At 38.1% G+C, this 144,179-nt stretch overlaps 5 protein-coding genes and 1 long non-coding RNA gene across 19 annotated transcripts; 4 read left to right on the forward strand and 2 right to left on the reverse strand.

Moving 5' to 3' along the window:
- Positions 1–8,648: 8,648 nt before the first annotated feature.
- LOC122722474 lies at positions 8,649–9,821 on the forward strand. The gene is made up of 2 exons (XR_006349376.1): positions 8,649–8,794; positions 8,892–9,821. It is a non-coding gene; the product is annotated as an uncharacterized LOC122722474 (long non-coding RNA).
- A 1,743-nt stretch (positions 9,822–11,564) lies between these two features.
- On the forward strand, positions 11,565–13,433 carry LOC110606232 (disease resistance protein RPM1). Its single transcript, XM_021744986.2, is given in 2 exon segments — positions 11,565–12,526; positions 12,529–13,433. Coding segments are annotated over 2 exon segments (1,827 nt in total). The 5' UTR covers positions 11,565–11,587; the 3' UTR covers positions 13,417–13,433.
- Positions 13,434–19,809: 6,376 nt separating this feature from the next.
- On the forward strand, positions 19,810–22,649 carry LOC110606372 (disease resistance protein RPM1). 2 transcript variants are annotated; one of them, XM_043952994.1, is made up of 2 exons: positions 19,810–19,822; positions 19,920–22,649. In XM_043952994.1, the coding sequence occupies exon 2, from the start codon at positions 19,956–19,958 to the stop codon at positions 22,647–22,649; it is 2,694 nt and encodes an 897-aa protein (XP_043808929.1). In that variant the 5' UTR covers positions 19,810–19,822; positions 19,920–19,955. The 2 variants fall into 2 exon arrangements, with proteins under 2 accessions (XP_043808929.1, XP_021600848.1); XM_021745156.2 differs by having other exon boundaries at positions 19,937–22,649.
- Positions 22,650–29,478: 6,829 nt separating this feature from the next.
- On the forward strand, positions 29,479–35,682 carry LOC110606370 (disease resistance protein RPM1). Of its 8 annotated transcripts, XM_043953459.1 has the most exons (5): positions 29,485–29,566; positions 29,708–29,830; positions 30,873–30,967; positions 31,885–34,648; positions 34,796–35,141. In XM_043953459.1, exon 4 carries the CDS (start codon positions 31,930–31,932, stop codon positions 34,639–34,641), a length of 2,712 nt encoding a protein of 903 aa, XP_043809394.1. In that variant the 5' UTR covers positions 29,485–29,566; positions 29,708–29,830; positions 30,873–30,967; positions 31,885–31,929; the 3' UTR covers positions 34,642–34,648; positions 34,796–35,141. The 8 variants fall into 8 exon arrangements, with proteins under 8 accessions (XP_021600844.1, XP_043809394.1, XP_043809396.1 ...); XM_021745152.2 differs by lacking the exon at positions 30,873–30,967 and having other exon boundaries at positions 29,479–29,566; positions 29,664–29,830; XM_043953461.1 differs by lacking the exons at positions 30,873–30,967; positions 34,796–35,141 and adding an exon at positions 35,228–35,682.
- Positions 35,683–36,007: 325 nt separating this feature from the next.
- LOC110606358 (phospholipase SGR2) lies at positions 36,008–75,735 on the reverse strand. Of its 6 annotated transcripts, none has more exons than XM_021745131.2 (21): positions 75,019–75,735; positions 74,711–74,811; positions 74,285–74,470; positions 61,614–61,769; positions 61,297–61,368; positions 61,022–61,174; positions 60,686–60,736; positions 59,479–59,649; positions 56,629–56,778; positions 56,014–56,079; positions 55,348–55,914; positions 55,199–55,262; positions 54,969–55,087; positions 54,441–54,513; positions 40,214–40,313; positions 39,779–39,872; positions 39,615–39,677; positions 38,581–38,629; positions 38,386–38,489; positions 38,112–38,158; positions 36,008–36,721 (listed from the first exon to the last, which is right to left on the reverse strand). In XM_021745131.2, the coding sequence occupies exons 1-21, from the start codon at positions 75,218–75,220 to the stop codon at positions 36,481–36,483; spliced, it is 2,829 nt and encodes a 942-aa protein (XP_021600823.1). In that variant the 5' UTR covers positions 75,221–75,735; the 3' UTR covers positions 36,008–36,480. The 6 variants fall into 6 exon arrangements, with proteins under 6 accessions (XP_021600823.1, XP_021600821.1, XP_021600820.1 ...); XM_021745129.2 differs by having other exon boundaries at positions 55,184–55,262; XM_021745128.2 differs by having other exon boundaries at positions 38,581–38,638; positions 55,184–55,262.
- An 18,947-nt stretch (positions 75,736–94,682) lies between these two features.
- Positions 94,683–103,155, reverse strand: LOC110605954 (tubulin-folding cofactor E). The gene is made up of 15 exons (XM_021744648.2): positions 102,713–103,155; positions 102,448–102,618; positions 102,153–102,199; positions 100,265–100,411; positions 100,103–100,177; positions 99,632–99,741; positions 99,363–99,499; positions 99,225–99,286; positions 98,285–98,392; positions 98,164–98,198; positions 97,920–97,982; positions 95,764–95,855; positions 95,606–95,682; positions 95,445–95,522; positions 94,683–95,122 (listed from the first exon to the last, which is right to left on the reverse strand). The coding sequence occupies exons 1-15, from the start codon at positions 103,023–103,025 to the stop codon at positions 95,024–95,026; spliced, it is 1,614 nt and encodes a 537-aa protein (XP_021600340.1). The 5' UTR covers positions 103,026–103,155; the 3' UTR covers positions 94,683–95,023.
- Positions 103,156–144,179: the final 41,024 nt, after the last annotated feature.

The raw sequence follows: 144,179 nt of genomic DNA on the forward strand, positions 1-144,179 counted from the left end.
TTCGGCTGCCGAACCCTTTCGGGGGCAAGGTTCGGGGGCTGAAACACACTCCAGAGACGAAAGTCTCTAACCTTCGGCGGCACCTTCGGCGGCACCTTCGGCGGCCGAACCTCACCTCCAGAGACGAAAGTCCAATCCTTCGGGGGCAGGTTTAGGCAGCCGAAACCACCTCCTCAAAACGTTCGGCGGCCGAACCCTTCTTCGGCGGCCGAAGCTGGGTTCTCCAGTTAGGCAAAACCTCGCTTACCTCATGTACAACTTCCCCCAAACTTGCTCAAACATGCATACAACACTCCATAACACACATATACTCAGGTATATGCACAAAGGGGTCCAAAACTACCTTATAACCCCAACAAACAACACTCATAACATCAAACAACTCATACACATCATAAAAACCCTTAAAGCCATAAACTTGCAAACTTTCCATCAAACCTTCATAAATCTATCAAAACCATGAAAAGATGTTAGCACACTCCATAAACCTCTTGTAAACAAAAGGATGGAAGACCCTAACGTGAAGAAATGGAGAAAACACTCTCCAAATCATCACACTTTCAAAACTTCATCTTTTTGCTCAAAACCCACAAAACTTCCATAAATCTTGTTTAAACTCTTGAAGATTTGAAAGAACACATAAAAATCACTTAGAGGAGCAAAGGAACGCACCTGAGGCTGCTGGGGATCAGAAAAACTATCCCTTGACCGACCTAAGGCCCCCTTAAATAGTGGCTGGCCAAACCACCTTCGGCAGCCGAACGTGCCTCCCAATCCATGCAAAGTTCGGCGGCCGAAACTCAACCTTCGGCGGCCGAACCTGGCAATTTCCTCAAAACATTACTTTCCAAAAACATCATTCCTTAAACACGCTGAAATTCTTTACAATACTTAAAACCCTTGAAAACATTTGAAAACATCTATGAAAACCTTTCTCTTACTCTTCTAGAATCCTCTGACATCCTCAAATCCCACCAGATGGTAAGAATTCTGATGCCTGCTTAAGCCGGGTATTACATCCAGGTTCGGCCGCCGAACATTGGATGGTTTAGGGAGCAAGTTAGGCTCCCAAAAGTTAGCTCAGGTTCGATCGTCGAACCCCATGTTCGGCCGCCGAACTTGCATGAGTTTTAGAGGCACTTTAGACTGCCGAAAGGTGGTCTGGCAGCCCTATAAAAGGGCTCCATGGCCGAAACGGGCGAGTTTTCTCCCCATTTTCGGCCACGGTGAGTCCCTGCTCTCCCATGGTTTGTTTTTAATGTTTTTCCTCCGATCTTTAGAGTTTTAACGAGTTTTATCTTGATTTGAAGATATTTGAGCAAAAGAGCAAGTTTTGGAGCTTGGAGATCAAAGAGTTGAGATCTCCCCCATCTCTAAGTTAGGATCGTTTCTCCTCTAAATCTTCAAGAGGTAAGCTTCGATCCTGCCATTCTAGTATGTTTTAAATAAGTTTTATGAGTTTTGTGGGGTAGAAATGCATGTTTAGGTTATTGTTGAAGTTTATGGGTTTATGTTATGGTTATGAGCAATGTGGGTAGTATGTGTATGTTTAATGTGTTTTGGTTGGGGTTTAAGTTAGTTTGAGACCCCTATGTGCTTGTTGGCTTGAGTTTGCTTGTTGTAGAATAGGAAAATGCATGTGTGAATGAGTTGGGAGGCTTTTGTGCATGTTGGAGCTGAGTTTCTGCCTTTTGGGAGAACTCAGGTTTGGTAGCCGAAGGGACTTTCGGCCGCCGAACCTGCCTATGGAGGCCAACTTTTAGCTGCCGAACCCTGCCCCCGAAAGTGGACTTTCGGCTCTAGAAGGGAGTTTCGGCCACCGAAGGTGCCGCCGAACATGCATGAGTTTCGTCTCTGGAGGGAACCTTCGGCCGCCGAAAGTGCCGCCGAAGGTGCATGACTTTCGGCTCTGAAGGGACTTTCGGCTGCCGAACCTGCCGCCGAAAGTGCCCTGTTCAGCCATCCTTTGCATGGTTTATGTGATTGTTTTAAGATGTTTTAGGGGGTTGTTGGGGAGTATTTTAGAGTCATGTTCATGGATGTTTGGTCCCTCATTTGAGTCCACCTGTGTAGGTTCGGACCCGAGGAACCGAGGACCTCAGCAGTGAGATAGCTGCTTCAGAGTCTTTAGAGCTTCAACCAGAGGTGAGTGGAATAACTCTTTACATTTCAAAACAAATAAATAAATTTTGAGCATGATACATGCATCACGTATGCCATGAGATATACTAGGTTGTTTGCATTAGAATTCACGAATATGTTGCATTGCATAACTTGATGATGATGTGGATGGATGTTGAATGATCCTTTAGTCCTCGTATGTTATGGTATGATGATGATACGGTATGGATAGCCAATGAGGCCCATTCTACGCCCCTGGCACTATGTTAAGAGAAAGACCAGTGAGGCCCATTCTACGCCCCTGGCATTATGGAATGTTATGTTATGTTATGTTAGTCCTATTCTACGCCCCTGGCACGATTAGACTATGTAGAGGACTATTGGTGACAAGTCCATCCTTGATGTGATTTGTTTGTGCTGTGTTGCATTTCATGAAAGCATGAAATATAAATTGAATGTTTTACTATTCTGCTCACTGGGCTTTATAGCTCACCCCTCTCCCTTAACCCCCAGGTTTGCAGGTACAGGGTAGACCAGGAGGTCAGCAGGAGTAGAGTTATGTTATTATTATAGCTAGATGTGGACATGAACATGATGTAATGTGAAAGTATAGTATAGAAATGTAATGTAATGATGCTTGTGGAAGTTTAGAGTTGTGCTTGACCATAGTATGATGTTAATCCCTTTCTAGTACATGATCTTAAATGTTTAATGATGATTATTGTAAACCAAGCTTAATGTATGTTATGTTATCCCATTGGAGTATTTGATGAGGACTCCATTGAGGGATTTTATGTTATGATTTGTGCATGCACAGGTTAAGCTTGGTGAATGAATGAAAGAATGAATGAATGAGTGAATGAATGATTCAATGAGAAAGTTTTAATTTTTATGTAATTGTTGATCATGTACGGGATTAAACAGGTATACAGGATAAATGTTTGGCTTGCTATGGGTCCCGGCGGCTTTAAGCCGATCTGGATCCTAGTGCCGGTAGCGGTCCGATTTTCGGGTCGTTACAGTATGTTAGGCTTGCTACGGGCCCCGGCGGCCTTATGCCGATCTGGATCCTAGCGCTGGTAGTGGTCCGGTTTCCGAGTCGTTACAACGGGCTACTGAGCACATGCGGGGAGCTAAGATAGCTTTTGAGCTCTTTGAAAGCTTCTCGACAGTCCTCAGTCCATTCGAAGTTTGAAACTTTCCTCAACTTCTTAAAAAACGGTAAGCATCTCTCTGCCGACCTCGACATGAAGCGGTTGAGCGCTACTACCCTTCCAGTGAGTCTCTGGACGTCCCTTACACAGGTCGGCTCGGACATTTTTAGGATGGCTTTTACCTTCTCGGGATTGGGCTCAATGCCTTTTCCACTCACCATGTATCCTAAGAACTTTCCTCCCCTAATGAAGAAAGCACACTTTTTCGGGTTCAGCCTCATTCTGTATTGTTCCAGCACTTCGAACACCTCCCTGAGATCCACCAAGTGTTGCTGAAAAGTTGGGCTTTTTACCACCATGTCGTTCACGTATACTTCTACATTCCTGCCGATCTGGTCTTTGAAGATTTTATTCATTAGCCTCTGGTATGTTGCCCCGGCATTCTTCAGCCCAAAAGGCATAGCTCTGTAACAATAGGTTCCATCTTCTGTTATGAATGAGGTCTTCTCTTCATCCGACTTGTCCATTGGAATTTGGTGGTAACCGGACATTGTATCCAAAGACGACATGTAATCAAAACCTGTCGTGGAGTCGACCATTTTATTAATATCAGGGAGGGGATAACAATCTTTGGGACATGCCTGATTGAGGTTGGTAAAATCTATACACATCCTATATTTGCCATTGGTTTTTTGACTAATACAGGATTTGCTAGCCATTGTGGGTACATAACCTCTCTAATAAACCCTGCCTCCTCTAGCTTTTGCACCTCCTCCCTGGTGGCCTGCTGCTTCTCTCTTCCTACCACCCTCTTCTTTTGTTTCACCGGCCTGGCCTCTGGAAGGACGTTCAGCTTGTGAGTCATCAGTTCAGGGTCTATCCCAGGCATGTCAGAAGGCTTCCATGCAAAGCTTAATGCGTGACCTCGGATCAGGGCCATTACTTCAGTTTTTTGCTCTTCAGTCAGGCCGGTGTTAAGTCTGAAGACCTTGTCTGTCTCCGCTTCCGATAAGGGGAAGGTTTCCAGCTCTCCGACCGGCTCTGTTCTGGCCTCTTTTTTCTCATCTCGGACCTCCAGAACTTTTGAGTCAAGCTTCTCTCTTGCCGAGCTCGGCTCTGATACCGTGGTCAGGTACACTGCTCTCGCCTCTTCCTGACTTCCTCTGACTACTCCCACTCCCGCTTCGGTTGGGAATTTCATGGCCAAGTACCTTATGCTGGTCACGGCCTCAAAGTCAAACAGCATAGGTCTTCCCAATATTGCATTGTAGCTCAGGGGGAGTTTTACTACCAAGAATACCGCGTAGTGAGTTCGAGTTCTGGGTGCTTCCCCGAGGGTGAGAGCCAGCTTCACCTTTCCTTTCACAGGCACCGGGACTCCTCCGATCCCTTTGACTGGGGCCTGGTCCCGAACCAACTGTTCTTTTGGGATTCCCATCTGCTGGAAGACTCGGTATGGCAATAAATTCACCTTACTTCCGTCATCCACCAAGATCTTCTTAACCCGGTAGTTGTGGATGATGACTTCAATAACAAGAGCATCGTCATGAGGCATCTGAACACCCTGGGCATCCTCCGGAGAGAAGGAGATGGGCACTGGAGAATGTTCAACTAGCTGCATGACTTCGGCACTGCTGCCTTCCCCATCTCGACCCCTTTTTCTTCCTCCCTTGCTCATCCGACCTCCGGTTCCTCCGACAATCATGTTGATGGTCCCACTGGAGCCATCATTCACCGGTCCTGCTCCCGTCCTCCGAGGTCGTTCTGTCGTAGGGTTCTGCTGAGATCTCTCTCCCTCCGATTTTTTCACAAAGTTCCTGAGATGTCCCCTCTTTATAAGCCTCTCTATCTCGCTGATCAGCTGGAAGCAATTGTTGGTGTCATGGCTGTGTGTACAATGGTACTGATAGTATTTGTCAGGATCTCACTGGTTTGCTTCTGCTCTCATGGGCTTGGGCCATTGGAGGAACTCCTTATCCTGAACTGCCATGAGCACCTCGGCTCTAGAGGCGTTGAGTGGAGTCAAGTTCTCTGGAACTCGCGGAGGGAATGTTCTTTGTTTTGGAACCCGAGGGGAGAAAGGTCTCTGGTCCCTTCGGTCCCAGGGCTGTTTGTATGACTCAGGTCTTTTGCTTTGCTTTTTCTCCTACCTTTCCGACCTCCTCTCTTTCGAGGCTTTTCCCCTGTCTGCCACCCCTTTGGCGAATCTGCTCGTCACCAAGGCATCATCCTGCCTTATGTACTTCTCCGCCCTCTTCATCAGCTCTGCTAGTGAGGTGGGACGATTCCTGCTCAACGAGCCAAAGAACTATGGCGAGGTCGTCCCTTTCTGCATAGCCTCCACCGCTCTGCCCTCATCTAGCTCGGGGATTTATAAGGCCTCCGTATTGAAATGGGCTACATACTCCCTCAACGATTCATCTCTTCTCTGTCTGACTGTCTCCAAGTAACTCGTCTTTATGTCCGCAGGTACTCCGGCAATGAACCGACTGATGAAGATATTGGCCAAATCTCCAAAGCTTCTGATACTTTCAGCCTCTAGACTATTAACCCACGCTCGTGCTGGCCCTGTGAGGGTCGTGGGGAATACCTTGCACATCAAGGCATCCGATAGAGTCTGCAGCTCCATGAAAGTCTTGTAGTTAAGGACGTGCTCTCTGGGGTTTCCAGCTCCGTCATACGCTGCCATAGGTGGCATCATGAACTTCTTGGGGATAGTCTCCTGCTGTACCCATTTTGAGAAAGGCGAGGAGGTGGGCAAGAGAGCCTGATTGTGATCCTTCGTCCCAAACTCGACTAGGAGCTGTTCCCTCATTCTCTGCACTTTCTGATCCACACTCTCTTCCTCTTGTTTGGGCCTCTTCTCCAGACGATATTCTTCCTACCATTCATCCTCCTTCGTTCTCCTGGTTGTTCTGGCAAAATAACTGTTTGCCTCATCGTTTTCTATCAACTCCCTCACCCTTCTTCCATGAACTCTGGCTTCTGGTTCTTCTTCTCCCCCGGCTCTTCTGCCCCTTTCTCCGGTTTCTCGACTATTTGTTTGGGGATGGTTGAAGGTAGGCTGAGGTTCGTTGGTTCGGGGTTCTTCTACCACCGGCAACACATTCACTGGGGTGCTGAGGCCCCTCTGTTGCATCATCTGCCCCAGCCAGTGGGCAGTGTTTTGTAGTTGAAGGGCTATGGTTTGGAGGTCCTGGTTGGACAAGGTAGCTCCAGGCATGTTCCCTGCCGAGTTCGGCGAGGGGTTGAAAGGGATTGGTGGTTGGTTGTTTGGAGTTGTCGGGTTGGAAAAATAGAACTGCTGCCCCTCTTGGGCAGAGCTCAGGTCATTGGGAGTGTTAACGATGTTGTTTTCATTATGGTTGGCCATCGTGGATCTCAGTGGGTATTGTAAGAGTGGACCTCCGGCGATGAAAAGATCTCCTTCGTTTTCCACAGACGGCGCCAATTAATGATCTGAGATCCAGAAAATAGGGTTTTACAAGGGTTCTGTAAGCTTAGTCTAAGAGGAGAATGTTTCTCTCCTTTTATTCTTTTCCTTTATCTGCCAGGGGCGTGTCATGGCCTTACGGCCATTGGGCCACCTGTCTCTGCCATACTGATACGGACGTACGAGGATATCAGATATCTGCTCCATGCGTAACGACCATTTAATTCTCCCCTGGCACGCATGCAGATGGAACCACTAGGCAAATGGGCTGGCTACCTTTTCTCCTCCGGGCTGGGTTGGAAGATGAGATTAGGACTGGAGCCTAGGGGAGGTCTGATCTTAGGGCCGAAAGGACTGGGCCGACCTGATTGAGAGGCTTTAGAGGGAGTCCGGTCTTCAGGCCGAGCGGCCTAAATCTGGTTCATGTGGGAGATTTAAAAGTTTTCAAGTAATGGGCTGTCATCATGGCCAAGCCTCAGACCGAGATGGTGAAATCCAGCGATCATCACCTTGATCAGAGAAAATCTTCAGTGGTTGTTTGCTTGTTCTTTAATTGGGTTTTTAATCTGTATATGCTATGAGGAGATGGTAAGCTTCTCAAATTCTTTAGTCTGAATTAAAGAAAAAAAAAATTAAGTCATTTTTATATTTTAAGATTTTTATTAAGATCTCTTTATATATAAATTTATAATATATTTTAATTTTTAAATTAAAATTAAACAATAACCTATCCCAAGCAGAAACAATCTTGCATTGGTCTCTTTAGGTTGAACAAATTGATCACTAAGCTTTTCATCCTTATAAGCAAAAGGGTTGTGCAGGTTGCTCAAACAAAGAGAGAGAATTAGACTCTTCTACTTCATTTGTATGGAATGTCTTCTACGGAAGAAGGGATACATATGAAAATGTGCTTCTGTCTCAATAAATACAGATATTTTGTGGAATAAATTTTCATTATTTTCTTTTATTTCTAATTAAAAATTTTACAAGATTTTAATTTAATTAATTTTTTATAATGTTTTATTTGAAATGAAAAAATCTCATACTTTTTAATTTTAAAAAATATTTTATAAAAATTCATTTGTATTTTTTTTCATAAAATAAATTGCTATCAATTGTGAAGTTTTGAAAATTGTGATTACTGGAGGCAGATTAAGACAAAGGAAATACAACATAATGTGGAATTTGTTTAAGAAAACTGTCATAGAGCTGGAGATGTTTTATCGTAAGAGTTGATGGCCGCCGACCTCTAAGCAATCAGGCTAAGGTCGAACTTTGAAAAAAGAGATAAATCCAAATCTCATTAAAATTTAATAAGCAGGTTGATTTATCAATACATCATCCAACCTGCAATTAAAACAGGCTGATTGAGGGTTCGGATTTATCAGAAGAAAACCTATCTCGTTTGATGTGATGGGGAGTAGGAGAACAGACTCAGCTATACCGCAACCCTATCAGTACGGATGTCGGAGAAAAATTAAATAACCGGACGGGAATGGACAAACAGAAATAGATGGTAATACTAGGGGATAGTAGCGATTACAGATAATAACGATTATGCATCACTAGGGAATAAGGAAAAAATGAATAAAAAAGGGGATCGTGACCCTTCAGATTAAACTTTTCCCAGCCATACAAAACTCTATTCCTTTCTGGATTTCAATTCAAGAGTGATTTTGCCATTTTTTTTATAGGTTTTTGTCAAGAGATTTTTTTTTCCTTGATGGCCAGTATTTTTTCTTTATTTATTCTTTTGTATTGATAGGTTATTAGCCTAAAAGTTAAGTTTTAGACTTTATTGGTTCGTTCTTAAAAGTACAGGGACTTATTAGGACTTTCTTCCTATTGGTTCACGTGTTCCGTCAGTTTTTCTTCCCTGCTTGACGGTTGTCTTTTGGTTACTTAAGTAGCAACGACATCGTTTTGCATATTTATTCATATATCTGTTGTTGGAAACGGCGTCGCATCTGTTCATAATTGCATCAGCTTTCTTTGCGCGAGGCTCAAAGTTCACGGCAGCGAAACCTACTTAACGGACAACCGGCGGCGACACCATTACGCCATGCGAAAAGCTTCATGGCAAGAGGTATTTGCGCATAACTGTATTAATTCACGTGTTGATAATTGTATTTTAACTCGTCTACTGATGAACTAGGGCATTGTTTTAAATTTTCTGTTCGAAGCTAGATGAAGTTTCTGATATTCTCGGTGATTCCATCCACGACAGCGGTGAAATCCCTTACCAATACGCGCTATCGGTGTTTCGCTCCAATGCCATATGGAGGAGAAGGAGAAAGTTTTTACGGGAATCTTCCATGTTTCAGGCGGCCGCGAAGGGCCGTAAAGAGAGGTAATTTTGTTGTAAGCAGATTGATTTCGTTTTGATTTTTGATGTTAAAATTTTATTATATCCATTTGGGCTTTTCATTGAATGAAAACCTAGATTATTAGGCCAATAGTGCTACTATTGACTTTGAATCTTTAATAGATTGAAAACCTGTTAATTCAGTTAATTTATTGTTAGTAGGTGAATATTCTGATTATTTAAAATCAATGAAAAAGAATGTTCTGTGATATGACCAATTCTGCTAATCTACAAACTCTTTTTCTTTTCCTTTTTTCTTGAAGAATCTATTCAAGTTGAGATTTGTTTATTGCAGTCTATTTTTCTAAGTCTTTGGCTGAGCATAGTATTGAATTCTCCATGTCTGTTCATCCACCTTGTGTCAGCAAACTTGTTGCGCCTCTCCAGTATATTATAATGGTCATTTGAGAATCGTTAACTGTTTATGTAAGTACAACCTCACAAAATCACAATTAGTTGAATTTTGTAGATATGCTATTTTGGGGGATACGTATCTAAATCACCGTGCAATTCGAGTTACTGATTCACAGAGGCAACTTATAGTTAAAAAAGAACTAAGAGATCTTGGAGGTGTAGATAGGCCTTTGTTCATATGGCAAACTAATGCTCTTAAATCTTTCTTCAAAGGAAGCTTATAAGCAAAGAAATTGAACTTTCTTCAAACAATAGAAGCAATATTAATGTAATGGATACAGCTCACCTGCAGCTGAGCTGAAAAAAAAAAAAACCATTTGGCTTATGTGGACAAGAATCATTGTCATTATAATCAGGAAGTCAATGGTTGATGCTATAGAAGCTTTTTATTACAAAACGGATCCTTAAACTGGTTGAAGGAAATAAAAAGTTTCTTGCCATTGATAAAGCAATCGGTGAAAATGGATTCAGAGTTGTTACCCTTCTTCGTTTGAGCCCTTTGCTTCCATTTTCCCTTGGGAATTATTTGTATGGATTGACATCTGTTAAGTTTGTCCCATATGTTCTGGGAAGGTTTGCCTTTATCCCATTGTTGTTGCTAGTTATGAAGTTGATTTCCTATTGGAAATATTTTATGAGATGTCCCCTTTAGTTGTTTGTGCTTGATGCCCTTCTTATAGGATCCATTTGTTTGTGGACATGCATACTTTCTAGGCAACTTATAGTTAAAAAACAACTAAGAAATCATTTGGAGGTGTAGATAGGCCTTTGTTCATACGGCAAACTAATGCTCTTAAGTCTTTCTTCAAAGGAAGCTTATAAGCAAAGAAATTGAACTTTCTTCAAACAATAGAAGCAATATTAAAGTAATGGATACAGCTCACCTGAAGCTGAGCTGAAAAAAAAAAACCATTCGGCTTATGTGGACAAGAATCATTGTCATTATAATCAGGAAGTCAACGGTTGGTGCTATAGAAGCTGTTTATTACAAAACTGATGACTATTCAATTGTATGCAAGTGGCAGAATTTTTATTTGACATTTGACGCTTTAAAAAAGGAGAAAGGTGACAAACTTGATATTGCCAAGGAAAGAGGGGAAAAGGGTAGTGTGTTGGTGAATAAAAGAAAGGAGGGAAAAGAAAAATATTGTAGTAGAAGAAGATGAAGAAGAAGAAGAGAGAAACAAGGCAATAACATTGCTGAATTGCTGGCAGGATAAGGCATGCAGTTCGTGCATCCAATTGGCATTCTTTGCATACATCCAATGTTCCTTCACTTATCATTATTCTCTCTACTACTCTTCCTCAAGGTTTTCACTTTATCTCAAATCAGTGTGTGATAATCTAAGTGAATTGTTTGATTTATTGTGAATGTTTATTCCGTAATATGTATTTGAATTTCCGATTGACTAAGTTTGCTGCTAGATCCATATCCATATAAGTTTGTGTTTTCCACTTAGAGTTTTAATTTCATTAGATTATTTCAATTTTGGTATTCTCTGTTCTGAGAACATACTTTTCTGCTTCGAATTTCTTCTTTCTAATCAAATCTGTGTAGGATCCAAATAACTCCAAAAGAGAAGAAAAGCTAATTGATGTGATTACCAGTTTCCAACTCTCAATCATTTATGAACTTAATCCAAAGGCAGTCAAATTTTTAAAAGTTTAATTATGGCCAGTTTCTGATATCTGAATAATACACAAGGTATCTTTTATTACATTAGCAAATATTAAGGCAATTTTATATCTTTCGGCCACCTAAACTTCATTTTAGGTGCTGAATTAGTGCTGATTCAGAAATGGATTGTAAGTAGCTATTGGTTCACATATGTGCCTAAAATAACAACTTATAGCTAACCTGGAATGAACAGCCATAATAATTATATACTCAACAGATTCTCTTTTTTTCCTAAAATAATAACTTTCTAACAACTTACTCTACTAAACTCATATATATTCTTGTTAATTAGTCTATTAAAAAAATGGATACTAGCTTCAAATTTGGCTCAACATTTAAAAATTGCTCGTGTGAGGGAAGCAGTACGAATTGACATTAATTTGGTATTCATGGTATCTTTTTCTTCCAATGTTAGAAGTCACATGCTTACTATTAAACCGCTGAAGAATGAAGAAGCATGGGATCTTTTTTGCATGAAAGCATTTTTCATCAATCCAGATAAATCTTGTCCAGAAGAACTTAAACCTCTAGCATTAGAACTGGTGGGAAAATGTGATGGACTACCTCTTGCAATTGTGGCTTTAGGTGGTGTCATGTCCTCCAAAAAGTCAACAAGTGAGTGGAGTAGTGTTTGGGACAGCTTGAATTGGCAACTGAACAATAATCCAAGGCTAGAAATAGTCAAGAGCATTTTGCTGCTTAGTTTCAATTACTTGCCATCTCCATTAAAGTATTGTTTCTTGTATTGTTGCCTCTTCCCAGAAGACTATAAAATTCGACGGGAAAGGCTCATTAGACTCTGGATAGCGGAAGGATTTATTCAGAATGTTGACAGGACTACACCAAATGAAGTTGCAGAAAGGTATTTCATGGAACTAACACTTTGTAGCATGCTTCAAGTTGGAAGCAGAAATGCATGTGGGAGACCAAGAGCTTGCCAGATACATGATCTTTTGCGTGAAATTGGTATATCAATGTTGGAGAGAGAGAAGTTTGGTGTAGTATATGATGGAAAAATAAAGATTAAAGAATGCCAACTTCATCAAACTCGTCGCTTGTCTATTCAAATAACTAATGGAGACCTTCAGTCATATGGCAATATGAGACGTCTTCGTTCACTACTTGTCTTTGTGGATAGTTTTGTGTCTTTCTCGAACACATCATTGTCAAATTTAAAATTAATGAGGTCTTTGGATTTGGAAAATGTCGCGATTAATATTTCACCAGAAGGGTTGGGGACTCTATTCAACTTAAGGTACTTGAACTTGAGAGGAACCTAGGTGCAAAAACTTCCCAAATCTATTGAAAAACTGAGAAATCTTGAGAGTTTAGACATCATAAATACAAATGTAAAAGAACTTCCGAGTGAAGTAGCTGAGTTCCGAGTGAAGTAGCTGAGTTACAGAACTTGTATCATCTGATTATGTGGAGCAAGAGGATTGCAAATAACTTGGGAGATTTTTTGTATTTGAATGGAGTGCAAGTAACATTTAAAATTAGCAAATTGAAGAAATTGCCAGTCTTGTATTATATTGAAGCCAAAGGTGACATAATACGACAACTTGGGAGTATGACCCAACTGAGGAGAATGGGCATTTTAAATTTGAGAGAAGCAGATGAGCATGACTTGTGCTCTTCAATCCTGAACTTGAAACTAATACGCACCTTGCGTCTCTGTGTGAATAATGAAGCAGACTTCCTTCGAGTGGATGCACTGGAAACACCCCCACCCCAACTTCAAAAGCTTGGTTTGCATGGGAAACTAGAAAGGGTGCCACATTGGTTTTGCTCACTTCAAAACCTAACATCATTAGGATTGCTTGGGTCTAGATTGGAGGAAGATCCACTCCCTCATGTTGCAGTGCTACCCAATTTGGGACGCGTTACTCTAATTAATTCCTTCGTCGGAGAAAATCTACATTTCTACGGTGGATTTGCTAAGCTTAAAGAGTTATACTTGTTTAAGTTCCCTCAACTGAAAGGAATTATTATAGAGAAGGGGGCTATGCCAGATATCCAGAAATTGTGGATTGATTCCTGCTTTGCGTTGGATGCAGTGCCTCAAGGTATCGAATTCCTAACCAATCTTCAAATTATGTGGTTAACAAACTTTTCTTCAAGTCTTATAGATTTGAAAAGTATAGATCATTCAAAGTTGCAGCACATCCCAAATGTCAATATCATTGATACTATAGGTGAGCTTCCACAAGCACAAACACACCTCTGTCCTTATTCTAAGGATTTGAAATAACATTTTAGATTGAGGATGAAAACTGTAATGGACTCCATGTGGGTTTTTCTAATCTCCTATAAATTCAACTTACTATATAGAAATAATGAGTTTATTTATATTAATAAATTAGATTTACGTTGATGCTTTATGCAGATATTATTATTATTTATATATTAATAATTAATAAAATTATCTTAATATTTATTTTTTTATAGTAAAAATTATTCTAATTATAAAAATAAAACTTTATTAATTCAATCGATTAAATATTAATATCAATTGTATTGAATTTCACGTCGATTGTGGGAAGAGATAATATACTCTTTATATGAGACAGGTCTAACTAACTCACTCCAAAAGCTAATTCAAAGGAGAAGTGTCTATGACTCATATAAGAAGACACATACCTCACATATTTATGGGAGACCCAACATTAAATATATAATATAAAATTAGAAGAAAAAAATATTTTTCATTTTTTTGCTTTTTTTGTAATAGGATATAAGGATTATATAATTATCGTATAGAATCATGTTAGTATTGAACTCGCTATTGCCCAAAAAAAATACAAAACAACTCATAAATTTTAAAAAGCTTCCAGCTTTACGCGCAAATTCATAATACCAAATTATATGGACTGAATTTTGGAAGATGGAAGAAATTGAGAAACCTGGTGATTTGCACACTAAACAACTCATTCATTCATTATCAATTACAACAAAGCAAATGATGATTTGCGAACACTTGCGGCGGGAGCCGGATTGTGTCTGCCTTAGCTGCCAGTCCATCTCAGTAGCTGCCACTGCCTTCATCTCACTCTTAGGTATTGTTTGGATAGGAATAAAATAAGAGAGGAAGGAAAATGAAAGGGTAAATTATATTTTTATTTTTGAATTTTAATATAATTAATTGATCAATCTTTATATTTTTAAAATCGAAACTTAAATCTCTCTATAGTCAGTTTGTTCAAATTAGATCCCTCCATCCATTTTTAGCATTAAAAGTGTAAAAATATTCTTATTACCCTTTCAAATGGATAACTTATACTTGAATCTTTGAATTTTAATATAATAAAGAATCGGTCTCTATATTTTTAAAATCGTACATTTAAATTATTATAAGAAAGTGAAAATATAACGTACGACTTTTTATCGTAAACAATCGGTGATTCCATTGTTGATACTTCAAGTGATCAGTAAATATTCAGTAATTTACTTTAGCGATAACTTTTTTAATAATTTAATCGATAAATTTCATCGTTGTTTTTTTGTTTTCTTATAGTGAATCTCTCTATAACCAATCCATCTTTATTTATTATAATTTAAACATTTTAATCCTTCATTTTTATGTAAAACAACAATTAAACTCCCATTAACCTTTATCTATAATATCTCATTTAACTAATTTTTAATACTTTTTGTTCTTTAATTTCCATTCATTAAAATATTTCAATTATAACTTTAGTACTTTCAAAAAATACTTATAATTTCGGCTATTTTTAAATGATATCAAATAACTTTTAAATAAGTTGTAAACTTTTATAAAATGTATTTTAGAAAGAAATTGAGTTTCAGAAAAATTTTGACCATCCACTAGATTTGAACTAATAGATAGAAAAATTATAATTTTAGACAGATTTAATATTAAGGGATTTAAGGATTCAGTTTTAAAAATATAAGGATTGATCTGTGAATTATATTAAAATTTAGGGATAAAAGTGTAGGTAACACAATTTAAATTTTTTTATTTATATTGAAAAAAATTTAAGTGTTTATGAGAATATTTTAAGTATTTAAGATTGGTTAATTAACAGAATTATAAACGGAGAACCTTTAATTTGGATAAATTAATTATAAAAAAAATTTAAATCTTCGATTTTAAAAATATAAAAATTGATTCATTAATTATGCTAAATCTCAAATATTAAAATATAATTTAGTTAAAATAAAAATATTTTCGTTTCTTGCGTTTGAATTGGAGGAATAAAAATATTTTCTTTTTCTTGTGTTTGAATCGGAGAAAAATAGAAAGGGAAGGAAGATGAAGGAAAATAACAAATTAAAATTACCATTCACTTTCTCTCAAATTGCAGAGAAAGTAGTTTTTATCTCTAAAATTATTTATGTTAATTGCAAATATAAAAAGTAAAATAATTATTTTACTATTTCAAAAATTTATTTTTCTCTCTAACATTCAAACAATGAGGAAAATTAGATTTTTACTATTTTTATTTTCCTTTCTTATTTTTCACTCTTTATTTTCTTCTCTCAAAAAAGATTCTCAAACATAGTCTTAACTAAAAATTTCCTAACAATCCTTCCCCCTCTCTCTCTTTGTCGTTGGATCATCGCGGCTGCGCTCCTCGTTGCCACTGTCCTCCCCATTGCAACACTACCTCCATCTTATTAGTCGGTAACTCTAGAAAATATCATCTTTAAACCTTTTCTCACAAGCTCAGTCTCTCTAAAGTATGTGTTTCCTCTTCCATGAAATTTGAGAATGCCATAATTATGCGTTTTAGCTAGTTTGTTTGATGATGCATGACTTTGATTTGGTAATCCTAAATTTCCTTAAATCTCCCATTTCCTTTTATATAATATGCTTTACAAATCGTAGGTAAATATGTAGTTTGAGATTTAACATACAAATGTATATTAGATAGCACTTACAGACTTAATCTGATAGTAAATACATTTCAGTAAATTTCAGAGATTTCAGATTCTACTTCTCCAATCTCCAATCTCCAATCTCCAATTTTCATTTTAAAATATATATATATATATATATATATATATATTAGTAATTTTTTCCGTTCCTTATTATTATAATTATTATTATTACAAACAACAGTATAAATAAATAAACACGTATAGTTATGATAATGGTAAGTATAATCAAATACTTATTATAATAAAAACAATGAATTTCTTTTATATAAACATGTAGTAAATTTATTATAATTCATTTTGTATAATATACTTACCAAAAAGAAATTCATTTGATTATGCAGAAGTGGTTATATTTTTTTATAAAAAAGCTATTTAATTAGTTATCATATTTTTAAAATTTATTAATTCACTGATAGGTTTTAATTATTTTTTATTTTATTTTTATTTATTTATTATACTATGTAGATAATTTACCACAGTTTTACCATATAATTTCTTTTATTTTTAGAGTCACCAGTAGTTTTTGGTTTTAATAAATGTTATTAAAATTAATAAAAACAATAAAATGAAATTCAAAGATTTTTATAGCTACTTTTAACCTTTAAATAATAAAAATAATGAAAAGACATATCTCTTTGGAAACAATAAAAAGTTATTAGTTAATATATCAATTTTAAAAAATATATTAATAATATTTTAAAAATCTACTATTTAATTCCTCCGTTAATTTTTTAATCATTAAGTATTTATTATTTAATCACTATAATATTAAAAAATTTCTAAATAATTAGTCATTTAATTTTAAAAACAAATTAAAATATGTTTAAAATTATAAAAAAAAATTTACTAATTAGTTCTTATATATTGAAAATATTTTAGATTATTCTCAAACACTCAATAACTAAAATTGATGAAATGATAAATTAACAGATTTTTTTAAAATTATAAGAATATTTTAATATATTTTTAAAATTAAGTGATGAATTAATAAATTATTCCATATCATAAAAATTAAATGGTAACTTTTTTTTTTTTAAATTATTGGAAAGAGAATGCATTAATAGAAGGAGAGAAAAAAATCTATGCCTTACAAGAATAAAGAGCAAGAAGAGAGAGAGAGTGAGCAAGTGAACGGTCGTGCTATTTGACAATAAGGTTTCGCTGCCTTTAGGTGGCAGATTCCTCTATGTTTTGCTCTGTTTTCTTTGTGTATAGTCTGAATTCTCAATTTTTTTTGAATTTTTTTATCTTGTTTGAGAGTAGTTTTCTAGTTTTGATATATGTTTTTTGGGATTTTGTTTCTCCCACTGTTGAGTCTCACTTCATTAGAGGATTGTGAATCAGTGATTTTTGGCATGAGAGCATAGTTGGTCCTTTAAAAAATATTATGAGTCGATTCCTTCTTCAATGATGCTGGCCGACAGTGAGTTTTGAAGCTTTAATTGGTTTATTTGGGGGTTGTTGTTTGATGGAGGCAGGAGGAAGCTGGGTTTCATGCATCACTTGTTTTTCTTCTGTTGTTTGTGTTGTTGCTTTGGCATGAATGGGCTCTTTGTGGATTTTGTCTTCGTTGCTGCTCGATGATTCTTGGGATTTCTGGCTTGTGTGTGCCGATTATTGTTTTGTGATCCGCTTGCCGTTGTTGTTGGCCCTCTTTATTTCTCTTCTTCATCTTAATTTCTTTGTCTCCATTGCTAGCTATACACAGATCTGAAAATAATTCTAAATTGCTGATTTATATATGATTCTGTGCATGTTAGATTTGCTATTATGTTATTGGGTATTAATTTACTTGTTTCTTTTGCTCTTTTATTTATTGAGTTTTTATATGCTATGGCTTGTTAATGCAATTAGATTGAAGTTTTGAATGAGTTCTGAATAATTCTATATTGTTGATGTAATATTATTTTTGTTGATGTAAAATTTGGGAATTATTGGATTTTCTATGAACCGAACTTAAATTGAACCGATAAATATCTATTCAATTTGTTTTGCAACTATTTATGTTGAAAATGCTGTTTCTACCACTAAATGGGTTCTAGGTTAATTTAAGATTACATAAGAAATAGGGTAAATTACTTTCAAGTTCATGAATTTTTTTAAAAATTCAATAATTTGTCTTTATTTTAAAATTATTCAATTAAAATATTTATATATTTTGTAAAATCTAACTTTTTTAGTATAAAAAAAAATTAATTTTATCATTCCCATTATTAAAAGAATTCATTTATTTAGAATACATTTCAAAGTAATAGAATTCAATTAAAATTTTCTATTTCAAACAAATTAATAATAAATTTAAATTAAATTATTCACTTCATTATATTTATTATTTTAAACTAAATATAAATATTTATTTTTATGACATTGAAAAATGTTATTAATATTTTTCACATATTTAAAATTTAAACTTTATATATTTCTACCATTAAAAAAATAAATTAAAATAGACTCTTTTTTAAATTTAATATAATAATATAATTAATTTCTTAATACTAATTATAAATATATTAAACATTAATACTGAACATTAAACAATTTTTTTAAAAAAATAATTATTAATTAAAAATATAAACAAAATTTGAAATTAAAAAAATAAAAAACAGTGAATAAAGGAAAAAAAAAAAAGAGTTTTTAAGAACTAAATAAGTAATTTTGATATAAATGATTTGAACTGAATTCATTTCTTGCAAAATCTTAACAATTTTGATAAGATTTTATTTTAATTCAAGATCAATTCTCATAAAATTAAATTCTTACATTATTAATTTTGTTAAATAAAAAAATTATAAAAAAATTAATTTCTTTTAAATTCTTGTAAAATTATGCATTCCAAACAAGAGCTTTACATTTAGCAGTGACCGAATTATGATATCTCTACTTTATAAAATTTTATTTTTATTTATATATTTTTTAGAAATTTTATTAAAAATATAATTTTGACCTCTCCAATTTTATAAAATTTGTACATATATTTTTATATTTTTCATTTTTTTATTTATATATATTTTAAAATTTTTATTTTTTTATATTTTTCATTTATATATATTTTAAAAATTTTATTAAAAATATAATTAAACATAAATCTACCATATGAAATTTTGCTGATGTATTCTAAATTTTCATAAAATGATAAAATTACTCTCATTAAATTTTATCTATTTATAAAAGCTTAGAGTATAATTAATAAAATTTTAAATGCAAGTAGCAATATTTATGATCAATTTTTATTTTTTTCAATAAAATATAGATAATATGATTTATATGTGCTGATTTTTATAAATTTAAATATTGAATAGGTTAAAATTTTAATTTGAGTATTTAACAGGTTAATTCAATTAGTAAAGGGGTGTGTGTATATATTCAATAAAAATATAAATAGAAAAAAATTATTTTTCTCCCATTATTTAGATATCAGAAAGAAAAATAATAAGAAAAAATATAATTTTTTTTGAATAGTTAAACTTTATATTTTTTTACTGTTTTTTCCCTAAAATAAAGAAAAAGTGAGGAAATTAATTTTTTTTTTTTAGCTTAATTTTAATTTTAATTTATTAAGGATTAAAATGGAGATATACCGTTAAATTGCCAGCTGCCACATCTTTACCTCTCAGCCACACATTTCAAAGTCACCGTTTTGCTCACTGTTCTTGAAGTCTTCCTCAGGTCGATAGCATAAAATTTGCAAGAACAACTTGCTCACTGTTCTTGAAGTCTTCCTCAGCTGCCACATCCCTATGATGTTAAATTTAAAAGTAAGTCCTTTGATTTTGCATAATTTTCTAATATAGTCCTCTAAATTAATGTAGATATATTATTATCTGAAGACCTTTGTGCTTACTCTCTAACCAGAGAAGAGTTGAAAGGAGGTGAACATAGTAGGCCAAGATGACATCAGTTGCAGTAGACCATGTGATTGGCACAATAATGTCTGCTTTTCAAGAGGAAGCAACATTGTTAGTAGGTATCAAAGATGAACTTGACGAAATCAGCAAAGAACTTGTAAGCATGAGATCTTTTCTACGAGATGCTGAGAGAAACAAAGTCATGTCAAAAGGAGAGGAGACATGGGTTGCAGAGGTGAGGGACACCGCACACCAAATAGAAGACCTCATTGATGAGTACATGTATTACATGTATCGGAAACAATATTCAACAGTCGCCCATCGAATTTTTCTTACTCCAAAATCTTTTTTGGAGAAGCGTAGGATTGCCTCTAAGCTACGACAGATCAATAAAAACATCATAGGGATGGATGAGAGGAGAAAAAGATTTGGAAATGATCATGTAGAAGTTTCCAATGATCACTGCGATTTGACATTATACCCAAGGGATTCAGCGGTTTTTATGAAAGAAGATGATGTTGTAGGGTTTGTAGATGAAAGCCGATTGTTGAAAACATGGTTAATAGATGGCGAAAAGCATTTAACTCTCATTTCAGTGGTTGGAATGGGAGGATCTGGTAAGACAACTCTAGTTGCCAAGACCTGCAACAATGAAACTGCAAAGTCCTATTTTGATTGCTATGCGTGGGTTACTGTCTCTCAGACATATGCGAGAGATGATTTACTCAGGAAGTTAATCAAAGAATTCCATGAATCAAGGAAGGCACGCGTGCCTAATGATTTGGGTACAAAGGACTTCAAAGACCTGGTAGAATATCTTATTGGTTATTTGAAGCATAAAAAATACCTAGTTATCTTGGATGATGTGTGGGATGTAAGCTTATGGGAGAACATAAAGGCATCACTTCCAAATAATGAGTTTGGAAGTCGGATTATATTTACAACTCGAAATGAAGATGTGGGATCTTTTTCTTCCAATGTTAGAAATCACATGCTTACTATTAAACCGCTGAAGAATGAAGAAGCATGGGATCTTTTTTGCATGAAAGCATTTTTGAGCAATCCTGATAAATCTTGTCCAGAAGAACTTAAACCTCTAGCATTAGAACTGGTGCGAAAATGTGATGGACTACCTCTTGCAATTGTGGCTTTAGGTGGTGTCATGTCTTCCAAAAAGTCAACAAGTGAGTGGAGTAGTGTTTGGGACAACTTGAATTGGCAACTGAACAATAATCCAAGGCTAGAAATAGTCAAGAGCATTTTGCTGCTTAGTTTCAATTACTTGCCATCTCCATTAAAGTATTGTTTCTTGTATTGTTGCCTCTTCCCAGAAGACTATAAAATTAAACGAGAAAGGCTCATTAGACTATGGATAGCGGAAGGATTTATTCAGAATATTGACAGGACTACACCCAGTGAAGTTGCAGAAAGTTATTTCATGGAGCTCACACTTCGTAGCATGCTTCAAGTTGAAAGCAGAAATGCACGTGGGAGACCAAAGGCTTGCAAGATGCATGATTTTTTGCGTGAAATTGGTATATCAATGTTAGAGAGAGAGAAGTTTGGTGTCGTATACGATGAAAAAGTAAAGATTAACAAATGCCAACTTCATCAAGCTCGCCGCTTGTCTATTCAAACAACTAACGAGGACCTTCAATTGTTTGACAATATGACACGTCTTCGTTCACTACTTGTCTTTGTGGATAGTTCTGTATCTTTCTCGAACAAATGGTTGCCAAATTTGAAATTAATGAGGTCTTTGGATTTGGAAAATGTCGCGATTAATAGTTTACCAGAAGTGTTGGGGACTCTATTCAACTTAAGGTACTTGAATTTGAGAGGAACTCAGGTGGAAAAGCTTCCCAAATCTATTGGAAAACTGAGGAACCTTGAGAGTTTAGACATTTCGAATACAAATATAAAAGAACTTCCGAGTGAAGTAGCTGAGTTACAGAACTTGTATCATCTGATTATGTGGAGAAAGGGGATTGCAAATAACTGGGGAGATTTTTTATTATACAACGGAGTGCAAGTACCATTTAAAAGTAGTAAATTGAAGAAATTGCAAGTCTTGTACTATATTGAAGCCAAAGGCGACATAATAAGACGACTTGGGAGTATGATCCAACTAAGGAGAATGGGCATTTCAAATTTGAGAGAAGCAGATGAACAAGACCTGTGCTCTTCAATCCACAACTTGAAACTGCTACGCACCTTGCGTCTCTTTATGAATAATGAATCAGAGTTCCTTCGAATGGATGCACTGGAAACACCCCCACTCCAACTTGAAAAGCTTACTTTGGGTGGGAAACTAGAAAGGGTGCCACATTGGATTTGCTCACTTCAAAACCTAACAGAGTTGTGGTTGCATTGGTCTAGGTTGAAGGAAGATCAACTCCCTCATGTTGCAGCACTACCCAATTTGATACATCTTTGTCTAGTTAATTCCTTCACCGGAGAATATCTACATTTCTGCAGTGGCTTTGCTAAGCTTAAATTGTTTTGGTTGATTAATTTCCCTCAACTGACAGAAATAATTATAGAGAAGGGGGTTATGCCAGATATTCAATTTTTGTGGATCGATTCCTGCTTTGCATTGAATTCAGTGCCTCAAGGTGTTGAGTTCCTCACCAATCTTCAAACTCTGGGTTTGACAAAATTTTCTTCAAGTCTTATAGATGTGGATAGCATAGATCGTTCAAAGTTGCAGCACATTCCAAATGTCAAGATCATTTAGCATAAAGGTGAGCTTCCACAAACACAAACACACAAAATTCTAATCAAAGAATGTCTTATTATAACAATTTGAAATATTTTTTTTTTCTTTTAAATAATTTGCTTTCTCATTTTCTCTTGCAGGTAGAATTTCATGTTGAGGGGTTTTCTGAATGAGTGTGTTTCTATTCATTAGGATTGCTTGGGTCTAGATTGGAGGAAGATCCACTCCCTCATGTTGCAGGGCTACCCAATTTGGGACGCGTTACTCTAATTAATTCCTTCGTCGGAGAAAATCTACATTTCTACAGTGGATTTGCTAAGCTTAAAGAGTTATACTTGTTTAAATTCCCTCGACTGAAAGGAATTATTATAGAGAAGGGGGCTATGCCAGATATCCAGAAATTGTGGATTGATTTGAAAAGTATAGATCGTTCAAAGTTGCAGCACATCCCAAATGTCAATATCATTGATACTATAGGTGAGCTTCCACAAACACAAACACACCTGTGGCCTTATTATAAGTATTTGAAATAACATTTTAGATTGAGGATGAAAACTGTAATGGACTCCATGTGGAATTTTCTAATCTCCTAAAAATTCAACTCACAATGAGTTTATTTATATTAATGAACTACGCATATATACATGCATTATACAGATATTTTTATTATTTATATATATATATTTTTTTTAAATTGAGAATTAGCGATTGAGATATTAGAATTTAAAATTTCTCAGATTTACTTAAATGCATTTATTACTAAATTAAGCATGTGAGTACTATTATTATTTATATATTAATAATTAATAAAATTATCTAATGTATTAAAAATATTTATTAACACTTTTTTTTTTAATTGAACCGATTATCATTTAATTGGGAGTGCATATTAACTATTATTTTGTTATAAAATAATTACATTATAATATTCATTTGTGATGTTTTGCTATGCACGGTAACTAATTATATTTTTAATTATATTTTTTTAAATTAAAAGATGTTTATATACTAATAAAAATCATGAGCTAGTACATTAAAGAGCAGAGATGGAGGACAATTACTCCATTCTTCAGAACTTATCAAGGAAGGCAGCTCGAACAAGAATATGAGCATGTTGATTCACAGTTTTTCTAAGATATTTTTTAATTTTTTAAAATTTAAATAATGATTAATTTATTTACATTTTCTTAATTATTTTTTAACTAAATTAACTAAGTTGTACTTCTAATTTGATATGTTAATTTTATTTTAAAACTTATTTTCTAATTATTTTCTTAATTTTATTTTAAACCATTAATATTAGGGTTGAAAACCATTATTTTACCTCCTTTTTTTTATACTTATCCTTTTTTTTTTGGAAAAATTGATTTTGGAAAAAAAATATAATTAATTTAAGACTTAAAGATATTATAATTGATTTTAGAAAAAAAATATATAATTATCCTATTTATTTTAGAAGAATTGATTTTGAAAAATATAATTTATTGTACATATACTTATTTGGAATTATCTTATATATTTTGTTAGAAAATGCATATTAAAATTTGTCTACTGTTTTTACTAACTAATCGAGCATTTTAACATGCTAGAAGTTCGCTATCATAGCCTACCATTTGAAAATAGTGTTTTTTCTGTAAAAATTATTTTTTCACATGTCAACACTGATAATACTAGATTTATTTCAGAGCGAACTGAAATAAGCATGCAGAATTTGGAGAATACAAAACAACATTAACAATATGCTGCTTCTCAAGTTATTAACAGCTTAAAAATCATTTATTGGTTTGAATTAGAAGACTACCAATACAAAGAAATGACATGCATAAGGCCAATTACTCCCGGGCCGAGTTAAATACTAGACCCACCATCAACTGATCCAACAGAATTTTAAATTTTGAAGCAATTTCATGTGCTTTACAAATGAAATATGAATATATGAAAATATATATCTTGTTGTGTTTTGTCCAAAATATTTAGAAGATTATTGATGCCGACTCTTAAAAGGTTTTGACTTTTCTATTATCGGATATCAAATTATTATACTAATTTTTTGTATTTTAATTGATTCCTTTATTTTTTTAAAATTCTATCTTAATATTAAATATATCAACCTCTACTTAATATTTTTGATATTTTTGATGTATATGTTTATTATAATAACTTTAAATTTAACTATATTATAATAAATATATATAATTGATAGTGTTTATTTAAGGCTAATATTTATATATGCATCAGCCAGCCTATATACATATGCATAAAATAGATTGTATAAATATATATATATATATTAAATAAAAATACTACAAGACATCAAACTATAATTGTTTTATCAATTTAAAAATTATAACAAAATCTCTCTAGTGAATATAACATTACAAAATTATAGTTTATCATTATATAATATCATCGTATAATTAATGATAAAAAGTAATGGAGATCAAAGTATTACATCTAATTCTTACATAATTATTAAAAAAATAAATTACTAATTTAGCATAGCATATGATTGAAAAGAATTATAATTTAAAATTAAATTAACAAAAAAAAATAGTAAAATAATAAAGTAAATTTATCATATTGAAATATTTTTTTATGTAATAAACTGTTCAATTGAAAGAAGCTCATGAACAGGACCTATGCTAACTGATGGTTATAACTGAAGAGGAGCAACTTCGGATTGATGCATTACAATTACCCACTTAGAGTGAATAATATTATGTTTAAATCGAAAAAATTAATTAAACTAAATTAATTTAAAATTCAGTTCGATTTTTTATTTATTTCGGTTCAATTCGATTTTTAATTTTAAAAATTTTGATTATTTCAGTTTGGTTTTGATTAGAAAAAATTTAAAAAAATTAAATCGAACTGATTAATGATAATAATATATTATTTCAATAATATGGAGATTAAATCTTAATAAAATATTTTAATTAAATTTTAAAATAATAAAAATAAAGTGTAAAAAATAAAAAATTTATTAAAAAAATTCAAATTGATCAAATCGAACTGGATTAAACTGAATCAAACCGGTTCAGTTTGATTCAATTTCTGATCAAAATCGGTTCAATTTTTATAAATATTAAATTTTTGATTTTTTGTTTATTCGATTCGGTTCGATTTTAAACTGAACCGAACAATTGCTGACCCCAACCACAGCTTCAGAAGCTTTTTTTGTTTGGGAAATTGGAAAGGTTACTGCATTGGTTTTGCTCACTTCAATACCTAACATATTTGTGGTTACATTGGTCTAGATTGAAGGAAGATCCACTCCCCCACATTGCAGCACTACCCAATTTGGCAACGCTTGAATTAGTAAATGCCTTGATCAGAGAAAATCTCCATTTCTGCTGTGGCTTTGCTAAGCTTAAAACATTATTCAATGGTTGTCTGCTTGTTCTTTAATTAGGTTTTTAATCTGTATATGCTATGAGGAGATGGTAAGCTTCTCAAATTCTTTAGTACCTCTCTATTAGACTCTGAATTAAAGAAAAAAATTAAGTTATTTTTTATATTTTAAGATTTTTATTAAGATCTCTGTATATAAATTTATAATATATTTTAATTTTTAAATTAAAATTAAACAATAACCTATCCCAAGCAGAAACAATCTTGCATTGGTCTCTTTAGGTTGAACAAATTGATCACTAAGCTTTTCATCCTTATAAGCAAAAGGGTTGTGAAGGTTGCTCAAACAAAGAGAGAGAATTAAACTCTTCTACTTCATTTGTATGGAATGTCTTCTACGGAAGAAGGGATACATGGGAAAATGTGCTTCTGTCTCAATAAATAGAGATATTTGTGGAATAAATTTTCATTATTTTCTTTTATTTGTAATTAAAAATTTTACAAGATTTTAATTTAATTAATTTTTTTATAATGTTTTATTTGAAATGAAAAAATCTCATACTTTTTAATTCTAAAAAATATTTTATAAAAATTTATTTGTATTTTTTTCATAAAATAAATCGCTATCAATTGTGAAGTTTTGAAAATTGTGATTACTGGAGGCAGATTAAGACAAAGGAAATACAACATAATGTGGAATTTATTTAAGGAAACTCTCGTAGAGCCAGAGATGTTTTATTGAAAGAGTTGATGGCCATCGGACTTCATAGTAATTAGATTGAAGTCAAATTATGAAAGAAAAGATAGATCCAAACCTCATTAAAATTTAATGAGCAAACTGACCTGTCAATAGATCATCTAGCCTACAATTAAAATAAGCTGACTTTTAGCCTACAATTAAAACAAGCTGGCTGAGAGTTCGAATATGTCAAAAAGAAATCTAATTCGTTTGATGTGATGGAAATTAAAACAAGCTGACTGAGAGCTCGGATATGTCAAAAAGAAATCTAATTCGTTTGATATGATGGGAAGTAGAAGAGTAGATCTAGTTATGCCACAATCCTATCAGCACCGATATAGGAGAAGAATTAAATAGCCGGACGAGAATGAACAAGCAAAAACAGGTAATAACACTGTAGCAAAGTAGCCATTATGCATCACTAGATGATAAGGGAAAAATAAATAAAAGAGAAAATCGTGATCCCTTCATATTAAACTTTTCTCACTCATAAAATTCTATTCTTTTTGGATTTTAGATCAAGAGTGGTTTTGCCATTTTTTTATAGGTTTTTGTCAAGGAGATTTTTTTTCCTTGATGGCCAGTATTTTTTCTTTATTTATTCTTTTTTGTATTGGTAGGTTATTAGCCTAAAAGTTAAGTTTTGGACTTTATTGGTTCATTCTTAAAAGTAAAGGGACTTATTAGGACTTTCTTCCTATTGGTTCACGTGTTCCTTCAGTTTTTCTTCCCGCCTTGACGGTTGTGTTTTGGTTACTTAAGTAGCAACGACATCGTTTTGCACATTTTTTCATATATCTGTTGTTCCAAACCGCGTCGCATCTGTTCACAATTGCATCAGCTTTCTTTGCGCGAGGCTAGGAATGGCAACGAATAAGATACCCGCGAAATTAAGGGTATTCAAATTCGAACCGATTATATGTACAATTCTCAAATTTATTTAGTATTTTAATTTTACTACTCGTATCCATTTCAAATCTGTTTAACAATATTCGCATAGTACCCGAACCCGATCGAATCCCATTTTTAAACAAATGAAATGTTCTAAAAGTCCCTTAAATATGTTCAATTGGTCATTTCAATCTCCAATTTGAAATTGTACTTGAAAAACTTTTAAAAAAAAAATAAATTCAGAAAAATTAGAATATTATAGTTGCAAAATAATACACATTATCATAAAAAATAATAGAATAAAAAAAAGCAAAATTATGAAATGCATGATTTAATTCACATTATTTTCAGCATCCCATAAATAAGATATACTCTCATTTGAACAACCAGCTACATAGTAATATAGAAAAAATTATTAACATATATAAGCTTTACATTAAAATAAAATAAAATTAAAATAAGAGTTTATTATTATAATTACCTTCAATTTCTTCTGACCATAATCAATTTTGTGAGCATATTAATGCTTCCAAAGTATCTTCATGGAGTTTACTTCTATGAATACTAACAACTCTATCTTCAATACTAAATGCAAACTCAGATGCAACCGAAGAAATACATAACCACAAGAACAAATAACATATAGTAACTTAATAAACAAATAAATTTATTTAAGTCGATACATAACCACAAACTAAAATAACTACTCCGGTTCACCTAGTTAATTCTAAAAATTTACTCAAAAATACCTTTACTTGAGTCAACACACCCTTACATACTCTTCATAGAGAATAATAATATCAATAATTTAACTCACAAATAAACTACCAATCCATACTCATCACAGAGAATGATAATATCAATAATTTAACTCACAAATAAACTATCAATCCATACTCATCACAGAGAATGATAATATCAATAATTTAACTCACAAATAAACTACCAGTTAGAACATAGATTAATAATCCATAAATTCTAAAAATTTTTAATAGCAACTTTTAGTCCATAAATCAGATTAATAAGATTAATAGTACATAAATTCTAGTACATAAATTCTAAAAATCAACAGTGTTACTATAATAACCAAATAGCAAATAATCAGATTTTTTAACATTATTCAAATAATCATATTAATAGTCCATAAATTCTAATAATCTTTAATAGCAACTAAAATTTCTTTTTAACAACATGCACATATAAAAGATCTTGATTATAAAAAAATTTGATTGCAAATCTGAAGAGAGTTCCAGGGAGATGTCGTCGATGCCGATTGGGGAGAGGCAAGGGTTGTCTCCAGCAGTTGTCAGTGAAGTGGGGGAGAGATCCGTCAATTGAAAAGAGTAGATATCACCGACTGGGGGGAGAGAAGGAGATGTCGCCGATGCCGACTGGGGAGAGGGAAGATGAAGAGTTGTCTCCGACTGGGAAGTGGGAGATATCGCCACACTGGAGAGAGACGGAGATATCGCTGCTGATTGAGGAGAGAGAAGATTTATCGTCGCTAGGGAGAGAAAGGAGACGTCGCCGATACCGACTGGACTGCGAGCAGTCGTCAGTGAAGTGGGAGAGAGAGGCGAAAATTATGGGAAGGGATGCGGGGGAGAGAGGCGCCTACAGAGAGGAAAGCAGTGCATGACTCGAGTAAAATGAAAAAAGAATTAGGGATTAGGGTTAGTTTTGTTAGTATAGCTAATCGTGTTCAGATAACGGGACCTAATCTCGAACCCTGCCCGAATCCGAGACGGGTAAAATTTTTCAAATCCGAATCCGTCCAAATCCGTTTTGTAAAAATTCAAATCCGTTCTAATATGGTTTGGACGGATCGGGTACCCGCAAAAACCCGCCCACCTGCCATCCCTACGCGAGGCTCAAAGTTCACGGCAGCGAAACCTACTCAACGGACTACCGGCGGCGATACCATTACGCCATGCGAAAAGCTTCATGGCAAGAGGTATTTGCGCATAAGTGTATTAATTCACGTGTTGATAATTGTATTTTAACTCGTCTACTGATGAACTAGGACATTGTTTTAAATTTTCTGTTCGAAGCTAGATGAAGTTTCTGATATTTTCGGTGATCCCATCCACGACAGCGGTGAAATCCCTTACCAATACGCGCTATCGGTGTTTCGCTCCAATGCCATATGGAGGAGAAGGAGAAAGTTTTTACGGGAATCTTCCATGTTTCAGGCGGCCGCGAAGGGCCGTAAAGAGAGGTAATTTTGTTGTAAGCAGATTGATTTCGTTTTGATTTTTGATGTTAAAATTTTATTATATCCATTTGGGCTTTTCATTGAATGAAAGTCTAGATTATTAGGCCAATAGTGCTACTATTGACTTCGAATCTTTAATAGATTGAAAACCTGTTAATTCAGTTAATTTATTGTTAGTAGGTGAATATTCTGATTATTTAAAATCAGTGAAAAAGAATGTTCTGTGATATGACCAATTCTGCTAATCTACAAACTCTTTCTTTTCCTTTTTTCTTGAAGAATCTATTCAAGTTGAGATTTGTTTATTGCAGTCTATTTTTCTAAGTCTTTGGCTGAGCATAGTATTGAATTCTCCATGTCTGTTCATCCACCTTGTGTCAGCAAACTTGTTGCGCCTCTCCAGTATATTATAATGGTCATTTGAGAATCGATAACTGTTTATGTAAGGACAACCTCACAAAATCACAATTAGTTGAATTTTGTAGATATGCTATTTTGGGGGATACGTATCTAAATCACCGTGCAATTCAAGTTACTGATTCACAGAGGCAACTTATAGTTAAAAAAGAACTAAGAGATCATTTGGAGGTGTAGATAGGCCTTTGTTCATACGGCAAACTAATGCTCTTAAATCTTTCTTCAAAGGAAGCTTATAAGCAAAGAAATTGAACTTTCTTCAAACAATAGAAGCAATATTAAAGTAATGGATACAGCTCACCTGCAGCTGAGCTGAAAAAAAAAACCATTTGGCTTATGTGGACAACAATCATTGTCATTATAATCAGGAAGTCAATGGTTGGTGCTATAGAAGCTGTTTATTACAAAACTGATGACTATTCAATTGTATGCAAGTGGCAGAATTTTTATTTGACTTTTGACGCTTTAAAAAAGGAGAAAGGTCAACTTGATATTGCCATGGAAAGAGGGGAAAAGGGTAGTGTGTTGGTGAATAAGAGAAAGGAGGGAAAAGAAAAGTAATGTAGTAGAAGAAGATGAAGAAGAAGAAGAGAGAAACAATGCAATAACATTGCTGAATTGCTGGCAGGATAAGGCATGCAGTTCGTGCATCCAATTGGCATTCTTTGCATACATCCAATGTTCCTTCACTTATCATTATTCTCTCTACTACTCTTCCTCAAGGTTTTCACTTTATCTCAAATAAGTGTGTGATAATCTAAGTGAATTGTTTGATTTATTGTGAATGTTTATTCCGTAATATGTATTTGAATTTCCGATTGACTAAGTTTGCTGCTAGATCCATATCCATATAAGTTTGTGTTTTCCACTTAGAGTTTTAATTTCATTAGATTATTTCAATGTTGGTATTCTCTGTTCTGAGAACATACTTTTCTGCTTCGTATTTCTTCTTTCTAATCAAATCGGTGTAGGATCCAAATAACTCCAAAAGAGAAGAAAAGCTAATTGATGTGATTACCAGTTGCCAACTCTCAATCATTTATGAACTTAATTCAAAGGAAGTCAAATTTTTAAAGGTTTAATTATGGCCAGTTTCTGATATCTGAATAATACACTAGGTATCTTTTATTACATGAGCAAATAGTATGGCAATTTTATATCTTTCGGCCACCTAAACTAATTCTAGGTGCTGAATTAGTGCTGATTCAGAAGTGGATTGTAAGTAGCTATTGATTCACATATATGCCTAAAATAACAACTTATAGCTAACTTGGAATGAACAGCCATAATAATTATATACTCAACAGATTCTTTTTTTTCCCTAAAATAATAACTTTCTAACAACTTACTCTACTAAACTCATATATATTCTTGTTAATTAGTCTAAATGGATACTAGCTTCAAATTTGGCTCAACATTTAAAAATTGCTCGTGTGAGGGAAGCAGTACGAATTGACATTAATTTTGGTATTCATGTACCTAATTGTGTACAAATATTATTCCGGAACCGGATTTCAAAATTTGCATAAATCTTAAGTTAAAAGTTGTTTGTATATATGCCTAATGAAATGATGAAATCTTGAAATTCCTTCAATTTCTTCTTTTGGTTCTGAAGAACCAAAACATTGTGCTTGCTGCAGTAACACAACGGCAGTGTGGAAAAGAAGTGAGCATACTAGACGACCATGGCCTCATTTGCAGTTAACCACCTGATTGATATGGTAAGGTCTGCTCTTCAGAATGAAGCATCGATTTTGGGCAGCGTCCACGACGAATTAAACAATCTCAGGCTTCAACTAGAAAGCATGAGATCTTTTTTAGAGGATGCTGAGAGAAAGCAACTGGACTCTGAAGTGGAGAGGACATGGGTGGCAAATGTTAGGGACGTGGCTTACCAAGTTGAAGACATAATTGATGAATTCATGTATTACGAACATCAGCAACACAGTGGTGGCCATTTCTCTCAGTTCCTTCATCAAATAATTCGAGCTCCAAAAAAACTTTGGGTGATGCATAGAATTGGCATCAAGTTGCAGAAGATCAACAACATCATCAAAGTCATTCCAGAGTGGAAGCACATATATAATGTTAATATTGTAGAAGGCATGATTTCCAAAGATCTTGCTCACAAATGGGCATTAGACCAAAGGGATTCATCACGTTTCATTAAAGAAGATGATATTGTAGGGATCAAAGATGAAACTCGATTGTTGGAGGAATCAATAATGGACGGAGAAATGCAGCAAACTCTTATTTCAGTGGTTGGAATGGGGGGATCAGGTAAGACAACACTGATTGCCAAGACCTATAATAATGAAAGAGTGAAGTGCCATTTTCACTGCTATGCATGGGTTACCATTTCTCAAACATATACAAGAGATGAAGTATTCAGAAGCTTGATCAGAGAATTCCACCAGTCAAGGAAGGAACAGCAGCCTCCTGACTTGAGTAGCAAAGGACATGCAGAGCTTGTAACGATTCTTGGAAGCTACTTAGATTCGAAAAAATACCTGCTTGTCTTGGATGATGTGTGGGATACAAATCTGTGGCAGGTAATAAAAGTAGCACTTCCAGATGATCACATTGGAAGTCGGATCATGCTTACAACTCGAAATGAAAGTGTAGGTTCTTTTTCTTTTGGTGTTAGAAGCCACATTCTCCAAATTAAACCACTAAAGGAAAGTGAGACCTGGCATCTCTTTTGCATTAAAGCATTCTCGAGTTATCCTGATGAACCTTGTCCAAGAGATCTTGAACCTTTGGGGTTGGAACTGTTGGGAAGGTGTAGAGGTCTACCTCTTGCAGTTGTGGCTTTGGGTGGTCTCATGTCTTCCAAAAAGTCAATAACAGAGTGGAGGAGTGTTTGCAACAACCTGAACTGGCAGCTAAACAATAATAACATGCTAGAAGTAGTGAAAAGTATTTTGTTGCTTAGTTTTAATGACTTGCCATCCCCACTAAAGCATTGCTTCTTATATTGTTGCCTTTTCCCAGAAGACTATGTAATTCGACGTAAAAGGCTCATTCGACTTTGGATAGCAGAAGGATTTATTCAACAAGTTAATAGGGTTACCCTGGCAGAAGTAGCTGAGAGCTATCTTATGGAACTTATTTCTCGGAACATGCTTCAAGTTGTATTGAGAAATGAATCTGGAAGGCCAAAAGCATGCAAGATGCATGATATTTTGCGTGAGCTTGCCCTGTCAATATCGGAGAGGGAAAATTTCTGCATTGTTTATAATGGACAAGTAGTGACTGAGGAATGTAAAGCTCGCCGCTTATCTATCCAGATAGCTAATGTGGACTCTAAATCATACAGAGGTATGTCACAACTTCGTTCATTGTTTGTGTTTGTGAAACACTCTGTGTGTTTCCCCAGTACGTTGCTATCCAAATTCAAATTGTTGAGGGTCTTAGATTTGGAAGATGCTAGGATTGAGAAATTGCCAGATGTGATAGAGGTTCTATTCAACTTAAGGCACTTGAACTTGAAAGGAACCCTAGTGGCAGAGCTTCCACAATGCATTGGAAAACTTCGTAACCTGGAGACCTTGAACATTAGAGACACACAAATAAAGGAACTTCCAAAAGGAGTAGCTGAGTTACAAAATTTGCAAAATCTAATTATGTATCATTATAATCGTGGGCCTGACCATCATTTTCGTTATGTCAGAGGGACTCGAGCACCATTTAAAATTAACAAGTTGAAGAAATTGCAAGTCATGTCTTTTGTTGAAGCAGAAGGTGATCTAATAAGGCAACTTGGAAGCATGAATCAATTGACCAGAATGGGCATTTCAAATTTGGGAGCAAAGGACGAGATGGTCTTATGCACTTCAATCCAGAATCTGAAGCTCCTACGCTATTTGTTTCTCATGGTAAGCGATGAGGCAGAGGTCCTTCGAGTAGATGCATTGAAAACACCCCCACCCCAGCTTCAAAAGCTTATTTTGGTTGGGAAATTGGAAAGAGTACCGTGTTGGTTTGACTCACTTAAGTACCTGACATGTATGTATCTGCATTGGTCTAGATTAAAGGAAGATCTTCTCCCTCACATTGCGGCACTACCCTGTCTGGGAAATCTTGATCTAGATAATGCCTTCGCAGGAAAAGAGCTACATTTCTCTGGGGGCTTTCCTAAACTTAGGAGTTTATGGTTGTCTAATTTCCCTCAGCTGAGATTAATAACTATAGAGGAGGGGGCGATGCCAAATATCCAGCTGTTATGTCTTGCCTCCTGCAAGGCATTAAATGCACTGCCTCGAGGTATGGAATTCCTAACCAATCTCCGAACTCTATTGTTGTCAGGTTCTTCAAGACTTGTAGACAGCATAAATGACAAGGAAAGTGAAGATCATTCAAAGGTGCAACATATCCGAAATATTGAGATTTTGTAATGTGAAGGTGAGATGCCATGCGAAATCTGAACATATACACACACACCCTCACACACATATGCGAACATTTTAGAAGAAAAAAAAAATTCTTCTGAAAGTTTAGTTAGGATTCTTAGATCCTCTAAATAAATTCTGCTGTCACCTTTTCCCGCAGATGGAGAAAAGAAACCAGCCTGTTTTTCTCCAAAGAAAATCAGCTTCAGCTTGAAGGGTGAAAAAAAGATTCAATTTGCAGTCTCTTTTCTCAAATAAAATGTGTGATGTCCGAAAGCTATATTGGATCAAGAAAGAATTTGTGTGTGAATTGTGTTTTGTGTCAGAATAAATGTTCCTGTTGGAGGGAGGAAAAGCATTGTATTATTGACATGAATGATATTGTGCCGATAAATTGTAGTCCGCGTTGCACCAGATCTACGATTTGTTGATCTTAGTGTGGTCATGTACTTCATTTTGAGTGTATTTCTCCACTTCAATTAGCACTGCGAAATCATTTTTCCTTTCCTCATATTCCAGTTGCCGTTATTTTTTTTTCTTTAACCTTTCTGAAGTTTTGAAGTTTAGTTTTTGTCGGTAATTCTTTATTTAGCTGGGGGATGAACTTACCAGCTATCAATTTGGATGAATGTGTATTCATCTTTAAGCAAGATGAGTGATGATATAATCATGGCAGATAAGTATTAGTAGAAGCAGAAAAAAGAGCCAATATGCTGGAAGAAGGCTGCAGCAAGCTCCTTTTTCCAACTGGGTTTTTGAAGTATGTTTCATTCAAGCTCTGCATAATAAATCAAGCAAGCCAGAAGCAGAAGCAGAAGCATGTAAACTGTATTTAACTTATGTGGAGACTTGCTCTCTCACCCTCCGAACAACAGAACTTTGTCAAGTGTACAGAGACCTCATCTAAACAGGAAGCGGTAGGGGGAAAGGGCATGTCCCTTCTTTCGTGTGTTCTGGTGAAAAAACCATGGATGTTACATTCATTTCAAATTGGTTCAATTACCAGATTTGCAAATTCAACTTGTCCTGGTTAAGAGATTGCTAGAAAACAATGGCAGTTTGTTTAATTTCAGCGTTCAGTTAATGATTTCAATTATTTAAGCTGGTAAATGTACCGCCTGGAATAAATAAATTGAATTTGCAAGTTTTACATATGATGAAATGAAATTATGTTCTTTGGCAGAGAGCATGTACTTCCTCTGCAATTTAGGGGCTCGGATGTTTTTGAGACCAAAACATAATGTGTACATATTGCAACTCTCCCTTGAACTATAATCTGCCCCAAGTATCGGAGTAAATCAATAACCAACAAAATTGCACAGTTTTAAGATTAATTTTGAAGAGTTCGTTATTGAGATTACTGCAACTGCTATTAAGTATTCAAATCACACATTTAATACAAATTAACCAGATTACATGGCTATTCATTGTCATAACCTGTAATATACAACTTTGAAGTGTACAGTTTATCTACATGCTACAGCTTTCAAATCATTTTCCAGTATATGTACATCCGTTGCAAACCAAACCACCTAATTTAACCCTGGTATGTTCTTTTTATGGGTTCCCAACTTCCTATCTTTCCTTTTATATACAGAAATGAACAGAACAGGCCGTTGGATGGGAGACTACCAACTACTGGGTTAACTAAAAGTGCAACTACCACGTATTCATCGAAGTGTATGTTCTTTCTGACAATTCTTCTGTTTCCAACCATAGCATGTCTACATCAACCGCATTTGGAGATTGTTCAAATAGCACAACGATTTGGCCGTCTTTGAGCATATGAATCGATCTGCTGCGGCATCTAAATCCAGAAATAACTAAGAGGACTCGTGTCAGCACTCAATTCATCTTCATGAACTTTTTGGCTTTCCTCGAAAAGTTTTTAACCATCATTCTGTTAGAAAACGTCAAAGGAAGTTCCTCCTCTTTAATCTCGCTTCGATCAATCCATCCTGTGGAACTACTCTCATCTTTTAAGTTGTGTCCACTAGATCCCTGCAGTGAGTTGGGATCTTCAGGTATATCCTTGTACAAGTGTTTCAAAATGAACAGAGCAGTATCGCAATCCCTCCAGTAGTTTCTGTACAGCAAGAGACAATAATTAGAGAAAAACACCATTTTCTTTGTTACAACAAAATGGATCAGTAAGTAGAAATCACAAGCAAATGGACAGAGGTAAATGACATCTTTTTAAGAATCCCCAAAAAAATTACCAGCAAATATTGGATCAGAAGAAAACTAAAACTCAATCTAAATTAGATGATGAATGCTTGGGATGAAGGGGAAAATATCACCTTCTGAAAAGAAGCATGCATGTGATAAATGGAGAGAGAGAGAGAAAATTTGTCCTTGACTAATCTTGGATGCCTCAATTACAATTCAATTCTCTTATTTAATAGTTATGCCGCAACTACTCAAAAACTCTTTTAACTCCTTTTCCTTGTCTTAGCTTCTTGATTATGGTCCCAGACCTAGCATAAAAACTAAATAGATTGTTTTCCTTACATTTCAAAAAAATCCAAACATTTACGGTAATTCACATTTATATCTAAAACTTTAAATTTTGGATAATAAAATCAAATCTTTTCAATTTGTCATAATTATAGTTAGAGTACTAAATTGAATTTTAAAAAGTTAACAGTAAATTACAATATAGTCCCTTTAAAGTTTCATTTCCCTAATAAAATAGTCCTTAAAATATGTATTTTTATTTCAATAATATCTTTTTTTGTCAAACGTGAAAAAAAAAAGAACTTTATACACTAAATCATATAATATTTCAATTTATTTAATATTATTAATATGAAGTAAAGTTTTCCGCATATGAAAAATATGCGTACAATTTATAATGTTGAGCATGAAATATTTTAATATGATATGTAATAGGAACTTATTTATAATAAATATTTATTCAATATAATATATTTAATATTACATATGATAAATATAAAATATATTTACTTTCAATACAAAAATTAAATTTAAGGACTATATGTTAATTAATATAAAACTTAGAGACTATTATAATTTACGGTAAATTCTTTTAGATTTAATTTAGTCCTTTTAGCTATAATTATAAAGATTGATAATGTTTAGCTTTATTCTTCAAAATTTAAAGTTTTGGATATAAATGTGAATGAATATAAACGTGAATGAATATAAACGTTTGGACTTTTTTTCAATAGACCTATTAGCTTCTTGTCTGATAAAAACAATCTTCAGAAAACAAAATTGCCTAATGAACATAGATAAACTCCTAAATAAGAAAGTAATCAGATCTCCAAATACAAATATTAGAAAAGGGCATTCACGAGACTTCATGGTAAGTTAACCAAAATAGAAATCAAACAACAGCAACTCCTAAATTATGAAGAAAATAACTGGATTACATTTCCTTGGACATAACAGAAAGTATAAAAACCCCCCCATTATGTTTAATAAAATTGTTGGTAAAAATATAAAGCACTTACGTGTGTGATCCAATAGCTTGTAGATATGGATGTTCAAATGTTTTATCCTGCACAATAAACAGAACACCAACATGAGGGTAAAATCAGCAGGCTAATACGACATTCACGACATATAGGAAAACTAAATCTTTTATAGGAATATAAACCATAGAGCCCTTTCTATCGGACTGTAAGTCCAAAATTTGCAACCAATGAAACCATAAAATTTGATAAGACATCCATGGATAGGAAATGGTACTACAGCTTTGAAAGCTGACATGTAATGTTAACATACTTGAAGTGTGTGATCAATCCGCCCTTCTTCACTTCCAGTTAATCTCTCCATCATTAAAGAGCCATATGTCCTTTCTTCTTTTTCATGAACATTTTCTGCTCTCTCTGAAACATAGTAATATTTTTCTAGCAAAGGGAGAAAGTTTAATGAAATGGAGAAAAAGAACGTCAGAACAACAAATGAAAATTCCTTCACCTTCTAGGCCATCCATGCTTCTTGATTGGCACACTGTACGAACCTTGACCTGTTTAAACTTTAAAGAGAAAATAACTTGGCATTTAATATTCTCTCAACTATGGAAAGAAACCAAACACAAAGTCTAAATATAAAAGTATTATTATCTCATCTCTTTGTGAAACACTAATATCCAAGAGCATCTCCTGAACCACGGATCATGCTTGATTGAGTTCAATTTTGATTTACTGCTAAGCATTATCTAATTAAGTTTTGGTTTACAAGTCACCTAAAGATTTTTTTTTTTTTTTTTTTTTTTTTTTTACAAAAATTAATTCATGGTGCAGTGCATTCCAATACACTATCTTAAAGACTAAAACCATTACACTGCAACAACCAAACACACACATATATAGATGAAGAATTTCAAAGAAGTCCTTCAAAACCAATAAACATAGACTCTCGAAGTCAAAATGTCATTACTTTCAGCTTAAAAAGTCAACCCAGTTAACCAAATTTGAAGTGATGTAGAGATCTCCAGAAATACAAAAGCCATTTTGCATGAAATGATATGGATCTTCTCATTGTCAGCAACCTAAATCCTAAAACAAGTGAGATATTTTAACTGTTTCCATAAGGTGCCTGAAACATTACTGTGTATCTTGCTACGTATTGGGTGATACATCCAATATCGTCAATAGGCATCAACACAACTGGATCCTACTTTAGTGGATGCCATATTGCCCGAGGTAAATTTGTTGCAATCCAGATAATATATGGGATGGACATTTCTGAAACCATGTACTAAAGCCAAGTTGATAAGTGAATCTGCCGGATTAATAAATTTAGCGAATTTATTTGTCCAGCCTTGCAGACAAAGAACATGCAGAAATCATAACCTGAGCATCAACTTTTCCTTTGCCATTTTTCCATTTCAAGAAGTGGTATTCAAGCATATATCTACCACATGGAAGTAAAAAATGGCTGCCACATTTTGGCTCATGCAAAAATGTACTTAAAAACAATAAAATTTGCAAGTCAAGTTCAACATAGACCTTTACAAAATTTAGGTGATCCATGACTGCCTGAGAACGAGCAGCTAAATCTTCTGTAAATTCCTGCAGGACATAGGACTAGCATATCAAGAGACAGACAGATACAAGGGATATGAAAAAAGGCCATTTGATTCACAATTATCAACTTGTTAAAGAGTGCCTACCTGAAATCCAATATGCAACCTTTTTCCACCTTTGTGGTAAGGAATAATAACTGGACGTTTGGTGATGTATTCTTTACAAACAAGTGGTTCTACTCTGTATAAAAATCCATAACTAGCATCCTTGATGTGTTCCAAATTGAAGACATAATAATATACACACACACCAAGAGAGAAAAACACATATACTTCCATCCAAAACATTATTAAAAAGCATAAGATGAGTAGAAGAAGGTTGGTTGATTTGTGTATGGCAAAATGGCAGAGCCGAGAGTTACATTTTATGCTTCTTCCAGATTGGAACAGATATCAAATTAGAAGTTCATCCCAAGCTCTTTGCCCACCATTCACCAAGGCCACACGATGCCAACTATCTCATGCATAAAACAAGAAAGTAGGAGAGTTCAACAATTTTATCTTTAATAGGAGAAAGCAAACCTATATGCAACAGGATCGAAGGGGTGAAAAATATTGAACATTTGCCGACAAGCTGGCATCTCTTCATTAATATTTTCCTCCCAATATTCTTGCCCTCTGCCTGGAATAGACAAGAAAAGGGAGAAAAACAAAATGAGATGAGGCCAAGATTAATGACAATGCTCAAGCAAAAAATGTCACCAAAAATTATAATTTGAAAGGGCAGAAGAAACGAATGATTATGGAAACCACAAAGGCAGTTTCTCAATGAGTAAGGTACGAGGTTTGGTATCTCCATCTTGATTATACAAAAAATAGCGAACCAGATAGATAGCATCCTTTGCTGATAGCTTTCATAAATTTATTTCTTTATAATATTCATAATGCTGCAATTCTCAATTTTTAATAAGATAAGATGCAGGAACTATTTCTTCAGATTTCCATCTCTTCACAAATAATATTGATGGGTAAGACAATAAAATTAAGGTACGGCTATGAGAAGCTCGAGCTTATATGAGAATGAATTTAACAACCATTAGATCATACATACACCTTTAGATTTGTGCATTTAATATATAACTTTGGAAAAAGTATAAAAAAATATCATGTGATTTCATTGGTTTTTCACTTCAGAATCTTTGATTTAATTTGCGTTAAAGTAGTCACTCGTAGTATCCCGCTGATAACAAACAACGGCAATTTTTAGAATGTTAACATGAAAATCATATCACAAGGTAGAAGAGAGCACTTTTCGGTTTAAACTGAAAAACTGAAAACCGACCAAACCGAAAATAAAAGAAGTGTTCTCTCTAAGCCCATATGATTAACCAAGTAAACTAACCCAACCCAAACCAACTCAACCCAGCCTTAACTTAAAAGTTCAAATCCCTAACCCTAAACCACTCCTTATAATCTCTTCTGCAATCGCAAAATGCATCCCCCCATAGCAGTTGCAGCCCCTCCTCCACTAAAATAAGTTGTCACTCCTCTGCCGAAGCAAGCCGTTTCCCCCTCCATCGAAGCAAGTTGTTGCCTCCTCTACCAACATAAATGCAAGTCATGACCGCCTCTCGATCTGATTTGTTGAATCTTCCTTGATCTGATGAGTTGGTGATAGTGAAGATTAGAGACTATGCACAGGTCATTGCGTTGTGATTTATTGTTTTGAGGTGGGTTTATTATATTTGGGTGTTAAACTTATTTAAATCTGTGTGTATTTGGGATTGGTGATTTGAGGATTAGGAATTCTGAACTTGGAGTGTAGTTGGTTGAAATTGCTAGTTTATTTCATTGTATCTTCCCCGATCTAATGAGTTGGTAATAGTGAAGATTAGAGACTATGCACAGGTCATTGTGTTGTGATTTATTGTTTTGAGGTGGAGTTATTATATTTGGGTGTTAAACTTATTTAAATCAGTGGGTTTATTGATTTGAGGTGGGGTTATTGTATTTGGGTGTTAAACTTATTTAAATCTGTGTGTATTTGGGATTGGTGATTTGAGGATTAGGAATTCTTAAATTGGAGTGTAGTTGGTTGAAATTGCTAGTTTATTTCATTGTAATTACAGGTTTTGAGATTTATTGATTTTTGGAATTTTAGGTGTTGATTAATTGTATATTTTTTTGAAGATTTTTGGGAAAATTTTGAGTATTCTTATATTTCACTCTTAATCTGTACAATTCGTCTACATGACTATTTATACACAAAGAATCATATCTAATCAGGAAGCAAATAATCAAATAATAATTAAAGAGATAATTAAGGACCCTAATCAAATCAAATTAAATCCCTAGAATCAACTAGGATTAGCAAATAAGTCAACACTCCCCCTCAAGTTGGTGCAAAGATATCACACATGCCCAATTTGCAAATCAGATTATGGTAGATCTTGTTGTTAAGCCCTTTAATAAACACATCCGCAAGTTGCTCAGTAAAAGTCACATGAACTAGGCTCAAGACACCGTCTGTTAATTTTTCTTTAATGAAGTGCCGATCAATTTCAATATGCTTCGTTCGGTCATGTTGGACTGGATTTTGTGCTATACTTATAGCAGCTTTATTGTCACAATACAAGGTTATCTTGTCTCTCTCGGACAATCTCAACTCTTCCAATAACTTCTGCAACCATAAGAGTTCACACACTCCTTAGGCCATTGCTCTGTATTCTGCTTCCGCACTTGACCGAGCAACAACACTTTGCTTTTTGCTCCTCCAAGTGACAAGGTTCCCCCCACAACTGTGCAGTAGCCAGATGTGGATCTCCTGTCATCGAGAGATCCTGCCCAATCTGCATCTGTAAAAGTTTCAATTCGGAGATGACCATGTTTGGAGTAAAGAAGCCCTCTCCCTGGCGCAGACTTTAGGTATCTCAAGATGCGAAGTACAGCTTGCATATGAGTCTCGCGAGGGTCATGCATGAATTGACTGACTAAACTAACAGCATAGGCTATATTCGATCGAGTGTGTGAGAGATAAATCAACCTTCCTACCAATCTCTGATATCTTCCAATATCCACGGACTCACCAGTTCCTGCTTTCAGCTTGTGATTACTTTCAATGGGAGATTCTGCTGGTTTACACCCCATCATACCAGTTTCTTCCAAAAGATCCAGAATTTAATTTCTTTGAGAGATGAAAATTCCTTTTTCTGATCTAGCCACCTCGATACCTAGGAAATATTGCAGTTTTCCCAGATCTTTGATTTCAAATTCCTGAGCCAACAACCTCTTTAGTTGAGCCATTTCCTCTTTGTCATCATCTGTCACCACTATATCATCAACATACACAATAAAAAGGGTGATCTTACCCTTATGATGTTTGATAAACAGAGTGTGATCAGCATTGCTTTGTTGGTAACCAAAGGACATCATGGCTCTGCTAAACCTGTCAAACCAAGCTCTGGGAGATTGTTTTAGCCCATACAAAGCTTTTTTTAACTTGCACACCTTTCCTTGTGTCTTCTCATCAGCGAACCCAGGAGGAATTTCCATGAATACTTCTTCCTCTAAATCTCCATGGAGGAAAGCATTCTTCACATCAAACTGTTGCAAGTCCCAGTCCAAGTTGGCCGCGCAAGATAACATAACTCTGATTGAATTCATTTTTGCAACTAGGACAAATGTCTCTTGATAATCCACTCCATAGGTTTGGGTGAAACCTTTAGCAACCAATCTGGCCTTAAATCGTTCAATTGTACCATCTGCTTTGTGTTTCACTGTGAACACCCACTTACAGCCAACGAGTTTCTTTTCAGGTGGAAGAGTGACAAGCTCCCAGGTCTCATTTTTAGCCAATGCTTTCATCTCTTCAATCATTGCTTCCTTCCATTTAGGTTCTGCAAGAGCTTTCTTCCAATCCTGTGGAATAGACACAGAGGAAATAGACAAGGCAAAGGCTCTATAGGAAGGAGACAAGGATTCATAAGAAACAAAGTTAGAAACAGGATGTTTAGTACAAGATCTGATCCCTTTTCTTTGTGCAATCGGTTTATCTAAATCATTGAAGCATTCAAGAGTTGTGGATAACTCACCAGAAGAAGATTCTTGACTCTGAGTAGACTGCATAATGGCTTCTTCTGCCTTGTCTCTCCTTGAATACCTTCTCAAATCTAGCTTGTCCAAACGACCAATTCTTTCTCCCTGATTGGACATCTCCCCCAGTCGATTAGAACTCAAACTCTCTAGTTGAACCATATTATCCGGAATCACACAATTCGGGATCACCTCTTCTTGCTCATTATTCTCCTCCTGAAGAGGTGTGTGGGTGGTATTGAAGTAGGGTTCAGTTTCTCGAAAGGTAACATCCATACTGACTAAGTATTTTCTAGAGGGAGGGTGATAACACCTATATCCCTTCTGTGTCGGAGAATACCCAACAAACACACATTTAAGGGCCTTGGGGTCCAATTTCCCTGCCGTCCTAGTATGGACAAAACAAACACACCCAAATACTTTTGGTGGAACAACGTATGAATTCTTCCCTTGTAGAACTGCCAAAGGACTCATAAAGTCAAGGGTCTTGAGAGGCATTCTATTTATAAGGTAAGCAGATACAAGGATTGCATCTCCCCAATATGCTTTGGGTAGATTCATGGTGAACATAAGAGATCGAGCTACCTCCAATAGATGCATATTTTTTCTCTCAGCAACGCCATTTTGAGCACTAGTATAAGGACAACTAGTCTGGTGTACTATCCCATTACTCTCCAAATAGGCAGAAAAGCTACTCTCCATGTATTCTCTCCCATTGTCAGTTCTCAAAATTTTCACCTTAGTATCAAATTGAGTACAAACCATCTTATGAAAAGATTGAAAACAAGAAAAAACATCACTTTTAGCTTTAATCAGATAGACCCAAGTCATTCGAGTGCAACAATCAATAAAGGAGACAAACCATCGATTACCAAATAAGGAGACAGTTTGAGTAGGCCCCCAAACATCAGAATAAATAGTTGCAAAAGGAATTTGACTTTTATTATGACTCAAAGGATAGGATGTTCTAGTGTGTTTAGCATACTCACAAGCATCACAAAATAAAGAGCCAAACTGGGCTTTAGCAAACAAATCAGGATAAAGTTTTTCTAAGACAAAAAATGATGGATGTCCTAACCGCCGGTGCCACTGTATTATTTCCCGATTGACATCCTTATTTTCTCCAAAACAAGCTTGAGATATCGAAGAACCCGGAGCACTCTCCAACATGTATAAGCCATCATGTAGCCTACCATTGCCAATCCTCTTCCCTGTGCGAAGATCCTGAATAACACAATGATCAGGAAAGAATTCAATTTTACAGTTAAGGGCATTGGTGATAGCACTGACAGATAAAAGGTTGACAGGAAAGTGGGGAACATGAAGGACAGATGATAATTTAATGTTGGATGTGCAAATAACAGAACCTGTTCCGGATACGGGAGTAAAAGAGCCATCAGCAATTCTGACACCATCTTTGGTTAGAGAAGGAGAATAATTGAGAAAGCCTTTAGAAGAGCCTGTCATATGTCTATTCACACCAGAATCGATAATCCATGGAACATTATTAAAAGAGGAAGCATTACCTGACTTTAAAAAGTTAGATGTGGCACCAGAGGATGAAGAGGTGTCAATATGAGACAAGAGGCGCTTGAGACTCTGAAGTTCATTAGGGGAAAGAAACTCAGTCGTTGTTGTCTCCTTAAAGGGCTCCTCCACAGTTTCTGCTAAATTAGCTTGATTTCTAGAGGTACCTCGTTTTCCTCCACGACCTCTAGTGGGACGACCATGTAACTTCCAACAAGTCTCTTTGGTATGCCTCGGTTTCCCACAATAGTCACAATGTAATTGATCTTTCTCAGAAGTAGGAGGTTGTGGTATGCTCAAACTAGTAGTCAACCCAGCCTTTTCAACTGGTGCAGTATCGAGCATAGCATGTCGACGACTTTCCTCTTGTTGAACATGGGCGTGGGCCTCTTGTAGAGAAGGAAAAGGATTTCTTCCCAACACTTGGACTCGAATTGGATCATATTCATTATTCAACCCTGCAAGAAAATCATAGACCCGCTCCTTTTCAATCATTCTCCGAAATTTGACTGTATCTCCAGTGCAGTCTGCCTGGAAGTCTTGATAGTAATCAAGTTCTTGCCATAAGCCACATAACTCAGAATAAAATTGGGAGATAGTCATCTCTCCTTGCTTAGTACCATTAATCTTATTCCGAATATCATAAATTTGGGCATCATTCCCAATCTTGGAATAAGTTAAGGACAAAGCTTTCCATATTTTTGCAGCAGTATCAATTAACAAATAGGACTTAGAGATATTAGGTTGCATAGAGTTCAGTAACCATGTCATAACAAGAAAATTATCTGAGTCCCATTGAGGAAAATCTGGATCACTCTCATCATGTGCTTTTTATTACCAGTGACATAACCCTGCAGTCCTCTAGCCTTGATAAACAACAAACAAGACCATGACCAAGCAAGATAGTTGGTTCCATCAAGTTTTATGGGACTAATTTGGAAGGAAGGATTATCAGAGTTAGGAGTCGAGACCCTTTTACCTTCTGCCATAGTAAAGATTTATGAACCGTGAAAGAATATGAGGTACCCAAGGTTGTACACACAAGAAAGCCCAATTGATTCACCAAAAAACCGGGTAACAGCACGGGAAGGCCGGAAAGATGGTCGGAATCGTCGCCGGAGTGATCGGAGCGGCGAAGCAGTGACGGACGGTGGGTCACGCACCGGGAACCGCCGGGTCACGCGCCGGGAATAGGTGGCGCGTGAGCTTCACACACAGGCTTTTCCGGCGTCGGAGCAAGGCGGCAGTCCGGCGGTTCTCCTGGTGCCGACGGTGAGAGAATGAAAGCCTCCTGAATGGGTTAGTACCAAAAAAGTAGATCTAGGGTTTTGAAACCCTAAAGAAGAAAAATTGAATTTGGACCCAAAAAAATCAGGAAAAAGGCTCTGATACCATGAAGATTTTTGGGAAAATTTTGAGTATTCTTGTATTTCACTCTTAATCTGTACAATTCGTCTACATGACTATTTATACACAAAGAATCATATCTAAACAGGAAGCAAATAATCAAATAATAATTACAAAGATAATTAAGGATCCTAATCAAATCAAATCAAATCCCTAGAATCAACTAGGATTAGCAAATAAGTCAACATTTTTCAACCTACTTTCTGTAAGTTATTTGGGATTTGTGGTATTACAGTAGATTGAGAACTTGTATATGAATTATAGGCTCTAATTTTGTTTGTTATTTGTTTTATTTGACTTTGAAAACTCATTTTGCAAAGGGATTTGAAGGGATTGAATAACTGGGAATGAAATTGACACAATTCTTGATAATTTCAGTTTTCAATAAATCGAATCAAACTGATTAATATTGATTCGGTTTGATTCGATTATTCTTGCATATCGATTGGTTCAGTTTAGATTTTTTAAGCGATTCAGTTTTTCAATTTCGGTTCGGTTTTGAATGCTCTTCCCCGTCATGAGTTATTTCTTTAACACAAATTGAACCATATATCCTGAAATGAAAATGTAGTTTAATGAGTGAAACTACAAGGTAATTTTTGTACTTTTCCCTTTTAATTAATAATTATAATTTGCTTGCTACGTTGACATTTCTTAACAGTGTCTAGAAATTGTCGTCGTTTGTTGACCAACATAGAAGGTTTGTAACTAGGAGGATTCAGATCTTTGGAATCCTAATTAGGCTTGATTATAAAACTTGATTATAAGAATTTTATTTTTATTATAAATATTCCTAATTTAGGTTGATTCTTTATGTATAAAAACCTTGTAAAGATCAATTCAATTAGAATAGAATTAAAAATTCCTCTAAAAAATCTTTATGGCATCAGAGTTTTGCTAATATTATTTGGTATAAGGTTTCCTAAGTTAGGATTTTTATAGGTCAAGCATCTAGGCGACTCTATAGAGGGAGTTATCCGACACCGCCCATACCAAGAGAATATCCATTGGATCTCCAGCCTTTTCCCGACGACACACCTCCGTTCCGGCCATACGCGTGATCTCATGCGCCACCACAGTCTCATAGTCATTTTCACGTGCCAGCACGTAGGTCCTTCTCCAGTGCCCTTTTCTGATGATACTCCTTTCTAACGACCTCCCTTTCACGTCGCACCTCTGACCAACCCAATCCCATCCCTTTTCGCCTCTGCTACTCCAGTGAACAGTAGTTCTTTACCTGTTTTGAAAAAAAAGAAAGTTTATTTTTCTTCTCCTTGAAATGGCAAACAAGAAAGTGCTAATGTGGAAAATGTAAGGGCCTCTAACAATGCTTTCGTTTCATCTATTGATTTTGCTCCATAAATTATTGATTCTGGCTCAAATAGACACATGCAGACTCTTCTCAAGGTTTCCTTAATTATCTTCCATGTCTACAAAAGAATACTGTTAGAATAACCGATGGTTTCTTCACTCCTATCTCTGAAACCGATGCTATTATTTGTACTCCAAATATCAAGCTATCCACTGTTCTTTGCATTCCTTGTTTCCCTGTTAATTTGTTAATCTTTTATTTGTTAATGCTCTCACCAAAGCACTTAATTGTAAAATTGAATTTTTTTTCCTGACTATTGTATTATTCAGGACCTTCAAACTGGGCAAAAGTTTGGCAATGATAGACTACACGATGACTTATATATATTGAAAGAAAATTTGAGTTTGAATTCACCTCGGACTCTTTTTAAAAGAAACCAGGATGTCAACCAGGAAATCATACAGTGGGTCGACGATTAGAACATCCATCCTTCTTTGTTTTAGAGAAATTTTATCTTGATTTATTTTCCAAGAATCAATGTGGTTCTTTAATTTGTAATGCCTCTTATCCCTCCAGTATTAATAGGAGTACGATTCCTTTTGTGACCATCCATTCTGACGTTTGAGGACCTACTCAAACACTCTCACTATCTGCTCACTATTTAGTAATCATTGATTTGTGACTTTTATTGATCGTTGCACTCGCATGACTTGGGTTTATCCGATAAGGGCAAAGAGTAATGTGGTTTCTTGCTTTCAATCTTTTCACAGGATGATTTGTACTCAATTTGATATTAAGATAAAAGTTTTGAAAACTGATAATTGTACAGAATACTTGGATTGTCGTTTTGCTTATCTGGAGTCTACTAGGATACTGCATCAAACTAGTTGTCCTTACACTAGTGCCCAAAATAGTATTGCTGAAAGAAAAAATACACATATTAGAAGTAGCCCGATTTCTCTTTTTCACCAATCTTCCAAAAACTTATTGGGAGAGATGCAGTCTTAGCCACAGCTTATCTCATTAATAAAATGTCTCTCAAAGTTCTTGCCTTTCAAAGCCCTTTAAAGGTGCTACAAGGGAAAAATGCTTATATTGTTCTACTAAAGGTGTTTGGATGCAAGAGTTTGTTCATAGTAAAACAGGTGGAAAGCTTGATACGAGAGCTCTTAAATGTGTGTTTGTTGGATTCTCTCTCACATAGAAAGGTTACAAGTGTTACCACTCTCCATCTAGAAAATACTTTATCAGTATGGATGTTATATTTAGAGAGATTGAACCTTACTTCAGTACTACTCCATCCGACAGCTCTTAAATATGCGTTTGTTAGATACTCTTTTGCATAGAAGGTTACAAATGTTATCACCCTCTATCTAGAAAATACTTTATCAGTAGCCCTCCATCTAGAAAATACTGATAAAGTATGAATATTACATTTAGAGAGACAGAACCTTGCTTCATTACTACCTCATCACCTCTTCAGGGGAGAACAGAACAATGAGAGAGAAAAGATGATTCCTAGTTCTATGACTCTAAAGCGTTTTATTCTAGAGGAGACTACTATACACAGGGGAAGACTATTAGTCAGGAAAAGATAATTGGGTGTTTGGATAAACTAGATTTAAAGAGATATTCAAAAAGAGACATAACGAAAGTAGAAAAAGCCATTGTGCAGCCTACTCTTCTCCGTCTGATGAGTCATCCCTAAATCTTGAGGCCATTCCTAAATCTTGAACCCATTGATGATCTGAATAAATCAATAGCTCAAAGAAAAGGAGTTAGGTCTTACACAATGCACCCTATTTTTTAAAACTCTCTTATGATTCTTTATTTTCATCTTATAGAGCTTTTGTCTTATCTATTTTCTCTGTGTCTATCCCACAGGATTGGAAGGAAACTCTCAAAAATTCTAATTAGAATGGAGGAATAATTGAAGAAATGAAAGTCTTGGCTAAAAATAAAACTAAGAGTTGATGTCTCTTCTACCTGAAAAAAAAAAAAAAAAAAAAAAAAAAAAAAAAAAAAAACCCAGTTAGCTGCAAATGGGTGGTCACCATGACATTCAAAGCAGATGGGTTAATCGAAAGATCCAAATCTAGACTAGTTGCTAAAGACTACACTCAAACCTATGGAGTGAATTACTAGAAGATATTTGCCCCTGCTGCCAAAATAAACTCAATCAGAGTATTGTTATCTTGCACTGCCAATCTTGACTAAGACCTACAATAATTTGATGTGAAAAATACATTCATCCACGGAGACTTAGAGGAGAAAGTGTATATGTAAATCCCTCATGGATTTGCTTATAAAAAAACACAAAGATGTGCAGGCTAAATAAAGCTTTGTATGGATTGAAGCAGTCACCCAGAGCATGGTTTGATTAGCGATGTAAACGGGTAGGGTACCCGCGAAAATTAAACTACCCGAACCCGAACCCGATTTATATTAGTAATATCCGAACCCATTCCGAACCCGATTAAAAATTAATTTAAACTATCCGAATCTGTCACAAACCCGATTATTATTATCCGAATAAAATCCGAACCCATTTAATCTTATATATTTTAATTAATAATTTATATAAAAAATAGTTTTCATTAATAATTTTCATTTAAAAAATATAATATTTCTAAAGAATATTTAAATTTAAATTTTTAAATAAAAATATATAAAAAAAATTTATAAATATTATTGTAAAATATATTTTTTATATTAAATTAATTATTGGGTAAACTATAATTTAGTCCCTCTGATTTAGTGAAATGTAACCTTTCGTCCCTCTATTTTAAAAAATCGTCAATTTAGTCAATGTGATTTTTAAAAACTATGCCATTAGTCCCTCCCGTTAGATTTTCAGTTAAAGTCGCCGTTAGTCTTAGTTAAAAAACTAAAATACCCATTATTAATATCATTCTCTTCTTCTTCTTTACACCCACATCCCAAACTTAGAAATGAGCACTAGCCTGAGCTTTAGGCGGAGGAAACTAATCCCTCGAAATGCCGCCACCTGCACAACCGAGCACTAGCCTGAATGGTGACCACAGACCATTACGCCCACCGCAGAGTTCAAACACCCACCACCACCATCCTTACTACCCAACGTCGTCGTCTTCCAAGTCAGCCTCCTTGAAAGGCTGCTGCTGCTGCTGTTGTCTCTTCCTTCTCTTCTCCTTCCTTGCTCCCCTTGTTCTCGCTATCTTTCTTATCATTATTCTCACCGTCAAGCCTAAGAAACCTGAGTTCGATCTCCAACAAGTCGGGGTCCAGTACATGGGCATCCCCGCTTCTAATCTCAATTCACTTGACCCGACCATCGGCACAACCACCATGACCACTGGCGCCACCACCGCTTCACTCTCTTTAACTATCCACATGCTATTCACTGCCGTTAATCCCAACAAGGTAGGGATCAAGTACAGCGAGTCTAAATTCACTGTCATGTATCATGGGATTCCTTTGGGGAAGGCTTCGGTTCCTGGGTTTTTGGGGAAGGCTTCGGTTCCTGGGTTTTATCAGGAGGCTCATAGCGAGCGGCAGGTGGAAGCCACCATCTCCGTTGATCGTTATAGCTTGATCCAGGCCAATGCTGTTGATTTAATCAGGGATGCTTCGCTGAATGATAGAGTGGAGCCTCGGGTTCTGGGTGAAGTTGGTGCTAAGATCCGTGTTGTAGACTTCGACTCACCTGGAGTCCAGGTCAGCCATTAGCCATCCTTCTTCTCTTTTCTATCTTTCAGCATCAGCTTTTCTTTTTTACTTCTAAGATTGGCTTTACCTTGCATTAAATATCCAACATTGCTCATTTCTAATTTTGGCTTATAATTCCTCTTCCCTAAGTTAATTTTGGTTCTAGTTTCTGAAAAATTGGATGTGGGTTCTTTTCTAGGCATGGATTTTTGGTTGCTAACTAAATTTTGGCTTCTGGGTTCTTCTCTACGAATAAGACGTTTGACATTGCTGCTCCTTCTTTTGCTTCCTCTGCTGATAATCGGTTCACGTTAAATACTCTGCCTGATTCAACCCAGTTCAAACACCACCGTAAGATTAAAAATAAAAAGTACCTGCAAGTTAATAAGCGGAATATGCAAAACTCAGATCTTCAACACCATAGCAAAAATATGATGCGTTAAAAATCACAGAATAAAAAGGCAAAAAGAATTTTTTTTTTCTTTCTGGAGAGAGAAAGAAAGAAAATGTACAAAGTCGTAGAAAGTATTGAAGAAGAAACTGATATGGGTATTTTAGTCTTTTAACTAAAATTAACGGTGATTTAACTGAAAATCTAACGGGAGGGACTAATGGCATAGTTTTTAAAAATCACAGTGACTAAATTGAAGGTTTTTTAAAACAGAGGGACGAAAGGTTACATTTCACTAAACCAGAGGGACTAAATTATAGTTTACCCTTAATTATTTATATAAACGGGTTCGGATAGTGGGTACCCTGTACATAAAACCCGAATCCGATCCGAACCCGCAACGGGTATTATTTTTAAAACCCGAACCCATCCCAAACCCGATTATAACTACTCAAATCCGTTCTATTAGGGTTCGGTCGGATCGGGTACCCGAAAATACCCGATCCGTTTACATCCCTAGATTTGATCGATTAAGCAAAGCTATGACACCACAAGAATAAAATTAATCTTCTTATAGTCTATATTGATGACATAGTAACGATAGGGAATGACACTGAAGAGATGACTCGGCTGAAGAAGCTTTTGGCTCAGGAGTTTGAAATTAAAGATTTAGGAAAACTTTAATATTTTCTAGAAATCAAAGTTGCCAGATCAAAGAAGAGAACATTTATTTCTCAAGAAAATACATTATGGATCTTTTAAAAAAAATTGTATGTTAGACTGCAAATCAGTAGAAATTCCCATTGGGAGCAATAACAAGCTACAAGCAGGGAGTGGTGAATAAGTGAATATTGGCAGATATCAGGTTGATAGGCAAACTGATTTATCTTTCGCATACTCGACCAAACATAGCATATGCAATCAGCTTAGTCAGTCAGTTTATACGTGATTCTCGTGAGTCTCACATGCAAGCTGTTTTTCACATGATCCTCAAGAAAATACATTCTGGATTTTTTAAAAAAACTGGTATGTTAGGCTGCAAACCAGCAGAAACTCCCATTGAGAGCAATAAAAAGCTACAAGCAGGGAGTAGTGAATAAGTGAATATTGGCAGATATCAGGTTGGTAGGCAAACTGATTTATCTTTCGCATACTCAACCAAACATAGCATATGCAGTTTAATTTAATGATGGTTAAACTCATTCTCATATAAGGCCGAACTTATATTAGACACACCCTAAAATTTAGGTTGTCACTCAAAACATAAGATCCCTTTGCTTAGATTGGAGGTGAAATTTACTCCTTTTATTTCTTTTTATTTTGAACTACGAACTCAGTTACTTTGAAAACCTTTTATGTGGTTCCTTTTCGGTGTTCCTGCCTCAAATTTGGATTAATTATACCAACCGCCCCTCAATTTTTAGATGATTGTTTCATTTCAGACACTTAACTTTAATTTGTGAAAATAAAATCTCAACTTCAGTTTGTTCTAGAAAATCCCTCCAGCTCAACCTTAATAGCAAGTTTCTAGGATAAAAAAAATAAATAAATAAATTTACTCTGCTCCAAAAAAGAAATCACCATTTTACTACCTTTCCTTCTCTCTCTCTAGATTCATAATTTCTTATAGTCAAATTAATTAATACTTATCTACCAAAAAAGTTACTTTATTTTTAGTAAAGTTATTATTTATTATATTTATTAATGAAATTATTTACTAAATTTTTTTCTATTTTGTTATTAATTTTTTTATATTAATTTAAATTTTATTAAACATTAATTGAGTTCATATGCAAGTAATTTTATTTTTCCCATTAATTTTACAACACTATTTTCTAAAATCTTATTTCAACAGAATAATTTAGTTCAAGTGCCAATTAATTTACTTGCTCATTAATTTTTTTAAAAAAATCATATAATTTTCTTAAAATATAATTGAATTAAACAATTAAATTCAAGTCTCGATTTAACTAGGACTATAATTACAATTTCAGTTTGTTTTATACAAAATAAAATTAACTTTTAAATACTAATGACAATTATGTAGTTAAACCATAATGGTACACCCTAGCCATAATCCAGAATATTTATTAATCACTATGTCATTCAACATTTGAAACCCAATGTCCTACATAATGAGCATGCATTTGACCTTAAGGTCATCAACCCAAATATCTAATTTTGATGTCTTATGATTTGGTCTCTGAAGAAGAGAGATTTTTTCAATGGAATAAACACAGCTAAAAAGGGATAAAATAAGAAAGCCATACCAGAGCATAGCAATTAACAAATCATAAGAGGCAAACACAAACATCAAAAGTATTGCTGAAAAGCAGATTAACAACTCTTAACATATTAAATTACTAATTTCAATATTAGGTATTGAGTAATACCAATTCCAATGCGGATGTTACGAAGCGCAAGGAAGACACCAAGAGGTGATCCAACAGCAAAGAATGTGTCAACCTGATACAAAAATTTCATTCAAATTAATGACACATCCCATAAATGTTAAACCTAAACTCAATAATGCTTCAGAATTTGTAACCTCTTCACTTTCTAATTTTTAAAACAAATATATTAGAAGTTGAAATTATATCAAACAGGGACAACAAACTTTGGACAAATATAGTATTACAATTCACAATGTGGAACTTCGGACAAAATTAGTATATCACGATGCAAAGGACATCTCAGTGCAAAGGCTCAGCGCCTCGGCGCATTCTGAGGGTTGGGGAAGACTGTTTATTGTGCGCGATATTCCCCTTTTTTTTTTTGCAAAGATGCACTTGCACAGCTCAAACCCAGAACCTTCTAGTCACAAAGGAACAAACTTATCATGTGCCAACGACTCCCTCCTATTTTGCAACACAAACGTAAAAGAAAATTTTAGAAGGAAAAAGAAAATAATTTGTCCTTACCTTGAATTCAAGCTTTGTGTACTTAATATAAGGTGTAAAACTCTTTGGTTCGTCATCGGTAACACATGGAAGCTTCTCAGACATTTGTTGCTTTACTGCGGTTGCATCCACTGTATTTTCTGTTTAGCACATCATAACCAAAACATATCAACACTTGAGAGCACCTTCATAAAATAAGAAGATAGTAACTTATGTATGTTAAGATTAGCTATTACCTTGATGCAACCCACCATGTATATCTTTAATACTGGATTGTGATTCCAATTCCGCAATCCTAGCCCTAAGAGAATCAATCTGAAACATAAACCACAAATTTAATGCACAGCAAACTAGTCTACTAAATTCTACATAAAAAGATTACATATCTAAAATTGCAGACCTCTTCCCTCAACAATTTAATAGTTTTATCCTTATTGCTAGAACTATTGCTAATACAACTGTCATCTTCTGCTACCATTTTGGCAAAACCACTAATGTGATCATCACTTTTCACTCCAGCAGCTTCAACTAATTCATCCATTCCCTGAGAAAGCACGTCACTGGAATCATTACCCAATTCAAGGTCACTTCTCTCACTCCTTTGCTTAGAGTCGACAGCAGTTGCAGGCAGTTCCTCGAAATTATCAACCAGTTGATTCGGGATAGCACAAAAATCCAAGGCACGTCCATCAGTACATACTGAAGTTGACTGTTCACTTGTCATTTCTCCATGAGCAGGATTGGCTTTTTCCATTGCTCCATTAATGCTGGGATTATTACCCTCCAGATTTGTTGAAGAGTCGCTTGCAGAGCATTGGTTACTCGTGTCAATAGCAGATTGATCACTCCTAGCATGTGCATGTTCCTTGAACATCCAATCCATTGGAAATGGTGAGGATAGATTCTCCTGATGGCAGAGGATGTCATACGAGAGGACACTTCCCAAAGAATGGCCATAGATAGAAACCTATCCAAATATTAGCAATATTTTGAGACAATTCAATGCAGCAAAAAAGAATCTCATCAGTTGCAAAGGATCACAGCATCAGCTCAATCAGCCACATACCTTTCCATCATAACCAGGATTGCGCTTAAGAAACTTCAGATATAACCGGTTTAATTGGTTTGATACCTGGAGCAGAGGTGATTACTCGTCAATTCATTCTCTGAACAAGTTTCTAGTCCCAATCTAAAAACTTGAAGCAATTATATGGTCCATGAAATAAGATTGTAATTGAATAAATTATCCAAAGAAAGAAAAGGAATAAGTATACACAGATACCATATAATCTAAATCTTATAACATACACCTACGAAAGGTATTTCAAATGCAACGATTTATGTGGGCCAGAAAAGAAAATTTGAAATATAACATGCAATGACATTATCACTTGTTGCTGAATATATCTCCACCAGAAGTTGTTGTTGCAAGGAACTGCTAAACTTCAGTCAAGAACAAAGGCTTTCATGCTGTTAACAAACTAAGGCACAAACTAAATTTACCAAAAGTTTAAAAAAGTGCCTACATAATGAATAAAGTCAAACATTTATCACAAGTACATATGATAGCGCTATCTCCATTAAGCAACCGAATCCACAGAAGCATTTAGAAGATTCAAAAGCATTTACTGGATAATGAACCACAAGATGATACAAAAAAAATTGGAGATCAAGTACACACCGAATTAATAATGTCTTGACAATAGATGGGGCTCATGTAGTATAATACATCATGTACTGTTGCACTCAGCATGACACGCAAACCACGTACACCGTCCAAAGTAATCTTTTCAACTGCAGTTTCACCACTAAGCTTCAAACCCTTTCTCCACTGAAAAACAAACGCAGGAAGTTTATAGCACATGCTAACACAAAGAGAAAGAAACGAAAACAAAATCAAAAAAAAAAATAAGGAGAAGCAAAAAGGAAGAGAAAAAGGCATGAAGAGTTCATGTGCAAACAAAAACAGGGAAAAGAAAATTTAAGCCAAAAAAAAAAATCCATCCTAACATACCTCACATTTTCTGAGTAAATCTTGAATTTTACTTTATTTCGTACCTAAAAATAAGCTGCACTTTTTAATTTACCATATTACTGGTGGGATCCCATTTTTTCCATATAGTTTCCAAAAAAAAAAGGTAGCCTCTTATTTTAGCGAAAAATTTAAAAATTTTTAGTTCTAAATTTTAGCATAGTAAGAAACATGCCTAATGCTGATGGTCAAAAAAATTGTAGTTTTCTCACAAGGGTTCCCCTAGGAATCTACCCAAATGATAATTTAAAAATAAATATGCAAACTAATAAGCATTTTGGCAAAGCCCAGTCCCAGGTACATGCAAATCCTTAAAACAAAGGAAACTCCCATAGTCCCACCGTCGTCTTGCAACACTAGAAGCATGGATTTAAATCACGATCAAGGCTGGGAATGGAAACAGCCATAAAATAATAGTAATTGCCTATTGCTATGCAAATTTTTTTGAAAAAAATTACAAAGTTCATGACATGGACAGATACTTTAAGATACCATTAAAAACTAAGATACCCAACTAAATTTATAGAGACATTAAAATACATAACTTAGAAGTAAAAAATAACCAAGATCCTGAATGAGCATATGTACTATGGCTCATTGTAGTAGGATCTTGAATGGGTTGGGAGTATGTGGATATAGAAATATACATTAATTGCTCTTCTTCAATTCAAATTAAACTTCACTACTTGATGAGCTTAGCTCAAGAAATGAAGATTTGTGAAGATGGAAAATTTAGAGAATCAGATAGAGAAATATAGAAACCAGAAATAAAATAAGCACTACGCCTCTCTGCAACATATATAAAAAGAATCCCTATTATCTATGTGGGTAACGGTCAATCATCATTAAGCAATTGTTGCTAACCATGGTTATTGAACCCAGACCAGACAGGCCGGCCAAACCAATTTCACTGGGAATTGAAGCACCATGTGTTTTATTTTAATCACCAATCCTGATTTTCAGAAAATCAATGTAAATCAGTGTGAACCAGCCGAGTATGAACCAAGAACCAGGACAAGTTTGAATGAATCCAATTTGATTAAAGCTTGCAAAGTGAGCTGCTAGGATTTGAACCCGACATGAAGAGAACACATCAAGAACCAAGTGAACTACAAAGTCACTATGAGTATTACTTTTGTTAACTTAAATTATATTATATTTAAATAAAATAATTATTAATTATTAACTTACTCACAAAATTTCACCTTCATAAATGGTTTAGGCCATTTTGCTAGCAAGGAACCCAATTTTGGTCCAATTCCTGAAACAAAATTCCACACTCTTGGGCCTGCAAGTCTCAATATGGTATCAAAGCAATGAGGTCATAGATGTGGGACTCAAAAGCATGGTGGCTGAGCATAAAGAGCTAGACCCATGAAATGGGACAAAGATGGGTCAAATTCAAGTGGATCCATGGGCTAATCAAGGAGAGCTAGACCCTAATGGTAGAGCCAAAAAGAGCTAGACCTAAATAGACCACTTCATGCAATGACAAGTGACAACTAGGCCTGTGAGCCTAAAGCCTGAGCCTGAACACAATTCCAATTAAAGGAGTGTTGGTACGTGAAAAATGGGACAAAGTCCCATATCGACCAAAATTTTTTAAAAAAATAAAGGTAAACAAAATAATAAAGGAATACCCAGAAACACATCTACAAAAGTTTTGTATCAGAATCCACAAAGAAACGATCCAATTGATCAAGATGCACAATGAGGATCCTATCCATAAAGTGATGCAAACCAAACCAAAGTGGCTTAGACAATTTTGGTGATGGAGAGGCCAATTCCTAAAGTAGAATCAGACTATTTGTTGATCTGCACTTCTATTCTCAATAAGAAGCTTGATAGTTTGTTAAATATTTATACCCATTTTTATAATGCTCCACTCTAATAGAATGTGAAAGAAAACTTTTCAGTCGTATGTTAAGCTTACAAAATAGATAAAGCAATTTGACTGCAAACTTTTCAATGGTATGTCAAGGTTCACATAATAGATAATTCCCCATTCAGCTAAATCAAACAAATAATAAACATCTACACTATGAGATTACTAACTTTTTGGAAATAAAGAAAGAAAAAAAACAATTGTGGGGTAATCTAACAACAGTGACTATAAGTGCCTTTCCATTCCATATTAGTTGACAAAGCCTAACTTCATAAGAACTGGATGAAATATGATGCAATTTTACCTTAAATCATCCAAGGAAGTCAACCAAATAAATAACTAAAGCATGAAAGAAAAGCATTTCACCCCACATGACAGTCCTCATTTTCTCAGTGAGATGTCCATTATGGTTGTCTGCTTTCAAAGAGCCAATACACAAGATATAATAAATTCATGAACCCATCGCTTCATGTATAGACCATGCAAAACTAATTAAACTTCACAAGTCGCATTCTGTGAGAAATCTTTTATTTAGCTTGGCTATGGACATATTAAATCATAGGGAAGTTCAAAACTCCAAACAAGGAAGATTAGCACTTCATTAGTTTGTTTACCTGGCATGGTATGAAAAGGACTCGTTGAGCACTACGCTGGTGTGAAGTGAGGTGTCTTTCAGCAAGACTTGCCGTGATATGGCGAAAATTTCCAACATCATCAACCAAATTAGATTTCTCCAACCTTTGGCCAATTCCATGAACCATAAAAACAACATGACGAACAGGAACCTTGACCAAAAAACTTAGGATTAAACCATATCCAATCAACAAATTAATGAAAGAAAAACAATATTCAAAGAGGAACCCACATCTGGGAGAAATTAGGAAAAACTATTAATTTAACAAAATCACACAGAGGGAAAAATAAGCTCCAAATGCATGCTATCTATAACTAGTTTAAGTTGATGTGCATAATATTGAAAAGAGAAATCATGTTCTCCTTGTTTTTTTTTCCGCTTGAAAATAATTACAACCAAAAAGATTATCAAGCACATCATTTACAATAATACAACCAAACAAAAAGGAAGGTCATTATTTTCACACATGAAATAGTCTGTCTGCAACCTATCTACAAGAATCAAGCACTTTAGAAAGAAAGTGAAGTAATATCAAGTGTCTAAACAACAATCCTCTAATCAGTTATCAGTATGATAAATTATTCAAACAATATAAAACCCAGAGACTGGAACCAAGAGAAATCTATTCAAAACAGAGAAAGTCAAATGGCCCAAAAGCCTATAATCATGCTTCTTTGCATCATAAATCTCCTGGCTCAAATGAGAAATTGTTGGCTCATACAGTAACAGTTTTGTTATGGAAACAGTTGACTTACTTAATGCATAGCATACTCCTGCTTAGGATAGACCACAATTGTAGAGATTTATGTTCCTAAATAGACAGCAGATTTATAGGAATAATAATAAATACACACTAATTCTTCTCGACGAAATATACAAGAACCATTCAGGTCTACAAGTTTAAACAGATGATTGTACAAACAAGCAACCACAAGATAGAATCAAGGCAATTCTTAGACTTGCTTAACAAAATCTTATCAAACAGCCATTCTCCAAGTCCTTTCGTGTTGTAAGTTGTCACTGATACAGAATTAAGGTGAAATTTAAATATTCATTATATAAAAGTTAAAATAAAGAGGAGGAAGAAGCAAATTTTCACTTAAGAAAACGCCTAAGCATAGGTCCTACATAAATAACACGGAGGTTGACACAAGTCAATACAGCAAGCAGAATCAAACAGTATGCACCTGTGAACAGTAATCATCCATTTCTTCTTCCTGCTGCTGTCGAAGCTCATCCTAAATAAAAGAAAATGAATAAATAAGTACCATATTCTATCATTTGATTGCAAGAATAGCAAATCTTACCATTCTCTATAGCATAATGAAGGTAACTAAAAAACCATAACCAATTTCGAAATTTTGCCTAAATGACATGCATAAGAGAAAAGGATGAGCAATGCGATGACATGGGAAGAGCAGGTGCAGCTGTAAGAACAAGTTTGCTGCCGTGCATACACGTCATTTTCACAAACAATAATCAAAGGTAACTTGTTTTCTGCTACAACAGGGCTAAAAACAGACCTGGGTTGGTTTTGCAGAGTGAGATGCTGAATAACCACGCCTTAACTTAATCCCATTTCTACTTAAGCTAATGATACTAGAAAAACCAGAAGTATCAACATTAAGCCAAGCCTCCCACGTATCATCTTCTCCTGTGAAAAGTGCATGAAGTCCCTGCATGGCACAGCCAATCATATATTCACACGCATCAAATATTTGTTAACCACGTAATAATAATAACAGCAACAACAACAATAATATAAGGAATGAATTTCCACTTTTACAGATTTACTCACTGGAGTAGACCCTTGCAAATCAATACGTGCAGCAAAAAGCCCTGTCGGTTGGAATCTCCTCCTACGCCAAACCTGAAGCCAAATTCAAAGTTGGAAAAATAGAGAAAGAGATCAACCACTTAAGGTTTTCTAGAAAGCTGAAAACTAAAATATGTAGGGTATAGAGAAATCATCCTTTCTCCAGCATAATAAGGCATTATCAAACTCTAACATACAAACTTTTTTGAGAATTAAGAAATTTTGGAGCAATGAAATGGTTTTCACCAACTGTGTCAAATAAAATTATTTAAAGAGAGAGTTGGCAGCACTAAGCAAACCTGTCTGCGGTAAGCAATCTCTAATTGCTCTGCAACATCTTCACGAAGAGGCAGCCAATCAAGGCCCGCTTTACGAGCAAACCAATGACCCCTTAACACACGTCGATTTTCCCCATTCCAATAAACAGGAAAACAACGTCTCTTCACTAGATCTACCTGGAAAGTTCTAGAAAATATTAACGTAGTGCTTTAACTTTTACATCAAACATCAAATAACATGCCAAATTTAAGAACATGAGTCAGAAATATAAATGTGTAAGATAATAATGCAAATTTTCACTAAGACAAGTATGCTAGAAAAGTTCATTTTATGCCATTGTTTTTTTGCATGCAAAGGTGAAGAATTTTGGTAAAATTTTGAATATTCTTGCATTTCACTCTTAATCTTTACAATTGGTCTATATGACTATTTATACACAAAGAATCATATCTAAACAGAAAGCAAATAATCAAATAATAATTACATAGATAATTAAGGATCCTAATCAGATCAAATCATATCCCTAGAATCAGCTAGAATCAACAAATAAGTCAACACTCTCCCTCAAGTTGGTGCAAAGATGTCGCACATGCCCAACTTGCAAATCAAATTATGGTAGATCTTGTTGTTGAGCCCTTTAGTAAACACATCCGCAAGTTGTCCAGTAAAAGTCACATGAACTAGGCTCAAGACACCGTCTGTTAATTTTTCTTTAATGAAGGGCCGATCAATTTCAATGTGCTTCGTCCGATCATGTTGAACTGGATTTTGTGCTATACTTATAGCAGCTTTATTGTCACAATACAAGGTTATCTTGTCTCTCTCGGGCAGTCTCAACTCTTCCAATAACTTCTGCAGCCATAAGAGTTCACACACACCTTGGGCCATTGCTCTGTATTTTGCTTCAGCACTTGACCGAGCAACAAAACTTTGTTTTTTGCTCCTCCAGGTGACAAGGTTCCCTCCCACAACTGCGCAGTAGCCAGAGATGGATTTCCAATCTGCATCTGTAAAAGCTTCAATTCGGAGGTGACCATGTTTGGAGTAAAGAAGCTCTTTCCCTGGCGCAGACTTTAGGTATCTCAAGATGCGACGTACAGCCTGCATATGAGTCTCACGACGATCATGCATGAATTGGCTTACTAAGCTGACAGCATAGGCTATATCCGGCCGAGTGTGTGAGAGATAAATCAACCTTCCTACTAATCTCTGATATCTTCCAATATCCACGGACTCACCAGTTCCTGCTTCCAACTTGTGATTACTTTCAATGGGAGATTCTGCTCGTTTACACCCCTATACTAATTTCTTCCAAAAGATTCAGAATGTACTTTCTTTGGGAGATGAAAATTTCTTTTTCTGATCTAGCCACCTCGATACCTAGGAAATATTGCAGTTTTCTTAGATCTTTGATTTCAAATTCCTGAGCCAACAACCTCTTTAGTTGAGCCATTTCCTCTTTGTCATCACCTGTCACCACTATATCATCAACATACACAATAAGAAGGGTGATCTTACCCTTATGATGTTTGATAAACAGAGTGTGATCAGCATTACTTTGTTGGTAACCAAATGACATCATGACTCTGCTAAACCTGTCAAACCAAGCTCCGGGAGATTGTTTTAGCTCATACAAAATCTTTTTTAACCTGCACACATTTCCTTGTATCTTCTCATCAGCAAACCCAGGAGGAATTTCCATGAACATTTCTTCCTCTAAATCTCCATGGGGGAAAGCATTCTTCACATCAAACTGTTGCAAGTCCCAGTCCAAGTTGGCTGCGCAAGATAACAGAACTCTAATCGAGTTCATTTTTGCAACTGGGACACATATCTCTTGGTAATCCACTCCATAGGTTTGTGTGAATCCTTTAGCAACCAATCTAGCCTTAAATAGTTCAATTGTACCATCAACTTTGTGTTTTACTGTGAACACCCACTTACAGCCAACGAGTTTCTTCCTAGGTGGAAGAGTAACAAGCTCCCAAGTCTCATTTTTAGCTAATATTTTCATCTCTTCAATAATTGCTTCCTTCCATTTAGGATCTGCAAGAGCTTTACTCCAATCCTGTTGAATGAACATAAAAGAAATAGACAAGGCAAAGGCTCTATATGAAGGAGACAAGGATTCAAAAGAAACAAAGTTAGAAATAAGATGTTTAGTACAAGATCTGACCCCTTTTCTTTGAGCAATAGGTTTATCTAAGTCATTGGAGCATTCAAGAGTTGTGGGTAACTCACCAGAAGAAGATTCTTGATTGGGTAACTCACCAGAAGAAGATTCTTGATTGGGTAACTCACCAGAAGAAGATTCTTGACTCTGAGTAGACTACATAATGGCTTCTTCTGCCTTGTCTCTCCTTGAATACCTTCTCAAATCTGGCTTGTCCAAACGACCAATTCTTTCTCCCTGATTGGACATCTCCCCTTGTCTACTAGAACTCAAACTCTCTAGTTGAACCATATTATACAGAATCACAGAATAAGGGATCACCTTTTCTTGTTCATTATTCTCCCCCTGAAGAGGTGAGTGGGTGGCACTGAAGTAGGATTCAGTTTCTCGGAAGGTAACATCCATACTGACTAAGGATTTTCTAGAGGGAGGGTGATAACACTTGTATCCCTTCTGTGTCGGAGAATACCCAACAAACACACAAAAGGGCCTTGGAGTCCAATTTCCCTGCCCTCCTAGTATGGACAAAACAAACACACCCAAATACTTTTGATGGAACAACATATGAATTCTTCCCTTGTAGAACCGTCAAAGGACTCATAAAGTCAAAGGTCCTAAGAGGCATTCTATTTATAAGGTAAGCAGATACAAAGATTGCATCTCGCCAATATGCTTTGGATAGATTCATGGTGAACATAAGAGATCGAGCTACCTCCAATAGATGACTATTCTTCCTCTTAGCAACGCCATTTTGAGCACTAATATAAGGACAACTAGTCTGGTGTACTATCTCATTATTCTCCAAATAAGTAGAAAAGCTACTATCCATGTACTCTCTTCCATGGTCAGTTCTCAAATTTTTCACTTTAGTATCAAATTGGGTACAAACCATCTTATGAAGGGATTGAAAACAAGAAAAGACATCACTTTTAGCTTTAATCAGATAGACTCAAGTCATTCGAGTGCAACAATCAATAAAGGTGACAAACCATCGATTACCAGATAAGGAGACAGTTTAAGTAGGCCCACAAACATCAAAATGAATAGTTGCAAAAGGAATTTGACTTTTATTATGACTCAAAGGATAGGATGTTCTAGTGTGTTTAGCATACTCACAAGCATCACAAAATAAAGAGCCAAACTGAATTTTAACAAACAAATTAGGATAAAGTTTTTCTAAGACAAAAAATGATGGATGCCCTAACCGCCTATGCCACTATATGTTATGGTCCTGAGTTGTGGATCTGGTTATGGGTTTGTGGGCTAAGGGTATGGCTGGAGTTTGAGTGTTTGGGTTAAGAGTCTTTTTACGACCTCTGGTCATTAACAATTCAAGCTCTAAAAGAGGGAGCCTGAAACCTCTGAAACTTAAAGCGCTCAAGACTTAATTGATTTTGGAAGCTTGTACTCTTCATTAATGTTATTGCTTAAATACAGAAAGGAAGTATAACTGCTTCCTACATTAAAGGAGCACTAATTCAACATGGAGGAACACCCTCCTCAACCAACAACAAGAAATAGAAAGTGGAGCACTACTTCAACATGGAGGAACACTCTCCTCAACCAACAACAAGAAATAGAAAGTGGAGCACTACTTCAACATGGAGGAACACCCTCATCAACTAACAACATGAAATAGAAAGTGGAGCACTACCCTCCTACAAACAGGGAATCATTAAAACAAATTAACTAAAAGATAACTCAAAGATAACTGAAATATTTGACTAATTCAAAGGCTCAATATGTGGCTGCTTTGACTTGGATCCATGATTGAATCGGGTATAGACTTGCAGTGGTTTGGTAACATTACTTCCTGCCCCAAAGGAAGCTTGTCCTCAAGCTGAAAATCTAGATATTTGGCAGAGAATTCCTGCACCTTCTCCTGACTTCCTGCATCGGCAGGAGAAGAATGACTCCAGTGGACGAGAACCTCCTGACTTCCTCCTTTAATATGGTGGTCTAGAATGGCCAAAGGATGAACAGGTTCTGGCAGCGGAAAAGATGGCAGCAATGGTGTAGGTGTTCTGCCCAAGTCTGATAGGAATTCAAAGTGGCCGTGATGCGTCCGAAAAGTTGTTTTCTCAATATCAGAAGGATGCATGCCCACTTGAAAATAACCAGAAAGCAGATCAAGCTTTGTGAAGTATCTAGCACCACCCAGTTCTTCTAATAACTCATCTATCACAAGAATTGAGAATTTGTCTTGAATGGTTTTGGCGTGTAATTCTCTGTAATCGACACATAAACGCCAAGAACCGTCTGCCTTTGTTACTAGGATCACCAGAGAAGAGAATGGTGATCGGCTTGGGCGGATTATGCCTTGTTGCAACATGGCAACACACTGCTTTTCGATTTCATCCTTTTGCCCATGTGGATAGCGGTATGGTCGAACAACCACCGGTTTTGCTCCTGGTTCTAAAGGAATACTGTGGTCACAAGCCCTGCTAGGAGGTAATCCGGTTGGCGCACTGAATAAAGAGGCAAATTCTGCCAACAATTTCTGTAGGTGAATTTTGGAATCTGGGGAAAGCAGCAAACTACGGAGATCAGACAGCTTTGTATAGGAAATTGAAGTCATACCCTGCAATTCGATCAAGGTTCCCTGTTGAAAGAAACACATTCTCATGACAGCAAAATCCCATAGAATGGGTCCCAAAGTCCGAAGCCAGTTAACTCCCTAAATCACATCAAAACTGGTTAGTGGCAGAACAAATAAGTCCACGGAAAAAGAGTGAGAATCCAGTAGAATTGGGATTCCCTTGCATATACCTGGGCTGTCAAGCTGCTCACCATTGGCGACATTAACTTTCAAGCCATCCTGCCCGTTTATTTCAGCACCAAGTTCCTCGACTTTTGCTGCAGACACAAAACTGTGAGTGCTGCCAGAATCAATTAGAATTAAGACTTGTCCCCCCTTCCAATATCCCTGTAGTCGCATGGACTGAGGATTTCGAATTCCAGTGATGGCATTCAATGAAATATCTGGTTGTTCTAGCTCCGAAACAGAATTTGTGTCCTTTATTTCTTCGGTCTCCACCAAGTCTATCCAGAAAAGCTTTTTACATTGGTGGCCGCGAACAAACTGTTCATCACAGTTAAAACACAGTCCCTTTTTCCGTCTTTCTTCCATCTCCTCATGGTTCAGTCGCTTCACCAATCGGGACCTTTTGATCCTGCGTGAGGGTGCCAGCGCGTGACACTAAGGCTTCGAAACGGTTCTGATATTCTGCAACAGAACCAGTTTGCTTTAGCTTCGCCAATTCGGTGCGTGACACTAAGGCTTCGAAACGGTTCTGATATTCTGCAACAGAACCAGTTTGCTTTAGCTTCGCCAATTCGCCTAATTTGTTGCTGCGGATTGGAGGCCCAAAATGAAGATTGCATTGATGTGTGAACACATCCCAATTGGGATCTGGAATGTCATCCAGCAGCTGCATATACCACAGCTGAGCAATCCCCTCCAAATGGTACGAAGCTAAACTCACCTTCTCCTCTTCGGGTGTTTGTTGGTGCCTAAAAAAATGTTGGCATCGGGCAAGCCACCCCAAAGGGTCTTCCAGCCCATCATAACGAGGAAAATCAAGCTTTGTGAATTTCGGTACTATCGAACTTCCTCCCGAATTTTCGAAAACCGAAGCACCCGAAATTCCCTTATCTCTCCTTGATTTTGCTTGACTGTCAGTGCTGCTAGATTGCAACCCTTTCTTAGTCCATTCCAATTCCTGAGACATTGCATCCAATTTGGAGTGCAATAGCTCAACTTTTTCATTTCGGTCTTTGTTTGCTTGCTGCTCGGCCAACAACAATTCAAAGAGCTTGGCAAGTTGATCTTGAACAAAGTCCCCCATAACTACTAGCTCTGATACCAAACTGTTATGGTCCGAGTTGTGGATCTGGTTATGGGTTTGTGGGCTAAGGGTATGGCTGGAGTTTGAGTGTTTGGGTTAAGAGTCTTTTTACGACCTCTGGTCATTAACAATTCAAGCTCTAAAAAAGGGAGCCTGAAACCTCTGAGACTTAAAGCGCTCATGACTTAATTGATTTTGGAAGCTTGTACTCTTCGTTAATGTTATTGCTTAAATACAGAAAGGAAGTATAATTGCTTCCTACATTAAAGGAGCACTACTTCAACATGGAGGAACACCCTCCTCAACCAACAACAAGAAATAGAAAGTGGAGCACTACTTCAACATGGAGGAACACTCTCCTCAACCAACAACAAGAAATAGAAATTGGAGCACTACTTTAACATGGAGGAACACCCTCCTCAACTAACAACATGAAATAGAAAGTGGAGCACTACCCTCCTACAAACAGAGAATCATTAAAACAAATTAACTAAAAGATAACTCAAAGATAACTGAAATATTTGACTAATTCAAAGGCTCAATATGTGGCTGCTTTGACTTGGATCCATGATTGAATCGGGTATAGACTTGCAGTGGTTTGGTAACACTATATTATTTCCTTATTGACATCTTTATTTTCTCCAAAACAGGCTTGAGATAGTGAAGAACCTGAATCAATCTCCAACATATATAAGCCATCATGCAGCCTACCATTGCCAATCATCTTCCCTGTGTAAAGATCGTGAATAACACAATGATCAGGAAAGTGGGGAACATGAAGGACAGATGATAATTTAATATTGGATGTGCAAATAACAGAACCTGTTCCAGATATTGGAGTAAAAGAGCTATCAGCAATTCTGACACTATCTTTGGTTAGAGAAGGAGAATAATTGAGAAAGCCTTTAGAAGAGCCTGTCATATGTCTATTCAAATCAGAATCAATAATCCATGGAACATTATTAAAGAGAAAGTATTATCTGACTTTACAAAGTTAGATGTGGTAACGGAGGATGAAGAGGTATCAATATGAGACTCGGCGCTTGAGACTCTGAAGTTCATTAAGGGAAAGGAACTAAGTCGTTGTTGTCTCCTTAAAGGGCTCCTCCACAGTTTCTGCTAAACTAGCTTGATTTCTGGAAGTACCTCGTTTTCCTCCACGGCCTCTAGTGGGACGACCATGTAACTTCCAACAAGTCTCTTTGGTATGCCTCGGTTTCCCACAATAGTCACAATGTAAGTGATCTTTCTCAAAAGTAGGAGGTTGTGGTGTGCTCAAACTAGTAGTCAACCCAGCCTTTTCAACTGGTGCAGTATAGAGCATAACATGTCGACGACTTTCCTCTTGTTGAACATGGGCGCGGGCCTCTTCTAGAGCAGGAAAAGGATTTCTTCCCAACACTTGGACACGAATTGGATTATATTCGTTATTCAACCCTGCAAGAAAATCATAGACTCGCTCCTTTTCAATCATTCTCCGAAATTTGACTGTATCTCCAGTGCAGTCTGCTTGGAAGTCTTGATAGTAATCAAGTTCCTGCCATAAGCCACATAACTCAGAATAAAATTGGGAGAAAGTCATTTCTCTTTGCTTAGTACTATAAATCTTATTCCGAATATTATAAATTTGGGCATCATTCTCAATCTTGGAATAAGTTAAGGACAAAGCTTTCCATATTTTTGCAGCAGTATCAATTAACAAATAGGACTTAGAGATATAAGGTTGCATAGCATGGTTTTAAATAACTGCTGTTACGTTACTTAACGGCCTTTATGTAACGAATTTTGGGGGGCCGTTACCCGTTATCCCATTATATAACGGCCCCTCCTGATTTGCAGGCGTAAATATATTTTATCTTTTGCTCCATTCTCATTTTCATTAGTTTCCACACTTTTCAGCAGCTTCAAAGACTATATTTTTTAAGTTTTCTCTTCCCTTTCTCTTTCAAATTTCAATCTTCCCTGCATATTTCTCATATAAACTTAGATCCATTATAAACTACTCTATTTCCAAGCTTATTTCTTCTAAAAAGTTAGTTAAATTTTATCTATTTTAGTTTTTAATTGTTGTTTTTTTTTCTTTTTTTTTTGTAAGTTTTTGTGGATTAAAGTGTTAGTTTTGAGTTAAAATTATACTTTGAGCTATTAGTTTACTCGATCTATAAAGATTATGTTGATTTTTCTTATTTTAAACTACATGATGTTTAACTTAAGTTAAATAATCTATATTTTATATATTTATGTTTATTATGCATTTGTATACATTATTCTAAATTAAATCTAACCAATATCATTTTATTTATGAACTTTGCAAATTTTTTTTAAAAAATTTGCGTAGCGCCAGGCCTTTACCGTTACGTTACGGCAGTTATAGGTCTGTTTCCGTTACCCGCGGCCACGACCGCGACCGCGATTTAAAACCATGTTGCATAGAGTTAAGTAACCATGTCATAACAAGAAAATTATCCGAGTCCCATTGAGGAAAATCTGGATCACTCTCATCCGGTTGCTTTTTATTACCAGTGACATAGCCCTGCAGTCCTCTAGCTTTGATAAACAACAAAAAAGATCTTGACCAAGCAAGAAAATTGGTTCCATCAAGTTTTATGGGACTAATTTGCAAAGAAGGATTATCAGAGTTAGAAATCGAGACCCTTTTACCTTCTGCCATGTTAAAAATTTATGTTGTACACACAAAAGAGCCCAATCGGTTCACCAAAAAGACCAGGTAACAGCATGGGAAGGCTGGAAAGATGGTCGAAATCGTCGCCGGAGTGATCGGAGCGGCGAAGCAGCGACAGGCGATGGGTCACGCGCCGGGAAGGGGAGGGGCTCCTAGATAGGTTAGTACCAAAAAAGGTAGATCTAGGATTTTGAAACCCTAAAGAGGAAAAATTGAATTTGGACCCAAAAATCAGGAAAAAGGCTCTGATACCATAAAGAATTTTGGAAAATTTTTGAATATTCTTGTATTTCACTCTTAATCTTTACAATTGGTCTACATGACTATTTATACACAGAATCATATCTAAACAGGAAGCAAATAATCAAATAATAATTACAGAGATAATTAAAGATTCTAATCAGATCAAATCATATCAACTCATATCCCTATAATCAGTTAGGATCAACAAATAAGTCAACAAAAGGCAACAAAGAAATTGAATTTAAATACCAAGCCAATAATAATAATAATAATGCAACAGAAAATGAGAAGACATTAAACCCTTCCAGCTTTAAATAACCAGGAAAAGCAAAGAGAGAATTGTTTATTGAACGGCATGCAGTGAAGTAACAAATAACAGCCCATACATTGCATATCTTCTACCATAATGTCAACATGAATTTAGCAAGATCAATAGCAACCTTACACTATTTGAATGCCAATGAGATGTTTTGGAAATGGTAATCTTTCAATTGAAGGACCTTTGTGTTGCCTAAAAAGCTTAATCACACCCGCATTTCTTTCCTTATTTTGACTAAAATAATATATTGCACTAAAAGAGTTTAGGAAAGTGAGTACAGAAAAGAATCCTACTCAGCTTAAAACAAAGAAGTATAAAAATAATTTTTTTAGAAAAAAGAAAAAAAAAAACTTTACTCAATTAATTCAATCACTAAAAGTTGCAAAACTCCAAGGAACCTTCCCCTCTCTCCTTATGAAACCCTCTTGAAAATACTCCAGGGTCCAAGTGCAAACATATTATTCGTGGAAATAGCAAAATAGCTTGTTCTAAATACTCCAACAGAGCAATGCAAATGTCAATTAGTCCCACCACAGAGAAAGCAAAGGATGCATATAAGAAAATGACAATACCTTTAGGCCTTAAACTTGCAATAAAACATTAATTTTTTACTATCATATATTGCCAACCAAGGAAAAGCTTGACTGTTGACACTACAATTCTAGCTCTGTAGCTTCCCTAATAATTCATGATGCTTAAACCCACTTACCAAGGCACCACATACATATTTCTAATAATTTCCATAAGATGCAACAGCAAGTCCTTCACACCCCTAGTAAATCAAATCATTGTTTCAAAAAGCAATAACTTGATCATATATATATATAATTAAAAGAGAAGTTAGATGTCAACAAGAGAAACTCCTTCCAAAACTGTAGATTCATATAAAAATCACAAAAAATTATTCACAAAATCAGCAATGGCAAAACTCTATTGTTCGAAATTGTAGAGCATTGTTCACCTAGCAAATACTAATGTTTCTGAGTTCCTCAATAAAAACATAGAAAATAATATCAGCAATATGATAGCTCAAATCTTTAAAAAAAAAAAAATTGACCCCACATGGACTACTAGCCCAACAACTAAAGCAAAGCTAGGCCTTACCACATGACAAAAAAGTCAACTTCTAGATGTCATTAGTAGTTCACATAAACAAAAAGGCCTGATTTATATATACAGATGTTATTTTATATAAATCAAATCAAAAGTTCCTTCCTGATTAGGGACTTGGAGTGCTGCATGATACTTGCAAAAACAGACTGAAAAATGAAATGGGAAATTAGAGGCACGTCCAATTGTGGAAAAAAAGTTTAGTTTTCTAGAGAAGTGCTCCAAGGAAACTGGAAAATAAAACTTTGTGTTCACACAGGTCAGTTTTTCAAATGAGGAAGAAAAAAAAAAACTAAGGGCCTATTCACTTACAGAAAATTGTAGTATACTAGTATTCTGAAAATGTATTCTAAGAGAATAGGAAAACAGGGTTTCGTGTTAATATGTGCAGTTTTCTAATTGAGCATTGGGAAGCTAGTTTCCCAGTTCTTCAAAACTTATCTAAGATTTTAAAAATAGTTTTAAGTTGCTTTCCACTATTTTCCTTCATAACGATGGTTCCATTTTCTAACTATTTTCCAAATAGAAAGCAAAGACTTTTCTCTAACAAAAATTTAATTATAACATGTTCATAATTAAAATTAAATAATCATTAAAAATATTTATCCATAATTATAAAATTAATTATATTTTTATAAAATAAAAATAAATAATATAAGGTGAAAAAAATTAAAAGAAAAACAATTAAGTTTTTAGATATATTTTTAAATAATTTATTTTTTAATTGCAAAAGTTCTAAATATTTTTATTTTTTAATTAGAAAACAATTTTTTATTATTGCAGGTAATTCGCATTTTCTATGTTTTTCTTTATTTTCTGTAAAAAATGAAAACTAGAGGTTTCTTATAAAATGGAAATAGAAAACAAAAAACTGTTTTCCGTAAGTAAACGCATCTTACGTTTTCCAGTTTTCAAAATTTAACTAAGACTTTAAAAAAAAAAAAAAAAAAAAAAAAATTGCTTTCATTACTTTTCAAATTGAAAACAATGATTTTTCTATAACAAAAATTATATATAAATTTTTATAACTAAAATTAAACAATCATCTAAGATAAAAACATATTTATTTACAATAATAAAAAGTTAGTCATATTATTATAAATAAGTACATAAAATTTTAATAGTAAAATAATTTTTAAATATTTTTATAATGATCTTTTTTAATTACAAAAGATATAAACAATTTCTAATTTTTTTAACCAGAAAATCATTTTCTATTATTGACAGATTAATACATTGCTAACATTTTCCTTGGTTCTTAATGAAAAACAAAAATCTAGTTGTTTCCCACAAGGAAACAGGGTCGTGAACTCTCACCATGAGATACTCAATTCTCCATTATTTGCTACATACAAATATACAATAAATTCTCAACAGGTGGAGAATGTTCAAAGGCATGCAACTAGTGCTGAATGCCAAACATAAAAATAACGAATGACAAACTTCTCTCTCCAAAAAATTGCACATTTAAGATGTGAGAGTCATTTCCCTTTAGAAATACTAAAGAACATTTGACTACAGATATCACCATCACAAAATAGCACTACTATCAAGATATTATTCTTCTACCTTCATTAATCTTTTAAACCTCTCCATGTATCAGCAGTCAATGGTTCATTGCAACAAGAATAAGATTACCTATTTCTGTTATGAATCCAACTACATCTACATCTCCATTTTCATTTACTTCCCGCACTCCCCACACATGACCACATTAGTTAGATCATATATATTATCAGGTGTACTTAAGTAAAAAATAAAAGCATTAGAATTATACATTATTTTGAGTAACAGTTGATTGCAAAAAATAAAAACGTTCCGCTCTATTTCCATTTAGAATGTAGCATGACAAACATTTGAGAGAGAAAACACCACTCTCCAAGAATACATCTGAACTGGATGACAATGACCTGATCTTTTACATTAGAAAGTATGTCAGACTTTTGTCCTGGATGTAGCTATCATGAACACTGAGGTTACTAGGGCATCATTCACATTCCTATTTCCTCTTCTGCCAGAGAAGTGGCTTTCCATCATTTTTAATTATTATTTGTCTTCATTTATGGATGCATTGCCTCCTCGTAACTTATGGTCAAACTACTCCTCATCCCTCTTAAGACCAGAAACCAAATAAAAAAACTTATCTAATAGCACTTTAGATCCAAAATTTATCTGCAGGCAAATAGCTGAAAGTTTAAATTTCATAGTGATCTGTTTTTAGGATGGAAAATATAGTTTCAAATTGAACCCGAGAAAAAAAAATGATTGAGAAATTAGAAAAGCAGAATCAAGGGATGAAAAAAGATGAAGGGTACCTCATAAAGTCCTCCTTTTACAGGAACACCAACTCTCTCCTCTTCTGCTTCATACAATTGAGCTGCCTGAGCACTTTCCACACTTTTTTGCATATCCAACTTCTCACGTGATACAGATCGACTCCCAGGGCCTTCACTACATTCTGCATATTCTTTCCACCAGCTAGAGAGCAACTCTTCCTCTCTCTATAAAATATGTCCAACAAAATAAAAGGTAAACAAATCAAGACACTGCATTATATTGATCAGGCTTCCCACTTGCTTGATGCACAAAGCATTAAATATAATAAGTAACGGAAACTATTTCATTCAAAATCAACTTACTGCATCAGTACAATTCCTAAATAAGCAAAGGGAAATTTGTTGATTTAAGTAAAGGGGTTAATTTAAACATTTAACCAAGAATAGAGTCTTCAAAATGCTAACCTGCAAGAAAGACGCCTCGATTGCTAGAGAATCTCTCATACCAAAACGGAAATAGTCACCCTTTCCCACTGTCTCAGTGCGAGGGATTGAGGCAGCTAACTCTGTAAAAACAACAAGATAGCAAAATAAGGAGCTCTGCTTTTTCCATTTTCACTTAAGATTCACCAAATACAATCAATTAAGTTTTTCCACTCATAGATAAGCGGAAACTAATCAGAAGAAATAAACAAAATTTTTCAACCTATAGTAACATTTCAAGTAGGCTAGGACCAGAAAATAGTCAAATTGAATAAAGAATCCCAACTTACCATTCTCAGCCAAAGGTACCTTGCAGAAATACCACCGAACATCGCTTCCATCAGAGGGACTCCTAGTCTGCGCCAGATACTTCTGGCGGCCCTTGCAATGCTCTATCACATCCTCCAATCTCGCAATGTTTGACGGCGTATTCTTAAGCGAATCAGGCGATGTCTCCTCCGGAGCACCCGGATTTGCTTTGGAATCCGCCATTTAGAACGGTTCCAAAGCAAACTATTAAAATGGCTAACCTTCACAATGGCTTCAGGAAAAGAGCTCGGTATATTAAAATTGTTTACGAAAGTAAGTATATTAAATGGGATTTCTTCAAGTCATCCAAATGCGAGATTCCAAGTGAAAATTCACCAGGAAAAGAAAATTCCAATGGACTTTCAGAAAAAGCTCCAAAAATACGAAAATTAAACAATACTCAACAAAGTAGAAGGATTTGGAACTAGTATTGTAAAAACAGCATCGAAAGAAAGTCTGGAAGTTCCAGAGATTTGCGAGCTTTTGGCCCAAATATGCCTTGATAAGCGTGGAAATGACTGAATAAAATAACTAAAAAGAATTTGTGCGTTATCCAGAAGGAAGAACAAGAATGATAGTTGGCATTGAATGTCAGGTGAAAGAAAAATGAAAACACGGAATTTGGCGGTTGCGTGCTGCCCCCACGGTGAGTGTGGCCGGAGCCCGCAGGCCTTCCGGGGCCAAATTCAAGCGTCTGAGACTACTAAAATTATGCTAGTTTTATTTTTGGGCTCATGGTGTTGGGCTAAGCAACGAGTCAAAGATATTATTAGTAGTCACGATATATATTTGGAAATTATAAATTAATTTCTCTACTTTTAATTTTCCATTAAGAAAATATTTCATTTATTTAAATTTAGGAGTTTATCGATAGTTCTATATCAGAAATACATATTTATATTACTATTTTATATTAATTTATTAAACACTTAATTTAAAATTTTATCTATTTAATATAAATTTATAATAATTATAATAATTAAAAATAAATTAACTATATTATTAATAATTTATAAATAATTTAACTTATTATTAATTACACTTGAAATATAAGAATTGATTCATTAATTATATTAAAATTTAAAAATTAAATTATAATTTACCTATTTTAAAATGCACGTGTAATTTTATAAACAATAATTCTGAATGAAAGCTAAACTCCATTGGAAAAATATGGGATTTTCTATAATTACTTGGTTTAAAACAAAATAACAAGTACTTAGTTATATAAATTATTTATATTTTACAAAAATTTTATATTTTATTTAGATTTTTTGTTAAGTGGATTGATTTTTTTTAATCAATCATATTACAAAAAAATAAATTAAATTTTACAGAAATTATACATTTTATTTTAAATTTATGTAAAATAATTCTTTTTTTTTGAATCAATATGTAAAATAATTCTTATTTTTGCAAAATTATTTTGCGGAAAATGTGTTAGGTTAACGAAAATTGATATTTCAAAAATATAAATACATATTTTTCTACAAATAAAAAAATATATTAAACTAATAAAAATTAATATTTGAGAAAAAAATTAAAAATATTTTTTTATTTTCTTATTTATAAAAATACATTATTATTTTTATATTTTAAAATGTTAATATGCTCAATACGAGAAGTATTGTCTCGAGGAGTTTTTCTTCTCTTCTTTTGCTATTTTTTTCTTCTTTGTTTCTTATCTATGGACGAGGATAAGATTTCTGTAGATATGGCTAGCCTATCTATTGATGGGGATGATGATGGCATTGTTTATGGCTAAAGGGAATGGGAAGATAAAGTTGATTATTCTTTGTGCTTTGTCGGCCAGTTTGTGACGGATAGTCCTATCAATTATAATGTTATGTCCTATTCCCTTGCTGAATTATGGAGGCCTGGTGAAGGAGTTCATGTTCATGAGCTTAATGGAGGGCTGTACCTTTTTCCTTCTTTCCATGAAGTTGATCTCTATCGGGTGATGATTCTAGAGTCTTGGACTTTCAATAATCATGCTCTTATTCTGAAACCTATGGCTGACCATTCGTACCCTGCTAAGGTGCCATTGGACCATATTTATGTTTGGCTTCAAGTTCATGGTTTGCAATCTGGTTTCCATTCTGAACTTGTGGCCAAAGACATAGGAAACAAGGTTGGTGAGTTTGTTATGGCAGACCCTGATTATTTTTTGGATCCAGATATGCAGTACATGAGGATTCGTATCAAGTTCAATGTTAATAAACCCATTTGCAAAGGCATCCATTTGAAGAAGGAGGGTGGTGATTGGATATGGGCAAAAATCCAGTATGAACGATTCCCTATAGCTTTTGTTTTGTTTGTGGAATCATAGGCATTCAGAGAGGTTTTGTCCTCGGCTTGTCGACTTTCCTCCAGGACAAGTGATTCGTTCTTTTTCTCATAATCTTTGTGCTCTAGTGAGAAGGTAGCCAACTCCAAAGAGTTCAAGGTGGTTGCGCACGGAGGACGGGAAGGCTGTTGGTGGAGATGCTGGTGGTTCGGTTGGATACGGTAGGCGCAGATTTGGTGGATCTTATGATCCTCTTTTTCAAAAAACCCTTAATTCCATTGAGAATCATGGTGGTCATAATGTTGTTGACCCAAATAACAATCCATCAACTAATGATTTGCAAAAGGATAAAGGCCATGATTTGGGGGATCCTAATAATGTTGTTAATGAGGATGATTTGATTTTGGGGAACCCAAAGAGGAAGCGAATGGGCTCGGATCACCTATCACAGGAAGCCCAGGATTTTGCTAAGTTTGCTAGCATGTCTTTTGATCCAAAAAACACTGTCACAGCGAGTTCTAGAATCTAAAACCGCCGAAAGAAATGAGTTGTCTTAGCTGGAATTGTCGTGGGCTGGCCAACCCACTGGCAATTCAAAACTTACAATATATTGTAAGGGAGAAAAGGCCTACCTTTATTTTTCTTATTGAAACTCTTATTGTTTCTAATAAAATTGAAGAAATAAAACTTTTGTTGGGTTATGATGGATATCTTATGGTTGATTGTGTGGGTCATAGTGGGGGACTGGCCTTGAAGAAATAAAACTTTTGTTGGGTTATGATGGATATCTTATGGTTGATTGTGTGGGTCATAGTGGGGGACTGGCCTTTTTATGAAAATCTAATGCCACTGTTACTCCTCTATTCCAAAGCATTCGCAGCATTGATATTTTGGTTTCGGTTTTTAATGTTGGTTCTTGGCGGATTACAGGCTTCTACGGGCAACCTAATCGTTCTAGGCACTTTGACTCTTAGAATTTACTTCGGAATCCGGCTCATTCTCATGATTACCCTTAGGTTATATTAGGGGATTTTAATGCTATTCTTTCCAGTCATGAAAAACAAAGAGGTCGTCTTCAACCGGTGTCGTTGATGAATGCTTTTCGTAATGCATTGGCAGACTCTAGTCTTTTTGACTTTATAATGGGAGGCTATCCTTATTGTAACGACCCAAAAATCGGACCGCTACCGGCGCTAGGATCCAGATCGGCTTAAGGCCGCCGGGACCCATAGCAAGCCTGACATAACCTGAAAACCTGATTAACCCCATACATGATCAACAACATTCATAAAAATTTAAAACTTTTCTTTCATTCATACACCAAACTCAACCTGTGCATGCACTGAACATAATCATAAACATGATCCCTCTGTGGGATCTCATCAATGCCCCAAAAGGGCGATACAACATATGTTGAGTTGGTTTACATAAACATCATAAAAAGATTTAGGATCATGCATTAAAAAGGGATACCTTACACATAGGTCAAGCACAACCTCTAATCCTCAATATCATTTCATTACATAACTAGTCATAACTTTACAATTTCATCATGTCCACAACTTCTAACTATTACATAAAAACAGACTTCAATACTCTTGCTGACCTCCTGGTCTACCCTGTACCTGCAAACCTAGGGAATTTGGGAGAGGGGTGAGCTACAAGAGCCCAGTGAGCAGAATAATAAAACATTTAAACATATGATAATATGAAATGCATCACATCACAACTAATCATATCAAGGATAAACTTGTCACCATATAGCCCTCTACATAATCCAATCATGCCAGGGGCGTAGTGCAGGCCACATCTGGTCTTTCTTTTATACATAACATAACATACATAATCCATGATGCCGGGGGCGTAGTGCAGGCCACTTCTGGTCTTTCTCTTACATAGTGCCAGGGGCGTAGTGCAGGCACGCCTGGACTTCCATATCATATCATCATGTCATAACATATGAGGGCTAGTGGATCATTCAACGTTCATCCACATCAACAATATATTATGCAATGCAACATATTCGTGAATTCTAATGCAAACACCCTAATATATCTTATGGCATTCATGATGCGTGAATCATGCTAAAACTTTCATTTAATTTCTTAATTTAAAACATTAAGTTTAGTTCCACTCACCTCTGGCCGAAGCTCTACTGACTCAGAAGCAGCTGACTCACTGCTGAGGTCCTCGGTTCCTCGGGTCCGAACCTACACAGGTGGACTCAAATGAGGGATCAAACAACTAGAACATAACTCTAAAAACATCCCCCAAAAACCCCTTGAAACATCACAAAACATCCATGCAAGAACATGCAAAGGAAGGCTGGACAGGGCACTTTCGGCGGCAGGTTCGGTGGCCGAAAGTCCCTCCAGAGCCGAAAGTCAGGCAGGTTCGGCGGCACCTTCGGCGGCCGAAACTCCTAGACAGAGGCGAAACTCATGCATGTTCGGCGGCACTTTCGGCGGCCGAAACTCCCAAACAGAGATGAAAGTCTCCTTTCGGGGGCAAGCTTCGGCAGCCGAAGGCTGCCTCCACAAGAGGGTTCGGCGGCCGAAAATCCCTTCGGCTGCCGAACCTGGTTTCTCCCAAAGGGCAGAAACTAGGTTCAAACATGCACAAATGCCTCCAAACTCAAACCATCATACATTTAGCTCAACCAAAACATGCATACAAGCTCCTAAGGGTCTCAAACTACCTTAAACCCCAACTACAACACATCAAACGCACATTACAAGCCATATTGCTCAAAAACTCATCAAAAACTCATAAACTCAAGATAAGCTTACTCATGCATTTTCTACCCCAAGAACTTCATAAAACTTACTTAAAACATAATATAAGCTAGAGATCGACTCTTACCTCTTGAAGATCGAGAGTAGAGGCGACCAAACTTGGAGTTAGGAGAGATTTGAGTTCTTGAACCTCAAAGCTCCAAAACTTTGCTCAAAAGCTCAAATCTTCAAAACAAAGTTAAAACAAATGAAAAACTTGAAAGATCTAGAGGAAAAACATCAAAGATCGGTGAGGGACGGCGGAGAGCTCACCTTGGCCGAAAATGGGGAAAAAGCTCGCCCGTTTTCGGCTAAGGGACCCTTTTATAATGGCTGTCCAGGCCACGTTCGGGGGCCGAATGTGCCTCCGCATGCATACCATGTTCGGCGGCCGAACTTGAGGTTCGGCGGCCGAACCTGGACTTCCCTCACTTATGCCTTCGGGGGCCTAAGGCACACCCGAAATGCATGCACGTTCGGCGGTCGAACTTTGAGTTTCGGCAGCCGAACCTGAGTTTCCCTCCAAAGTTGTTTTTATTCAAAACTCATTTCCTCTTTACTTAAAATCATCAAAAACATTAAAACATTTCATGGAAACATGGTTTTACCCTTCTAGAGGTCTCCGACATCCGAGATTCCACCGGACGGTAGGAATTCCGATACCGGAGTCTAGCCGGGTATTACATTCTCCCCCTCTTAAGAACATTCATCCCCGAATGTTCCTCAACTAACACATAGCATGGCATACACATATCTAACATGCAGAGCACATAAAACTCACAGGGAACTAACCTCAGAAAAGATAAGGGTATTGCTGGAGCATGGACTCCCGTGTCTCCCAGGTGCACTCTTCCATATTGTGGTGGTTCCATAGGACTTTCACCATCGGGATTTCCTTGTTTCTTAGCTTTCTGATCTGGGTGTCTATGATCCGCACTGGCTGCTTAACATAGGTGAGATCCTCTTGGATCTCCACATCAGGCTCACTAAGAACCTTGCCCGGATCTGACACAAATTTCCTCAACATTAAAACATGGAAAACCGGATGGATTCTTGCCATTGAAGCAGGCAAATCTAGCTTGTACGACACATTCCCAATCTTCTGCAAGATTTCAAAGGGTCCGATGTATCGTGGGGCTAGTTTACCTTTCTTCCCAAAGCGAACCACTCCTTTCATTGGAGACACCTTGAGCAATACCAGATCCCCCTCCTGAAACTCTACTTGTCGTCTGCGGATGTCTGCATAACTCTTCTGTCTGCTTGTAGCAGTCTTGATTCTCTCTCTGATTATGGGTACCACCCTGCTGGTGATCTCTACTAGCTCAGGCCCTGCCAAGGCCTTTTCTCCAACTTCCTCCCAGCAAACAGGTGACCTGCACTTCCTCCCATACAAAGCTTCATACGGAGCCATCCCGATGCTAGCATGATGGCTGTTATTGTAGGCAAACTCCACCAAAGGTAGATGCTGCCTCCAAGAACCGCCAAAGTCCAGCACACACATTCTAAGCATATCCTCGATAGTCTGGATGGTCCTTTCGAACTGTCCGTCCGTCTGGGGGTGGAAGGCAGTACTGAAATCCAACCTAGTACCCATGGCATTCTGCAGACTCCGCCAAAACCTGGAGGTGAACTGGGGCCCTCTATCTGACACTATCGAAATAGGAACCCCATGCAGCCTGACGACCTCATCCACATATACCTGCGCCAACTTGTCCACAGAGTAGCCACTCCTGACAGGGATGAAGTGAGCAGATTTGGTGAGTCTGTCCACAATCACCCATATGGAGTCCAACCTGTTGGACGCTGCCGGTAACCCCACTACGAAATCCATAGCTATATTCTCCCATTTCCACTCTGGAATAGGTAGCGGGTTAAGCATTCTAGCCGGCTTCTGATGTTCCAGCTTCACCCTCTGACACACTTCGCAAGCGGACACAAACTGTGCCACTTCTTTCTTCATCGCTGGCCACCAATAAACTTTCTTCAAGTCTTGATACATCTTGGTGGCTCTGGGGTGAACGCTGTATCTTGCATTATGAGCCTCCCTCATAATGTCTCCTTTTAGCCCTATGTCATCTGGTACACACAATTGACTCCCATAGCGGAGGATCCCCTTACTGTCAAATCTGAACTCACTGTCCTTGCCTGACTGAACAGTCCTGGCAATCTTCACTAACTCTGGGTCCTCATGCTGTTTCTGAGCCACTTGCTCCAGAAACACAGGTGTCACTCTCATCTGGGCCACCAAAGCACCGGTACCAGACAACTCCAACTGTAGACCTTCATCAATGAGCTTGTAATACTCCTTCACCACTGGTCTCCTCTCTGCCGTGATGTGGGATAGACTGCCTAGTGAATTCTGGCTTAGGGCGTCCGCCACGACATTCGCCTTACCCGGATGATACTGAATCTTGCAATCATAGTCACTCAGCAGCTCTACCCATCTCCTCTGTCTCAAGTTCAAATCTCCTTGACTCAGGATGTACTGCAGGCTTTTATGATCTGTGAAGATCTCACATTTTACCCCATAGAGGTAGTGCCTCCACATCTTGAGTGCAAAGATTACTGCTGCCATCTCAAGGTCATGTGTGGGGTAATTCAACTCATGCTTCTTCAGCTGCCTAGAAGCATAAGCAATCACCCTCTCGTTCTGCATCAGTACACAACCCAGTCCCACACGGGACGCATCACAAAAGACCGTAAAGTCCTCATCACTAGATGGCAGAGCTAAAACTGGTGCTGAAGTCAACCTCTTCTTAAGCTCTTCAAAACTCTCTTTGCACTGGTCGGTCCATAGAAACTTCTGATTCTTCCTGGTTAGTCTGGTCAGAGGAGCTGCTACTTTCGAGAAGTCCTGAACGAACCTCCTGTAGTAACCTGCCAAACCCAAGAAACTCCTGATCTCCGTCACTGAAGTGGGTCTAGGCCAGTTAGCCACAGTTTCTGTCTTCTTGGGGTCCACCTCTATTCCATTTTCTGACACTACATGCCCCAAGAAGGAAATGCTCCTCAGCCAGAATTCACACTTAGAGAACTTGGCATACAAGCCATGTTCCCTCAAGGTCTGCAAAACCAACCGCAGATAATGGTCATGCTCCTATGCATTCCTGGAATACACCAAGATATCGTCTATGAAGACAATAACAAAGTGATCCAGGTACTGACTAAACACTCTATTCATGAGATCCATGAATGCTGCAGGGGCGTTGGTTAACCCGAACGGCATTACAAGGAACTCAAAATGCCCATATCTGGTCCTGAAAGCTGTCTTTGGCACATCATCTTCTCGGATCCTCAGCTGATGGTACCCCGATCTCAGATCTATTTTGGAGAAACAACCTGCTCCGGCTAGCTGGTCGAATAGATCGTCGATCCTTTGCAATGGGTACTTGTTCTTGATAGTGACTTTGTTCAACTGTCTGTAGTCGATACAAAGTCTAAGGGATCCATCCTTCTTTCTGACAAACAAGACTGGAGCACCCCAGGGTGAGGTACTCGGTCGGATGAAGCCCTTGTCTACCAGTTCTTGCAACTATTCTTTCAATTCTTTCAACTCGGCTGGAGCCATCCTGTAGGGAGGGATAGAGATCGGTCGGGTTCCAGGCATCAATTCTATCTCGAACTCTATCTCCCTAATAGGTGGTAAACCTGGCAACTCGTCTGGGAAGACGTCTAGAAACTCTCTAACCACTGGCACCGAGACGGGCTCTCTAACCTGACTGCTAAGCTCTCTCACATGAGCCAAATACCCTTGACATCCCTTCCTAAGCAACCTATGAGCCTGAAGAGCTGATATCAGACCTCTAGGTGTACCCCTCCTGTCTCCCCTGAAGACAACCTCTGACCCATCCTGACCTCTGAACTTGACTACCTTGTCCCTGCAGTCCAAGGTAGCACCATGGGTAGATAACCAGTCCATCCCTAAAATGACGTCAAAATCTGTCAAATCTAGAACCACCAGGTCGGCGGACAAGCATCTTCCCTCAACAAATACAGGACTACACTGGCAGACTGACTCTGCCACTGATGGATCACACTTGGGTCCACTGACCCAGAGAGGACACTCTAACTCAGAGATCATCAACCCTAACCTCTGGACGGCTCTCGGTGCAATAAAAGAATGAGATGCGCCCGGGTCCATCAAGGCATATACATCTGAACAACCAATGACTAAGTTACCTGCCACCACGGTGTTAGATGCATCGGCCTCCTGCTGAGTCATTGTGAAGATCCGTACTGGAGCTGATAGACCTTCACCTCTGAAACCCGCTGAAGAAGAGGCTGCCCCTCTCCCTCTGCCTCTGCCACTGGCCTGAGTCATGGCTGGAGCTGCTAGCTGCGCTACACTACCTGAAGCTGTCTGCTGGGACTGTGATGTCGGGGCTGCTCTTGGACATTCTCGAGACATATGCCCCTCCTGACCATATCTGTAATAGGTCGTCGTCCCAAACCGACATACTCCCCTGTGTGGCTTACCACACCTTGCACAAACTGCATTATCCGCACCAGAGCTTGAGCCACTCCCTAGTCCCAGACTGGACTTGACCTTGTTCCAAAACTTGTTCTTCTTAGACTTCCTGGGACCTCTCTCCCACTTCTTGCTACCTGACGTTGCTGCACTCATTGAAGAAGAGCCTGGGGTCTTAGAACCAGAAGGCTGTGCCACTGACTGCTTAACTGTCCCCTGAATGATGGCACTGGCCTCCATTTTCCGGGCCATGTCCACAATGGCATGGAAGCTCTCCCTATCTGCTGACTGGATCAAGGAGGAATATCTGGAGTGGAGTTTCATGATATACCTCCTTGACCTTTTCTGGTCTGAGTCAAGATCTTGCCCTGCAAATGGCAACAACTCCAAGAATCTGTCCGTGAACTCCTCTACACCCATCTCATCAGTCTGCCTCAACTGTTCAAACTCTATCATCTTCAGCTCCCTTGAACTATCTGGGAAAGCCCATCCTACAAACTCGTTTGCAAACTCCTCCCAAGACATGCTATCCACTTTCGGGTTCACATAATTCTTGAACCACTCTCGTGCCTTCTTGCACTTAAGTGTGAACCCAGCCATCTGAATGGCTCTACTATCATCAGCCCCAATTTCATCTGTGATCACCTTAACCCTTTCAAGATACACAAACGGGTCATCCCCTTTTTCATACTGGGGAGCACCCAACTTCATGTAGTCGGTCATCTTGACCTTGCTCCCACTGGCTGAGCTAGGTATAGAAGGTTGAGCAACTGGGGCTGCTGGTTCTGCTGGAGGAGGAGGGGGTGCAGCATCCCCTGGGGTAGGGTTTGCTGGATTTGGATAGTAAGGTGGGGGTGGATACATTGGGTATTGTGAATATGGTAGATAATAAGGTGGGTATGGCCTCTGTGTAGGATAAGGGCTAAAACTATGGTAATCTGATGTGCCTCCCATCGAATATCCAGGGTTTTGTGAGAAGGGTGGGTAGTAAGGTGGCTGAACAAATTCCGAGGCCTAGGTGCCTCCTTGGGATTCTCCCATTCCTTCTTCTGACATGCTAACTCCCAGACTGCCATCCCTCCTCTGCTCTACATCCATATCATCCCCCAAGTCCTCTGACATTCCTCCCTGAACTGTTCCTCTGACTGATCTGCTTCTACCCATATCCAAAGACCTCCTAGGGTCTCTTACTGCTCTTTCCCTGCTAGACCTGCTTGACATTGCCCTAGGCAATGCTGGAGGACGGGCGCTCGTGCCCTCATCCTCAGGTGGTACTCCAGTCAATCTTGCTGATCGACAAGTTCCTCTCATCCTGTTTTCTGAAAAACAGTACACATCACATAAACATTAGCATCATATGGTTCATGTGGACACACATGAACCCGCATCACATACATATCCTTCACATCATAGTATTAATGCACATGTATATAATCATGGCATTTCACATCATCAAACAAGACAGGACTCTACATCCTATCCTAGTGGACATGATCTTCCTATTGTGCTTGACCTTCTATAACATCTATGAGCCCGACACTCTAGGTCCGACCATATGAACCTAGGGCTCTAATACCATTCTATAACAACCCGAAAATCGGACTGCTACCGGCGCTAGGATCCAGATCGGTTTAAGGCTGCCGGGACCCGTAGCAAGCCTGACATAACCTGAAAACCTGATTAACCCCATACATGATCAACAACATTCATAAAAATTTAAAACTTTTCTTTCATTCATACACCAAACTCAACCTGTGCATGCACTGAACATAATCATAAACATGATCCCTCTGTGGGATCTCATCAATGCCCCAAAAGGGCGATACAACATATGTTGAGTTGGTTTACATAAACATCATAAAAAGATTTAGGATCATGCATTAAAAAGGGATACCTTACACATAGGTCAAGCACAACCTCTAATCCTCAATATCATTTCATTACATAACTAGTCATAACTTTACAATTTCATCATGTCCACAACTTCTAACTATTACATAAAAACAGACTTCAATACTCTTGCTGACCTCCTGGTCTACCCTGTACCTGCAAACCTGGGGAATTTGAGAGAGGGGTGAGCTACAAGAGCCCAGTGAGCAGAATAATAAAACATTTAAACATATGATAATATGAAATGCATCACATCACAACTAATCATATCAAGGATGAACTTGTCACCATATAGCCCTCTACATAATCCAATCATGCCAGGGGCGTAGTGCAGGCCACATCTGGTCTTTCTCTTATACATAACATAACATACATAATCCATGATGCCGGGGGCGTAGTGCAGGCCACTTCCGGTCTTTCTCTTACATAGTGCCAGGGGCGTAGTGCAGGCACGCCTGGACTTCCATATCATATCATCATGTCATAACATATGAGGGCTAGTGGATCATTCAACGTTCATCCACATCAACAACATATTATGCAATGCAACATATTCGTGAATTCTAATGCAAACACCCTAATATATCTTATGGCATTCATGATGCGTGAATCATGCTAAAACTTTCATTTAATTTCTTAATTTAAAACATTAAGTTTAGTTCCACTCACCTCTGGCCGAAGCTCTACTGACTCAGAAGCAGCTGACTCACTGCTGAGGTCCTCGGTTTCTCGGGTCCGAACCTACACAGGTGGACTCAAATGAGGGACCAAACAACTAGAACATAACTCTAAAAACATCCCCCAAAAACCCCTTGAAACATCACAAAACATCCATGCAAGAACATGCAAAGGAAGGCTGGACAGGGCACTTTCGGCGGCAGGTTCGGCGGCCGAAAGTCCCTCCAGAGCCGAAAGTCAGGCAGGTTCGGCGGCACCTTCGGCGGCCGAAACTCCCAGACAGAGGCGAAACTCATGCATGTTCGGCGGCACTTTCGGCGGCCGAAACTCCCAAACAGAGACGAAAGTCTCCTTTCGGGGGCAAGCTTCGGCAGCCGAAGGCTGCCTCCACAGGAGGGTTCGGCGGCCGAAAATCTCTTCGGCTGCCGAACCTGGTTTCTCCCAAAGGGCATAAACTAGGTTCAAACATGCACAAATGCCTCCAAACTCAAACCATCATACATTTAGCTCAACCAAAATATGCATACAAGCTCCTAGGGGTCTCAAACTACCTTAAACCCCAACTACAACACATCAAACGCACATTACAAGCCACATTGCTCAAAAACTCATCAAAAACTCATAAACTCAACATAAGCTTACTCATGCATTTTCTACCCTAAGAACTTCATAAAACTTACTTAAAACATAATATAAGCTAGAGATCGACTCTTACCTCTTGAAGATCGAGAGTAGAGGCGACCAAACTTAGAGTTAGGAGAGATTTGAGTTCTTGAACCTCAAAGCTCCAAAACTTTGCTCAAAAGCTCAAATCTTCAAAACAAAGTTAAAACAAATGAAAACTTGAAAGATCTAGAGGAAAAACATCAAAGATCGGTGAGGGACGGCGGAGAGCTCACCTTGGCCGAAAATGGGAAAAAAGCTCGCCCGTTTTCGGCTAAGGGACCCTTTTATAATGGCTGTCCAGGCCACGTTTGGGGGCCGAATGTGCCTCCGCATGCATGCCATGTTCGGCGGCCGAACTTGAGGTTCGGCGGCCGAACCTGGACTTCCCTCACTTATGCCTTCGGGGGCCTAAGGCACACCCGAAATGCATGCACGTTCGGCGGCCGAACTTTGAGTTTCGGCGGCCGAACATGAGTTTCCCTCCAAAGTTGTTTTTATTCAAAACTCATTTCCTCTTTACTTAAAATCATCAAAAACATTAAAACATTTCATGGAAACATGGTTTTACCCTTCTAGAGGTCTCGACATCCGAGATTCCACCGGACGGTAGGAATTTCGATACCGGAGTCTAGCCGGGTATTACACTTATACATGAGTATAGTAGAGAATCTGACATGTAGATAGAGAAAAAGCTTGACCGGATTGTTACTAATGATGCATGGAGAATACAATTCCCTTTTGTTGTTGCTTATTCTTTAGAGAATTCCTCCTCTGACCATCTTCCTATCTTATTGTAGATTAGAACTTATGTGCCAAAGACACAAGCTAAACGATTTAAATTCGAGAATTCATGGCTGCATGAACCTGCTTGTCACAATATCATTAGTAATACTTGGCAGCAGCATTCGGATGAACCAGTGGATAGAAAGCTTGGATTTTTTGGGGATGTTCTTTATACTTGGGGGGCGAATCTTCATAATTTGCATTCTACAGCTATTGAGAATTGCAGGAAATTGATGAGGGATTATCGTGGTTCACGTGTTCAGTCTGATATGGAATGGTTTAAATATGCCAAACAACAATTCTTTTCTCTTCTTCATGATAGGGAGGTTCATTGGAAACGAAGATCTAAGGTGTTTTGGCTCAAAGAGGGTGATTTTAATACTCAATTTTTTCATGCTATGGCCACTAATAGATTCAAAAAGAACAATTTTACTCGACTAAAAGACCGCACAGGGACATAGAAGGATAAAAGCACTGGTATTGAATCTCTTATTTCTGATTATTTTTTCACTTTATTCACTTATGTACGAGGTGATGGTGCTGCAGTTATAGAGCATATTCTGACTTGTGTGACTTTAGATATGAACCAAGATCTTATGGCTCCATATAGTGTTGAAGAGGTTCGGGCAGCTGTATTTAGCATGAAGCCTGATAAATCTCCAGGCATTAACGGGTTTAACCCGGGGTTCTTTCAAAGTCACTGGGATATTGTAGGAGAAGACGTGAGCCAAGCATGTATCGGGTATTTGGAGGCAGGCTCGTTTCCAACGAAAATGAATGACACAGTGTTGATGTTGATTCCTAAGAAGTCCTCTCCTAAGTTTATGACTAACTTACGGCCTATTGCCTTGTGCAATGTGATATACAAAATCATGAGTAAGATGATTTTTAACTACTTGCGTAAGATTTTGCTCTGTGTCTCCCTTTCAGAATGCTTTTATTCCTGGACGTAGTATTCATGACAACTCTATTATTGCCTATGAATTAATGCACTATTTTTTTAATCATCAGAGAGGAGCTGATGCCTATGTTGCCCTTAAAATGGATATAAGTAAAGTGTATGACCGCTTGGAATGGAGGTATATCTCAGAGGTTCTTTTGAAATTTAGGTTTCATTCTCGATGGATTAATCTGGTTATGAGTTGTATTACTACTGTTCAGTACTCGATTTTGTTTGATGGCAATTATTTGGAGCCAATTATTCCATCTAGAGGATTACGCCAAGGCGATCCCATTTTCCATATATTTTCATTTTGTGTGCCGAAGGCCTTTCGCGTATGATTTTAAATAGGGTGGATGTGGGCTTGTTACATGGCTATCCAATTGTTTGGCATGCTCCTTATATCTCACATTTGTTTTTTTTGTAGATGACAGCCTCCTATTGTTCAAGGCTAATCGAAGAGAGGCAACGGTGGTTAAAGATATCATTTCAGCCTATGCTTATGCTTCAGAGCATGAGATTAACTTTGCTAAATCTTCAGTGTGCTTTTCTAGAAATACTAGTGATGAAGCCAGACATATAGTATGTGATACTTTATCTATTGGCTAGCAACCTGACTTGGGACATTATTTGGATTTGCCTACTCGAATTAGTTTGAACAAAAAATAGGTTTTCTAATTCATCAAAGATAGGATGTGGAAGAAGTTGAACTATTGGATGTGGGCTACTTGTCTAAAGCTGGAAAGGAGATTATGTTGAAGACGGTATTGCAAACCTTGCCTAACTATATAATGAACCTTTTTTTGCTTCAAAAAACTCTTTTGTTTAGAATTGCAATAGATTATGAATAGTTTTTGGTGGGCGAAAGGCATTGATCATGCTAATGGTATCCATTGGATGAGTTGGTAGCGGTTGAGTTGGCCGAAAGCTTTTAAGGGTCTCGGTTTTGAAAGGTTACAGGAATTCAACTTGGCAATGCTTGGAAGGCACGCCTGGAACATATTTACTTCTTCTCCTAACAGTTTGTTTGCTCAACTCTTAAAGGCTAAGTATTTCCCCTCTTGTTCATTTCTTGACGCTCGGTTAGGAAATAATCCAAGCTACTTGGCAAAGCTAATGGGAATGTAGAGATTTAATCTGTGCAGGGGCAATTAAACAGGTAGGTAGTGGCACTACAATCTCCATTTTGACTGATCCTTATGTCCCTGACTTGCCTAATTTTCACATAAGGTCTGATACAATATTACCCATGCAAGTCTCTTGAGTTGCAGATTTAATTGAAGGCCACCATGGGGATGTTGGATTAATGCGTTCTCTATTTACAGAAGTAGAGCCTGTTGTAGTATTGTCCATTCATTTGAGTTATGGAATTCATCGGGATAGTTGGGTATGGAGTTGGGATGGCAAATGCAAATTCATTGTCAGGAGTGCTTATCGTATTTTGTCTCAAGAGGATGCAGATTTGTAGCAATTTCCATCTATGCTAGGACATCAACAACAATACCAACCTGTGTTTTGGAAAAAGTTATGGAGACTGAAGGTTCCAGTGAAGACAACTCATTTTGTTTGGAGAGCTTGCAATGAGGCTATCCCTTATATGGATCATCTCCAACAACGACGTGTTTCTCTTATTAATAGTTGTGTTTTTTGCCATATCAGTAATGAGTCTCCAATACATATATTTGTTAATTGTCCATTTACCCATACTTGTTGGAATTTAGTGGAGATTGGTCGGTTTTATCTTAATATGCATTCTCTTAAGTTTTGCTTAGCTAATTTGATCCATTCTATGTCAAAAGATATTGCCGGGTTTATTGTCATGATGTTGTGGGCTATCTGAACCAACACAATCAATTCTTTAAAACATTTGTTATCAAAAGTATTTTTACAATATTTATTTTGAAAAAAAAAATTTAAAAGCTGATAAAAAATATTAAAACAAAAATGTCATTGAACAAAATACTTTTCGGCGACTTCTATAGTTCGTGTAAAACAAAGTAACACTTACTTTATTAGGTATATTATTCATATTTTACGAAAATTTATATTTTAATTTAATTTTTTTATAAAATAAATTGATTTTTCAATTAATCATATTACAGAAAACATATGGTATTTATGGAAATTGAAAATTAATATTAAAATCTATAATGTTTGTATTGTAAATTTTATAAATTATATGCAATGACATAGATTTTTGTAAAATAATTATTTTATAAAGATTATTAAATCAATAAAAGACTATGGCATTTTCATATATATATAAGAATATTAACATTTTAAAATATAAAAATAATAATATATTTTTATAAATAAGAAAATAGATTATTTTTAGTTTTTTCTCAAATGGTTTTTTTATTAGTTTAATATATTTTTTATTTGTAGAAAAATATGTATTTATATTTTTGAAATATCAATTTCCGTTAACCTAACACATTTTCGCAAAATAATTTTGCAAAAATAAGAATTATTTTACATAAATTTAAAATAAAATGTATAATTTCTGTAAAATTTAATTTATTATTTTGTAATATGATTGATTAAAAAAATCAATCCACTTAAAAAAAATCTAAATAAAATATAAGATTTTCGTAAAATATAAATAATTTATATAACAAAGTAATTGTTATTTTATTTTAAACCAAGTAATTATAGAAAATCCCATATTTTTTCATTGGAGGTTAGCTTTCATTCAGAATTATTGTTTATAAAATTACAGTATATTTTGAAATAAGTAAATTATATTTTAATTTATGAATTTTAACGTAATTAATAAATTAATTTTTATATTTTTAAAATTAAACACTTAAATCTCTATATAATAAATTTATTTAAATGAAATATCTTTTAATCTATAATTCAATGATTAAAAGGAAAATAAATATTTTTAATATATAAAATATTTTCATGAATATTTAAATTATTTTTAACATAGATAAAAAATGTTATATTATATAAACTACACTTTAGTTTTTAAATTTTAGTATAATTGATGGATCAGTTTTTATATTTTTAAAGCTTTGAAAATATTATAATTGTTTCATTCATTACAGACATTAGCTCAAAATTAGTGGATAATTAAATTTCTGCAAGTATAATTTTTTTTTTTAAATATTTTTTATAAAAGTTTATAACTTATTTAAAAGTTAATTAATATCACTTAAAAATAACTGAAATTGTAAGTATGTTTTAAAAATTTTAAAATTATAAATATTAAAATATTTTAATAAATAAAAATTGAAGAAAAAAAGTGTTAAAAATGAGTTAAATGAGATATTATAGATAAAAGTTAATGAGGACTTAAGTGTTATTTTAAATAAAAAATAAAAGATTAAAATATTTAAATTATAATATATGAGATTGAATTAATTATCGAAGGATTTAAGTGTATAATTTTTAAAATATAGAAATTTATCTATTAATTATATAAAAATTTAAAAATTTAAGTGTAATTTATTTCTTTAAAAAAGTAATAAAAGCTGCAAAATGGATTAAAAAACTTCTAATTTAAATAAATTTATTATAAAAAAATTTAGATGTTGAATTTTAAATATACAAAAATCGATCCATTAATTAATTAAAAGCAAAACTAAAATATAATTTAATCTTTTTAAATTAATTATTTAAACCTGTGACAGTTGAGACATAAAATAAATACTAAATAGGTGAAATGATTAATATAATTAAATATTAAATTAAATAATTATTAAATAGTGTAATTCTATAAATTAATATGTATAACGTTTAAAAAATTAATTATGGTAGTAAAAAAATTAATTTTGATTTATAAGAATGAAAATTAATTAATCGGCTATAATCAAATTCAATTAAAATTCTATTTTTATAAAGAGGAGAGGATTGTTCAAATTAAATTAACTAAATATTTTTATTTTAAATTATATTAATCATTATTTAAATAATTTTCTCATTTAAAAACAAACTTCAATTTTAAAATTATTGAAAATTACTTTCTATGAGATTTTTGAAAATTATTTTTTATCTACGAGTACAAATATTTTCAATCATTATTTTTATACAAATTTAAAAATTTATAAACTATATATTGATACATTATTTTTAAATATCAATCATAATGGGGCATTTTTTAAAAATTTCTAATAAACATAAAAAAGTAATACTTTATAATACAAATATATCAAATTTATATTTATAATGATAATTTATTAATAATTTTAAAGTATTTATTATGCATAAATATTAATAATAATAATGTAAATCGTGTATTTTTATTTTTAATTAAATAAAAATAATTATAAATAATTAAAATTAATAAAATAATTATAAATAAAATTTAATTTAATAGAAAGGAGTTCCACATGTTACTTTCTTATATAAATTAAATATATAAAATATGAAACTCATTTATAATTTTTTTTATTATTATTACCATCCATTTCAGAGAAAAATTATAGATTTTAAAATAATTAAATAAAAATAATACTATAATTCCATATTACACATTAATTTTACTAAATAAATAATAAAGAATATAAAAATAAAATTAGCAATGAAACTTATATAATTTAGATAAATTTAATACTTCTTTTAGAACAAAAATTTATTATAAAAATTATTTTAAAAAATTAATCAAATCAATAACATCAAATTAAACATTTAACCATAAATCATAACAAACAAAAATTTAACTAAAGATTTTAAAAAAAAACACACATTTTAGTTAATTTTATTTTCCATAATTTATTTTATGTAAAATTAAAATGTGTTTAGGAATGTAAATGAACCGAGTTGAATCGAGTTTTGAAGTGTCGAAACTTAATTCATTAAAATTTTTTCGAGCTCGAGCCGAATTCGAGTTTTACTCATTTCGAACTCGAATCCAATATTAAGAAGTTCAAAAATTGTTTAAGATATAAAATGATATTAATTTTTTTAATATATAAATTGAGTTTTACATTATACAAAATAAATTTTTGTTAAAAAAAGTTACGCTCTAATTTGATTATAAAATGATATTATTATTATTTTATTTAATTATAAATTATTATTCCCATTTCAAAAAAAATATTATTACTATTTTCCAATTTATAATATAAAAATAAAATTTCCAATTTATAATACTATCTAATTTCTTTTCTTGAGTGATAAATATATTTCAGTTAAGTGCATTTCAATAAATCTGAGAGATGAAATTCTACTATTTCAATTCCCCAAACCCATTTTAACAAAAAAAAAATTTCTTTTCTACAAAAGGATCAACTGTAATTTTATCTTTATGCAAATCAAAATCGCTTCTTATGAATCCCAACTTGTTTCTCCAAGGACCTATAACTGGTGTTGCCTGAAATTTCAACTCTAAACAGACAAAAGAGTGAATATATAACAAACCACCAAACCATCATTTACGGTTATGCATGCATGACGAAAGAAATGGCAAATCTGAAACAGCATGAACTTGTAGCTTGCTTCCATTCTTCAGGATCATGTAGCAGTAGATTTCAAATTTTCTTTTTCGATTTTGTCAACTCTCTTCATCAATAAGAATGGTCGACTCGTTGCCAATCCCAACGTCCATCAGAGTTGCCATTTCATCATCCAGCAATGAAGGTAGAGGGGAACCCTGAAAATTACCAGGGGGAAAAAAGAAGACATAAGAAAAGGCAAAGCCAATAGGACATTCAAACAACAAAGATAGACTTGGATAAAAGATCTATTGCTTCCTTTGATTTTGCATTTAAAGTGGGAGCTTTAGACGTGAATTCCAAGCCATGTTTTATTTCCTCAGTGAAATTTCAGGATGGGATATGAAGAGTAATGCTAATAGATTCAGGTTCAATTTTACGGTGGAATCTATCAAAATCTATTAAATGATCAAAAACCATCAAGGCATTCGCCATCAAGAGGTATTAATGTACAATGCGAAATGGGAAATTAAGACGAACCTCTTCCTGAAGAAATAATTTTGGCTTGATGGACTTGAGCTTGAAAAAGCTTTCACAAAGAATTTTTAGCTTGCCTACCTAAAATGAAATTAGGAACCTTAATGAATCTGAAAAGAATATTCAGAAAGATGAAGTTTTAGTAAAATTAACGTGAAGATCACCGTTGTTGTGGCTGGCAGTTTCTTCGTTAACAATGGTTTCTCGCCAATGGATGCAGCAACACATTTCAAATTGACCGCTGCATTTTTACTTCAATGTTTGAACATATATATTGCAAGTCCATAAAATAATCAGATGACAAGAATTAAAAGGTTCATACATAGAAGTCCAGAAGCCATTTTCTGCGGGCCTGATGTTGCAACTGATGGTCTTTCATCTTCAATGCCATGATAAGCCTTGAGCTCAGCAAACCTATAATCAAGTAAAAGCAAGCAGGAAGAACATCGAAGAACATTATTGATGAACCAATAATAACAGGTAACCTCACATTAGATAGAAAAAGCTTTTTATGATTTTATCTTCCATTTTCTATTAAGAACCCAAGAAGCTTGGCATCTTCACAGAGGGATACATGGGGAAGTCACTGGAAAGCCTGGGGTAAAAGGAGGTCTACGATTTAGTCCCTGTTGCGAACATGGACAGACATGGACAGAGCCTGAAAACATTTAAATCAGTCGATAATACTTTAAGGAAAACTACTAGATCACCAATAGAAGAGGCATTGGTATTCAAAAATAGTGGTGAACTCCAGAAATAAAGCATTTTGCCTATTAGGTTCACTTACATTACATAATTCTGTTAGTTGAACGAAGCATTTACAAGCCTAAAACAATTCATATCTGTTGGAACACCTTTTCCACTAAGATTACTATAGAACTATGTCCTGCACGACTCATCAATAGCAGCTAACCAAACCGAGGTTCTAAGCAGCAGAGGAAAATGCTATGCCTCTATTGTGGATTAGGGATTCATCAATATAATTTGTTCACAAAAGGCCAGGTAGCAGGGCTAAAACAATTCAGTGGACCAAAAGGTTACTTTCTCCATTTGTTAAAATTTAAAACGATTAATCATACTCAGTAGAATCACTGTTTGATCTTGACAACCACTCTGTAGGTAATTATAATGTCCATGAGTTGAGCTACTCATGATCTATTTGGATTCAACTGGCAAAATATTTGAATTCAATTGACTTGAACCAAGTTGAGCTTGAACTTGAGTAGCTCAAGTAACAAGGCAAGCTCAGTTTAAGTGATTCTAATACCAGAGCTACTAGATTAGCAAGCACGCCTATTCAAGGTTTTTTCTATAACCTTGAACACATACAATTATACATATACATATGTACATGCGATATATATACATATACATATATAATATTCACAATTACATCTTAAATATTTAAGAATAAACTATCAACTTAAGCTCGTTACTCAAGCTCACTTGAGTTCCTTTTCAATTTGAGATTAGTTAAAAACTTGAATTTTTAATGAAAATCAATTGATTCAAGCTTGAGTATCCCAATTAGCGGAGTTTGAGTAGGAAAGTTAAAGATCAATTAGAACTCAGTGAAGTTTTGAGTGTCCATCTTTTTATCTTAGTTTAACTAGTCCATAGCATTGACTTGGCTATACTCGACTTGCCAATTTATTTAAGTAATAAACTGCATAAGAAGCACCCTTTCCTGACAAGAGTTTCACTAGCACCTTGGGACTGTTCTGTGTCTTGGTGAAACATGTCTATAAATGAATCCTTTTGTTTTCAACACGAAAACATTTGCAGTTAGTCATTAACCAGAAAAGAAAAAAATCTAATGACAAATTCTTGCAGAAGACAAATAGAGTCCAGTTTCAGTAATTTTAGGTGATCATGGATAGCATGACGAACCATAAATGTCCAAAGAAGGTAATTGAGTAATCATTCCTTCATCCCCTCAATCAACACAGTGTAAGAGTACTCCACAATCAAGCTTGATCTTTCCAAGAATCATGACAAGCTACTTACAATAGAACGTAAAGGAAAATATCAATTACTTCTTATAAGCCTGGACTTGGACATGCCAAAAAATTTTTACTTATTCCTTGTGCATGAAGTACCCAGTCTTTTGGTCATTTCCATTTTTCTTTTTGGTCTATATGGTCATTTCTATTTCCTGAAGTCAAGTGTATACTATCTTACGAAAGTTACAATGGAAAACAAGCAGTATGCTTACCATACAATAAAACCTTAGAACCAGAAGTTTTCCTACGCAATAGAACACAAGATGTGAAAGATCTATGAAATCCTACTAATACTGAAGCAGTAAGATTTTACATCTGCACTAAAGCCAAACAATAACACTATGTCCCCACGAACAATAGTTCTCAGAAGTCAAATTGAGTTCGCATTAACATTATTCTATCTTTAATGCAACTTCCACCAGGGATTCGAACTAGCAACAAGTAACAGGATGATAACATCACAAGAGATTATTACCTGGGATGCTCTTTGATTTCATCTGGATTGTCATGTAACTTTGACATAACTAAGCGAACATATCTGGAAAAAAAAAAAGGAAAGCAGAGGCAAATTTGTTTCAAAGAACATTAAAGATATAAAGGATAGACAATATTCTTTTGCCTAGAATATACAATGGCAAGAACAATTGCCTAAATAAATGAATTCCTTCATTTCTGAGAAGGGTAGCATAAAGTGATCATGCACTAGACAAAGTATTTACCGGATTTCAGAGTCCTTCCTTTCACGACGACTTACCTAGGAGGTATATCAGATGATAAAAAATCAAATTCACATGAGCCTCAAAGTAAATCCACAAAGCCATGTAGAACTCAGGAGTTTACCTCACTTCCATTCAGTATTTCAACTTTTGATAATCGTGCAATCAAAACAAATCTTGGGATACCACCTCTTCCAGTATCAGCTATTGGATTTTCAGAAAGCCTGATATCCTGTAATATATAGCCAAAAAAAAAAAAGGAAAAAGAGATCAGAAGGGTATATCTATATCTAAAATACATTTTACCTCTCGACGAACTATATTGTGGCCCTGTTTCTTAACAGTAATTTGTAATTTTGGCATAATGATGAAGCCCTATTTAACTGAAATAAAGTAACATTTAGATTATAGTGCAAAGAAGAGAGTGAACACAGGAAAGATCAAAGCATCACAAACTGGAGTAGTGACAATTTGCATTTTATGCCAACTTGGTGGCATTGCTAGGAGTCACTACCAATTATAAGTTATTTTATTTAAAGAGAAGTGACCCTAATAACATGTAAGTATACGACCAAGTTCATATATGCAAAGTATCACAATGCTAGATATCAATTTATTTCTCTCTTATTCATTATGTCAGGAAATAATTAAATATCAGTAAAAGAATAAAGAAAAATAGAGAGAATTACTATAAGGTCCTTGATTTTTTTAGGAAATTCACTAGTTCATCCATATTTCAAAATTACTCAATTAAAATACCCTTGTATTTTGTAAAATCAAACTCTTTATGCATCAAGGAGCATACTTTTCCACTAGCCATAATGGCGTTAAAGAAATTACATAATACCAATTTAGTAATTTAAAATCTTTAAGCACAATTAACTATAACTTAGCCACACTAGGAAAAGTATTTTCAAGGATGATCTCCAGGTGTAGTTAAATCAGAAGGCTCACGGATTCATTTCATATTACATAGATAGGATAGGTTACATGGACATGGTATGTTGCACACTCCTAGGCTGACATTAAAATAATTGACTTGTATTGTAATTTGTACATCTTACCACCAGTTTGGGGAATGCATTCAGTGAGTCAATGGAGGCCAGATCCTCAATGTTGTTGCCTCCTGAAGCACATATAAGGTCAGTAACTTCTAAGAAGTAGCAAAGTGAGATAATAAAGAAGAGTCTTCGATTAATTACCCAGAAGAAGGCAACGCAAGTTCTGAAAAGGCATTTGGACATTAGACTCAGATCCAGTGAGCAAATTTTGCATAGTATCAGTATCTGGGTAAAAGATGTGCTTCAAACTGTTTTTGTTCAAATGAAGTTGCTCCAAACTGAGAGCAAAAGCAAACACATTGTAGTACATCAAGAAAAAAAACTTTAGCAAATAAAAAATTGTAAATTCTACAAAAAAAAAAAAAAAAGAAGAAAATTCCAGATGGAAGTAAACAAGATGTCTTTCTGACCTTCTTAACAGAGAGAGCTTTAATATTTCATTCCATTCAGTTATTGAATTATCTTCCAAGTTCAGAAGCCGCAAAGAACCAAACTCTTGAACAATTGATGAAGATGTTGACTAAAAAACAAGAAAGAAGTATAGAATGAGCTTTCACAACAATGTGGTCAACATACTTGATGACAAGCACAAGTGAAATTCAAAAACGAAACAAATATCAAGGAACCGGATGTCTATACAAATATAATTATTTTCTTCTTCTTCTTCTTCTAATTATAAGTTATGTCTATCTTATTTGTCCTTTTCTGAAAGATCATTATTTATAATTCTTATAGTTCTTCACCATGAGTGTTCACCTTCTCAGTGTACTTGTGAAATCAGTGACCATCCATGAAGTCGCATTTATAAATAACAATGACAACAATAATCAATACAAACAATATCGGACATAATCATATGGCAGATTTGGGTTACAAGGAACCTTTATTGTGCTTATGCCATTTCCCATCAGATGTAGCTCCTCAATCACTGGCAATAAATGATTAAGTTCTTCAACCTGCAATATCAGAAAAGTTTAAAAAATGGCAAAAAGCAGAATAGAAACAACAAAATATGCAACATTAAAATAAATAGCATAGTCTACCTGTGTCCATTTTATGCCAGTATTATTTAAAACTAAGACTCGGATGTTTTTCAGTTGGAGTAGCCCAGTAATGTTCTGCGACATTAAATTATGAGACAAATTGAGTGCTGTAAGACCTGGTAATTGCTCACACATGGCACCGACATCCTGCAAGGACGAATTTAAAAAAAAGAAAGTTCTTTAGCAACAAGAAATTCATTCAGTAACTAGCACAACCAGAATAACAAGTAGAGAACAAGTAAATGAATCTTTGCTGACACATGCTCAACCTAGTTGGAATAGGACACATGCATTCAATGAACATGCATCATATGCATTGCAAAACGTAGATCTCAGTTTTATTAGTGCATGCATGGTCCTGTCAATGAAGGCAGAACATGCATCTTAGATGGGTTAACAAGTGCTGACCTGCTACTGCTTGTATATTTAGCCACATGGACATAAATCAAGAAACTGGGAGTTGGTTTTGCCAGGAAATAGTCCAGTCCCTCAAGCAGTTATTACTTATTACACAATAGGGTCAATGTAACAATTCATAAAAAAAAAAATCCAAATTCCCAATACATAATGCCATAAAGTTATATCAAGCTTGTTTAGTAATGATTTTTCCTTGCCCTTAACAGAAAGAGTGACTAACCCTAGTTTTGCCAGATGTTAACAAAAGGAGTGACCAACCCTAGTTTCACCCAATGCAATGAATCACAACCATAATTATTGTGCAGAAACTACCTTCTTTGGGTGTTTTATCAATTCAATCTTAACAAATAAGAGAAAGGAATATTAGGAAGTCTGAGAAAAGACAGTCATGATGAGAAAGCATCATGAGGGAGACTTACACTTGTTAAAAGTATGTTATCATATTACTTCAAGCTTAGGTTAGTTTCAGTGGTAGCCATTGATTTTGTCATAAATCTCATTAGAGCCATAAAATTTAAAGTTGTGGTTTAAAATTAATAAACCTTCATGTTTGTAACAATTAGAATTGCTGAGACCATATTCAATACAAAAGTTTAATGAGGCAAAGGTAGTGGACCTTTTAAATTTATTTCATATAATGGGTCATCCAAACATTTTTCTCTCCTAAGTCCTATCTCTGTTCATAAAGGCATGGAAGAAAAGTTTAAATTGAGGTGAGAATAGGAACCAAAATTATGAAGAGACAGAGACTACCACCTTTTCATATGTCTTTTACTCATGAACAGAGGAACTGTGAGAAGAGGAAATGTCTTGAATGGCTAGACAATACAAATTAACTAACTCCAATATTGTTTCTGGATCATAGATCTAAATTTTGTCAAATTTTAGTGTTAGCGGTTTCATGAAAATTAAGATTTAATGATTTCTAAGAGACACGTATAAGTTTAACAATTTTAAGAGATTTAGTCCCTGGTTCAGCTATTGTAGGTGAAATTTATCCAGTGGCAAAATCTAAACATAATATTTGTCAATAACATACAGTATGCTAGAAAAGCAACTTCCAAGCATTTATTATTCTTTGCGTTCTCCTATTCCTTCTTCTGTGATTTTCTTAACAAGTTAAGGCATGAATTATTGATATCCTGGTTATTAATATGCCATTTATTTAATAGCAAGTCAGCAAAGTCGTGACATTTTTTAACAATGTAAAAGTAATATCAATATATCATGGTACTTTGATACAATTTGAAATGTACCACATCACTATATTAGAAGTTCAAAGAAAATTGTAGGCATCCTTGTTCTGGTGATTTTCAAGCAATAAATAAATCACCAAGCAAAAATTCTCTAGGAATTTCGTAGTTCAACTAACGGATTGAGATGATAACTGACATACTTGAATCTAATTTATGTCAGTCCCACTCCCACTTCACAAATTCAGCATTAGACAGATATAAGAAGCCGAATATACCTTCCATTCGGAAATCAAATTTCCTGTCAAGTCTAACTCCTTCAGATCTACAAGAAAACCATTAAACAAGTTACTGACTCACATATATATAGCATGAGTAATGCTGCTGCATATAACTGAGACAGCAAATGATTAACAAAAGATCGATGAAACTGAATCTCCAAATTCGAATGATCATAACCAGTTTTCATATGCTAAAATTATATGCTGTACGTAGATACTTGCCTCAAAATTCACTTGATACCCTTACAAAAGAACAACTAAAACTGAATTACACAATGTTAAACATACTCACTTGGTACTAAACTACTGATATCGCTTGGGTTTCCTGGAGTGCTAACACCCATATAAGGGAGTGAAGCACCCTTCAACTCTTCAAATCTACTTAGCTTATCCTGAATTTTTTCTTTACCCACAAATTCAACAGATACCCGTTTGTTGCTAGCTGAAAGCACATACATTTCATCTGCACAGAACCCAAAAGGAAATTATCTCAAACTGCCAAAGAAAATGAAAAGAACTGATAATACAACCAGGATAATGGTGGTCTAATAGCATACCCTCTTCTTCTTTGGTGGACTCGCCTTTGTATCTGATATGGAGAGCTTCTAGGAACGAAATGCCAGGACTCAAATTCTGTGTCCGAACAAAGGAACCTGACCGCTCGGATTTCGCTTGGAAATATCGGACGCCGTTCACCGACCCATCGTGCTTGCCTTCCCCATTGTCCCAATCGACACCGACCCACGTCCCTGGATATCCCTGCACAGGTCCCACGTACTTGACTGTCCCGATTCGGCTAGGATCATTTGCTGAATGGACTCGCTGGCCGAGTTTAAACGAGTCGGGGCTTGACTCGGTTGATTCCTGCATCTTCTTCCCTAAATCACTGTTTCCAAGTTCCAACCAGCGATTTTCCTTTCGCGCTGCTTGTCACTCGGATGTGACCAATCGGGTCGGATGCCGGATTCAATTTGAGCGCCAATATCAATATGTTAAAGAAGAAAAAATTACGTCGCCCCGTTTATCATAATTTAACGGCCTAAAGACAAAAACATAAAATCGTAAAAAAATATATTTCAATTTTATCGATTTTAACCTAACCAATTAAATTGAAAGCAGCTCTAACTTATGAAAAAAAATCGTAGCAACTGATTTCGTTCAGGGGTAACTATGTCAAAATTAAAGAGGTGTAGAATTTAATTCTTCTAACTGGTAACTAAAAAAATAAAAATATATATTTAAATCTTAGATATAATAAAGATTTTTATACTATGATTTTACTATTCTTTAGAAATAAGACAATCTTTATAAATATGTAAAAGCAGCTAAAATAATGTAAGTATAAAAAGCTAATCTAAACATATCATGTATTTAAATTATTTTTGAATTTGAAAAATTAAAAATATATAAAAAATATTTTTAAATAATAAAAAATAAAAAATTAGTGAAAAATCTCTGATATAATATAATAAGCGTTCAAAATAAATCATAAGTTATCATCATAAAATATAATCATAATCATGTGGTAAGAATTTGATAGATTAATATACAGTTTCATCTGCAAAAAAAAAATTTAAATACCATAACATCCGGTTCTTTATCAAGATTCATTCTCTTCTAAATAGATTGAGTTTTCACATAGAGTTACTATTAACGGATTTCCATTATATTTGTAATCACGAAATTTCTGATCAATTAGTCAGTGAAATCTCCTATCAATTAGGCAGCACCAACCAAATTTTCAGAATATACTATAATTAATTTCGACTTTTTACGGTATAAAAATTAATTATTACAGAGATAAAAATATATAATTCTTACACAACTACTTTTGAGTTCAAAATATTATATTACACTTATCTTTCTCTTCAATTTACTAATTTGTTGAGTGGCTACCATGGGCGTTCACTGCGTTTTCTTTTCTTTTTTGTAGATTGACCATCGCAGTTGAATTCTTATTTTTAGATGTATTAAGTATTATTTTATTTATGGTTATATGAAATATAATAATAAAAATATTTAAAATTTTTCAATTTTTATGAATTATAAATAAAAAAATTTTATCACATCAGCCATAATGGATAAATTAATATCATATGAATTTTGACTATATGCTATAATTAATATAAAAAATTAGAGTGAGAAAAGAATAGGCTATAATTGAGAAATACTATTTTTTTACCATCTAGCCTAAATCTTTATAATTATAAAACTTTTGATTTGTTGTTGCAAATCGATCTTAGGATGAGGGGATTGTTGTGAATATGTTGCTTTTGGTTTTCTTTGTGTATTGTTTGTTTTATTTAGGGCAGCGACACATTTGTATTCTTTTTTTTTTTTTAAATTGTCATTTTTCAGTTTCACTGTTTATATAGTTTAGGATTTATTTTTTTTTACTATTTATATAGTTTAAAAATAAACTATTTTTTTCTCTCTCATTGAGAGAGATTCTCTTAAATTTTTTTCTTTTTCTTTTATAAAGTATTAGTATTTTTTTTATTGGAGTTGTGGATCGCCATTATTCTGAAGCCACCCTACTCATATGTGGATATGCTTTGTCTCTTGGTAAGGTATAAATATTTTTGTGTATTTCTTTTCTAATCCTTTTGGTATGCTAAGCACCATTTAATGAAGTTTTCTTTGATTTTACCTGTTATGGTTTGTTGGGCGTTTCAATTTTTAATTTTTTCTCTAGAGATGGGCGTTTTAATTGAATTTTACTGGTTGTGATAATATCTCTATTGCCAACTCTGTTTCAACTTGGGAGTTAGTGCTTCTTGACAAGGTGATTGTAGAAGTTGCATACCTTCCCTTTTTATAACGTTGAGTTTTCTTCCTTCCAACTTCTATATAGTGGTGCACTTAGCGGTGAACAATATTTAATTCAAATAAAAAAATTAATCGAATCGAATTAATTTAAAATTTTAATTTAATTTTTTATTCATTTCGATTCGATTTGATTTTTAATTTTAAAAATTTCAGTTATTTCAGTTTGATTTGATTTTAATTAGAAAAATCGAATCGAATCGATTAGTGATAATAGTATATTATTTTTAATAATATAAAGAGATTATATTATATTAAAGTTAAAATATTTTAATTAAATTTTAAAATACTAAAAATAAAGTGTAAAAAATAAAAAAATTTATTAAAAATTCAAACGATCGAATCAAACTGAATAGAATTGAATCAGATCGATTACTTTATCAGCAAGGCTAAACCTTACTTCTTACTTGGTCCATGATTCTTGATGTACAGACATGACATCTTTTGTCACACGCTTATTTTTTTCTTTGCCCTTATCAAGTCCTTCCGTTATGATATATATGATTCCGGTCATTTTGAGATATTAAAGAAGAGAAATTCTTTTTTTTAAAAGGAAAAGAAATAAGAGACTGATTTTAATCTAAATGAACAGATAAAGTTCAATGTATTCCCGACAATGAAACTAAATGATATTGCTAAGATTAGATTGATGACGTGACCGGAATGGGATCGTGTTGTGATTGGCTAGAACCTGTAAGGAAGAAAATGTGAGGTACTAGTGGGTGCTCACGACAACCACTTCGACAATTAGTCAGTATCGATGACTATAGAGAATGTAAGGAATTGCTTAGAGTTTTAATGTTAGATAATAGCATACATTTACCTCTGTAATCCTTCTCCTTTTATATCGTAAGAAGGTCACTCCTTTTATATCGTAAGAAGGTCTTAATGAATATAGAATTTTCTGATAATCCAGCGATGATGCGGCCGTTTGCTTGATAAGAAATATCGCCAGCTAATAAATTGGCAATCCCGCAATTATAAGTGTAATGGGTATATATTGGATTATATCTGTTAACAATAACATTGTGCTGAGACTCGCCCATTTAAAGGAATGACGAGTCTTGACATCACACCGGGTGTCATGGTGTCAGGATTTGTCTTCCCTCGAGACCAATTGCATTTCATACATACATTTTCCTTGCCACATGGATCTATCTCGTGATGACAGTTTGTGGTTTATTTTGAGCTATTGAATAATAGTATCAATAATTATTACTATTAAAATTTTATTTAAAATATCTTAATTATAATTTTTATTAGAAAAATTTATGGCCAAAAGTTCAATTTAAAATTTCTATTTTATTAATTTCAATGGTAAAAAGAGAAGAATCTCTTGATCGAGTGTGTCATGTTAATAGATTTATTGTTAAATAACCTTATGTCGAAATATATTATATTTTATATTTTTTTATTAGCTATGAGTGATTTTCACAACACATGCATTGTTAATATTATTTACAAAATAACATAATATATGCAATTAATGGCCACATAAGAGAATGATTTAACTTTTTTTCCCTCAGATATTAGGGGAATATCATTAAGGAGACCCTAAAACTCTCAAAATATACAAGGAAGATCCAAAGTACAACACAAAATCTTAGAACCTACAAAGATAAATCCATCTAACAACAAAAATCCTAAAATCTGAAAAACACATTACGCAATTCGGATAACACAACAGGGATGCCACTCTTCATATCTAATCACTCTAGCACCTTTATCAACGGAAGCCTACTAAGATGGATGGATTTTAAAAAATACAGCAGAAGCCATACTAACTCACTGAAGATTAAGAAGCCAAACCACAACCAAAAAGAATAGAGCAGAGCGTAAGCCATCTAGACTAGAAGAGGAAGACAAGATCTTCTAACATTAAGGGACGTGCAATTAGAGGTGAGTATTCGGTCGGTTCGGTTTAAAATTGAACCGAATCGAATAAATTAAAATTTAAAATTTTGATATTTATAAAAATCAAACCGAATCGATTTTAGTTAGAAATCGAATCAAGTTCTTTCAAAATGACCCGCTGATTGTTAAGATCCTGCTGAACCGGTACAAGTAAGGTGGATAATTATAAATACGGGTAGTTCTGTTAATATTATCATCTTAAATGTTTTTAACAAGTTAGGCTAAGATAAAAACAACCTTATAAGAGTTTCCTATCCTTTAGTAGGATTAGGAGATAAGACCGTAGTAGTACTGCACACCATCAACCTTCCCCTGGTGTTAGGTGATGAGAAATATAGGTGAAAATTGTATCTAGAGTTTGCAGTAGTAGATATCCTATTTGCGTACAATGTGATACTTGGGCATCCAGTCCTAAACTGCCACAGTATCGTTATTAATATGGGTATTATGTGTCTTAAGCTTCTAGCTCTATACTTGGGCATCCAGTCCTAAACTGCCACAGTATCGTTATTAATATGGGTATTATGTGTCTTAAGCTTCTAGCTCTAGGGAAAATAGCAGTGGTTCGAGGTAATCCGAGATTAGTCAAAGAAAATCACGGACACCCAGCAGAAAATCTCGGGAAAGCAACCATATCCATTGACTTACTGGAGAAGCTGAAATCTCACATAAAATCAGAACTAGCAGACCCGGTAGAGGAGGTCTAGATAGGAAAGGAGCAGAAGGTACGGTTCAGTACTGCGCTAACCGGTGAAACAAGGACTCGTCTAGTAGAGTTGCTAAAAAGTAGAGTGTTAACGTTCGCTTGGTCTACAAAGGATGTAATAAGTATAGACCCGGCTCTTATCTCTCACAAGCTATCTATTGATAAGAACGCAAAACCAGTCTAATAAAAGAAAAGAAAGTTCTCACTAGAGAGACAGCAGGTGATTAAAGAGGAGGTTGATAAGCTTTTGAGCGTAGGATTGATAAAGGAAGTGCTGTAATACCCGGCTAGACTCCGGTATCGGAATTCCTACCGTCCGGTGGAATCTCGGATGTCGGAAACCTCTAGAAGGGTAAAATCATATTTTTATAAAATGTTTTAAGGTATTTTATGGTTTTAAGCAAGAAAGAAATTAAGTTTTGAATGAAAATAGTCTTGAGAGGAAGACTCAGGTTCGGCCGCCGAACCTCAAGTTCGGCTGCCGAACATGCATGCACTTCGGGAGCGCTTTAGGCCCCCGAAGGCATAAGTGAGGGAAGTCCAGATTCGGCCGCCGAACCTTAAGTTCGGCCGCCGAACATGGCATGCATGCGGAGGCATGTTAGGCCCCCGAAAGTGGCCTGGCCAGCCACCTATAAAGGGGTCCCCATGTGCGAACGGGTGAGCTTTTCTCCCCGTTTTCGGCCAAGGTGAGCTCTCCGCCGTCCCTCATCGATTTTGAGCTTCTTCCTTCGAATCTTCATGATTTTCTTATGAGTTTTCACTTGATTTGAAGATATTTGAGCAAAAGAGCAAGTTTTGAAGCTTGGAGACCAAAGAGTTGATTTCTCCCCATCTCCAAGCTAGGATCGTCTTTCCTCTCGATCTTCAAAAGGTAAGCTTAGATCCGACCTTCCTTGTATGTTTTAAACAAGTTTTAGGAAGATCTATGGGGTAGAAATGCATGATTAGGTTTATGTTGAGTTTTTGGTTTATATTGTGTTTATGGACAATGTAGGTTGTTTATGCATGTTTGATGTGTTGTATTTGGGGTTTAGGATAGTTTGAGACCCCTATATGCTTGTTGGCTTGAGTTTGCTTGTTGTAGAATAAGTAAATGCAAGAAAGAGCCTGAGTTCTGTCCTTGGGAAGAACTCAGGTTCGGCAGCTGAAGGCTCTTTCGGCCGCCGAACCTGCCTGTGGAGGCCAGCCTTTGGCTGCCGAACCTTGCCCCCGAAAGTGGACTTTCGGCTCTGGAGGGGAGATTCGGCCGCCGAAGGTGCCGCCGAACATGCATGAGTTTCATCTCTGGAGGGAACCTTCGGCCGCCGAAAGTGCCGCCGAAGGTGCATGACTTTCGGCTCTGGAGGGCCTTTCAGCCGCCGAACCTGCCGCCGAAAGTGCCCTGTGCAGCCCTTCTTTGCATGTTTTCTATGATTGTTTTGAGGTGTTTTAGAGGGATTTTGGAGAGTATTTTAGAGTCATGTTCTTGTATGTTTGGTCCCTCATTTGAGTCCACCTGTGTAGGTTCGGACCCGAGGAACCGAGGACCCCAGCAGTGAGTCAGCTGCTTCAGTGTCTGGTCAGAGCTAGCCAGAGGTGAGTGGAATAACTCTTTATGTTTTAAAGTAAATAATGAATATTTCAGCATGATTCACGCATCATGGATACCATGTGATATGTTAGGGTGTTTGCATTAGTATTCACGAATATGTTGCATTGCATATTATGTTGTTGATGTGGATGAATGTTGAGTGATCCATTAGCCCTCGTATGTTATGTCATGATATGATGATGATACGGTATGGAAGTCCAGGAAGACCCATTCTACGTCCCTGGCATTATGTAAGAGAAAGTCCAGGAAGACCCATTCTACGTCCCTGGCATCTTGGAATGTTATGTTATGTTATGTAAGAGAAAGACTAGGACCCATTCTACGTTCTGGCACTAATGGAAATATAGAGGGCTATTGGTGACAAATTCATCCTTGATGTGATTTGTTGTGATGTGATGCATTTCATGAAAACATGAACTTTTAATATAATGTTTTATTATTCTGCTCACTACGCTTTTTAGCTCACCCCTCTCCCTTAACCCCCAGGTTTGCAGGTACGGGATAGACTAGGAGGTTAACTAGAGTAAAGTCTTGGTTATGTAATAGCTAGTGGTAGACATGATAAATGTTGAAATGTAATGTTTAGTACAGTAATGTAATGAATAGTATTAATCAGTTATGTAATGTAATGATGTTATTGAGGATAGAATTGTGCTTGACCCTAGTCTGTTGTTAATCCCTTTGAGTACATGATTTAATGATGCTTATATAAACCAAACTTAATGTAACAGCCCGGAAACTGAACTGCTACCGGCACTAGGATCCAGATCGACTTAAGGTCGCCGGGACCCGTAGTAAGCCTGCTATACTGTCTGTGTACCTGTGAAATCCCATACATGATCATACATTTTCTGACAAACCATTAAAACTTTTCTTTCCTCCAGGGCTTAACCTGTGCATGCACTCTTTCTGGTCTATCAACTCATAATGTTAAGCCTGGTTTTCTCATATTCATTAACAATAAAAGAAACATACATAAACTGATCATGTGTCTACAACAAGGGATTACAACTCTTATAAGTCAAGCACAAAGCTACACACTATACATTATCTCTTTACATGAACATGTCCACACTAGCTATTACATAACTCTGCTTCTTGCACACCCTGCTGGACTCCCTCTGGACTCTGAACCTGCAAACCTGGGGGATAGGGGAGAGGGATGAGCTATACAAGCCCAATGAGCAGAACTATAAACCATAAGTTGAAAACATGATCTCATGGAATGCATAACAGCACATCATCTCAAGGATAGATATGACCACCAAAAATCCCACTGAAAGGATGCCTGGCCTAGCCAGGTCTTACAACCTCAATCTGCCTGGCCCGGCCAGGTCTTACAACTCTGCCTGCCTGGCCCAGCCAGGTCTTACTATCTCTGCTGCCTGCTCTAGTCAAGTCTTACCTACAGATGGCTGCCTGGCTCGGCCAGGTCTTATAACAGAGCTTGGGCTATTGGAGTCGCCTTGGTCTATCCACAGCCTCATACACATCGTATTATGCAATGCGTCATCTTCGTGAAACTAATGCAAGCATCCTACTATAATCTTATGATGCATGACATATGCTCAAAGCAGTTTAGTTCTGAAAAGAGAAGTTCCACTCACCTCTGGCTGACTCTGTACTAACTCTGCAGGTTCTGAAACAGTGTTCACTGCTGCTCTCTGGGGTTCCTCTGGTCCGTTCCTACACAGGTGGACTCAAATGAGGGACCAAACTAACTCAAGAACATCTCTAAGAAACTCCCCAAAAACCCTCTACAAGATCCCCAAACAATCACATAAAACATGCAAAAGAAAGCTGGACAGGGCACGTTCGGCGGCAGGTTTGGCGGCCGAAATCCCTCTTCAGAGACGAAACTCATGCATGTTCGGCGGCACCTTCGGCGGCCGAAGGTCTCGTCCAGAGACGAAACTCACACACTTTCGGCGGCCGAACTTCCCTCTTTCGGCGGCCGAAAGTCCCTTTCTAAACCGAACGCCTAGCTTTCGGGGGCCAGCTTTGGCAGCCGAAACTGCCTCCACAAGGGGTTCGGCGGCCGAACCTGATTTTGCCCGCTGGGCAGAACCCTGCTCTGTTTCATGCAATCCTTTCCCCCAAACTTACCCAACATGCATATCAACTACTCCCAACTAGCACATACCATAAACTAGGCATAAAAACGCCTAAAACTCACTTATAATCTCAAGAAACATATCAAACAACACTTAAACATGCTGAAACACAAAATCATGCAAAACCTCAACCAAAACCCTATGCATGCATACTATCCATACAACTCCCATAAAACCTTCAAAAATCAGTAAAAGAGGTTCTGGATCTTGACTTACCTCTTCCAAACAAGAGATCAAGTGATCCTAACGTGGAGATATGGAGAAATCTCCTCATAACTCTCCAAACGTCAAAACTTGGTTCTTTTGCTCAAAACTCTCAAAACCTTCAAAAACACATGAAAACTCTTCAAAACCTTACAAGATTTGAGCAAGATCATGAAAGTCAACTAGGGAGGGTGTTGGACTCACCTCTGGCTGAAGATGGAAGCAAAATATCATCCTTCCATCGACTTGGCACCCTTTTCTAGGTGGCTGGCCAGACCACCTTCGGGGGCCAAACGTGAATCCGAAACCATGCAATGGTCGGCGGCCGAAAGTCACCTTCGGCGGCCGAACTTGCCATTTTCTCCCTTGGCTCTTTTCTTTCAAAAACTCATTTTCCTTTATACTTAAAACCGCAAAACAAGTCAAAATACCTAAGAAAACATATGTATTACCCTTCTCGAGGGTTCCGACACCCGAAATTCCACCGAACTACAGGAATTCCGAGGCTGGACTCGAGCTGGGTATTACATTCTCCCCCCCTTAAGACCATTCGTCCCCGAATGTTCCTCAAACAACAACACACATAAACACATAAACACATAGCAATGGGGAAAACCTAACCTTAAAACATATATGGATATTGCTGGAGCATGGACTCCCGTGTCTCCCAGGTGCACTCTTCTAGGTTGTGGTGGTTCCACAGGACTTTCACCATTGGTATTTCCTTGTTTCTCAGCTTTCGAATCTGGGTGTCCATGATCCGCACTGGCTGCTCTACATAGGTGAGATCGCTTAAGATTTCCACCTCAGGCTCACTAAGAACCTTCTCTGGATCTGACACAAATTTCCTCAACATAGACACATGGAATACCGGGTGAATTCTTTCCATCGATGCAGGTAAATCCAGCTTATACGACACAGGCCCGATCTTCTGCAAGATCTCAAAGGGACCTATGTACCGTGGAGCTAATTTACCCTTCTTTCCAAAGCGAACCACTCCCTTCATTGGAGACACCTTTAGCAATACCATATCCCCCTCCTAGAACTCTATCTGCTTCTTACGGATGTCTGCATAGCTTTTCTGCCTGCTTACAGCTGTTCTGATCCTCTCTCTGATCACAGGCACTAACTTGCTGGTAATCTCAACTAACTCTGGCCCTGCAAGAGCCTTCTCTCCTACCTCTTCCCAGCAAACAGGTGTTCTGCACTTCCTCCCATACAGAGCTTCATAAGGAGCCATCCCTATGCTAGCATGATGGCTGTTGTTGTAGGCAAACTCCACCAGAGGTAGATGCTGCCTCCAAGAACCGCCAAAGTCTAACACACACATTCTCAGCATATCTTCTATGGTCTGGATGGTCCTCTCTGACTGACCGTCTGTCTATGGATGGAAAGCAGTGCTGAAATCCAATCTTGTGCCCATAGCAGCTTGCAGACTCCGCCAAAACCTGGAGGTGAACTGAGGTCCTCTATCTGATACTATCGACACTGGAACTCCATGCAACTTGACTATCTCTTCTACATAGACCTGCGCCAACTTGTCCACAGAATAGTTGCTCCTGACTGGAATAAAGTGAGCAGATTTCGTCAGTCTGTCCACAATCACCCATATGGAGTCTAGCCTGTTGGACGTCGCCGGTAACCCCACTACAAAATCCATAGCGATGTTCTCCCATTTCCATTCTGGAATCGGCAGTGGGTTAAGCATTCCAGCCGACTTCTGGTGTTCTAGCTTCACCCTTTGACAGGTCTCGCAGGCTGACACAAACTGTGCCACTTCCCTCTTCATCGCTGGCCACCAATACACCCTTCTCAGATCTTGATACATCTTGGTGGCTCCAGGGTGAACGCTATACCTCGCATTATGAGCTTCCCTCATAATGTCTTCCTTCAAACTGCTATCATCTGGTACACATACTCTCTTACCGTGCCGAAGAATCCCCTCACTGTCAAATCTGAACTCTGCATTGTTGCCTGACTGAACAGTCCTGGCAATCTTCACTAACTCAGGGTCTTCGTGCTATTTCAGAGCCACTTGCTCTAGAAACACTGGTGTAACTCTCATCTGTGCAATCAAAGCACCTGTACCAGATAACTGCAACTGCAGCCCTTCATCCATGAGTCTGTAAAAGTCCTTCACCACCGGTCTTCTCTCTACTGAAATGTGGGATAAACTGCCAAGTGACTTTCGGCTTAAGGCATCAGCTACAACATTAGCCTTATCCGGATGATACTGGATCTTGCAATCGTAATCACTGAGCAATTCTACCCACCGTCTCTGCCTCAAGTTTAACTCTCTCTGACTCAAGATGTGCTGCAGGCTCTTATGATCCGTATAGATCTCACACTTTACCCCATAGAGGTAATGCCTCCACATCTTAAGTGCAAAGATAACAGCTGCCATCTAAAGATCGTGTGTCGGGTAATTCAGCTCGTGCTTCTTCAGCTGTCTAGAAGCATAAGCTATCACTCTGTCATTCTGCATTAACACACAACCTAATCCCACTCGGGATGCATCACAGAACACTGTGAAATCTTCATCACTGATCGGCAGAGCTAACACCGGTGCTGAAGTCAACTGTCTCTTCAACTCTTCAAAACTCTCATCACAATCCTCTGACCATACGAACTTCTGATTCTTCCTGGTCAGTCTGGTCATAGGAGCAGCTATCTTCGAAAAGTCCTGAACGAACCTCCGATAGTAGCCTGCCAAACCCAGAAAACTCTTGATCTATGTCACTGTCGTGGGTGTAGGCCAATTGGCTACTGCCTCTACCTTCTTGGGATCTACTGCTATTCCTTTCTCTGATACTACATGTCCCAAAAAGGAAATGCTCCTGAGCCAGAACTCACACTTGGAGAACTTGGCATACAAGCCATGCTCTCTCAATGTAATACCCGGCTAGACTCCGGTATCGGAATTCCTACCGTCCGGTGGAATCTCGGATGTCGGAGACCTCTAGAAGGGTAAAAACATGTTTTATAAAATGTTTTCATGAATTTTAATGGTTTTAAAGTATGAAACTAAATGAGTTTTTGCATGAAAATAGCATTGGAGGAAAACCCAGGTTCGGCCGCCGAAAGCCAAGTTCGGCCGCCGAACATGCATGCGTTTTGGAGGCACGTTAGGCCCCCGAAAGCATGAGTTAGGGAAGTTCAGGTTCGGCCGCCGAAAGTCAAGTTCGGCCGCCGAACATTGCATGGATGCGGAGGCACATTCAGCCCCCGAACGTGGCCTGGCCAGCCACCTATAAATGGGGCACTTAGCCGAAATGGGCGAGCTTTCTCCCATTTTCGGCCACAGCAGGCTTCCGACCTTCCCTTTGCAACTCTAGTGTTCTTCCTCCAAATCTCTTCCATTTTTCTTGAGTTTTAAACTCACATTGCAAGTTTTGAGCATTTAAACCAAGTTTTGGAGCTTTGGGAACTCAGGAGCTCATTTTCTTGGATCTCCAAGTTTAGGTCGTCTCTCTCTCGATCTTCAAGAGGTAAGAGCCGATCTTAAGCTCCTTATGTGTTTTAAGTAAGTTTTATGCAAGATCTATGGGTAGAAATGCATGTTAGGTTATATGTTGAGTTATGAGTATATATTGATGTTTTGAACAATGTGTGTTGTTTGAGTATGTTTGAAGTGTTGTAGTTGGGGTATTTGATGTTTTGAGGCCCCTAGGAACTTGTATGCATGTTTTGGTTGAGACATATGCTTGATTTGAGGTTTTGGGAGGCAAGGGGTTCATGTGAACCAAGTTTCTGCCCTTCTGGCAGAAACCAGGTTCGGCCGCCGAAGGGAGTTTCGGCCGCCGAACCCCCCTTGTGGAGGCAGCATTCGGCTGCCGAAGCTTGCCCCCGAAAAGAGACTTTCGTCTCTGTCTGGGACTTTCGGCCACCGAAGGTGCCGCCGAAAGTGCCTGACTTTCGGATCTGTCCAGGACTTTCGGCCGCCGAAGGTGCCGCCGAAAGTGCCCTGTCCAGCCACTTCATGCATATCTCTATGTGATATTTTCAGGATGTTTTAGGGGGTTTTTGGGGAATACTTTAGAGTTATGTTCAAGTATGTTGGTCCCTCATTTGAGTCCACCTGTGTAGGTTCGGACCCGAGGAACCGAGGACCCCAGCAGTGAGTTCAGCTGCTTCGGTATTGTCAGAGTCAGCCAGAGGTGAGTGGAACTAAACTTAATCTTTTAAATTAAATGCTTTATCATGTTTCATGCATCATGATTATGCAATAGGATGATTGCATTAGTTTTCACGAATATGCCGCATTGCATAAATTGTTGTTGATGTGGGTGAATGTCGGATGACCCAATTAGTCCAAGACAGGAAGACCAGGACCCCATGCTACGGCCTGGCACAGAGTAAGGAAAGACCAGGACCCCATTCTACGGCCTGGCACAGAGTAAGGTACGGTTATGGGACTCGAAGACCAGGAGCCCAAAGGAGGCCCTGGGAAAAAGGTAAGTAATGTATGTATGACAGGAAGACCAGGACCCCATGCTACGGCCTGGCACAGAGTTAACTTGGACTATTTGGTGACAAGTTCACCCAACCCTTACGTGGATTGTTTGTGTTATGATGCATTTCATAGAGCATAGTGTTAATGTGTTTTAATAGCTCTACTCACTGGGCTTTTAGCTCACCCCTCTCCCTTTACCCCCAGGCTTGCAGGTACAGGATATAGCAGGAGTCCGGATAGTGTAGAGAAGTCATGTTTATGTAATAGCTAGTAATGGACATGATCAAATTGTAATGTAAAAGTACAGTATAGTTATGTAATGAGTTTTATGGATGTTAGTGTGTGCTTGACCATAGAATGTTGTATCCCTTTTTATACATGATCTTAGAGATTTTGATGATGTTTATGTAAACCAGCTCAACACAGGTTATGTTACCCTTTGAGGGCACAGATGAGATCCCACTGAGGGATCAAAGTTATGTTTATATTTATGCACAGGTTGAGTTTGGTTGATGTTTATGAAAAGAAAAGTTTTAATTTTTATGCATGTTGTTGATCATGTATGGGATTATACAGGTTCACAGGTTTTATGTCAGGCTTGCTACGGGTCCCGGCGGCCTTAAGTCGACCCGGATCCTAGCGCCGGTAGCGGTCCGATTTTCGGGTCGTTACAGAATGGTATCAGAGCCCTAGGTTCATATGGTCGGACCTAGAGTGTCGGGCTCATAGAGGTTATAGAAGGTCAAGCACAATAGGAAAGATCATGTCCACTAGGATAGGATGTGGAGTCCTGTCTTGCATGATGATGTGAAATGCCATGATTTTATACATGTGCATTAATGATATGCTATGATACGTGATGTATGTGATGAGGGTTCATGTGTGCCCACATGAACCATATGATGCTGATGATTATGTGCTGTGTACTGTTTTTCAGAAAACAGGATGAGGGGAACTCGTCGATCAGCGAGATTGACTGGAGTGCCACCTGAGGATGAGGGCATGAGCGCCCGTCCTCCTACATTGCCTAGGGCAATGTCAAGCAGGTCCAACAGGGACAGAGCAGTAAGAGACCCTAGAAGGTCTTTGGATCTGGGTAGGAGCAGATCAGTCAGAGGGACAGTTCAGGGAGGAGCGTCAGAGGATATGGGGGATGATATGGACGTAGAACAGAGGAGGGATGGCAGTTTGGAAGTCAGTATGTCAGAAGAAGGAGTGGGAGAGTCCCAAGGAGGCACTCAGGCCTCGAGATTTGTACAGCCACCTCACTACCCACATTTCTCACAACATCCCGGGTATTCGATGGGAGGTACATCGGATTACCCTAGTTTCACCCCTTATCCCACACAGATGCCATACCCACCATACTACCCACCGTACTCTCAGTACCCAATGTATCCACCTCCACCCTACTATCCAAGTCCAGCAAACCCTACCTCAGAAAATGTTGCACCACCTCCACCACCTGCAGAACCAGCAACCCCAGTTGCTCAACCTCCTAGACCTAGCTCAGCCAGTGGGAGCAAGGTCAAGATGACAGACTATATGAAGCTGGGTGCTCCTCAGTTTGAGACCGGTGATGATCCGTTCGTGTACTTGGAGCGGGTCAAGGCAATTACAGATGAGATAGGGGCGGATGACAGTAGAGCCATTCAGATGGCCGGGTTCACGCTTAAGTGCAAGAAGGCACGGGAGTGGTACAAGAATTATGTGAACCCGAGAGTGGACAACATGACTTGGGAAGAGTTTGCAAACGAGTTTGCAGGATGGGCTTTCCCTGATAGTTCAAGGGAATTGAAGATGATAGAATTCGAGCAGTTGAGGCAGACTGATGACATGAGTGTAGACGAATATACTGACAGGTTTATGGAATTGCTGCCATTTGCTGGGCAGGACCTTAGCACAGACCAGAAGAAGTCGAGGAGGTATATCATGAAGCTCCATCCCAGGTATTCCTCCTTGGTACAGTCAGCAGATAGAGAGAATTTTCACGCCATAGTAGACATGGCTAGGAGAATGGAGGCTAGTGCCATCATTCAGGGGACAGTTAAGCAGACAGTGGCACAAGCTTCTGGTTCTAAAACTCCGGGTGGGGGAAGGGTAGATCCCTCTACCTTGAGTGCAGCAACTTCAGGCAGTAAGAGATGGAGTAAACCCAAGGGTAAGAAGAATAAGTTCTGGAACAAGGTCAAGTCTAGTCTGGGATTTGGGAGTGGCTCAAGCTCTGGTGCGGATAATGCAGTTTGTGCGAGGTGTGGTAGACCACACAAGGGAGTATGTCGGTTTGGGACGAACGTCTGCTTCAGATGTGGTCAGGAGGGGCATATAGCTCGAGACTGTCCAAGAGCGGCCCCGATGGCTCAGTCCCAGCAGACAGCTTCAGGCAGTGTAGCGCAGCCAGCAGCTCCAGCCATGACTCAGGCCAGTGGCAGAGGCAGAGGGAGAGGAGCAGCCTCTTCTTCAGCAGGTTTCAGAGGTGAAGGTCCATCGGCTCCAGCACGGATCTTCACAATGACACAGCAGGAGGCAGATGCATCTAACACCGTGGTGGCAGGTAACTTAATTATTGGTTGTTCAGATGTATATGCCTTGATGGACCCTGGTGCATCTCATTCTTTTATCGCTCCGAGAGCCGTGGGGAGGTTAGGTCTGATGACTTCTGGGTTAGAGTGTCCTCTCTGGGTCAGTGGACCCAAGTGTGATCCATCTGTGGCAGAGTCAGTCTGCCAGTGTAGTCCTGTGTTTGTTGAGGGCAGATGCATGTCCGCCGACCTTGTGGTTCTAGATTTGACCGATTTCGACGTCATTCTAGGGATGGACTGGCTATCTACCCATGGTGCTACCTTGGACTGCAGGGACAAGGTAGTCAGGTTTAGAGGTCAGGATGGGTCTGAGGTTGTCTTCAGAGGAGACAGGAGGGGTACACCTAGAGGTCTGATATCAGCTCTTCAGGCTCGTAGATTGCTCAGGAGGGGATGTCAGGGGTATTTGGCTCATGTGAGAGAGCTAAATAGTCAGGTTAGAGAGCCCGCCTCGGTGCCAGTGGTGAGAGAGTTCTTAGATGTGTTCCCAGACGAACTGCCAGGTTTACCACCTGCTAGGGAGATAGAGTTCGAGATAGAACTGATGCCTGGAACCCGACCGATCTCTATCCCTCCCTACAGGATGGCGCCAGCAGAATTGAAAGAGTTGAAGGAGCAGTTGCAGGAGCTGGTAGACAAGGGCTTCATCCGACCGAGTACCTCACCCTGGGGTGCTCCAGTTTTGTTTGTGAGAAAGAAGGATGGATCCCTTAGACTTTGTATCGACTACAGACAGTTGAACAAAGTCACTACTAAGAACAAGTACCCATTGCCAAGGATCGACGATCTATTCGACCAGCTAGCAGGAGCAGGTTGTTTCTCCAAAATAGATCTGAGATCGGGGTACCATCAATTGAGGATCAGAGAAGAGGATGTACCTAAGACAGCTTTCAGGACCAGATATGGGCATTTTGAGTTCCTTGTAATGCCGTTCGGGTTAACTAACGCCCCTGCAGCATTCATGGACCTCATGAACAGAGTGTTTAGCCAGTACCTGGATCACTTCGTTATTGTCTTCATAGATGATATCTTGGTGTATTCCAGGAATGCAGAGGAGCATGCCCATCATCTGAGGTTGGTTCTACAGACCTTGAGGGAACATGGCTTGTATGCCAAGTTCTCCAAATGTGAGTTCTGGCTAAGGAGCATTTCGTTCTTGGGGCATGTAGTGTCAGAGAATGGTATAGAGGTAGACCCCAAGAAGACAGAAACTGTGGCTAACTGGCCTAGACCCACTTCAGTGACAGAGATCAGAAGTTTCTTGGGTTTAGCAGGTTACTACAGGAGGTTCGTTCAGGACTTCTCGAAAATAGCAGCTCCTCTGACCAGACTAACCAGGAAGAATCAGAAGTTTCTGTGGACCGACCAGTGCGAGGAGAGTTTTGAAGAGCTTAAGAAATGGTTGACTTCAGCACCAGTTTTAGCTCTGCCATCTAGTGATGAGGACTTTACAGTCTTTTGTGATGCGTCCCGTGTGGGACTGGGTTGTGTGCTTATGCAGAATGAGAAGGTGATTGCTTATGCTTCTAGGCAGCTAAAGAAGCATGAGTTGAATTACCCCACACATGACCTTGAGATGGCAGCAGTAATCTTTGCACTCAAGATGTGGAGGCATTACCTCTATGGGGTAAAATGTGAGATCTTCACAGATCATAAAAGCTTGCAGTACATCTTGAGTCAGAGGGATTTGAATTTGAGGCAGAGGAGATGGGTAGAGCTGCTGAGTGACTATGATTGCAAGATTCAGTATCATCCGGGTAAGGCGAATGTCGTGGCAGACGCCCTAAGCCGGAAGTCACTAGGCAGTCTATCCCACATCACGGCAGAGAGAAGACCAGTAGTGAAGGAGTTTTACAAGCTCATTGAGGAAGGTCTACAGTTGGAGTTGTCTGGTACAGGTGCCTTAGTGGCCCAGATGAGAGTAGCACCCGTGTTTCTGGAGCAGGTGGCTCAGAAACAGCATGAGGACCCGGAGTTAGTGAAGATTGCCAGGACTGTTCAGTCAGGCAATGATAGCGAGTTCAGATTCGACAGTAAGGGGATCCTCCGCTTTGGGAGCAGACTATGTGTACCAGATGACATTGGGCTAAAAGGAGACATTATGATAGAGGCTCATAATGCAAGATACAGCATTCACCCCGGAGCTACCAAGATGTATCAAGATCTGAAGAAAGTTTATTGGTGGCCAGCTATGAAGAGAGAAGTGGCACAGTTTGTGTCAGCCTGCGAAGTATGTCAGAGGGTGAAGCTGGAACATCAGAAGCCGGCTGGAATGCTTAACCCGCTACCTATTCCAGAGTGGAAATGGGAGAATATAGCTATGGATTTCGTAGTGGGGTTACCGGCGGCGTCCAACAGAGTGGACTCCATATGGGTGATTGTGGACAGACTCACCAAATATGCTCACTTCATCCCTGTCAGGAGTGGCTATTTTGTGGACAAGTTGGCGCAGGTGTACGTTGATGAGATAGTCAGACTGCATGGGGTTCCTGTTTCGATAGTGTCAGATAGAGGACCCCAGTTCACCTCCAGGTTTTGGCGGAGTCTGCAGAATGCCATGGGTACTAGGTTGGATTTCAGTACTGCCTTCCACCCCCAGACTGATGGACAGTCAGAAAGGACCATCCAGACTATCGAGGATATGCTCAGAATGTGTGTGCTAGACTTTGGCGGTTCTTGGAGGCAGCATCTACCTTTAGTGGAGTTTGCCTACAACAACAGCCATCATGCTAGCATCGGGATGGCTCCATATGAAGCTTTGTACGGAAGGAAGTGCAGATCACCTGTTTGCTGGGAGGAAGTTGGAGAAAAGGCCTTGGCAGGGCCTGAGTTAGTAGAGATTACCAGCAGGGTGGTACCCATAATCAGAGAGAGAATCAAGACTGCTACCAGCAGACAAAAGAGCTATGCAGACGTCCGCAGAAGACAGTTAGAGTTTCAGGAGGGGGATATGGTATTGCTCAAGGTGTCTCCAATGAAGGGAGTGGTTCGCTTTGGGAAGAAAGGTAAACTAGCCCCACGATACATCGGACCCTTTGAAATCTTGCAAAAGATTGGGAATGTGTCGTACAAGCTGGATTTACCTGCTTCGATGGAAAGAATCCATCCGGTTTTCCATGTTTCAATGTTGAGGAAGTTTGTGTCAGATCCGAGCAAGGTTCTTAGTGAGCCTGATGTGGAGGTCCAAGAGGATCTCACCTATGTTGAACAGCCAGTGCGGATCATAGACACCCAGATCAGAAAGTTAAGAAACAAGGAAATCCCGATGGTGAAAGTCCTATGGAACCACCACAACTTGGAAGAATGTACTTGGGAGACACGGGAGTCTATGCTCCAGCAGTACCCTCATCTCTTTTAAGGTTAGATCCCTATGTGTTTATGTGCCTTGTATATGTGATATGTTCTTTGCCATGCTATGTGTGCTAGTGAGGAACATTCGGGGACGAATGTTCTTAAGGGGGGGAGAATGTAATACCCGGCTAGACTCCGGTATCGAAATTCCTACCGTCCGGTGGAATCTCGGATGTCGGAGACCTCTAGAAGGGTAAAAACATGTTTTATAAAATGTTTTCATGAATTTTAATGGTTTTAAAGTATGAAACTAAATGAGTTTTTGCATGAAAATAGCATTGGAGGAAAACCCAGGTTCGGCCGCCGAAAGCCAAGTTCGGCCGCCGAACATGCATGCGTTTTGGAGGCACGTTAGGCCCCCGAAAGCATGAGTTAGGGAAGTTCAGGTTCGGCCGCCGAAAGTCAAGTTCGGCCGCCGAACATTGCATGGATGCGGAGGCACATTCGGCCCCCGAACGTGGCCTGGCCAGCCACCTATAAATGGGGCACTTAGCCGAAATGGGCGAGCTTTCTCCCATTTTCGGCCACAGCAGGCTTCCGACCTTCCCTTTGCAACTCTAGTGTTCTTCCTCCAAATCTCTTCCATTTTTCTTGAGTTTTAAACTCACATTGCAAGTTTTGAGCATTTAAACGAAGTTTTGGAGCTTTGGGAACTCAGGAGCTCATTTTCTTGGATCTCCAAGTTTAGGTCGTCTCTCTCTCGATCTTCAAGAGGTAAGAGCCGATCTTAAGCTCCTTATGTGTTTTAAGTAAGTTTTATGCAAGATCTATGGGTAGAAATGCATGTTAGGTTATATGTTGAGTTATGGGTATATATTGATGTTTTGAACAATGTGTGTTGTTTGAGTATGTTTGAAGTGTTGTAGTTGGGGTATTTGATGTTTTGAGGCCCCTAGGAACTTGTATGCATGTTTTGGTTGAGACATATGCTTGATTTGAGGTTTTGGGAGGCAAGGGGTTCATGTGAACCAAGTTTCTGCCCTTCTGGCAGAAACCAGGTTCGGCCGCCGAAGGGAGTTTCGGCCGCCGAACCCCCCTTGTGGAGGCAGCATTCGGCTGCCGAAGCTTGCCCCCGAAAAGAGACTTTCGTCTCTGTCTGGGACTTTCGGCCGCCGAAGGTGCCGCCGAAAGTGCCCTGTCCAGCCACTTCATGCATATCTCTATGTGATATTTTCAGGATGTTTTAGGGGGTTTTTGGGAAATACTTTAGAGTTATGTTCAAGTATGTTGGTCCCTCATTTGAGTCCACCTGTGTAGGTTCGGACCCGAGGAACCGAGGACCCCAGCAGTGAGTTCAGCTGCTTCGGTATTGTCAGAGTCAGCCAGAGGTGAGTGGAACTAAACTTAATCTTTTAAATTAAATGCTTTATCATGTTTCATGCATCATGATTATGCAATAGGATGATTGCATTAGTTTTCACGAATATGCCGCATTGCATAAATTGTTGTTGATGTGGGTGAATGTCGGATGACCCAATTAGTCCAAGACAGGAAGACCAGGACCCCATGCTACGGCCTGGCACAGAGTAAGGAAAGACCAGGACCCCATTCTACGGCCTGGCACAGAGTAAGGTACGGTTATGGGACTCGAAGACCAGGAGCCCAGAGGAGGCCCTGGGAAAAAGGTAAGTAATGTATGTATGACAGGAAGACCAGGACCCCATGCTACGGCCTGGCACAGAGTTAACTTGGACTATTTGGTGACAAGTTCACCCAACCCTTACGTGGATTGTTTGTGTTATGATGCATTTCATAGAGCATAGTGTTAATGTGTTTTAATAGCTCTACTCACTGGGCTTTTAGCTCACCCCTCTCCCTTTACCCCCAGGCTTGCAGGTACAGGATATAGCAGGAGTCCGGATAGTGTAGAGAAGTCATGTTTATGTAATAGCTAGTAATGGACATGATCAAATTGTAATGTAAAAGTACAGTATAGTTATGTAATGAGTTTTATGGATGTTAGTGTGTGCTTGACCATAAAATGTTGTATCCCTTTTTATACATGATCTTAGAGATTTTGATGATGTTTATGTAAACCAGCTCAACACAGGTTATGTTACCCTTTGAGGGCACAGATGAGATCCCACTGAGGGATCAAAGTTATGTTTATATTTATGCACAGGTTGAGTTTGGTTGATGTTTATGAAAAGAAAAGTTTTAATTTTTATGCATGTTGTTGATCATGTATGGGATTATACAGGTTCACAGGTTTTATGTCAGGCTTGCTACGGGTCCCGGCGGCCTTAAGTCGACCCGGATCCTAGCGCCGGTAGCGGTCCGATTTTCGGGTCGTTACACTCAAGGTTTGCAACACTATCCTCAGATGCTGGGCATGCTCCTCTGCATTCCTGGAGTACACCAAGATATCATCTATAAAGACGATCACAAAACGATCCAAGTACTCCCTGAAAACCCTGTTCATGAGATCCATGAATGCTGCAGGGGCATTAGTCAACCCGAACGACATCACTAGGAACTCATAATGCCCATATCTGGTCCTGAAAGCAGTCGTGGATACATCTCCTTCCCTGATCTTCAACTGGTGGTATCCGGATCTCAGATCTATCTTAGAAAAACAACCTGCTCCTGCCAGCTGGTCGAATAGATCATCGATCCTGGGTAAAGGATACTTGTTCTTGATAGTGACTTTGTTCAACTGTCTGTAGTCGACACAAAGTCTAAGAGGTCCATCCTTCTTTCTGACAAATAAGACTGGAGCACCCCAGGGTGAGGTACTCGGGCGGATGAAACCCTTAGCTACCAAATCCTGTAACTGCTCTTTCAACTCTTTCAGCTCTGCTGGTGCCATCCTGTAGGGAGGAATAGAGATCGGTCTGGTACCGGGCATCAACTCTATCTCGAACTCTATGTCCCTATCAGGTGGTAGTCCTGGAAGCTCTTCAGGAAACACATCTGGGAATTCTCTAACAACTGGTACTGAGGACGGTTCCCTAACCCGACTATCTAGCTCTCTCACATAAGCTAGGAACCCCTGACACCCTTTCCTCAACATCCTACGAGCCTGGAGGGCTGAGATCAAACCCCTAGGTGTCCCTCTCCTGTCTCCTCTGAAGACACACTCTGACCCATCCTGGTCTCTGAGACGCACTACCTTGTCCCTGCAGTGCAAGGTAGCACTATAGGTAGATAACCAATCCATCCCTAGAATGACATCAAAATCTGTCAACTCTAGAACCACAAGGTCAGCTGGAAGGCATCTATCCTCTATAAACACTGGACTGAACTGACAGACTGACTCTGCCAATGATGGATCACATCTAGGTCCACTGACCCAGAGAGGACACGCTAACTCGGATACGATCAACCCCAATCTCTCTGCAGCTCTAGAAGAAATGAAAGAGTGAGAAGCACCGGGGTCCATCAAATCATACACCTCTGAACACCCAATGATGAGATTACCTGACACCACTGTGTTCGAAGTGTCTGCCTCCTGTTGTGTCATGGTGAAAATCCGTGCTGGAGCTGACGGACCTGCACCTCGGGAACCCATCCCTGAAGAAGAGGCTGCCCCTCTCCCTCTACCTCTGCCACTGCTTGGTGGTCGGGCTGAAGCTGCTGACTGTACGACACTACCTGAGGTCATCTGCTGGGATGGTGTAACCAAAGTCGCCTGAGGACATTCTCGTGCATAATGTCCCTCCTGCCCACATCTATAGCAGGCTGTAGATCCCAACAAACAAGCTCCTCTGTGCGGTCTCCCACATCTATTGCAAACTGGAAGATCTGTGCCAGAGCTGGAGCCGCTACTCATTCCCAGACCCGTCTTAATCCTGTTTCAGAACTTGCCTCTCTTTCCTCTGAGTTTATCCCATCTCTTCTTGCTCGCACTTGCCGTACTCTGCGAGGAGGAACCTGGTTTAGCACCAGAAGACTGTGCCTTTGATTGCTTGACTACTCCCTGATTTATGGCACTGGCCTCCATCTTTCTAGCAGCATCCACAATGGAGTGGAAACTCTCCTTCTCCGCGTGGAGAATCAAAGAGAAATACCTGGGATGGAGCCTCATGGCATATCTCTTTGCCTTCTTCTGATCCGTATCATATGCCTGACCCACATATGGTAACAATTCCAGGAACTTATCTGTATACTCATCAACACTCATCTCCTCCGTCTGTCTCAACTGTTCAAACTCCACAACCTTTAGCTCCCTGGAACTGTCAGGGAAAGCCCACCCTGCAAATTCATTGGCGAACTCTTCCCATGTCATACTGTCGATTCTGGGGTCCACATAGTTTTTGAACCATTCTCTGGCTTTCTTGCATTTTAATGTGAACCCTGCCATCTCAATGGCCCTGCTCTCATCTGCTCCTAACTCACTTGTGATCATTCTGACTGTACTGAGATACTCAAAGGGATCATCTCCTGTGTTGAATTTAGGAGCATCCAACTTTAAGTACTCCGTCATCTTCACCTTATTTCCCCCTGAAGAACTGGGTTGTGCTTCAACAATAGGGGCTACTGGTTCAGGTGGTGGTGGAGGTACTGTTTCTCTGGATTCAGGCGATGCTGAACTTGAATAAAAAGGTGGGGGTGGATACATGTGATATGGTGGATAAAAGGAAGGGTAGGGCATATATGGCATGTAGGGTGGATATGGGGCAAAGCTGGAGTAATCCGACGTGCCTCCCATTGGATCCCCTGGGCCCTGTGGAAAGGGTGGATAGCCAAACCCCGAGGCCTGCGCGCCTCCCTAGGACTCCCCCATACCTTCTTCTGACCTTCCTATACCCATACTTACATCTCTACTCTGATCTTCCTCCATAGCAACTCTCTCTTCTTCTGATCTTCCCCCTCTGCCTATTCCTCTTCTGCTCTCGTCAGAAGACCTTCTAGGGTCTCTTGACGTTCCCTCCCTGCTTGACCTGTGAGTCCTTGCCCTTGGCAATGCAAGAGGACGAGCAGCTGTACCCTCACTTTCAGGTGGGACTCCAGTCAATCTCGCGGATCGACGAGTTCCTCGCATCTTAACTCTCTCTGGAAAACAACACATCACAGAGCACATAAGCAACACATATAGGAAAACAACACATGCATCATGGCATTGCACATCATCAGAGAGACAGGACGAACATCCTATCCTAGTGGACATGTTTTCCTATTGTGCTTGACCCACTAAACCTCTATGAGCCCAACTCTATCTCTATAGGTCCGACCATATGAACCTAGGGCTCTGATACCAATCTGTAACAGCCCAAAAATTGAATTGCTACCGGCACTAGGATCCAGATCGACTTAAGGTCACCGGGACCCGTAGTAAGCCTGCTATACTGTCTGTGTACCTGTGAAATCCCATACATGATCATACATTTTCTGACAAACCATTAAAACTTTTCTTTCCTCCAGGGCTTAACCTGTGCATGCATTCTTTCTGGTCTATCAACTCATAATGTTAAGCCTGGTTTTCTCATATTCATTAACAATAAAAGAAACATACATAAACTGATCATGTGTCTACAACAAGGGATTACAACTCTTATAAGCCAAGCACAAAGCTACACACTATACATTATCTCTTTACATGAACATGTCCACACTAGCTATTACATAACTCTGCTTCTTGCACACCCTACTGGACTCCCTCTGGACTCTGAACCTGCAAACCTGGGGGATAGGGGAGAGGGATGAGCTATACAAGCCCAATGAGCAGAACTATAAACCATAAGTTGAAAACATGATCTCATGGAATGCATAACAGCACAACATCTCAGGGATAGACATGACCACCAAAAATCCCACTGAAAGGATGCCTGGCCTAGCCAGGTCTTACAACCTCAATCTGCCTGGCCCGGCCAGGTCTTACAACTCTGCCTGCCTGGTCCAGCCAGGTCTTACTATCTCTGCTGCCTGCTCTAGTCAGGTCTTACCTACAGATGGCTGCCTGGCCCGGCCAGGTCTTATAACAGAGCTTAGGCTATTGGAGTCGCCTTGGTCTATCCACAGCCTCATACACATCGTATTATGCAATGCGTCATCTTTGTGAAACTAATGCAAGCATCCTACTATAATCTTATGATGCATGACATATGCTCAAAGCAGTTTAGTTCTGAAAAGAGAAGTTCCACTCACCTCTGGCTGACTCTGTACTAACTCTGCAGGTTCTGAAACAGTGTTCACTGCTGCTCTCTGGGGTTCCTCTGGTCCGTTCCTACACAGGTGGACTCAAATGAGGGACCAAACTAACTCAAGAACATCTCTAAGAAACTCCCCAAAAACCCTCTACAAGATCCCCAAATAATCACATAAAACATGCAAAAGAAAGCTGGACAGGGCACGTTCGGCGGCAGGTTCGGCGGCCGAAACCCCTCTCCAGAGACGAAACTCATGCATGTTCGGCGGCACCTTCGGCGGCCGAAGGTCTCGTCCAGAGACGAAACTCACACACTTTCGGCGGCCGAACTTCCCTCTTTCGACGGCCGAAAGTCCCTTTCTAAACCGAACGCCTAGCTTTCGGGGGCAAGCTTTGGCAGCCGAAACTGCCTCCACAAGGGGTTCGGCGGCCGAACCTTCCTTCGGCGGCCGAACCTGGTTTTGCCCGCTGGGCAGAACCCTGCTCTGTTTCATGCAATCCTTTCCCCCAAACTTACCCAACATGCATATCAACTACTCCCAACTAGCACATACCATAAACTAGGCATAAAAAGGCCTAAAACTCACTTATAATCTCAAGAAACATATCAAACAACACTTAAACATGCTGAAACACAAAATCATGCAAAACCTCAACCAAAACCCTATGCATGCATACTATCCATACAACTCCCATAAAACCTTCAAAAATCAGTAAAAGAGGTTCTGGATCTTGACTTACCTCTTCCAAACAAGAGATCAAGTGATCCTAACGTGGAGATATGGAGAAATCTCCTCACAACTCTCCAAACGTCAAAACTTGGTTCTTTTGCTCAAAACTCTCAAAACCTTCAAAAACACATGAAAACTCTTCAAAACCTTACAAGATTTGAGCAAGATCATGAAAGTCAACTAGGGAGGCTGTTGGACTCACCTCTGGCTGAAGATGGAAGCAAAATATCATCCTTCCACTGACTTGGCACCCTTTTATAGGTGGCTGGCCAGACCACCTTCGGCGACCAAACGTGAATCCGAAACCATGCAATGGTCGGCGGCCGAAAGTCACCTTCGGCGGCCGAACTTGCCATTTTCTCCCTTGGCTCTTTTCTTTCAAAAACTCATTTTCCTTTATACTTAAAACCGCAAAACAAGTCAAAATACCTAAGAAAACATATGTATTACCCTTCTCGAGGGTTCCGACACCCGAAATTCCACCGAACTACAGGAATTCCGAGGCCGGACTCGAGCCGGGTATTACATTCTCCCCTCCTTAAGACCATTCGTCCCCGAATGTTCCTCAAACAACAACACACATAAACACATAAACACATAGCAATGGGGAAAACCTAACCTTAAAACAAATATGGATATTGCTGGAGCATGGACTCCCGTGTCTCCTAGGTGCACTCTTCTAGGTTGTGGTGGTTCCACAGGACTTTCACCATTGGTATCTCCTTGTTTCTCAGCTTTCGAATCTGGGTGTCCATGATCCGCACTGGCTGCTCTACATAGGTGAGATCGCTTAAGATTTCCACCTCAGGCTCACTAAGAACCTTCTCTGGATCTGACACAAATTTCCTCAACATAGACATATGGAATACCGGGTGAATTCTTTCCATCGATGCAGGTAAATCCAGCTTATACGACACAGGCCCGATCTTCTGCAAGATCTCAAAGGGACCTATGTACCGTGGAGCTAATTTACCCTTCTTTCCAAAGCGAACCTCTCCCTTCATTGGAGACACCTTTAGCAATACCATATCCCCCTCCTGGAACTCTATCTGCTTCCTACGGATGTCTGCATAGCTTTTCTGCCTGCTTACAGCTGTTCTGATCCTCTCTCTGATCACAGGCACTAACTTGCTGGTAATCTCAACTAACTCTGGCCCTGCAAGAGCCTTCTCTCCTACCTCTTCCCAGCAAACAGGTGTTCTGCACTTCCTCCCATACAAAGCTTCATAAGGAGCCATCCCTATGCTAGCATGATGGCTGTTGTTGTAGGCAAACTCCACCAGAGGTAGATGCTGCCTCCAAGAACCGCCAAAGTCTAACACACACATTCTCAGCATATCTTCTATGGTTTGGATGGTCCTCTCTGACTGACCGTCTGTCTGTGGATGGAAAGCAGTGCTGAAATCCAATCTTGTGCCCATAGCAGCTTGCAGACTCCGCCAAAACCTGGAGGTGAACTGAGGTCCTCTATATGATACTATCGACACTGGAACTCCATGCAACTTGACTATCTCTTCTACATAGACCGGCGCCAACTTGTCCACAGAATAGTTGCTCCTGACTGGAATGAAGTGAGCAGATTTCGTTAGTCTGTCCACAATCACCCATATGGAGTCTAGCCTGTTGGACGTCACCGGTAACCCCACTACAAAATCCATAGCGATGTTCTCCCATTTCCATTCTGGAATCGGCAGTGGGTTAAGCATTCCAGCCGGCTTCTGGTGTTCTAGCTTCACCCTTTGACAGGTCTCGTAGGCTGACACAAACTGTGCCACTTCCCTCTTCATCACTGGCCACCAATACACCATTCTCAGATCTTGATACATCTTGGTGGCTCCAGAGTGAACGCTATACCTCGCATTATGAGCTTCCCTCATAATGTCTTCCTTCAAACTGCTATCATCTGGTACACATACTCTCTTACCGTGCCAAAGAATCCCCTCACTGTCAAATCTGAACTCTGCACTGTTGCCTGACTGAACAGTCCTGGCAATCTTCACTAACTCAGGGTCTTCGTGCTGTTTCAGAGCCACTTGCTCTAGAAACACTGGTGTAACTCTCATCTGTGCAATCAAAGCACCTGTACCAGATAACTGCAACTGCAGCCCTTCATCCATGAGTCTGTAAAAGTCCTTCACCACCGGTCTTCTCTCTACTGAAATGTGGGATAAACTGCCAAGTGACTTCCGGCTTAAGGCATCAGCTACAACATTAGCCTTACCCGGATGATACTGGATCTTGCAATCGTAATCACTGAGCAATTCTACCCACCGTCTCTACCTCAAGTTTAACTCTCTCTGACTCAAGATGTGCTGCAGGCTCTTATGATCCGTATAGATCTCACACTTTACCCCATAGAGGTAATGCCTCCACATCTTAAGTGCAAAGATAACAGCTGCCATCTTAAGATCATGTGTCAGGTAATTTAGCTCGTGCTTCTTCAGCTGTCTAGAAGCATAAGCTATCACTCTGTCATTCTGCATTAACACACAACCTAATCCCACTCGGGATGCATCACAGAACACTGTGAAATCTTCATCACTGATCGGCAGAGCTAACACCGGTGCTGAAGTCAACCGTCTCTTCAACTCTTCAAAACTCTCATCACAATCCTCTGACCATACGAACTTCTGATTCTTCCTGGTCAGTCTGGTCATAGGAGCAGCTATCTTCGAAAAGTCCTGAACGAACCTCCGATAGTAGCCTGCCAAACCCAGAAAACTCTTAATCTCTGTCACTGTCGTGGGTGTAGGCCAATTGGCTACTGCCTCTACCTTCTTGGGATCTACTGCTATTCCTTTCTCTGATACTACATGTCCCAAAAAGGAAATGCTCCAGAGCCAGAACTCACACTTGGAGAACTTGGCATACAAGCCATGCTCTCTCAAGGTTTGCAACACTATCCTCAGATGCTGGGCATGCTCCTCTGCATTCCTGGAGTACACCAAGATATCATCTATAAAGACGATCACAAAACGATCCAAGTACTCCCTGAAAACCCTGTTCATGAGATCCATGAATGCTGCAGGGGCAGTAGTCAACCCGAACGACATCACTAGGAACTCATAATGCCCATATCTGGTCCTGAAAGCAGTCGTGGATACATCTCCTTCCTTGATCTTCAACTGGTGGTATCCAGATCTCAGATCTATCTTAGAAAAACAACCTGCTCCTGCCAGCTGGTCGAATAGATCATCGATCCTGGGTAAAGGATACTTGTTCTTGATAGTGACTTTGTTCAACTGTCTGTAGTCGACACAAAGTCTAAGAGGTCCATCCTTCTTTCTGACAAATAAGACTGGAGCACCCCAGGGTGAGGTACTCGGGCGGATGAAACCCTTAGCTACCAAATCCTGTAACTGCTCTTTCAACTCTTTCAGCTCTGCTGGTGCCATCCTGTAGGGAGGAATAGAGATCGGTCTGGTACCGGGCATCAACTCTATCTTGAACTCTATGTCCCTATCAGGTGGTAGTCCTGGAAGCTCTTCAGGAAACACATCTGGGAATTCTCTAACAACTGGTACTGAGGACGGTTCCCTAACCGGACTATCTAGCTCTCTCACATAAGCTAGGAACCCCTGACACCCTTTCCTCAACATCCTACGAGCCTGAAGGGCTGAGATCAAACCCCTAGGTGTCCCTCTCCTGTCTCCTCTGAAGACACACTCTGAACCATCCTGGTCTCTGAGACGCACTACCTTGTCCCTACAGTGCAAGGTAGCACTATAGGTAGATAACCAATCCATCCCTAGAATGACATCAAAATCTGTCAACTCTAGAACCACAAGGTCAGCTGGAAGGCATCTATCCTCTATAAACACTGGACTGAGCTGACAGACTGACTCTGCCAATGATGGGTCACATCTAGGTCCACTGACCCAGAGAGGACACGCTAACTCGGATACGATCAACCCCAATCTCTCTGCGGCTCTAGAAGAAATGAAAGAGTGAGAAGCACCGGGGTCCATCAAAGTATACATCTCTGAAAGCCCAATGATGAGATTACCTAACACCACTGTGTTCGAAGTGTTTGCCTCCTGTTGTGTCATGGTGAAAATCCGTGCTGGAGCTGACGGACCTGCACCTCGGGAACCCATCCCTGAAGAAGAGGCTGCCCCTCTCCCTCTACCTCTGCCACTGCTTGGTGGTCGGGCTGAAGCTGCTGACTGTACGACACTACCTGAGGTCATCTGCTGGGATGGTGTAACCAAAGTCGCCTGAGGACATTCTCGTGCATAATGTCCCTCCTGCCCACATCTATAGCAGGCTGTAGATCCCAACAAACAAGCTCTTCTGTGCGGTCTCCCACACGTATTGCAAATTGGAAGATCTGTGCCAGAGCTGGAGCCGCTACTCATTCCCAGACCCGTCTTAATCCTGTTCCAGAACTTGCCTCTCTTTCCTCTGAGTTTATCCCATCTCTTCTTGCTCGCACTTGCCGTACTCTGCGAGGAGGAACCTGGTTTAGCACCAGAAGACTGTGCCTTGATTGCTTGACTACTCCCTGACTTATGGCACTGGCCTCCATTTTTCTAGCAGCATCCACAATGGAGTGGAAACTCTCCTTCTCCGCGTGGAGAATCAAAGAGAAATACATGGGATGGAGCCTCGTGGCATATCTATTTGCCTTCTTCTGATCCGTATCATATGCCTGACCCACATATGGTAACAATTCCAAGAACTTATCTGTATACTCATCAACACTCATCTCCTCCGTCTGTCTCAACTGTTCAAACTCCACAACCTTTAGCTCCCTGGAACTGTCAAGGAAAGCCCACCCAGCAAATTCATTGGCGAACTCTTCCCTTGTCATACTGTCGATTCTGGGGTCCACATAGTTTTTGAACCATTCTCTGGCTTTCTTGCATTTTAATGTGAACCCTGCCATCTCAATGGCCCTGCTCTCATCTGCTCCCAACTCACTTGTGATCATTCTGACTGCACTGAGACACTCAAAGGGATCATCTCCCGTGTTGAATTTAGGAGCATCCAACTTTAAGTACTCCGTCATCTTCACCTTATTTCCCCCTGAAGAACTGGGTTGTGCTTCAACAACAGGGGCTACTGGTTCAGATGGTGGTGGACGTACTGTTTCTCTGGATTCAGGCGATGCTGAACTTGAATAAAAAGGTGGGGGTGGATACATGTGATATGGTGGATAAAAGGAAGGGTAGGGCATATATGGCATGTAGGGTGGATATGGGGCAAAGCTGGAGTAATCCGACGTGCCTCCCATCGGATCCCTTGGGCCCTGTGGAAACAGTGGATAGCCAAACCCCGAGGCCTGCGCGCCTCCCTGGGACTCCCCCATACCTTCTTCTGACCTTCCTATACCCATACTTACATCTCTACTCTGATCTTCCTCCATAGCAACTCTCTTTTCTTCTGATCTTCCCCCTCTGCCTATTCCTCTTCTGCTCTCCTCAGAAGACCTTCTAGGGTCTCTTGACGTTCCCTCCCTGCTTGACCTGTGAGTCCTTGCCCTTGGCAATGCAGGAGGACGAGCAGCTGTACCCTCACTTTCAGGTGGGACTCCATTCAATCTCGCGGATCGACGAGTTCCTCGCATCTTAACTCTCTCTGGAAAACAACACATCACAGAGCACATAAGCAACACATATAGGAAAACAACACATGCATCATGGCATTGCACATCATCAGAGAGACAGGACGAACATCCTATCCTAGTGGACATGATTTCCTATTGTGCTTGACCCACTAAACCTCTATGAGCCCAACTCTATCTCTATAGGTCCGACCATATGAACCTAGGGCTCTGATACCAATCTGTAACAGCCCGGAAACCGAACTGCTACTGGCACTAGGATCCAGATCGACTTAAGGTCGCCAGGACCCTTAGTAAGCCTGCTATACTGTCTGTGTACCTGTGAAATCCCATACATGATCATACATTTTCTGAAAAACCATTAAAACTTTTCTTTCCTCCAGGGCTTAACGTGTGCATGCACTCTTTCTGGTCTATCAACTCATAATGTTAAGCCTGGTTTTCTCATATTCATTAACAATAAAAGAAACATACATAAACTGATCATGTGTCTACAACAAGGGATTACAACTCTTATAAGTCAAGCACAAAGCTACACACTATACATTATCTCTTTACATGAACATGTCCACACTAGCTATTACATAACTCTGCTTCTTGCACACCCTGCTGGACTCCCTCTGGACTCTGAACCTGCAAACCTGGGGGATAGGGGAGAGGGATGAGCTATACAAGCCCAATGAGCAGAACTATAAACCATAAGTTGAAAACATGATCTCATGGAATGCATAACAGCACATCATCTAAGGATAGACATGACCACCAAAAATCCCACTGAAAGGATGCCTGGCCTAGCCAGGTCTTACAACCTCAATCTGCCTGGCCCGGCCAGGTCTTACAACTCTGCCTGCCTGGCCCAGCCAGGTCTTACTATCTCTGATGCCTGCTCTAGTAAGGTCTTACCTACAGATGGCTGCCTGGCCTGGCCAGGTCTTATAACAGAGCTTGGGCTATTGGAGTCGCCTTGGTCTATCCACAGCCTCATACACATCGTATTATGCAATGCGTCATCTTTGTGAAACTAATGCAAGCATCCTACTATAATCTTATGATGCATGACATATGCTCAAAGCAGTTTAGTTCTGAAAAGAGAAGTTCCACTCACCTCTGGCTGACTCTGTACTAACTCTGCAGGTTCTGAAACAGTGTTCACTGCTGCTCTCTGGGGTTCCTCTGGTCCGTTCCTACACAGGTGGACTCAAATGAGGGACCAAACTAACTCAAGAACATCTCTAAGAAACTCCCCAAAAACCCTCTACAAGATCCCCAAACAATCACATAAAACATGCAAAAGAAAGCTGGACAGGGCACGTTCGGCGGCCGAAACCCCTCTCCAGAGACGAAACTCATGCATGTTCGGCGGCCGAAACCCCTCTCCAGAGACGAAACTCATGCATGTTCGGCGGCACCTTCGGCGGCCGAAGGTCTCGTCCAAAGACGAAACTCACACACATTTGGAGGCCGAACTTCCCTCTTTCGGCGGCCGAAAGTCCCTTTCTAAACCGAACGCCTCGCTTTCGGGGGCAAGCTTTGGCAGCCGAAACTGCCTCCACAAGGGGTTCGGCGGCCGAACCTTCCTTCGGCGGCCGAACCTGGTTTTGCCCGCTGGGCAGAACCCTGCTCTGTTTCATGCAATCCTTTCCTCCAAACTTACCCAACATGCATATCAACTACTCCCAACTAGCACATACCATAAACTAGGCATAAAAAGGCCTAAAACTCACTTATAATCTCAAGAAACATATCAAACAACACTTAAACATGTTGAAACACAAAATCATGCAAAACCTCAACCAAAACCCTATGCATGCATACTATCCATACAACTCCCATAAAACCTTCAAAAATCAGTAAAAGAGGTTCTGGATCTTGACTTACCTCTTCCAAACAAGAGATCAAGTGATCCTAACGTGGAGATATGGAGAAATCTCCTCACAACTCTCCAAACGTCAAAACTTGGTTCTTTTGCTCAAAACTCTTAAAACCTTCAAAAACACATGAAAACTCTTCAAAACCTTACAAGATTTGAGCAAGATCATGAAAGTCAACTAGGGAGGCTGTTGGACTCACCTCTGGCTGAAGATGGAAGCAAAATATCATCCTTCCACCGACTTTGCACCCTTTTATAGGTGGCTGGCCAGACCACCTTCGGCGGCGAAACGTGAATCCGAAACCATGCAATGGTCGGTGGCCGAAAGTCACCTTCGGCGGCCGAACTTGCCATTTTCTCCCTTGGCTCTTTTCTTTCAAAAACTCATTTTCCTTTATACTTAAAACCGCAAAACAAGTCAAAATACCTAAGAAAACATATGTATTACCCTTCTCGAGGGTTCCGACACCCGAAATTCCACCGAACTACAGGAATTCCGAGGCCGGACTCGAGCCGGGTATTACATTCTCCCCCCCCTTAAGACCATTCATCCCCGAATGTTCCTCAAACAACAACACACATAAACACATAAACACATAGCAATGGGGAAAACCTAACCTTAAAACAGATATGGATATTGCTGGAGCATGGACTCCCGTGTCTCCCAGGTGCACTCTTCTAGGATGTGGTGGTTCCACAGGACTTTCACCATTGGTATCTCCTTGTTTCTCAGCTTTCGAATCTGGGTGTCCATGATCCGCACTGGCTGTTCTACATAGGTGAGATCGCTTAAGATTTCCACCTCAGGCTCACTAAGAACCTTCTCTGGATCTGACACAAATTTCCTCAACATAGACACATGGAATACTGGGTGAATTCTTTCCATCGATGCAGGTAAATCCAGCTTATACGACACAGGCCCGATCTTCTGCAAGATCTCAAAGGGACCTATGTACTGTGGAGCTAATTTACCCTTCTTTCCAAAGCGAACCACTTCCTTCATTGGAGACACCTTTAGCAATATCATATCCCCCTCCTGGAACTCTATCTGCTTCCTACGGATGTCTGTATAGCTTTTCTGCCTGCTTACAGCTGTTCTGATCCTCTCTCTGATCACAGGCACTAACTTGCTGGTAATCTCAACTAACTCTGGCCCTGCAAGAGCCTTCTTTCCTACCTCTTCCCAGCAAACAGGTGTTCTGCACTTCCTCCCATACAGAGCTTCATAAGGAGCCATCCCTATGCTAGCATGATGGCTGTTGTTGTAGGCAAACTCCACCAGAGGTAGATGCTGCCTCCAAGAACCGCCAAAGTCTAACACACACATTCTCAGCATATCTTCTATGGTCTGGATGGTCCTCTCTGACTGACCGTCTGTCTGTGGATGGAAAGCAGTGCTGAATCTGAATATGAACCTCCAGAGGATATTCAGAGAGTCTTTGATGTCCTGGACAAGGTGGACATGAATCTGAACCTACAAAAGTGTACCTTTGAGGTAAAGGCTAGGAAGTTTCTAGGATATATCATCTCAGAAAGGGACATAGAGGCGAATCCTGAGAAGATCAGCGCTATCCAAAATATGATAACACCCAAAACTATCAATAAAATATAGAAGTTAAATGGGTGAGCCACTGCCTTGGACCAATTCGTATCATGGTCGGCCAAAAGGTGTCTCCTATTCTTCAAAGCCTTAAAAGGCAAAAGGTAAGTTTGAGTGGGAGATAGAGTGTGCAGAGGCATTTGAAAGTCTAAAAACCTTTTTATCATCTCCTCCATTGCTAAGCCCGCCTGTCAAAGGCGAAGTTTTGTTTCTATATTTATCTGTGGTATAGGAAACAGTTTGCTCGGTGCTCGTTCGTGAAAAAAATGGAGAACAAAGCCCGGTATATTATGCCAGCCAAGTTCTGAAAGGGACAGAGTTGAATTTCCCTCCTCTTGAAAAATTGGCGTTTGTAGTACTCATGTCGGCCACAAAGTTGCAACCATACTTCAAGTCACACACTATAGAAGTCAGAACCCATTATCCTCTATGAAAGATTTTATATAGACCGGAGTTATCAAGACGATTATCCACCTGGGAGGTAATATTGTCGGCCTATGATATCAGGTATGTTCCTAAAAAGGCCATGAAAATCTAGGTACTAGCTGACTTTGTTATGGAGATTACTCCACCATTAGAACTTCGGCAACAAAGTTGCAACCATACTTCAAGTCACACACCATAGAAGTCATAACCGATTATCCTCTATGAAAGATTTTATATAGATCGGAGTTATCAAGATGATTATCCACCTGGGCGGTAATATTATCGGCCTATGATATCAGGTATGTTCCTAGAAAGACCATGAAATTCTAAGTACTAGCTGACTTTGTCACGGAGATTACTCCACCATTAGAACTTCTAAAGTCCTTCAAAGCCATCAACAATATAGCTTGCAGGGCTGGAGGCTCAAGAATTGAGATTCTTTTGTAGTCTCAAACCGGCATAAAGCTTCCGTAAGTGTCAAAGCTCACCTTCAAAGCCACCAACATTGTAGTCGAATACGAGACAATAATAATGGCCCTAAGAATCATCAACGAGCTAGGTATCCAAAAATTGATTATTTTTAGTGACTCACAATTGGTTGTTAATTAATATTAGAGACAGTTCAAAGTCTAAGAACCGAACCTCGTCAAATATGAGGAAAAGGTTTGGTCTATAATAGTGAAGGTCAAAGGTGAGCAAGGCAGCTGCAAACTTCGCCAGATAGCTAAAGGCAACAATGAATAAGCGAATCTTCTAGCCAAGATGGTGGCGCAGGTGAACAACACTTGACGCAACCATTCCAGTTCAAGGAGTTACACACTCCAGCAATGGAGATGGAAGAGTCTTTCCCCATGGAAGTGGAGGAATCATGGATGACGCCTTTATACAAATTCTTGACACAGGACGATCTTTCAATCGATGAGTTATCAGCTAAATAGGTATTAAGAAAGTTTTCTAACTATACACTAATTGATGGTTGGTTATACAGGAGGTCCTCCACATAGCCATGGCTGTGATGTTTTACAGAGGAGAAAAGCTAGAAAATCTTAAAGGATATCCATAAAGGTGATTGCGGGAGCCATGAAGGAGCTTGGACAATCGCCTGGAAAGTATTCAAATAAGGGTACTACTGGCCAATGATAATGCAAGATGTGAAGCGACTTGTCCAGAAGTGTCGAAGATACCAGGCATATGCAAATATCCTAAGGACCCTAGGAGAAATGCAAGCGGCCATTGGAAGTGTAACGACCCGAAAATCGGACCGTTACCGGCGCTAGGATCCAAGTCGACTTAAGGTTGCCGGGACCCGTAGCAAGCCTGCTATACTCTTTGTGTACCTGTCAAATCCCATACATGATCATACATTTTCTGAAAAAACATAAAACTGATTCTCTGAACCAAGGCTCAACCTGTGCATGCACTATCTCTGTACTATAAAACCCCTTACTAGAGCTTGCTCTAGACGGGTTCAACTCATACTCTGTTAAGCCTGGTGTTTTACATACTGATAAAAATATTCACAGCACATAAATAGACCATGTATACAAAAAGAATTTACAACAGGGGTCAAGCACAATACTCTACACTATACAATACTAAACCATTTCTTTACAATATTACATGTCCACACTATGCCATTACAAAATTCTTTACTCTTCTTGTACCCTGCTGACTTCCCTCTGACTCTGATCCTGCAAGACTAGGGTTAAAGGAGAGGGATGAGCTATACTAGCCCAGTGAGTAGAACAGATAAAACATGTTAATAAAACATGCTCACATGGAATGCATCACATCACAAGTAAATCACCCATCTCAGACGGACAGATTCAAAATTTCCTCTGTTCTGTGCCCGGCCCGCGAAGGAGCTACTCAGGACTTCTCTACGCACCCTATGGTGCACTGTGCCCGGCCCTCTCAGGGCTCCTCAGGACTTTACTTGGAGGGCTAGTGAATCCAAAACTATGTCCGATCCGTACAAGCATAGAATAATGCAATGCGTCACATTAGTGTAGTCTAGTGCACTCAACCTATTACATATCATGATGCATGAAACATGCTAAAAGCATTTAATTTCTCAATTTAAAACATTAAGTTTAGTTCCACTCACCTCTGGCTGACTCTGAACTGACTCTGAAGCAGTGCTCACTGTTCCTCTCTTTGGTTCCTCTGGTCCGTTCCTACATAGATGGACTCAAATGAGGGACCAAACTAACTCAAGAACAACTCTAGAATACTCCCCAAAACCCCCCTAAAACATCCTAAAAGAATCAAGAAAAACATGCAAAAGAAGGCTGGACAGGGCACTTTCGGCGGCAGGTTCGGCGGCCGAAAGTCCCTTCCAAAGCCGAACCTCAAGCACTTTCGGCGGCACTTCGGCTGCCGAAAGTCCTCTCCAGAGACGAAAGTCCCTAACCTTCGGCGGCACCTTCGGCGGCCGAAACCCTCCTCCAGAGCCGAAAGTCCAAACTTTCGGGGACAAGCTTGGGCAAGCTTGGGCAGCCGAAACCACCTCCTTAGCATGTTCGGCGGCCGAACCTTCTTTCGGCGGCCGAAACTGGATTCTCCAGTAAGGCAGAAACATGTTCTGCTTCATGCAAACCAACCCAATCTCCACTCAAACATGCAAACCACAATTCCACAACCTGCATATACTCAAGTATAGGCACAAAGGGGTCCAAACTAACTTAAAACCCCAACAAACAACACAACTAAACACATAAGCATGCTTTGACCACAAATCAACCAAAACCTCAACTTACCCTACACATGCATCTCTACCCAAAAACTTCATAAAACCTTCATAAAACTTGAAAAGAAGTTCAGGATCTTCACTTACCTCTTACAAACAAGAAGATAAACGATCCCAACGTGGAGATATGGAGAAACTCTCCCTCAAAGTCTCCAACTTCAAAACTTTTGGTTGATTTGCTCAAAAGCTTCAAAACAACATAAAACCCATCAAAACTTTGCAAGATTTGAAGAAAACATGAAAATCACCCAAGGAAGAGCATAGTCTCACCTCTGTCTGTGAAAATGGAAGAAATCTTATCCATTCACCGACCTAGGGCCTTTTATAGGTGGCTGGCCAGACCACCTTCGACGGCCTAACGTGAAACCAAAACTCACGCATGTTCGGCGGCCGAAACTCACCTTCGGCGGCCGAACCTTGCATTTCTTCCTTGGCTCTTTTCTTTCACAAACTCATTTCCTTTTGCATTTAAAACATTTTAACACACTAAAATACTTTACAACAACATAAATCTTACCCTTCTAGAGGATTCCGACATCCGATATTCCACCGGAAAGTAGAATTTCGATGCTGGACTCTAGCCGGGTATTACATTCTCCCCCTCTAAGAACATTCGTCCCCGAATGTCCCACAACAATGAAACACAGAAAAAGGAGGAAAAACTAACCTTAAAACAGATATGGATATTGCTGAAGCATAGACTCCCGTGACTCCCAGGTGCACTCTTCTAGATTGTGGTGGTTCCAAAGGACCTTCACCATTGGAATTTCCTTGTTCCTTAGCTTTCTGATCTGAGTGTCTAAGATCCGTACTGGCTGCTCTATATAGGTGAGATCTCCAAGGATCTCTACATCAGGCTCACTAAGAACCTTACTTGGATCTGACACGAACTTTTAGAGCATTGAAACATGGAAAACCGGGTGAATTTTCTCCATAGAAGCAGGTAAATCCAGCTTGTACTACACATTCCCTATCTTCTGCAAGATCTCAAAGGGTCCAATGTATCATGGGGCTAGCTTACCCTTTTTTCCAAACCGAACCACTCCTTTCATTGGAGACACCTTCAGCAATACCATATCACCCTCCTGAAACTCTAACTGCTTCCTACGGACATCTGCATAGCTTTTCTGTCTGCTTTGGGCAGTCTTAATTCCCTCTCTGATCATGGGCACCACTCTGCTGGTAATCTCAACTAACTCCGGCCCTGCAAGAGCCGCCTCTCCTACTTCTTCCCAGCAAACAGGTGATATGCACTTCCTCCCATACAAAGCTTCATAAGGAGCCATCCCTGTGCTAGCATGATGACTGTTATTGTAGGCAAACTCCACCAAAGGTAGATGCTGCCTCCAAGAACCGCCAAAGTCTAACACACACATTCTGAGCATATCCTCAATGGTCTGGATGGTCCTCTCTGACTGACTGTTAGTCTGTGGATGGAAAGCTGTGCTGAAATCCAATCTTGTACCCATAGCACTCTGCAGACTCAGCCAAAATCTGGAGGTGAACTGAGGTCCTCTGTCTGACACTATAGACACTGGGACTCCATGTAACCTTACTATCTCCTCCAAATAAACATGTGCTAACTTGTCCACAGAATAAGTACTCCTCACAGGGATGAAATGAGCAGATTTCGTGAGTCTGTCCACAATCACCCATATGGAGTCTATCCTGTTTGGCGCTGCCGGTAAGCCCACTACAAAATCCATAGCTATGTTCTCCCATTTTCACTCTGGAATCGGCAGTGGGTTAAGTATTCCAGCCGGCTTCTGATGTTCCAGTTTCACCCTCTGGCAAACCTCACAGGTGGACACAAACTGTGCCACTTCCTTCTTCATAGCTGGCCACCAATACACTCTTTTCAGATCCTGATACATCTTGGTGGCTCCAGGGTGAACACTGTACCTTGCATTATGAGCTTCCCTCATAATGTCTCCTTTCAGGCTAATGTCATCTGGTACACATAGTCGATGCCCAAAGCGGAGGATCCCTTTGCTGTCAAATCTGAACTCTGCACTGTTGCCTGACTGAACAGTCCTGGTAATTTTCACTAACTCAGGGTCCTCATGCTGTTTCTGAGCCACTTGCTCCAGAAACACAGGTGTCACGCGCATCTGTGCTATCAATGCACCTGTACCAGACAACTCAAGCTGTAGCCCTTCATCGATGAGCTTATAAAAGTCCATCACCACTGGTCTTCGCTCTGCGGCTATATGGGACAAACTGCCAAGTGATTTTCGGCTTAGGGCGTCTGCCACAACATTCGCCTTACCCGGATGATACTGGATCCTACAATCATAGTCACTGAGCAGTTCTACCCACCTTCTCTGCCTCAAATTCAGCTCTTTCTGACTCAAGATGTACTGTGAATTTTTGTGATCTGTGAAGATCTCACATTTCACCCCATAAAGGTAATGCCTCCACATCTTGAGTGCAAAGATAACTGCTGCCATCTCCAGGTCATGGGTGGGGTAATTCAACTCGTGCTTCTTCAGCTGTCTAGAAGCATAAGCAATCACCCTGTCATTCTGCATCAAAACACAACCCAATCCCACTCTGGACACATCACAGAACACTGTGAAGTCCTCATTACTGACAGGCAGAGCTAACACCGGTGCTGATGTTAATCTTTTCTTTAACTCTTCAAAGCTCTCTTCACACTGGTCCGACCACACGAACCTCTGATTTTTCTGTGTCAATTTGGTCATAGGAGCAGCTATCTTAGAGAAGTCCTGAACGAACCTCCTGTAGTAACCTGCCAAACCCAGAAAGCTTTTAATCTCTGTCACTGTGGTGGGTCTAGGCCAGTTAGCTACAGCTTCTATCTTCTTGGGGTCTACCTCAATACCTTCGGCTGATACAACATGCCCCAAGAATGAAATGCTCCTCAACCAAAACTCACTCTTAGAGAACTTGACATATAAACCATGCTCTCTCAGAGTCTGCAGAACTGTCCTCAGATGCTGGGCATGCTCCTCTGCATCTCTGGAGTACACTAAGATATCATCGATGAAGACAATAACAAAGTGATCCAGATACTCACTGAAAACTCTGTTCATGAGATCCATGAATGCTGCAGGGGCATTAGTCAACCCGAACGGCATTACTAAGAACTCATAATGCCCATATCTAGTCCTGAAAGCTGTTTTTGGCACATCTGCTTCTCTGACTCTCAACTGATGATACCCGAACCTCAGATCTATTTTAGAGAAACAACCTGCTCTAGCTAGCTGGTCAAATAAATCATCGATCC

This window comes from Manihot esculenta, chromosome 18 (assembly GCF_001659605.2).
Source record: "Manihot esculenta cultivar AM560-2 chromosome 18, M.esculenta_v8, whole genome shotgun sequence".
NCBI lineage: Eukaryota > Viridiplantae > Streptophyta > Magnoliopsida > Malpighiales > Euphorbiaceae > Manihot > Manihot esculenta.

Coding starts and splice junctions, on each gene's coding strand:
- LOC110606372 (XM_043952994.1), top strand. CDS start 19,956: ATGACATCAGTTGCAGTAGACCATGTGATTGGCACAATAATGTCTGCT.
- LOC110606370 (XM_021745152.2), top strand. CDS start 31,930: ATGGCCTCATTTGCAGTTAACCACCTGATTGATATGGTAAGGTCTGCT.
- LOC110606358 (XM_021745128.2), bottom strand. CDS start 75,220: ATGGCGGATTCCAAAGCAAATCCGGGTGCTCCGGAGGAGACATCGCCT. Junction 74,812..75,018: donor GGTACCTTTGGCTGAGAATG/GTAAGTTGGGAT, acceptor TTGTTTTTACAG/AGTTAGCTGCCTCAATCCCT. Junction 61,369..61,613: donor AGATTGCTTACCGCAGACAG/GTTTGCTTAGTG, acceptor ATTTGGCTTCAG/GTTTGGCGTAGGAGGAGATT.
- LOC110605954 (XM_021744648.2), bottom strand. CDS start 103,025: ATGCAGGAATCAACCGAGTCAAGCCCCGACTCGTTTAAACTCGGCCAG. Junction 102,200..102,447: donor TATCAGTAGTTTAGTACCAA/GTGAGTATGTTT, acceptor GTTTTCTTGTAG/ATCTGAAGGAGTTAGACTTG. Junction 95,123..95,444: donor AATTATTTCTTCAGGAAGAG/GTTCGTCTTAAT, acceptor GGTAATTTTCAG/GGTTCCCCTCTACCTTCATT.